Genomic DNA, 144179 nt, shown 5'->3' on the forward strand with positions numbered 1-144179 from the left:
CTGTCCCCTTGATGCATAGATACATATGGAATAGAGCAGAAAAGAGAGCAGGAGACCTCCGTATTTTGGGGAGGTGGTAGAAAAGTTTGTGTTCAGCACGTTTCCTTCCAGAAACCTGAAATGGAGCTGGCGATTCCTGCATTTTGCCCTTCTCAGCAAGTGTCTGCAAAGTCCCCAGACAAAGCATGTGCTCAGCTCCCTCTTGTCTGCACAGCAGAAGGCAACATCCTCTCCTTCGCACAGATACTTTGTTAGCTTTAACTACTGGGGGTCTCTTCAGTAACTCCAAGGGTCCCAGCCATGCTGGAATTTGCTTTCAGCTATGCACTGGATTTTTGTAGCTTCATTTTGATTTTTTTTTTTTTTTTAAAGTCAAGGACATGACACGTGTGTGTGTGTGCAAACTGTATTTAAAAACGCTTAGGATATACCAGAATTATCTCGCAACTTTAATTCTCTTCCCAGCCCTGCTCCCATCTTCTGTGTTATGATTCAGTCTTTAATTAGACCACTACAATTACAGACCTGCTTGGGGAATGAATCAGGGTTGTGTGGTAAAAGGCACCATTGTCCAAGGATCTCTACCCCATTTCTGGCAGGGGTGGAAAGATGAACGGTGAATGAGGCGGGGGTTTGTGGAAAGAGGAAAAAATATTAAAGGCTGTTCAGATGTACACTAGAGAATTAGCACTTCCAGTGCTTCTGCCAGAGTGATTCCAGGCAAGTTATTTAAACCAAACTCTTCATGGGTGGTCACTAATTAAGTGTTCCTCATATTCTGGGTATCTGACTTGAGACCCAGGGGTTTGACCTGAAATCCCGAGCCGTCACAGTTGCAATAGAAGCTCGGGAAAGCTGCAGTATAGGAAATATCATCATAGCCCTCTGGAAAATGAAAAGCCTTTGGCATGCCCAATGGCACTGTCCCCATAGCCGTGGATCCTTCAGCTCCCCTTTTCCTTCCTCGCTTCCCAGCCTGCAAAATCGGGGAAAGGTCATCCTTTCACTTTGTTGGGAAACAGCAAAGATAAATTCAAGTTTGTGATGTGCCTAAGTAATAACGTCAAAAGTGCCGTGGCAAAACAGATGAGGACGTTGCTAATTCTGCCGCTGCAGCTGGGTTTGAGTCACGTGCAGCAAAGCGGGCCTGGGAGCATGCAGTGCGCGCCGAGGCTCACATCCATTATTGAATTGCTTTGTAGGGTCAGACCAGCGCTTTCCTCGCCCTGGCTGAGGCTGGGGCAGGCACCCTGCGGTGAAAATAGGAGTGTGGTCATATCGCTACAGGCTGTGTCATCATGCACATGCATGAGGGGAGGTAAAATTGCTCCATTTACCGTAATTCTGGCTTTTTCTCACTTTTGAGTGCTCTGCCTTGCAAGAACATTAAGTCTTCTTTATCTGTTTGGTGAGTAACAAACATCCCTACACACCCCCCAGCAAAGAAGTGCTTTCCTAATGGTCCTTTAAGGCAGAACGCGCTGCCTTAGTGGCTTGTTATTAGGAAGAAAACTTGGAGGCACAAATGTTGATCTTTTACTGCACAGCAGTTTATGGCTGGATAAAAGGTTTCTGAAAATAGGTTTGATTTAAATAAAACAACGATCTCCACTTTAATTTTTCATGTGTGAACGCTTCAGAGAGCGCTTCTGTAAACTTCATTACAACGCATGCCATTGCGTGCCAAATTATAAGTTTCAGGATCTTTGAAATTAGGCATCTGTTATCTCTTGCCTGGGGTTTACTTAAGGAAAACAAGAATTCAAAACATGAATGCGCACAATCTTTACAAAAATACTGATGTTTACAGTTTGACCTTTACTTTCTAGTGTTTACCTAAGGGCTAAGTATTTGGAATTATGCTTTGGCTTATAAATGTTTATCATCTAATAGGAATGATATCAGAGCTCTTACAAAAATAAGAGTTCCCTGGAATAATTTGATGGAAAAAAAAGAACCACAGTGAGGCGAAGGGAGGGGGAAAAAAGAAGCTGAAAGAAAGGATTGGGACTTTCTGGCATTGTTGCAGTTTTGATTGAGAACAGTCCCCCCAGGGCAGGTGTCCCTGCTGTGCCAGCCACCCTCTCCCTTGGGAGGGTGGCAACATGCTGCTCCACAGTCCATCCCCGGGCTGCTCGTGTCCCCAGGTAAAACCCAGGGCCCTCAGGGAGGCCCTGAAGGCCAGCCCTCAAAGCTGGTAGCAGTGTCCCAGCTGGGGACGATATGGGGCGAGACGTGAAGTTTAGCTGAGGAGTGGCAAAGGTGGAAGCAGCTACGGCCTCGAGGAGGTGCAGTGGTCACGGCGTGGGGATCTCTGCAGGGGATGCGTGCAAGGCATGAGGCTCAGCCCATGGAGGTGCAGAAGTAGTGTGAGTGAAGGTGCAAGTTCATCCCATGTTATAAGCCTTTTGAAAGCTGACTTGAAATTGTGGGACTGTCCTGCAGTGGTGTAGGAAAACCTGCTATTTTTTGTTCTTCTGGCTTTCTACAACATTATGTAGAAGACTGAAATAGGTAGAATTTTTGATCAATGTTTTTGAGAAGCTGAAAGAGGGACAATGAGATGACGGTGTGTTGGGGGAATGGGGATGGGGCCAGATATGGTGTAGGAAGGGCCAGAGAGAGCTATAATGTAGCTCTAAGCTTACAATTTGTCTCCCTTACCATACAGTATCCTGCTTTTCCAATTTCCTGAGCACCTCCAGTTGCTGTCATTCTTCATAGGAGATGCTGGGGTCTTCCCTTACCTGAAAACGTGGTGCTTTTCAACATGCCTTTTCCACACAGGTGGAGGAAGTCAGTAGGAATTCAGTTTAAGAAAGGTGGCTTAAAATGCCTTTTCCACACAGGTGGAGGAAGTCAGTAGGAATTCAGTTTAAGAAAGGTGGCTTAAAATGCCATTACTGTGTCCTTTTTCTCTGCTGATGTAAACATGGTGAGATGATGTTTGGATTCCTCTGCTGTTGGTGAGGACAACTCAAGGTCAGTCTTTGACAGGTTTCTTTTATCAATTCTGTTTATTGATGAGTTTATTGCTTGTCTGCCTGCTCAATTTCTTTCCCTTCTCGTACTGTTTTTTCACTCAGCTTAAGAACAAACTCCTCTTTCCTCTCTCTCCCCATGAGCAGCACCCAAGTATTTCCAAATACGATATAGCTACAAAGCTCAACACGGTCATTGACTCTATCAATAGTCTGGTGAACATGAGCTTATTTCAAACCACATCTATGATCTGGCATATTGCTGTGATGAAACAGAAGTTTATAGGAACAGACTTAATTGTTGCTGCAGCATTTTTTTTATGGCCCTAATGCACCATTAGTGTGCAACAGTGCCACCATATAGAGGGAAGGCCTGAAGTCAATGCAAAGGCAGCCAGTTCCGGTTTCTGCTGTCTTGACCTCACATTTTCATATCCTCTGTAACTGGGTGGGCTTTTGAAATGCTCTTGAAGCAGTTGTGGATCTTGGGGTGGCTGGCTTGGTGGTTTGTTTGGTTTGGGTTGTTTTTTTTAAATTTTTTTCCCAGCTGTATAGATCAGGCCCTGCATGTTTTTAACTGTAGTTTTGCTCCAGATGCGAACTCTGTGACCTTAATTAGCTGTTCTCTGATTAGCTTGCTGTGGAGAGGAAGAGGATTATATTTACAAGAGGTGGCTATTTTTCTTGAAGTAGAGGGCACTCCCTGGTTTACTTTGAGACCATCAGGCACAACTTGGCTCCTGGGGTCGAATATAGCTGTGTTCTTCCTGCCCAGCGTGCCCGTGCCAATGTATAGCATTTGGTGGGTCAGGACAGGGCTGTAAGTAATGAAATGAACACAAGGGCATTTCTACTGCTGCATTGGCTTGTGAGTGCTCTTGAAATGTATAGTGTTTAAACCTCATTCTCTGCTGAATTCCTAAATTTGGACAGCTTAGCTTTTGATGCTCCTGCACTGCAGCTTGTCATTGGCAGTGCAAGCTGGAGGTAAAACACTACTGTTCTGACTGGATTTTTGTACTGGATTTTTTCACTGGCACATTTGGCTACAAAAGCTGCAAGTGAATGGCGAGCCATGCCCAGACATGCCAAGGAGCTCTGTTCAGGTGGTATCCCCAGACTTAATCACTCCAGTCAGGGAGAAACATAGTTTAAGCAAATGCCACTTTTGGGTGAGGAGGGTGGCCGAGCTGAGCTACGGAGAGCTCTGGATCAGTGGGAGCACCTGCAGTGGGAAGCACGTGGATGGCAAACCAGGGAGATGATGGGGGACAAAAAGCCATCGTGAGAACTGAGGTAAGAGGGGAGGTGAGGCTTTGCCTAGCTCTTGCCCTTGGTCCTAGGCTGGATGATGTTTCTCCTGACCTACTCTGTCCCTTCTTCCAGTTTCTCTGTGTGGTTTGATTTGCCCAGTTGGAGTAAATGGGAAGATGTCGGACTCCTACATCCTAGAGATCATGGCCCTTGCCACTGCCCAGAGGAGCAGCATTGGCCATGGCAGTGCTGATCCCGTTGGCCTTGGAGGTCTCTGCACACTCTTGGTGATGCCAGGGCAGCTCTCAATCACAGTCCCAGGGGTGAGCTTGACTAAGCAAACTTTGCTGCTGCTGGGGTCACTGAGGATTTATTTAATGTAATTATCGTGAAGCTCCTGCAGGCCTGGCTGGGTGAGGAGTGTATATGAATTTCCAAAACCTTGGAGAGACCTTTGCATGCACTGTTCCTTTTTTTTTTTTTTTCCCAAATTTATGGCAAGAGAACAAAATGTGAAGCAGGTTGACAAGTTTTCTGCCAATGCCTCCGGCATTAGCTATGATTCATTAGCCCAGCCTTGAAGAGATGTTCAGAAGTCCAATAAAACCTATTCAAGATCTTGTTTTGAAAGGCATGCAGGAATAGGGAGCAGCAGGTTCTTTACAATGTAATGCCTTCCCTTTCTCTTCAGGAACAGGGTTGATAAGTTCTGTTTCCTGCCTGCCTTTGAAGCTAGTTTTTTAATGTATATTAAATAGTGCTCAGCCACATATTCTGATGTGGATGGGTTTGCAGGACTGGTGGTAAGGAAGACAGGCCCGCCTCTGTCCTGTCCTCCTCCCTGTGTAACCTTACACGACAGAGTAAGAGCAAAGTGTGTGTAAAATACAACTTTTTGAGTTCAGATGGCATTTTTTACCATTGTTCCCACAGCATGTATGATAAACAGCCACTGCAACTGAGAGGAAAAAATCCTAGAAATAGCATTTTTAAGCAAGTCTCAGTGTAATTCTGCCACCCTCTTTTGGGAAACTGAACTGTGTATAGATGTAAAGTCAAACTCACCATTTTTGACCCAATAGATGTAGAATAGGTAGAAATGCAAATATAATTCCTTAGGTTACACATTTGTCAGAGTTTATGATAGAGGCAAAGCTGCTCATTAGCCCATATAGAGTGGAGAACAACAAAAAAATCTTCAGAGGTATCAAGTTAGATTCTGATCTCAGTTACGAGAGATGCAACGCCAGTAGTTTTGGTAAAGCTATTCCTAATGGATATGGGTCACTTAGGGCAGAAAGAAGCCCATCCTGTTTTGTAAGTATTTAATCCTGGTTCATACGTATTAATAGGTGATGGTAATTTGGTCCGAGTGCTTGAGGTGGCCTGTGGACCTGCCAGCTGGAATCACCTGGCCACACGAAAAGCAGAGATTCTCAGTTTTAGGACAGGCCTGCAGACTGTTAGACTGGACTCACGTGTTTATTCTAGGAATTGTTTTCTCCAGGTTATGTGAGAACTCCTTTTCACTCAGTTTGGAGCAATTCCTTTCCCAGATTAGTGACCAGAATTTGGATTCAGGGTTTGGTAAGAGAAATGCTTGACATGATCTGTCTTGTTCTGTCCCTGGTCTTTTGGGGTATTTCAGCTATTTTTCTCCTGCTTTCATGATTGTGGTTTCTAAATGCCTCTTCCTTTCAACGGCCAGTGGCAGATGAATTCCTTTTTCTCTCTTTTGAACTGTCTAACTAAAAGACAGAGCAAATGGAAAGTGAAGCCACTGCTGGACTACTAGTCTTTCTATCATCTGTTAGGAAAGCTATCCAAGTCAAATGAGTATTTATGTGGAGTGGTTGAATTTAGTAGCTTAGCGTCTGAATAGTGGCATTATTTTTTTTTTTTTTTTCATGCAAGCATTCCAGTTCTTCTTTCCACTTTACCCACCTTTCCAAACAGGCCATTGTCCAGTGTTATCTCTGAAACCACTGTCAGATAACATTGGATAATGTGCTAGTACAGTACAGACATTGGTTGGTTAATTATCAACCTCTTTTATCAATATAGTTTTAACAAGGGAACTCGTCTTAATGGGATGACTGGCTAGGAAGTTAGCTTGTTTCCCCGTTCTGCAAATGCTATTACTGGTTTTATGTTGATGACTGCATGTTTCGGTTCTGATTTTGAGCTTAAGTGTACATCCACACTGACTTCACTGCAGTTCTCGTGCTTATAGGTGTTGCCTGATGACCTGGATGGCAGCCTTTCACCATGCAGTAGTAAAAGAAAAATAAAGGAAAAAACACAATAACCCACCAAAACACACAAAAAACCCTCCAAAAAAACCCCATTCCATTAAAACATTGGATTTATATGCCATTGGAGGGTCCAATACAGAGCAAACATTTCCTTTCAAGTTTGTAAGCTACGTGCTGGGAAAAGCAAACATCTGAAGGGCAGAGAGTTCAGGCCCTGCCATCCAAGATCAAGGCTGTGCGGCTGGTGCCAGGCTGTATGATGAAGATCCCAATGGCCAAACGACCAGTGACTCTAACAACACACACTTTTTCTGAAACGTGGTTTTTCTGTGCTTTTGTCATACCTGCATTGTGTTGGCATCACTTTGTACTGAAAGATGATTAGGTCTCTTAAAAGAGGGACCTGCATTTACTCTGAGGGAAATGAGACTATTTTTCCAACGCTGTTGCTCTCCCCACACTTTCTTGCCTGAGGGGAATCATGTTAGATTAGTGGGGCAAAATGAGAACTCCTGGGGTTGGAGGTTTGCTGGTGAATGAACTCTCTTCTTCATGGCTGCATACGCTTTTCTAGTGTGTTACCTGTTTATCCAGACGAATTAGACTCCTGAAGTAGCTCTAGGGCAAAGGAGGTTGTGTTAGCTTTGAACTAGTGCAGTTTTCTCACCCTCAAAGTGATGTAGTTCATCTCTTTTGAACCTAGCAGAGAGTTTTAATACTAGCAAAAATCCAGAAGGAAATACCAAACCCGGTGTTTCGGTAATTCATCTAAACAGCCACGATAGCTGATGTTCAGCCTGCCTGGTGAAGGAGGAGCCCATGAGAATGCCCTTTAAGGCTGGGGGGATTTTAAAGGCTCCTGGTTTGTATGCGGGGCTGACTGGAGACAGAAAGCAGCAATATATCAGCTCAGACCATGCCATTATTTGCAGGGAGACTCTGGAATCCTGTTTCATTGGCACAGCAATGAGTCTCCTGCCCTGTAAGGATGCTCCTTGTGTTTTCTGTCCTTCTGTGAGCTTTCCTTAGGTTTTGGGTGAAAGGCAAAATATGTGGGTACCTACTTCCATTTACTGATTGGGGAAGAAGCTTCACCAAACATTCTTTGTCCCAAAGCTTTTAATAAACAGTTTTCAAACTGAGCTCTATTCAATTAGCTCAATAATTCAGAATTATAAGCAATTTTAGTTGTCATTGCTAACACAGACACAATCACATTTAAACCTAAGGGTCTGCTGTTAAGAGTTTTACCCTGCTGGCACAGGCAGACTTTTTTTGAAGTCGATGCCTAATTTCAAGCAGAATTTACATCGCTTCGATCATCTGGCCCTTACATCCACCACACCTCTCTTTTCACTTTTCTAGTTTGCTATTGAACTCCTTAGTTTCATAATAGTACCGTAAGAGCGTGAACCTCGTAGCTCCACTTGCAAGTGAGTGCTGCTCTGTCCGTTGCACTGTACCAGGCACTGCCATGCCAGACTGTCCCTGTCAGCAGAGGGATGCTGTTTTACCTGGTAGAGAGACTGCACTGTCTATCAGCACATTTCCTGTTGCTGAGGATTAAAAAAACCTTCTTGCTCTGGGAGCAGATGGCCACCTCTCCACCCATCCTCTCAGGTATGGGGAGGCAGCCAAAAACTAGCTTAAAAGAGCAAAGCATAACCTGTTCAAAGGAGAACAGAAAGGAACATTTTTCAAACAGCTTAATGAAGCACTTGTTAAGGACTGCCAGGGACAGATTTCCATTCTACACAGGATATTCATTAGAAAAGTAAACACCCTCCAGCAGCATTTGTAGGAACAAAGCAGCTTGCATTTTATAATGAGGTGTTAATTTAATGAAGGAGGGGACTGGCAGAGGAGCAGGAGGCAACTAACCAAATGACAGACACCTTTTCCTGGGAGGACAGGGCAGCTATGCTGTCCGGCTTTGCTGCGTGGTGGAGGAAGACGGGCACTGTGCACTACACAGCAGGCAGGGACGGTCCTGGGCTGAGGAGCTGGGGGAATGTGGAGTTCGTTGGCCGACATGAGGTGGTTGAATCGAGGCTCTCCAGAGCCAAGTGTCTCAGCTGAAGAACCAGGTCCCCTCAAGGCTATGGTTTCAGGGTAACCTTTGGGGCATTTTTTTTCAAGTACTGAGGCACAAAGATTGCTTGATGTGTAGCTTCAATGCAGCTCATCTGTACAGCTTTGGGAGTTGGGGATCTTAGAGCTTCCACCTTTGCTGCCCCTGGGCAGGAACTTGAAAACCCATGCAAGTGGGGGCCCCCCATGCTCCTGCTCTGCGCCCTGCTCCAGGGCCTGAAGTCCTGGGACTTCCCGAGTCTGCCGTCAGGGTCCCTGATGCTTATTGTGACCCCAGGGCAGGGTAAAGTAGCAGGTACTCAAGTGTCAAAAGAGCCAGCTATTTATTTACTTCACAAGGAAACAAATCCTGTGGAAACGTTTCACATTTTTTCCCCTTAAAATGAAACAAAAAATCCTGACTAATTTCCTTTCTGTGGGAAATTTTCTTTATCGTTCTGAAGCTGATCATACACACACACACTCACAACATGTCACAGCTTCTTGCAAAATAGAAGTGCGGCAGTTCAACCACCTCCACTCTGGTTAGGATGTCAGCGGATTTGTGACTTTTGCTGGCTAGAAAGAGCTGGTCTAGGGCTAAGGTGTGTTCACCAGTGGGTCATCCCAAATGATGCACAGCTCTGGGGTCACTCACGGGAAGGGGGGATGGAGAGTCCCAGCCTGCTTTTCTGGAGGGGTGAGAAACGGCAGGAACATTTTGCTCTGCCACTGCTGGGGGACGAAGGCAATCTGTGTGCTCCCAGGATTAGCCAGATGTCACCGAGGGAGTGCTGGGAGGTGAGGGCGAGTTTTTCTACATCTCCTGCCAGGCCTTTAGCCTCAAGTCTATCTCTTATTTTCATACATGTGCGTTTCCCACCAGGGAATTTCTACCAGAGTATTCAACCCGCACAGTTGCTCCCCGTGGGGACAGGGCCAAAGCTTAACCTGCCCTCCCAGCTCCGGGAGAACGGGAGCGACTGTGGTGCTTGGCTGGGGAGGAGGTTTAGGAGTTGGAGGGAAAGCACATGACATGAGGCCAAGTCTTATTTAATGACGCTATCCTGTTTTTGATCAGAGCATACAGCAGACTGGAGAGGAGAGCAAAAATAAGGCCACAGGAGAAATTCTGGCCGTGAACCTATACAATCAGTCTGAACGTTGGCACAAATGAGGTCATTTCTCGTGTTTATATTTTTACATGCATTGTACGCTCCCTGTTCCTCCTCCTCGTGTCACTGTGATGTGAAGGGAATTTCCTGCACACGCACGGTATTGTTGTTGCAGGGCTTTTGTGAACATAAACCACTTCAAGTGGCAAGGAGAAATAATACTCTGTTCTGGCAGTAAAAATACAAAGTTAAGAAAACTCCCACTCCCTCAAATCATTTTACTTCTGGTTGCTTGCTGAATATTTTATTAGAGGATTAGAAGGAGAAGTGGCCACATTTAGCAGCTGCTGACACGTTTCAGCACTCTCAATATGCAGAGGTCAGCTCTTAAGCACTGTAAATCAGCCTGACTTCGCTGCAGCCTGGCCATGCTATGGCAGCTGAGGAGGGGGCTTGTGCAGAAGACCACGTGGAATCCTCCTCTCCTAGTATATTGTAGATTATCTATCAGAACTACCAGCAAAAAGCATATTGGAATGGTGAGTTTTTTCCTCACAGTCTCACACCTTTAGGTGTATGCCACTCACGATAGCGGGACAAGTTGAAAATATGTGTCCCTTTTGGTTTCTGGTTCCCATGAAATAGAAATATATATATATTTCTTTGTCTATAGAATAAAAAATCCTGGTTTGCGCTGGGAGTGAAGGGTGGTGGGACACAAGGTCTGCAACCAGCATTCAGGTGCAGTCAGCCACGGGGTCCTTGTCAGTGGGCCAAATGAGGAGTGACGCAAAATGGCTGCAATGCTCCAGCAGAGTCCAATTAAAAGCAGATGTGCAAAGGAGAATCGCCCCCTGCCCACCCCCTCACTCCTGCCCCGAAGCTGTTGCTTAAGGGCAGCAGAGCTTTCCTGCTGAGGGTGGGCCAATAAAGCCATCCCAGAGCTATGTCTCCCAAGCCTGAGGCCAGAGGGCATGGCATGCTTTTAACACCAGAGCTGTGAAAGTGCACTGTCGAGGCTTGAGGAGGGAAAGCCATAACTGAGAGCAGCCCCAAGGCTGCTGCGATGGGCACATCTCCCCTCTCCTTCCACCCCCTGGCAGCACATCCCCTTCCCCAGATGGCATCAGTTTGGCAACGTGGAGCCGGTGGCCGGGCTCTGGCCAGAAGCACAACTTTGCTTCCTATACGTACTGCCGATGTCCCACCTCAGCCTCTGAGTTCAGGCAGGGCAGCTGTCACCAGTGAGGTGACAGGTCTGGGGCAGCGCCATGGTCCAGCAGCCAGACCTGAGAGCAAAACGGTGGTGCCCCAGACACTGCGATAACACGCCTCTTCTAAAATTACACTTGGAAGAGGCTTCAGAGTGCAAAAAAACAAAAACAGAGAAAGAAAAAAAACTGAACAAAAAGCCAACCCTCATGTAAACCCCAGGGCTGGAGGAATAAAAGCGCCAGAAAACATTTATATTGGGCTCCCTTGATATCAACACAGATGAAATGGATCCCCATGCTTCCCTCCAAACCGCAGGCTCTAAAGTGGATTCCAAATCCCATCCCCACTTTAATTTAAGGGCCTCCCAATTAGACCGTTGGATGCCTTTCAAAGCTTTGTATAAATTGGAGATTATGCATCTAGCAGCAGAGGCTTGTCTCCTCGCTGGAGCAGCCACCGGCCGTAGCTCACTGCCCAAGCAGCCCGGGCCTCTGGCAGGGAAATTCGGGGGCTGAATGCGGCGCCCGGGTGGCCCATGGAGGGCAGCTCTGGCCCCGCTGCCCCGGGGCTGGTATCCGCTCCAGCCATTCGGTGTTAGAAAAACCTCGGTGCTGCCGGGGGGCTGGATGTGGCAGGGCTGTGGGAGTGAGCGATTTCTCTGGTGTGCTGACCAAAGTGGAAAAATCTCAGGAGGGGGAAAAAAAAAAAATCCTTTCAGGTTGATTTGAAATGTTTTTGCTGTTCTTCCTCTTCCCTCCTCCCCCGAACTGGCAATCAAAAAAAAACTCGTCACAGAACGTGGCACAAATTCAAATAGTTTTGGTCAAGCTATATTTTTCACAGTTAATTTTAAAGATTTTTGTTGTTGTTGCCCAGACCAAGGATTCTCCTGTATTTTCCTAAGAAATAATACAGTCCTAGGTGGTGGAAGCTTTTCGTGGGAGAAGGAAGAACCACAGATTTTTCATTCCTGTGTGAACCTCAAGTGTTTCCTCCTGTCCCTCTTGCATCCTCCCTCCTATCTGCCATTCCTCCAGGGGCTGCGCCCACACCTCAGAGGCTAATGGGCGATTAGCGTTGTCTCCAGGACTGAGCTGTCCCATGCGTGAAGACGGACGCAGGGAGATGTCCCTGTGGGATGCGGGGGAAGAGAGCTGCAGGCAGAGCCACCTTCCTGCAAGTACCGGAGGGGAGGCCAATGACTGACTCATTTAGCAAAGGGTCTCCAAGGATGGCTGGAAAAGGCCACCTTGAAGTGGCTGGTGGTGTTGGGTGGCCACTGTGGTCTTGCTTTTCTCCTGTTGCTCACCAGCTCCATCATTTCTCATCTGCCTTCCCTATACATTGCAGCTGCAAGACTGTCAGATCCTGAGCAGAAGCTGGGTCGTGTCCCAGTCTGCTTGGAGATGAGGAGCTGCCACTCGTAGTACTTTGGATTTCTGAAGAAATGAACCAAAACAGCTGAAGATAGATAATTTTATTAAGCTTCATATTGATGGAAATGAGATCATTGTCCTAACTTTAAATCTTTGCCACCAGGCTTCTGAGCCCAAACTCAGTCAGAGTGGACCAGCTCATTGCAGTGGCATTACCTGGCTTCAGTGAGTAGATTAATTTAATAATTAATGATTAAGTGACCACGATGACCAAGGGGTTGGGAAGGCATTTACTCAGGCATTTCCACATGAGTTTGGGGCTGGACTGCCCAAGGAGCTGCAGGGAGTCCTGAGCCGGGTTCTGCCACCCAGGGCAGATTCCTTACTTTTTGGACCAGTTGATGGGTCCCAAACACAGGATTTAATTACAGCAATTTTTTTTTTCCCCCCAGCTCTTTAAAGTCATTTTTCATGGTCAGATGCCCTATTTGGCATAGTTCAAATTAGGACAGCCTTTTTTGTTTTTGGCACAGGAGTGGAACACTTACAGGATGGCTAATTTGCTGCTACCGCTAATGCCAACTGCTTTAAACTGCTGAGCCTTGAGTGAGGGATGTAGCTCAGGACTGAGCTTTAAGTTCTTTTTTTTCTTGTGCGCAGGAATATCCCATTTTTATCAGTCTTCCCTTGAAACATGAGAATTTTTCTTTAAAAAACCAACAGGCAGGAAAAAAATAATTGTAAAACCCAAAGGATAAATTTGTGTCTCTTTTAATGTAAAAACCACGACGTCACCATTAAACTGTCAAATTATCCTCTATTTAATTTCTGTATAAATTTTAAAACTTTCTGCAGATAGCCAATAAACCTCAAGGTGATAGGACTTGTTTCTGCTTCCATTGAAGTTGGTGGCAAACCTCCCATTTATTTTGGTGTGTAGGATCAAACCCCCAGCACATAAATAATCAGGCGCTGAAGGTGCTCTGTGATTCTTCTGTCCATATCTCTCCCTTCCTCTCAGAAAACTTCTGAGGTTGGGCCCAACATTGATCTCATGCACAGGCTGGGAGCATCTTTCTTTCCTTCCCCCCCCCCCCCCCCCCCCTTGTGGGTTTTGATCTCTCCCTTTGAAATGGAAGCAGATTCCCTGCAGGGTGCTCTGTGATCACTTGTTGGGTGTAGTCGCATGCTTTCACTTCTTGCTGTAGGTGAAATGGCTCATGTGCAATGATATTAACTCTCTGCTAGGCAGCCGTACGCAGCAGGAGCAATACGCTGCAGTCCTCCTGTTTTCCTACATGCTTAACGGAGTAGGCAGCTTCCCCCAACCCCATAAAACCTCGGTAAAGCACAAGTGTGTGGAGTAATGCAGCACTATGAGAATACAAGATCTATGAGAGGCAGTGTTTTAGGGAGAGCCAGATCTTGGACAGACCCATCTGTATAGTTAGCCTGGGTTAGTTGATCTAAATAAAAGATATTACCTCTTCCTGCAAAGTCGTGCATAATCTAACGGTTCGTTGTCAATTGTGATTCACTTGCCGTAGAAGAAAATGTCATTTCCCCTTGGTTTCACTGGAATGAAGCAGTTGGAGAGGGTAGTTGAAGAGGGAAATTACAGTGATGGGGTAAGTGTTGGGAGAAGGAAAAAAAAAAAAAAAGACTGTTTTAACAGGAGAACTATGGTTAGGCCCAGCCCAGAGAAATATGTAAGAATGTGCTTGTGATTTGCTTCCAACAAAATTTTTAAGCCTATACTTAACTATAAGCATGAGTATCTCGTTGCTTAAGGTTAAGCACGTGCTGAAATACTCATCTGGAGGAAAGCCCTGGCTGGCAAGACTGAAAGAAACAGAGATCACATAATCAACTTCCAAAGCAAGAGCCTAATCCTACCCAGTCAGCTATTTTGGGGGAGTTTCCAGGAAGGCAAAGAGGTTGCAGGAGGTGGATCTGCGTCTCTGATCTCACAAATTTCCTGGCAGGTGCAAAAGCGACTGCTCTGAACAATACCAGAGGTGTTTGCAGGATTGGCCTGAAGGCTTTGTCTGCAGCAGAAGATGAGTTTAACAGGCTATTTAAAACAAACAAACAGCCCCACCTCCCTCCAAAAATTTCACAAAGATGGCCCCTGTGGTTGTGGTGTGATTTTAAAAAGGTGTAAGCAGGTTTGCTCTGAAACCGTTCCTGTAGCTCTAGAAAAAATTAGTCTTTGCTCCATTGTCTCAATCAGTTTTGCAAATTCCTATCCCAAAGTCACATCTGTATTAGGGAGTCAGTCTGGGCATCTCTTCTTACACCCCCATGTCTTGGATTTTCATATTATTTGAAGAAAGATACCAAGTGACACTCAGCAGTTCTTCTTTAAATGATGTTTACTTATTTAGTAGGACTTTTAACTGGAAATTTTCCAAATAATTACGCTTAAAGAATGTGTGTGTGTGCGTGTGCACACGTGTGTGTGTAATGGGGAAAACTATGCTCTTTACTCGTGAAAAAATGCATGTGCACACACATGCACAAAATAATGGGGAAGAAAGGGAAAGGAAACGCATTTGCTTATGGATATGAAATGCCATTCTGAAAACTAGTTTTATTTTAAGCCCTTGGAGAACGTTACAACATCAGTGAATGTAGTGCCATCTCTTACCATCTGTGAAATATAGGACCATGTTTATAGCAAGCAGAGAGAAAAGCAAACACGAAAGGAGAGAAAACAAGATCAGTGTGGGTCTGCTGCCGTGTGCTGCTGAGGTGGCCAAGGTCTGCTTGGGGCCACAGATAGGTATTTAACAAGAAGGCTGGAAAAGGAGATTTTGGGTATTCCACACTTCATCAAAACTAGGTTTAAGGTCCTGTTTTCATTACGAAGGCTTTTGGCAAAGGCAGAGCTGATGAAGCCACTGGATTTCTTCTGTCTAGTGGAGATGTGAGGGAGGCGATTGAAGTGTTTCCAGGTGTTTCTGGCTTCAGAGAAAACTCGGGAGAGTTTTCGGCTTGCCGGTGGTTTGTACACTAGACTCGGGGTTCGCCAGCACTTGCTGCCCTCCCAGGCTGCTTGGGCAGTGGGTGAGTTTGTTCTGCACACACAAGCCCCGTGAGAGCTGATACAGCCTGGCCGCCTCACAAAGACAGTTGGATCGCTCTAACCACCCAAGGCTTTGCTGCAAAAGTGCATGACGGCTCTAGGAATGACCTCTGCAGACAGAGTTTTGACCTCTGGTTTAGCTGTAATTGCATTGGAGAATAAGCCACTTGTTTTCAAATCCCCAATGGTGAGTTTGTGAGCCAGGCTGTGTATGTCTCAATATTAAATAATGAGGTGGAATAACATGGATGATCATCATATGGCATTAATACATTTGTAAGGTACTGGGTAATAAGTGGGTCCTACGTAGTGTTTCCGCAAAGACCTCGCCTTTGGATTTTCGTGGAGATGATGATCTACAGAAAAGGTAATGTGCTCGAAACAATGGAAGTTATCTACAAGTATGTTCAGGAAGGCCTAGGGCTTTCCGATGCAAATACAGAAATATATTTAACATCTTGACTTCTATTCTTTTGTCATAATACAAAGTGGAAAGACAATGTTTAGTAAATGTTTACATCTTACAAAGGGGAGTTTTGCAAATTGCATTGTAGCTCTTTGGGAGGAACCAGGAAAGAGGGCAGGATGTTAACAACATAAAAAAGAATAGCAATAAAACCCACCCCTAATATTAATTGTCTAAGAGGAAATGCATATATCTCTCATCAGGACGTTTCAGACTCTGCTTTGCATTGCTGGAAGCCTGAGAACACTAATCGTTTTTTGGCATGGAGAAGCAAGTTCTTGCATACTTGAAACATAACTCATTTACAGTTGTTTTGATGGATGCTTATAAGCAATATGGAGAAACTCCCAAGTCCCTTCAGCTTGCTGAGCATCAGAGCTAGGAGCGGGCCCAAGTCACAGAGTTCAGATGTAGATCTGGCTCAGCTCCTTGACGTGGGAAATGGAGGGGACTGCTCTGATTAAACACCTCCATTCATTTTTGGTCCTAAGTTTGGCTGTGTTATGCAATGAAAATCTATCAACAGGTTTCCTTGTGAATTAATAATGCAGCTGAAAGGATTCTCGAAGAATCGTTTGCACCAGCACCTTGGCACAGAGCCATCAAAATAGCTCTTTGGCAAGGTGGCAACGGCTCACGCTTCCCAAGGATCTGGACCCCGGGCGTTGTGAAGGTCAATCTAGTGCTGGCAGGTTAAATGAAGAGGGGTGCCTGAGCACTTCAAGGCAGTCTTGGGAGGGAGGCATAGACCAGAGAGCTGCAGCCTGGTCCTCTTCCTCCTTGAAACAGCAGCTGAGAGCCACCACACGCTGGGGTCAGGTGCAGACCCAAAAACTGGCCAGCGACGTCGCGGGACACAAGTGACGGGGGAAAGCATGGTCTGACCTGTAAAAATTAGCCGTTGTGTGCGTATTTGTGCATACATGTGTGTGTGGAGGGCGGTGGAACAACAGGTTTGTGGCTGCAGTGTAATCCTTCATCGCTGGCCAATGCCAGACATCGAGTAAAAGCCTCAGTTGTTGATGTTATTTACTTAGACATGAGGCTTTGCCCCATGTTTCAGTTTCTCCCACAGACTGCTATCCAAAGATGAGTTTGAAGATGAAGATCAGCAACTCTTGCGGAGAGCGATTTCTTCTCCTCAGACCCCAGCCCATTTCTCCTGGTGCCCAGAAAGCAAAACCTTGAGCAAAGTGGTCTCCATGGGTGGTTTTTCTTAGTGATGGAAATTGTTACATTTCTGCCGAATGATTTTCATTTCATGCTGAGTAAAATCCTATAAAGTTGCAATGAGTAACGTTTTGGTTACATCACGTTGTTGGGAGGAAAAGGAATGGGGTTATAAACTGTGTGACTGTCAAGGAGTCCTACATGTAACTCACAGTGTGGCTTTGTGTGCAGAGGATGCAAAGATTTCTACAGGAAGACTGGAAATCCACTTGTGGAGATACGGAGCAGTTGATGCCAAATGCTTCAGAGCCAGATTTTTTCTTTTGCATAGGCTACCTAAGTGCCTATGCACCTTCCTCCTTCCAGATGGACTGGAGACCTGGTCTTCATTTTCCTTTGTAGTATAGCTCTCGTGCTGTTTTCATAGCGTACTTACTCCTGTTCTGCATGTACCATCCCTATGAAACCCTGCAGAAGCATGTTCCAGTAGTTAGATAATACCTATATCTTTTTCCCAGTTTTTCTATCCTTTCCTTTCCTTTCCCTCCTCTCCCTTTCCTTTCACCTGTCTTCCTCTGAGCATCCATTCTCCCTCCCCATGCACGGCTGCCCGACTTTGCGCTGCACATCTCTCCTGATAGCTGGCAGGAGAACTGCAGGAGTCTTTTCCTGCTCCACCCTTGCAGGAGGTTTTGGAGCCCTGCAGGGAGGTGCAGACTTATTCCTCGCTGACTTGTAAGGGCAGGTGAAGTGCTCTAAACTCCACCTAGTAGTGAGGAAGGTGGAGGACCTGCTTGGCAGAGAGGCTTTGCAGAAGATAGGTTTGGAGGGAAGGAAACCTCGGAGCAGTCGGGGCTGTGCAGGAGGCTCGGGCTGATAGCCCTGGACACTGCCAGTGGGTTCGCCCACTTGTTTAAAATGATAGGTGCTTTGGCACTTAAGCAAATCAGACCAAATGGCTACAGTATTTAAAAAAAAAACAACCAAAGGACAGGACCGTACAAAGGTTGTCACCAGCCTTTGTCTTGTTTTCATGTTCATTATGGTGTTAACCTTAGCAGAAGCTTTCATCTCACGTCAGCCCAGGACAAAACCCGGATATGGGCACAGAGTCCGGCTTCCATGATCAGTCCTGTAATACCGAGGAAAAACTGGGCCGGAGGAGAAATGCCTGTCTAGCAGCTGCTGCCCGTAAAGCAGCACTGCAGCTTTTTAGCGATAGCAGGCTATCAGTGAGTTATGCTGGCCCTGTCAGCCCGTGTGGTGTCCATGTTACTTCTCAGCCTCAGGAGACAAGCTGCAGGGTTGAATAAAGGACCTCTTTTGCCAAGTGTGAAGGTACGGGAAAATAACAAAACTAGCTGGACAGTTTTCTGAGGTACTAATGACCCATCTCCACAAAAACATTTCCATATTCTGTTAAAAAAAAGGTTAAAGAGTGATTATCTTTTTCTTCTCCTCCTCCTCCCCCCTCCACCACTTCTGCTCTTTTTTCTTGCTGGCAAAAGAGTACAAAGTATTGAAAAAAGCCCAAAACCATAAAAGAAGAGGAAAGAGATGAAAACTTACCAGAGTCACTTTACTCTTGTTTGAATAACAGCAAAGGACTTTATTTTTACTGGGGTTTTTTTTATGAGGTTGCAAAAAACTTCTCCCAGTACAGTTAAAGGATACTCAAAAATGTAATTAATAATAGAAACAAAATAAAATTCTAATAGTCCAGGGTGAATATTGGCTAAGACGCTCATAATCATATAAAACCTCCTCTGGGATCTTTCATGAACACAAGTGAGCTCAGAGAGCCTTTTACAGCACAGCCAGAGCCTCCTGTAGCAATGCTATGCCCTAACAAAACTGGGAATGATCTACAGGATCTTTATCAAGTCACCAAAAATATTTTCTAACTTTTTCAGTCCAGGAGACCTTTTTTCTTTAAAGATCATCCTCCCAGGTACTGACCATGACTGGTCTTAGAGAGACTCGCTCACGTCGGGCTGTGCTAATGTGGCAGCTGGGATAAGTAGGAGAAAGAGGACATTTAGGACATCTGACTTCCAACGTGATTGGGACTGGGGATTTTTTTTTTTTTATTGCATCAGGACAAAATTTTCAAAATCTCCCAAATTGGCTTAGAGGCCTAAAGTAGCATTTTTAAAAGCAATTGAATGTTTAGGCTTTGGCCTCCCTCTGATTTTCTGTGGGAGAATATCAAGTCAAATATGCAGAAGCATCACAGTTCTTTAGCCAAACTCCTTGTGGGTACTTGGTAGGTTTCCCTTCCCTGTTTCTAATTTGGTTTATACCCCAAAGCCAACTGGTTTTTGCTATTCGTTCTGTGGGTGGGAAAGCTTGTGAGAAGGTATTAACAGCTATACATCCCAGTCGAGTGATTTTCTTCTCTGAACTTTACTGGATGTGAGGAGGAAATTCTTCTCCAAGTCAACAGCATGTTTTCAGGCCTTTGTTGTTGTTGTTTTTTGTCAGGCAGATCTACATCAGGAAATCTGAGCACCTGGAGAAGGTTCAAGTGCAGACTGAGCTTCAGGTCTCAGCTTGGACTCAACAGATATTAATAACTACAAATCTTTCATCAGCGCAACTATCCTATGTGTTAGTAATATATGAAATATTGTTTATTACTCAGGGACTGGTGTTCTGGTTGTTCTGCTCTGTGGCACACGTACAGGGTAAGTGATTCCTGCCAGTTTAGGGCAGCCTTCACCTCTGGTTTGTTCTGTGGTTCCCAGCTGAGGTTGCCGGCATGGATGCCGCAGCCACCAGCCTCGGTCGTGTGCGTGCATCTCTGTGTGAGGGGTAGGGTGCGGCCTCCAGACCCCTCCATTGTGGTGGTAGATGTTGAGCATCAAATGAGACTTACAGCTATTAGCAACAGACGTGTTAGCCACAAAATGAGATAGTTATGTGCAAGCTGGAGGGTCCCTGGGGAAAAGTCTATGAACCATATGCTACTGAGGGAGCCAAGGGCTCCAAGTCATCCCACTTTCATGTCCATAATTACTGTCCGCTCATGGGCAATTGCTGTGATCCCAGCTCTTCCCACTTTACCCAAGAGGAAGAGCTACACTTCAAAGCCCTTCTTTCTCCTTTGTTGCTATTGACTGTGTTTTGAGAAAGGTTTATGTTTCTCCTTTAGCTATTAGAGGGGAGCTAGTGATCTGAGCTAGTCCCTGGTGAAAGCAGGGCTCCAAGCCTCTATTCTTACTCCTTCATTTGCCAGCTCACCAAGAGCGACCACCCACCTCCTAGGAAATGGGCATCTCCTTTCCAGAGACAGAGGACAGCTGAGTCGCCATCTGACCTTGGTTGGAAGGCTGACTGTCAAGAAGGGGTGTAAAAAGTATGAGGATAACCTCTTGGGGTGAAGAGGCATTGAGGAATCTTCTGTGTGAAGGCTTACCCAAGCTTGCTTTGCTTAAGCCAGCTTGTTTGCTGTCACCCTCTGAAGCCCCCAGAGATTAATGGTCCATTAAAGAGGTTAATGGTCTTCACTGGCCACGGATTTGGGTCGGTGTAGTAATTCCTGTAGCAATTCCCCAGTCTGGTGGAATGTGTGCTCCAAACACAACAGGGACCACATAAAATAGCTCATGGTTTTTAATCAAATTGTATTTTGTGCTAATACCACAGTTTCTTCCTTCAAGAAAAGATTGGTGACCAATCTTTAACTACGTTTCCAAATTAAATTTGTTAAAACGCTGCCTCCAACAGGTGGGGGGAGCCCATGCCAACATTCAATTTAAAGTTCAATTCAGTGCTGATGGTTTATGGCTGATAATGAATTTAGCAAGCTACTAGTTAGGCTTTGATGCTAATTATTTTAAGTATCGTAGGTTCTGATTCACAAGGCAGTAATCACAGGTCATTATTACTGACATTATTAGGTTAAGTTAAAAATTAGCTTTTAGGCTTAGAGCACCATGTACTAATATGCTCTGAAATGGAACACCTGTGTGATGCCTTAACAGACAACTGAGGGAAATTAGCCCCCTTAATTAAATGAGCTACAACTGTGCATTGTTTGTTGTTACACTGACAAAAAAATGGCATTTGCACCTTTAGACAGCAATTTTCTACAGCTGAAATGGGACACCAGGTGGAAAAAATGAGCCCAGGTTTTACAAAACAGCGGTGACTTTCCTTTGAGATATTGTGGTCAGTGCCTCACACACCCTTCCAGGAATAAGTTGAACCAAAAGCCATTTTGGTGGCTGAACTCTTAAATAGGCTAAAATGGGATCAGCAGAGCTGCATCCATGTAGTGGCTTTGTGTTTTAGATAAACACACATGCAAATCCAGTTTTCTGACACAGCTTCGATGACAGGAGACAGAAAGTAGATTTTTTTCCTTCTGAGAGCTTCCTATCTCCGGGTTTCTGCAGGCAGGCTCCAGCCTGCGCCTCTGCCGCGTCCAGCCACACCACTGGCATTCACGGAGGGATGAAGCAGTTCTAACAGGATTGGCTTTTACCGTTGAGAGAGGTATGATAGCTGTGACTTCTCCCTTCACCTGTGGTGCTTGGGGTCCTCCATCTCCTCTGCCAGCTCAGGGCAGGTTATGGCCGTGCTGGTCCCTCTCGGGCGCGCCTGAGACCTTGAGACACCACAGAAATGCGCTTGTCCAGAGGCACTTCCCTCTGGCTTCATGTTACACAGGTGCTTTGCAATCGACAATTCCTTTCCAGGTGCAATGAAAGGTATTAGTTTTAATAGAGTTTTGAATAGGGTAGTTATTTCCATAGAGACTATTCACTTCCTTTAGCTTAGTTAGGTTATCCGAGGTATAGGAACAAGTACCTTGTTTAATTGGGAAGGGCCTGATATTTGCATTTCAATGGGACCCTCTAGGTATAGAATCCAGTGAAAAGCATCTGCAGGCGTGTTTGTGTGGGATTTCGATCCCTTTGCATCTTGCAAAGAATTGACAGATATTTAATTCAAAGAGGGAAGGAAGTATGATAATTTCCTCATCTCCAAATGTAAAATTTCTTTACAAGGAAGTATGGAAAGCTTAAATAATTTGCCCAACAGCATAGCCCGAAATAGGACACAGATACCAACCTCTAATCCTTACCTGTGGCCATAAGATCATCTTTCTTCTCTTGATCATAATGAAAACACAGAAGCTGCTTGCACTGTTGTGCAGGAAGGCAGGACGGGGCGCTGCACCACGGGGACAGATTAGGATTATGAGGGGCAGCACCTGGCATGCGGGGGCCAGGGAAAAGCAAATGAAACAGTCACCAAACCAGTCCGCCTGCCGCAGCCCAAAGGGAACGCACTCCTCCCCGCCGACATCTGCGCACGGGGTGTTCAAACCAGGGTGGGCTCTTGCTGGTGTGACAGGGCAGGAGTGTTTCAAATTCACCTCTTGCCTTTCAGACTGGGTTTTTTGGGTAGCCCGTGGTACCTTCTGGCAGGTCGCTGTTGAGAGCTCAGGTAACAAGGTGTGGAACTGGTGAGGAAACGCCTGCAGTGTTTTCCCAGCATCAGGTCCACCCAGGAGCTGAACAGCCGTGGTTTTCCTGGTTTTGTTCTTGGTGGGTTTGGGGGTCTTTCCTTCTGTTGTTTCAGACACTCCAGAGCCTCTTGCCAGACAAAATGAGCCTGGTTCTGCAGCCCATGTTTTGGGACATGTCCATTTAGAGAAATATCTATTTTTCTCCTCCACCTGTCTAAAATAGGGCAGGGTTGGCTTTCTTTTGGAATGAGCCTAAAAAAAAAAAAGAAAATTGAATCCCCCCCCCCTTCTAAAAATTGTGTCCAGCTGAAAAGTTATCTTGCATCATCAGTATGCACTTAAATTTACAAAACCAGTCTGGATAAGTCTCTTGAAGATAACCACGACAAAAAAGGAGACCATTCAATTGAAATTGTAACAAGGAAATACCCAAGAACACCTAGAATATGAAACACCAGAACTGCAAAACTGAGCTAAAGACTCAGTGTTTGGATTTTGTGTCTGGAAATACTGGCAGATCCCAGTTTATTAAGTTCTGAAAAGAAAAATAATAAGCGGATCCAGGCTTTCAGTTACAAGTCTCAGAGCACTTCACAAATGTGCTAAGCATGCAATCACTTTTTTTTTTTTCTTCTTTTGAGAGAGAGACAGAGAGATGGGGAACTACAGCACTGAAAAATGTGCCGGTGTGACACAGCCGCAAATGGCTCTCTTTGAATCTCACTCCATTGCTTTTGCTGCTGGGCTACACCGAAGTAATTAGTTGGTTGCCAGTGGTGTATCTGGGTATAAACAGAATTTACTCCATCACCCAGGAATTGTGGGTGGTGGGAAGTTCTGGCTGATGGGGCTGTGGATTAAGTGTGTCGGTGCTGGAGGATAGGGTGTTCCAGTGCAGAGAGAGCCCTCGACTTAGGAATTTGCTCCTCACAAAGGTATGCCAAAGCCCCGAGGCTTCCTGCATTTAGGGTGTGATGTAAGATACAGCTCTTTGTTGATAGCTTTTCTCCTGACATCTTTGCAAGCCAGGCAGATGTGTGGATATCTCCTAGTAGTTACCCCTGGAAGGAAACATTACTGGATATCCTAAGGGGTAAACAGCGCTCAGAGCTGAATTAAGAAGTGTTGTCTCTGTTTACTCCAGTTCTGTATGCGCCGCTAACTATTTTTAGGGCAAAGCACTCGTGTTTTATTAGCAGTGGCCAGTTTTCAGTATTGACTCCCAGACCTGCAGAGGTGTCCTCTTTGAAATCCAGAAGAATGAGGAATTTGCCAAGGCTTCAGGTTTCACTCCAGACCCAAAGCTCAGATCACACTCAATGAAGGAGCTACCAAGGGGAGATGGGAATGGATGGCTTGGAAGGGCATGCGACAAGCAAGGGGGCTGATGCTGGGCTCCATGTGCAGCCCTACTCCAAAGGCCAACGCTTGGCCAGGAGGCATTGCCCCATCAGCTCCTTGTAGCCAGAAGAGCTGAAAGCAGATCAAGCTGGTGGCCTCTCCTCACGATTGCAAGCAGCCATGACCTGCCAGGACAAGGTGAGCACACCCTGCACAGTCCCTGGGCTGCCACTCGCCTTTGTGGGTGTCCCTCATCATTGCTCTCCTCCTCCAATGTTAAAAGCTGTGTCTGCTCTCTACAGGCATCTTCTGCTTTTGTAAGGTGTTCATCAGGCTTGGAGGTGACTGTTTCTTCTGTAGTTTCTTTGGTGAGTGACAGAGCTCCGTGTCTGTGATGAGGGAGATACCAAAGCCACTGGCTAATGTTGTGCATAACTTCACGTCTCCCTGTACTCTCTCCCTTGGCTTGTTTGCTTTGTTTAGTTTGCAGTGCAGGACAACTGCTTCTTATTGATCTGTGCATTGCATTTTCCATCCTGCAATTTTCGCCCAAGTTTGGGAGCTCTAGCAGCTGCTGTTGTGTACCTAATAATAAGGATCTTCATGTATTTATTCCTAGACTTTTTAAGCATCTATCTTTCTCTTGTCTTTAGAAAATGCTGAAATTTTCATCATTTAAGCTGAAATTTTACCTAGAAATAGTTTGGTTTCTGACAGGTTGTTTGGAGGGATAATGTCTTTAGTCCAAGATGGAATTGAGGGAGGAGAGGAAAAGAAGGGATACAGACAGATACACACAAGCAGATGGATGCACCCTTTCTTATACCCGTATTTCTGTGTATGAGTAGGCACCAGCCTGGTGTCTGACATGCCTGTTTATGTGAGAATTCAGGGTCCAAGCAATGACCCTGCTTGACTGAAATCAGTGACTTGGCCTTGGGTTTCCACCTCTCCCAGCCAAATGTCCTGTTTTGAGGGAAGAGGGGATTCTTGCTCTCTCCAAAATTCACAGCACAACTAATGTTGCATGCTCAGAAATCCTCCTAGCTGGAGTTCTTATTTTCTAGCTAATGCTATTTATATCAACCTTTCCCTTCAGCTTTAACCGGGATAGGATCAAAGCTCTGGGAGCAGAGATCTGTCATTACACAGGCTATGAATTCTGTAGTCCTACCTCAGATTTTGATTCAATTTGGGGGTTGTGTGGAATTCATCTAAAGCCAAGTGGTTTTGGATGTCAAAACCATAAAACAATTTTCCTGTTTCATGTGACGCGGGTGTATAATAATATATTTGGCCTTGCCCCTAGGTTACCTAACCATGGGCTGTGATTCACCTCAGAGGTTTAGCTGCCCTTCTACTGGACCTGTGCTCAGTTTCAATTTTTGTGATGAACGCAAAGTCCAGCCAATGCTTCTGCCTTTCAAGTTCCACCAAGAGCACTTCCAGTAGCTCTGCTAGTTAATATTAAAATCTGCTTACTGCCAATACAACACTAATGATCTGTACTTCAAGGGCACCTTTGATGTGATGATCTCAAAGCAAATCAGTTAAGGGTTATCCCACACCCATGCTATGGATGGAAACATCGAATGTATGGAGAAACAAATCCTAAAATCACTGGCAAACTAGATGTGAAAACTGGAGTTTCCGTCCCTGTGAGAAAGTTGGCTATATCAATGTTTGTTTTCTTCCCCATCCAGAAGACCAAAATTTTGCTATTGTGGATATGTTTATGGAACACAATACATAAAAGAAAAAAATATTCCTGGAAAATGTCACAGCATTTAGTTGTGTATCAGTTAGATTCAAAATCAGGCCAAATGACATTATACCTTTGGTGCTGCGTGCTGTGTGTATACCTCTTGGTCCTCTGCACCGCTGGGCTCCAGGCTGTGCCATAATGGATGGTCCCTGCTTCTGAGGTCCAGTAGCCTGGCTGCAGTCAGGGGTGACGGAGGTGCAAAGTATCCAAACTATTATTGGTGTTATGGCATCTTTGGCAAATGCTCTTTAATGCTATAGTGAGTCAAAGTCAAATACTTAATTTTAAATTTCCCATATGGAAAAGACACCCCAAACAAACCTTTCCTGAAATTTGTCCCTGAAAAAAGTCAACTCCACTTGCACGCTGCAAGCAGCAGTCTCCATGTGTACCGTTACAAATCTGACATAAATCAGGTGTTTGCAGTACTCGGCTGGAATCAGGTTAAGGAAAGAGCTATGTATTACTCGCCTTCTTTCAGAAGAGTCGCACTGTTTATTAGGCCATGTACAGCCGCTGCACACAGGTCCCTCTCCGGGAAGCTGTGACTGCTCACACTAGCAGGCAGTGGTGGAAGTCCAGCCTGGAGGCACTGCCCTGTCCCAAGCCCTGTGCTGGTGGGATTTGACCCATAGGTCATTAAAAGAAGACAGGTTACAGTCAGCTTTGGTTCTGGACTCTCCACATTGCAGTTGTTTTTGGCTGAGGCACATAAACCATTTCTGATTAAATTGAGTGTTCTTGTCCTCCCTGAATGTTTGCATGCACAGAGACAGACAGTTGGCCAAACAAGAAGGGTGAGAGCCAGTGTTATAACTGGGTACGTTGCCTTTGATAAGGTCAGCACCAGATTTTTGGTGCTGTACATGTAAACTCTGCAGGATTAAGCAAGGAAAAGCTTTCCCTCCCACGTTATGCTTTGTCCTGAGCACTGGTGGTAGTGGGACTTACACCCCGAAGCGTATTCGGAAGCACTTAAACACGCAGCTGCGACAGCAGAAGGGGGAATGGCTTCTCTTCAAAGGCTCGAGGCAAGGATTACTTTTCTGCAAATTGCCATAGGATGTGATATTTCTTTAAAGCTCACGCCTCCTTAAACACACGCGTATCTTTCTAAGGGAGGAATTTCCCTCCACATCATTGACAGTTAGCCTTTCTTGCAGTGCAAGTCGTAGACTGGAAAATCTAGGCAGTTTAATGGAAACAGTCCCTAAAGCCGAACAGATTCTCCAATTTGTCCTGTTGGGCAAACATCTGCATGTGAACAGAGGCTTCTGCTTTAATCTTACCCTCTCAGTCTTGCATTTCCGGGTTATCCTTTTATGTGAGTCATAGTTTTTATCTATACAAAGAGAAGCTTTAAACTGCCTCAAGTGAGGTATTTTTCCAGTACTTTAGCACTAATTAATCATTAAAGCGCCAAGATCAAAAGGTGGGGAACTACAACATTGGTATGTTCTTACGATCACGTTGTGGCCAGTTCCTCTCATAAATACTGGTATTTTGTGAGTTTCAAATCAAATCTCCCATGGAGAATGATTTGGCAACAAGATGGTGGGCTGCTTTTCTTTGCGTCTTGCAAAAGTAAAGGGAGCTTTAACTCCACGAGGAATGCAGTGTCAGCCCCACAATAAAAGGGCCAGCTATTACTTTGAACATGTTGGCACCCAAAGATGCCAGTGATTTAGGCATGGATGTAAAAACCCAACCTCCTGGAGCGGGAGACAACAGTCCCTGTCCTGAAGATCTGGTAGCTCAATCAGACAAGCGGTGAAATGGCTGGAGCCTAGAGCCTATTGCAAGGGTAACTTAGGGCAGTTAAGGGTGTAAACCTCACTGTAAGCCAGTAAGACTTACCATTTAAGTGCTTAAGTTACTTCTGAAAGTGAAGCTTTTAAAATAATGCTGCCGCTTTTGAAAAAATGTAGCCTAAGGACATGACTTCAGTGAAGCATTAACCTCAGTCTTCAATGGCTGCGGCTGTTGTCTTCTCACCTGAAAGGCCAGCGCTCGCATTTAGTGATACTTTCAACCTAGGCAGCAGCGGGCATGGCAGAGGCGTGGGCTGGTGTCTGGGCTTTGCCTTTACTTTTACACTGATAACCCGCACCCTTCCCCATAGCGACTGCCGGGGTCCTGACAGCCTTCCTGTGGGCGATCCTGTGCTGTAGCCATAAAACTCACTCTCCCTTTTCAGTGTGGCTAACTGGTATAAAATCTGCAGCGCCTAAATACTTGGGATCTGCCAAAAGAGCTATCGTGCTTATGGCTTATTAAAAAATGAGAGAGAGAAGAGCCTATGGAGTGCAAGCAGGTCCTGCTGCTGGTGACCACCCGTGGATGGGAACACGAGAGTCTGGCTGCTCTGGAGGAAAGGGAGGGGGGTTTGTTTTGTTTTTGTGGGGAATGAGCAGAGCACAGGGCTTGGTCTTCTGTGTCTCTCTCCTGCATCTGGAGCAGATGAGACGTGCACTGGGGAGCAGCAAGCCAGAGGTGAGGCTGGGATTGAAGGAGAGGCAGGGCAAGGCAAGCACGAGCCGCAGACACAAGTAACGAAGCATCTGTAAAATTAGTGGCTAATAATGGTTGTCCTAGAAACAGACGGAATGGAGCAATAGTATTTCCAAAATGTCTTTTTTCCATAACAGGGGATGTTTGAAAAGGCCGTTATTCCTCCTTTAAAAAAAAGTAAATTATTTCCTTTTTTTTTTTAGTTCGTTCTTTCTCTTGTGGGAGGCCTGGGACTTGACAGCGTGGGCTCTTGTCCAGCATTTGTCCTGACCTAGATTTTGATCTCTGCTTTTTTCCCTTACCTTCTGCTTAGCTGGCTACTACCTCTTAAAGACATCCATATAATCTATAAAACATTTGTGTTTCCCATTAGTTTTACTTTCTATTTTCAGGAGATTCTGAAGACTATAACAAAGACATTTAAATTACAATGACCATAAATGCTTTGGGCTGCTAGGGTGATCTAAATAATTGCAATCAGCAAGGGAACTTGCTAGACCATTTAGTAAAGAGGAGTGAGATATTAAAAAATAACAGAACAGTGAAAAATGCTGTAGATTAATCAGAGCTTGTCTTCTCTCAGTGGGGAGCAACAATTAGCAATACCTTCTCTGACAGCACTGGAGAGCTGGTGCACCTGAATTAAACCCTTGAAATCAGGTAATTACTATTGCAGTACAGCCTCAAGCCTTCAGCATGGTTTGGGATCTTTTGCACTGGGCTATGTGCGCGTGTATGTAAAAGACAATCCCTATCCTGAAGCGTTTACAGTGGAAAAATACACAAAGCAGACAGAAGAAAGGAGGATGATGTGGTTTACGGTCCCTGTTTTCCAGTCGGTGCTTGGAAGCAACAGGGAGACTCTGGTTGACATCACTTGTGAACCTGGCCTCCTTCTTACTGATCTCTTTTAGCTGTCCTATCCCTGATGATTCCTGCTTTCCTGTTGTTGATTCCTGCTTTCCTGTTGTTCAGTGCTCAGCCACTTGGACTGTAGAGTAGATATGTTACTGTAAATACAAAGATATGGAGAACCAAACCCTGCGGTGTGCACAAGGACAAATGATTGAGCCTGAACCTTGGAGTGAGTATTCAAAGTTTTAAAATCATCAGTTGATTTAGTTAAATGAGTTGAAAGAGTACAATGTGATGTTTAGCTGCATTTATTTTACTGTTGCCTCCTATTTGACATGGCTCAGTCGCCCATGTCCCGATTGATAGTTGGAGACTCGCGGGAGGACGTGGATGTTTGGCATGAAGCACAGAGGCTGCACAGGGTCCCTGCATCTGGAACAGTCGTGCTCAGTTCACAAATGCATGTTTTCAGGCAAAAAGAAGCTGGGAGTGGAGGACGTTTCTCACACTTATCCCACAGTGCTGGTTGGGAGATGTGATGTTCACCCTGAAATTTCAAACTGATGGTTGATCTGATGCTGTTGAAGTTGGAACCAGCTGTTGCTAAGTTGTGTGGGGGCCATCTGCATGAAGGTGATTTTTCTTCTGTGTTGAATTTACAAACTCCCCACCAAACCCAGATATGACTCAGTACGCAGGGAACAGTGCTGACTGAACGCAGCAGAAGCTCTGGCTTGTGCTGGTTTGGTTTTCGTGTGCCTATCAGAAGGATTAACCCAGAAGAAGAAACTCACTGTGCCGTCTTATTCTGTAGCAGCAGTTTCTGATGGTGGCCTATGTGCTATTGTAAAATGCATTTTACATGAAAGATTATTCTTCTTATGCACAGATGTATGCAGAGCTTTATTTTTGTAACCCACTAGTGGCAGCAGACCAAAAAGTAAAGACAAAAAGAAGGAACAAACCTACCACCCTGAGAACACTGGTAACAGTTAAGTGATGCAGCCCTGCCAGCCTGGGTCATTGGAAGAGCAAAGGTTGATGGGATCCTGTGCAAAGTAAAATGTGGAGGTTCTTGATAACCTGTGCAGTTTATTGACGGGTTAAAAAAAATTCAGTAGGAAGAGTGCTTATCTGGTGGGGAGCTGGAAACACCATTTTTCATGGGGGAAGGCAGACCAAGCTATTCCTTGCTGAAGGTTATAACCGCTTGGTTGTCATGTCTGTATGCTGCAAAGGAGCACGGACTTTCCCGGCAAGGAGGTAAAGGCCCGGGGAGAGCTGAGCTTTCCCAAAGCATGTAGCTCTGGCCTGCTGTCTTACCTGGCCCTTCGGCAGCTAGGCAAGTCCCTTTGGCTGTGTGTTGGTGAGGATTTCTAACTGTGTGCGCCACGCTCATGGCATGGCTGGAGCGGCACTGGCCAAGCATCTGCCAAAAATGAGACTCAATGTATATGCTGAGGAGCAGCAAAGTGCAACACTATCGTTCAGGCAGCCCTCAGCAGCAAGCACTTTCGTTTTTGGTTGTTTTTTCCCTTTTCCTCCCCTCCAAAAACTCAAGCTAGTGACCGACAAGCCATGTGTGCGTGCATGCGCGTACGCACACACCACGTACTGCGATTCCTCCTTGTTAACGTAAGAGGAGGACAAGGTGAGCGTGCAGTCCCACTGGCCCCGTCTCCTTTAGGTGTGCTGCACCACCCAGTGTAATTCATACGCTAATCCTGTTTGATGATCCAGAAAGAATGTTTCAAGAATGTTTCATCCCTCAGTAATTTTGTTAACCTCTCCTGGCAACCAAAAAAGGGGAGGTAATGAAGTGGTATTTTCAAAGAACATAAAACCTAGACAGCCCTTCTTTCGTTTGAGAAGGGTTAGTAGGCGTATGGAGGACTTCTCCACATGGCTCTGCACTTCATCTGTGACTTGAAAAAAAAACAACCTCGTGGGATACTAATTCAGTCCTTGGTTTCTTTCTTGTATCAAATGCTGCCAACTGTGCCTTAAATTTGGGCCAGATGCATGATGGTTTTATGATGTGATACTGTTAGGAAGTCTGGGTTGAATATAGCAGAGGCTCTGCTAATGGGGCTGCTCCTTTAGGGCAATGGTACAACGCTGGCTTGGGACGCTTGAGCTATTTACTCTGTGCCTCTGTGGGAATATGTCTTCAGCAGAAATTAATGGTTGGGTTTACCAGGGTGGATAAGATTACTGGGGCTGATTGGGTCTGTTAGTGTGGCGAGAGGAGCAAAACACTTTCTGATGCATTGGGGTTTGGGGGAGAGCCTTCCATGTCATCCTTATTTGAGCAAAAACCATCAGGTTTTGTTCAGGTTCATTCCTGAATTATTTGTGTGCTGCTGCAGGCACTGCATTCACACATTGCCAGGGCAGGCCGCCTCCTCGTCCGAATGGACAAAATAGGCAAAGAGGGATTATGCTCACCTCAGAGTGAAGGGGTTTCATTACCCGCCACAGCAAAGACGTGGCACAAGTGGGCTTGGAAGTAGCACGGGTCACAAGGCCAGTTTAGTGCACAGGACTATCTTGCAATTGAAACCTAATCACAAGACTGTCCTGTTCCTTTCTGATCACGTCATGTCCCAAAAGCTTTGTGGAGGATCAACCCAATCTCCTGTGTTTTCATTTACTAAGCTCAGTCAAGCGATACAAAAACCAGAACGCTTTTTCTGCCAATCTGAATTTGCAGTGATTAAATTGTGCTGTTGTAGGGGGTTAATTTTCATGGACAGATATTAATAATTATCAGTTAATATGCTTAGTAATCTTAAGGAAATATTTGGTAGTCTTTACAGCTACTTAGCTAACAGAAATTGGCATAATATTCCTTTGAATTTGGGCTCTGTAACTCAGTGTCGTCTCCTCTTGTTGTTCTCTTTCCTAATAATCTGATCGCTGTCTTCACATCATGGTGAAGCTTTCTCTTCTTTAATTGGCATTCATTTCCCAGCGAGAGGCCAAACTGCTTTGTTGTCACCTGTTCTTAAACCTGCCTGCTAATGGAGAGATGGAGGAGAATGATTGATATAGCTTATCAAAAACATGGGCCAGGCGTGACCGCAGGACCCCTGTGCATGTGTATATATGTATAATTTAAAAAAAAAAAAAAAAAAAATCTTCTAATGCAGTGAGTGCATTACGCAGTGAGTTCCTCACACTATAAAACTTCCTGTGGAGATGAAACACTCGTTTTTACTGTGCGGGAGTTTGGGGGCTGTGAGTGAGCGAGGCTAACTCAATGCTAGCCTGTTGAACTATGTGTGCTTGCCCAGGGCTCATTCGCCTCCTGATAAACCCACAGCAGTTGTTGATGCAGGGCTTTATAGGGGAGAACAGCCAAGAGGTATGGGTAGTTGTTTTAAATGCAAATTACTGGGCTTCCTGCAGGACCGAGTGGCTGAATTCTATGGCTAGTGTGATGCAGGATGGTGAATTATGATGCTAACAGTTTGATGTACTGAGGACAAAACATTCCAGTGGAACACAGAGCTTGCCCATTTTTTTCTGTGCTTCTGATAAATACAAATAACTTGAAAAGTTCTCTATGCAAGAAAGAAGCGCAGCAGTTACTAAAAATTAAGGGAAATACAGTCAAATATCTTCAAATAGTAGCATAAAACCAGTAACTTATGACTCAGGACTGAATTCAATCTCCAAGAGGGATGCAAGAACTCTTTATAAGGCAATTACATTTCTGCCTAAGATTCTTCCAGTGAAAAAATACTTTTACAGCAGAAACATTTTAAAACATTACAAATATTACAATTTATCCCCTATTTTTTATTTGTCTTGAGGCTCTGTTAGCTGAGCAGCCACAGTGCTGATGGACTCAAATTTATGCACACACAGAGAGAGATGATATCTTGGGGTGTCAGCCATCGCTGTGTTAGTGTGTCTGAGGTGGGAAAAGGAGAGACCATTATCCACATCTCATTTCTTCTTTATCCTTTTCATTTGCTTTGTCCTTAAATCCCTGTTTAAGGAGGCCATCAGTGACAGGGGTGGAGGCAGCTCCTCTCTGCGAGTCTGACACCAACAGTGTCATTTCTCTTTCAGCCCAGCTGTGTGAAGCTCATCACACAAATGGGGGCCTTTTCCCTCCACGATGGTGGTGCAGTTGTTTCTCTGGTTTGCTGGCTCCGTCTCTCAGCTGCTTCTTGGTGGGTGGCTGTACTATGTTGCACACCAGTGTGACAAGAGAGGGAGGAATAGGAATGCTCTCCATTTTATAGACAAGGCACTGCAATCCTCTAGGCACAGACCTATGTTTCCCAAGAAACAGTCAAGAAAAATCATCTTTCACCCATTGTAGCAACCCAAATGCCTAACCGCCTCCCTGTGTTACGCAAGGAGCTTAAGTTCGCCTTTTTCTGTCCCCAGATGTGTCCCTGGCTTGCTGGTCCAGCTGAAGGGTCTGGTGGCTGCATTGAGCCATTTTCCCTGTTTCCTGGCTCGTCCCACTGCCATGGTCTCAGTGGGACCAGAGCTGCCACACGCTCCCATCTCCAGCGTGCCTCTGCCGCTGAAGGCGCAGGTTGAGGGCACAGCTGGAATCAGGATGCTTCCTCCCTAGAGGATTAAATCCTCCTTGGTCCTGATGCTGTACCAGTAATAAAACCTAGTCCAAGGCAAATCATATTATACTAGGAAAAGTGTGTTTTTCCCGGATATCTGTGCCTATGCTGGAAGAACAGTACCAAAGCCATTAACTCTTCTTTTTTTTTTTTTTTTTTTTAACCTGCTTAGTCAATAAACAGTGTGACAAACTCGGCAAAGTTGTGCCACGATGCTGGGCTGTGCTGTGCAAAGCCGGTGAAGTACCGGCTGAATATCTGCCACAGCAGCCGGCGGTGCTGCAGGGGCCCCAGCAGCAGCAGAGCTGCTATCAAGAGGTGTCAGATTTACTCGTGGTTGAGACGAGAGTGGGTTTCGTGGGATGGGGCCGTGGAGCGCAGTGTAACCGTACCAGCAGGGTCTTGCCTGAAGCCCTGCCCTCACAAACATTTACGCTGTAGCAGACATGAGATACTACGTGGCTGCTTTCCAAAGCGTGGGATAGGAAGACATGGAGAGGGTGCATTGTCCTTTCCCTGACCATTGCAGGTGCAAAGAATTCGGTAACAATATTTGCTCTGGAGCCAAATTGCTCTCAGACTCCCTCCTATGTTTATGCAGTTGAAGAGAATTACCCAGCTTTTCTGCTGCGCAACAGTCACAGGGTAAGAATTCCCAAACAGGGTATTATTTTTCTTTCTTTTATTTTATTCCCTTTTGAAACATGTGTCTAGACAAGTGACAGGCAAACCTCAAATTGTTTGGTTGCATATTTGAAAGGTACCTGAATGTTTCCTCCCTCAGTCCATCCCCCTGAATGCATTCAACCTGCCTCAGTTCCTGGTAACTGGGCTGAGAGCCTCAAGAGAGCAACTTGTCTTGTGAGCTTTTCATCTCCTCCTGGCGTTAAGGAGTTCAAAGACCTCTCAACCATAAAGCGTTTGCAAATACTTTGCTCTTTGGATTTCTGATTCTGTCTCAAACCAAGAAGCACAAGGAAGCATGAAACAGTTTAAAAAAAAAAAAAAAGTATATACCCCCCAACCCTCCAAACCTTAACATAACAGAAAAGTGTTCTTCATTCAAATTAAAAATGGAAAGAAGCTGCTTATAAGCAGTTTGAGAAAAGCAGAAATGTTTGAATCCATTTTTAAGCTCATTTAGACCAAGAGCTTACTGCCGGTAGCACACTGCCCTGATGTCTGTGGCATGTAACACCGCAGAAGTTACGTAGTCCTGTGAAATGGGCCACAGGACATTTTACTGGTACAGACCTTGGTCATGGCTATAGGCTGTTTGCTGAGCTGAACAAATGCAGTCAGTCAAATCCATTTGATTTCAGTGGGATTTCACATGGATGAAAAAGTCTGTTGCAATGTTGATGGCCACCTTTTCAGTACTTGGATCAATAAATATTTTCCTGCTCTAAAATAATTACAGGGTCAGGACTATTTACTGGAAACAGTTAAAAAATAATTAAGGGTAAGTGAAGGCAATCAAGAGCCTTTTTCTTACATTATCTGTGAATCCATTTTATTACATATTTGTCCAACCAGTGATGCAGATGGTCCTACCCTCTGAGCAATGAATTACCAAGTGTTTATGGTAAAGTTTGTTCCATTTATACCATGTCATCATTTTTTAAAAGTTTTTGGATTTGGATTTTACTTTAGTAAGTCATCTCAGGAACATGCTCCACCTCAGCTGGGTCACTTCTCTCAGGTTTTGGGCAGCTCCAGTTGTGCTTGTTCTGACATGGAGGTAGGAAGGGGGTGGGAGCAATCTGGTTCAAAATGCAAGGCTTTGGTGTGGCTCCAGTCTCTCCACCACCCTTGGTGCTGACACACAGTAAAAACCCGAGATGAGCCAAAGCGCCTAACTTAGTGTGGGAGGGGAGGTTCACTGCAATAAATTAGGTAGGAACAGTGAAAACCACTGGTTTCTGCTCTCCAGCTGTTCATTTTTGTTGTTATTTTTCAGTTAGCAATCTATAAAAAAATTCTTGCAAAACTCGACTCTTCTCTCCAGAGTCAATAACATCCCCTGTGCCAGGTGGTGTAATAATTCAAAATAGGGCAGACCTAGGAGAGAGTTAGATTGGGTTAGGAAGCAAACTCCAAAGCTCCAGCTCCACTGCAGCTGGTTCCTTACTGCTAAAGGCTGAGTAAGGAGAAACCCAATATTGCAGCTCTACAGTAACACTGGAAGATTGTAATTTCCACTCCATTCGAATTTTAACATGAAAAAAAGTATTTCTTTGGCTTGATAAATTCCACGCGTCCTTCCCACCTGTTTCCATTTTAATGCAAAAATAGAAACACTCTAGTTCGTATCTTGTTTCCAAGTTGGCAGGAGAAGTCCCTGGGTTGGTTGGTAGTACTATAACTTATCACAATATGGTGTAGCTCAGTGTCTCTTTATTTTGCTACTTTTTTCTTCCTCCCCCAATGTATTGAATACTGAGAGCTGGTTCTTCAGTTGGTGTCAACTGGCCAAGTCCTGGCTCTTCTGCAGAAGAGAGCCCAGACCCGTAGCTAATGCAAATCACTGCAAAGTTGGGTAATGTTACTAAGAAAACACACGGCAATCAGCTGTGCACTCAGAGTTGCTCGGGGAGGAGGAAGAGTTTGGTGTACTTTAATCACAGGGTGACTTTGAGACACAGCTGTGTTGTAGCCATGAAAAGAGGAATGCAACCTAAGGGGAGAGATGAGCCAGTGACGGCGCAGCAGGCACAGGTGAGAGCTCGGCTTGAACACGGTGCACTTTTTGCTCACCAAGAAACAAGAAAGATGGGCTGAAGCAGGAGGAATAGCAGAATTGTGTTGATGAGATGGCAAGGACAGGCGGGCTGGTTGTGGGAGGGAAGAGTTGAGAAAAGCAATGGCTGAGATTTCTGCCAGAGCTAAAAATTAAGGAAGGTGAAGAAGAACTCTTTAGGCAAAGGGGTGCAGTGGTACGAGAATGGTAATTTAAACTGCCGTGGATGGACTTAGGCTGGAATTAGAGAAAGGTTCCTAACTACTGGTAGCAGCAAGCACAAACACTCCACTGCTATGAATCTTTTCTTGCTCACCCTGCAAGGCCCAACAGGAATCATGCTTGTGGGCTCTTAGCAGATGTCTCTTGGTTTGGAAAAGGATGCCAGAAAAACTGTTTATCAGGAAAAACTTAAGGATTATATAAAAATTATGTTTCTGCCTAAGAAATGAATGCTTAGACCAAAATAATGCAGGTAACCACAAAGAAATGAAATGCTTTTGGGGAAATCAGAGGGGAGAAGTTGCTATGTGTATTTGTCTACGTCCCATTCAAATGTCCAGGTTAGCGCAGAGGGCTGCTCAGAAAGGGTATTTGGAGCCTTTGGAGAGGCTAAGGCACGGGTGACATCAAAGTGCTTGGTGCTGTAACGCTCTTCCTTGTGTGTAAAGACAAGCTGTGCGCTCCCCAAAACGCGTTCCTGCCGGGCCTGATTTCAGCCTGCCCGTGTGGGATGTGGGGAGCGGGTGGGAACCGAAGGTCGCTCTGAGGAGAGAGGAGAAGGGCAGAAAGGTGCCCCTGTGTGTGGGGAGGTACCCGCGCAACTGCTCAGCCTCAAAACCACCCCGTAGCTTTCTCTTACCAAGGAGCAGGCAGATGTCGCATACAAGGACGAACAGCAGCTAACTGACAGCACAACCCCCCTAAATAGCTCTCCTTATTTGAGTGTTACCGACCCAAGGGGAGCCACTGTGCTGCCCCCGCTTGAGGAGCTGCTTCATATACAGCTTGTCAACATGGAGAAAGTTGGGTTTTTTTTTTAAACTGTGGGTGATGTCAAGAATGAAAGACTTTAGTGAATAATCCTAAATAAGCAGCGAGCATTTAAACAAAGAGCCACTGTGGAATTTACAGACAAATGCATGAATTGGCCTGTTGTAAAATGGACAGCATTTTACGCAAGGATGCAGTGGCCACTTCCAGCCTTTTGAATTTCCACCAAGTTTTAGAGGCTAAGTGCTAAAGAAGATAAAGAAGAGAGATGTTAATTAGTGATGGGATTTCATCTGTCCTGAGAGTTTCGATAGGATGTAAGCATTAGCCCATCTTCAGTACACCTGGATTGGCTTCAGTCCTCAGATCACTGTCCTGCACCTGATGAAAGACATACATAGCAGCAGAATGGATCTGCTGGGAAAATTTAGCTGGCCAGTCTGAAAGTCCTTTGCACCTCCATCACCTCCCATCTCCCATCCAGTTAGCACGTTAGACCTCCCTTTCTTTGCAATTATGCACAAAAATAATGGCTCCAAGCATGGCAGTATGTTGGTGTTACACAGAGTGAATGGGTTGTGCAATTTCTATTGCAGTATAGGAACACTGCTTGCTTTTATGCTTTAGAGTCAATGAGAAGGAAAAAAAAAAAGTAAAAAAAAAAATAGTCCTGCCTTAGCTCTTTGGCAGAAGAGCAATAATTTCAATGCACTTCCCCCCCCCGCACACATGCTTTGCTGTGTTACAGGCAATGGTGTTGCTTGGAATGAAATGCCACAGCTGTGAACTTTGCTTCGTGTTAGGCGGGAATGAAATGTTCTCTCCTTCACTTCTGTTTGCAACACAGGCGACATGATTTCGGATTACATTACCTGAGTGATCAACATCCAAATTATTTGTCCAGACATAGTGTAGCAGGGCAAAAAAACCCACCCAAGAAATCTGTGGTGTAAATTCAAATATGTATATGAGTATTTCCATGCTTGCAACTCTCCTGTGTAGGTGTCTAGTGATTCCCACTGATGATCTAACCATATGTTATATTTTTCTCTTTTTAAAAAAAAATAAATGATTCAACACATTTTTTGTGGCATGTTAGATTGGCTAAAATAACACATGGTCTTATCCAGCTCTGATATTGAATTTAATGCCACCATTCCCACTGACTAAACTGATTCAGGATTAGGCCCCCCAGTGAAGAAAAGTCCATGCTATGTGTAGAAGTAGCCAGGACTGTAAATACAGTCCCTCTAGCTTGGGGACATATTGAGCTCATTTGGTACAGAAATAATATTTTTCCATAACCTGGACATATACAGATGGTCCAGTCCTGCACAGTACAGGCAAAGCTCCCACTGAATTAAGAAGAGAAAAAAACAGGTTGAAAATTTGCATTTGCAATCAAGGTCAGTGTAACATGATCAGCGCAGTTCTGAAATATGTAGATGTTGCAGGTTTTCTTTGGAAAAAGTTGTGGTCCAAACATGCTGCTCAACTCTGAAGATTCACAGCAAGAATTGTACAATTCATGCAATAAGGGTTGGCTCCCCTTCCAGTTATGCTCTCTGCAAGCGCCAGGCTCTCATGTAGGTGATGATACAATTTTCTGCAGTGGATTACTTGTATGTCCAGCAAACAGGTTTTCCAGGTGCAAAGTGGTGCACGGAACAACACCCAGAGGGGTAACGCTCAGAAACTCCTGATAACTTCATGTGGCAGGTCCTGCACCACAACAGAGCCAGGGGAGACCTGAGTCACAGTCCTCAGGGATGCCTCCCAAATGCACAGCTTTCTAGGACGAGGCACAAGTTAAGTCTCAGGTTAAGTTTATCACAAGTTTGGCCCTTCCTGCTTAAACCACTCAGAGGGCTGACTGACGGGAGGGTGAGAACGATCCGGGACAACAGAGAAGTGGCAATATTTTGTGAAACAAGGAAATGGCTTGCCAATGCTAACTGCCCCGTGGGGTTTCACACTGCCGTAAGTGTTAATCCTCCAGGAAAACTGGATCTATACCAGGGTACGGTAAAGAGAAAAATCTCTTCAGCTGGCGTTCGCAAGCAGGGCGATTTCAGATGAACTTGCTTCTTGTTGTGGCTGAGAATTCCTCAAGAGGAGGGCAGCTGAGAGCAGCAATAGGTGTTGTATCAGGCACATCAAACCAAGCCCACCAGTCAGGATGCTGTGGTCTCTTGCAATAGGGCATTAAGGACAGATTCTGCGGTTTTGGCTGATAAACTATAGGAATCCAGTGCAAAAGGTGTGCAGCTCACCTATAAACATAAGTGATTCTGTATTTGGCAAAAAAAGGCGTTGTTGTAGTTGAGTCTGTCTTACCAACTTGAGGTCCCCCTGTTCGATGGTCTGCGTGGTTTACTGAGAAACCATGATCATCAGGGGCAGATGATCTGATAGTTATTAAAAATAATAGGCCGACAAATGACATATCCCTGGCCGTGGAATGAAATACTTGATACACCAGATGGGCCGCCTTATCACTGATTTCTCTAGCTTACCCACTCAATATTGATAACGTGCTCAGAGGAGTTAGGAGAGTCATGCCAATAAACACAAATGCCTAAAAACTGTCCGCAACAAGGCTTCATGATAAGAGATGAGAAAAGAAAGTTCTTTCCTGAAGTTATAAGAACTTAAAAGCTGTCTTTTTGGAAGATGGGTATAAAGCTCTGTTCACTATTGTGGGAGGTTACTGGCGAATCCCCTCAGGGCTTTGGCTAGGATGTCTGCCACACATCTTTGTGCAAGAGAGAGGTTTTTGAGCATTACTTAGAACTGAGGTCGTTGAAATACTAATTTGATAGTGTTCAGACATATTCATAAATAGTCCGGTAAAAAGGATGAATAGTGAGATGAGAAATTTTGCAGATGATGCAAATTATTCAGCGTTGTAAAACTAAATCTGGCCACAAAGCACTGCCGAAAGAGTTCATGATCCTGAGTGGCTGGGCAATAAAATGACTGATGTAGTGCAGTGTCAATAAAAGCAGAGCACATGCAGAAAACCCACCCCAACTATAGTTCAACCTAGACGAGCCCTAAGTGTAACATTTAGCAAAGAGAGCTTGGAAGGCCTCTGCAAATATCACTTAAAGTCCATCAGAAGAGGCAACTATCACATTAAGAATGAATTGGCAAAGAGGCAGGAACAAATCAGAAAACATCGTTATAGCACTCCTCGATGAAACTACATCTCCATGGTAGTGTGTTCTCTGGCCATCCCACTCCAGAAGGGTTGAGCTGAACTAGAAAGCACAGGAAGGAAAGCATTCAGGATGAGGAGAGATAGGCAACAGCTTCCATAAAGATGGAAAAATAAGCAGCTGAGGAGTCTTCAGGGTGGAAAGGGATGACAGCAGCAGGAGGTACAATAAAGGTCTGTCAGATCATGATTGACATAGAAAAAGGCAAACAGAAACTGGTTGTTCACTGCTTCTTGTAAGAATTAAGAGGGGACCCGATGGCGCTGTCACACAAGAAGGTTTAAACCAATACAAGGAAGTACTTTTTCATACAAAGCATAATTAAATTGTGGAACTCATTGCCACAGGATGTTGCGGAGGCCAAAAGTTATAAATGGCTTGAGAAAGGGATCAAAAACATTTGAGGAGGATAGATCCATGGGTGGCTGTTAAAACACACTGGTCTGGAGGCAGCCTCTGCTTTGGGAAGTCCATAAACCACGGATTGCCTGAAGCGAGGAGGGTACAGCAGGGGAGGGATTGCGCTGAACCTCCTCCTTGAGATTCCTCCTCCTGCATCTCCTCCTGCCTGTGCTGGGAGACGGGATACTGGGAGACGGGACACTAGCCCATGTGGCCTTTTGGTGTGACACTGGTCAGGTCCCAGCTCTGCTGGGTCTTTTTGGGGCATGTCTCTTCTTACTCCCCTTTAATTAAAAGAAAAAAACAAAACCCAAAATACAACCAAAAACAGAAGAGGGGGAAGAAACAACCCTAGCCCTCCACACACTGTTAGTAGGCAGCCTGGTAGTTGTTTTATTTTCTTTAGAGTGGACTTTGTGTTGCAAGTGGCAGGAAGCCATGAACCACAAAAATAAAATAATTCTAACCCTAGTGCTAAGTAAGGAAAACAAAGATGGCTCAGCAATTAGCAGCATTATATATGTTAGTACTAAGTAACAACAGATGTCAGGACTTGAGCCCTTTGCATTCCTTGCAATCCTTCGGAAACCAAAGCCTTTTGACGTTGCTATACATTATTACAGTTATTTTGGGTCTGAGAGAACAGCAAGAGCTCTTTGAATGTTGAAATATGTAGGTTGCGACGACTGGCTGGGTCTTACCTGTGTCTGCCTCGCCGTCCTGCATACTTCTGCTGACTTAACAGGCTAGCGTGTGCTGTAAAAGCCTGCTCTGTAAAGACATGCGCTGGCCATGAGTCATTAGCAAGCATGCGAAGCTAATTGGCAAAATACTCATAAAAGATTTTGAAGGTGGGTTAATTACAATTCATTACACTGTAAACTGTCCCCAGGCTATTGTTAAAAAATGCAGGAGTTTCAAGGTCCAGTATTTTATGATTCATTTTGCCATGCAGTGAAAAACAGACTCTATATCAAACTACATTCATTATAGTTAAGACCACAAAATCTTTATTGGTTTTCCCAACATTCCCTCCTTGTTATATGAATTCATATGGACTGCACATTTCTAACAATTGGCAAGAAGGCATGAAATAAAATTTATGATATTTTCTTACCTTCTACTCAGTGCAGCCTTAAAAACTGCCCGTTCCAGTTGCTTTACCTCCTCCCACCTTAATTCATTTGAGCTGATAGGATGGGAAATTGAAAATAAACAGAGAAATGAATGGGAACAACTTTGCCACGCTTAAGGTTTGGTTGTCTGATGAATCTGGCTGCTGCGTGTGTCTGCAGGAACTTCAGCTCCAAAAGGATACTGGTAATGAAACAGTAATAAAGAAGAATTTCCCCTTGTAGTAATATAGGTAATTTTTTTTAAAATTCAGAGTAGACACATTTTTACCGATTACTTGTATTTCCAGATGGAGGCTCTTGTAGCTAAGCCCAGGACACACCTTCAGAGATCTGCTTAGACAAATCTTGCAGGCTCATGCATCAGTTTACTCACGTGAGTGATACTACCCACATGCTTTGCTGGACGAGGACCTTTGTCTACTCAGAGCCAAATTCTCCAGCTTATAAAAGAAGATAACAGAGCCTTTGACTGTCTTTGCTTACGCCAGGGATGTCAAATACTTATATTTTCTTGTGAAAGGTCTGCGGGAGGGAGGCATCACTATCAAGTAGCTTGGTATAATTCTCAATAATGCTGTGTTGAGAAAAAGTTAATAGAGGACCCAGCTGTGACCTTTGTGGGAACAAAGCCAAGCGCTGCTCATCAGTGCTACCTTTGTAGCCTTCTCCGGGGGGTGCTCCTTATCTCCTCGTGCTGGCTGGCACTTGGGCTCTCCTTTGAGGCTTAAATGGTGCCATTCAGCCGTGCTTTCTCTCTGTCCCAGTATGCTGAGCTCTGTTCACTTTTGCAAATCCACTGAGCTTTCTCCTGTGTTGGCCCAGCCTGCGTCTGACTGCACCAAGTCCTACTCTGCACATTCATATATATCTCTAGGAGAATCGTTGTTGTTGGCGTTTCCAGCTCAGCCGAGCTCATTTTGGGGTTAAATAGGTTCCAATAAGCGTATTGCTATTACTGTTATTAATACATGGCATTGAGCTGCAGTGGTCTGCTTGGAGTCTGAGCTCAACTCAGAGTCCAGCCCTGCCTGGCTTTGGGGAGCTGCTGTCCCAGGCAGAGCAGCCACCGATGGCAGTTAGAGCTGGATCAAAACCAGTTTTAAGCATAAGGAGATAAATGATGGAGGTAGCCAGGGACTACTGCTTTCCCCTATGAAAACTGTTGATGACTTGGATGGATTTTGTTCTTTCAGTTAATATTTTACTTTTGTATTTTTTTGAGGTGATGGGGAGAGGGGGAATACTGAAGAAATCTCTCACTCAGGCAATAACTGAATTACTGGTCTTAGTTTTTTCTTGTTGAAACCTCTACATCTTTCAATGAAACTGGACATTTTTGGGGACAAATTTTTTCATTGAATTGAAAAATGCCTTCTCTGTCACAAAAAAGCATTAATAGAAAAAAACCAAACCCAAACCCTTCCAGCTTGAAATTAGTTATGTAGGAATATCAGTTTGTTCTAGTAAGACTCAGTAATGGATTTATTGTTGTATGCGTTGTTTTTGTTTGCATTAACATAGCGTAAAGCGATAAATATCTTGGGTTAGCTATTTTGTCTGAGGTTTTCTCTGGGAAACTGGATTTTCTTACATGACAGGTGTCAGAACTGCCATATTTATTGGGACCAAGAATCTGTCTAGCTTGGTTTCCAACAGAGGCATGCAGAGAAGAGTAAAAACTAACCCGAGCATTTATGATACTTACCCTGGGTAGTTTGCCAGCCTGCACATCTGCTCTGTCACACTGGGGACTCACCCCTTCCTACTGATGTGACTGGAGGCTGTGACAATGGGAATGAAGCTCGAGGAGGTCACCTGCGCCATGTGATTTACAATGGGGGCATTTTCCTACCGGGTGATCCACCGTATGGGATGTGCCTCTTGCTTCCCCTCCTGAAACGCTCTCCCGATTGCACTGGCGGGGACCCCCGGTCGTTGCGCCAAGAACTGAGCAAAGCCCAGAAGGAGTTTATAGCCCAGCAGCCAGAGCTCGGCTGGGTTTTCACAGCCGGTGGGCATTTGGAGCAAAGAACTTGGAACTCAGAGTTCAATGACAGTGATATTTATGGGTACTCTGACTAATCTCTGTGCCTGGGACCTAACAACTATATCCAAAAACATTGGCAAATACTTCTTTTGTCTTGGTTTGTTTTGTTTTGGTAAGAATTATAGCTGTTCCTGTTGCCATCTCACCTGGAACTAGTACATGACGAAACTTCATCAACTTCACTTCATGACATTTAGCAATGTCAGTGCTGTTATTGGACAGATGTACCAGTGAGTTAAATGGAAGCAAAGGAGGAAAAAAATGAGTGACCAACATTTTCCAAACTCTCACAGATATTTGTTTCTAGTGGTGGAGAGATTTTGCAAGTGGCAGGTGTCAGTATTAAGTACTGAATTCTTCATTTTCCCTTTGGTCTCATTATAAACAGGGATATTTGTTTTTAAAATAGACATTTTTCATCACTTCTTTTTAGAGTCATGCCTCTGTAAGGCACACAGATGCTGAATTTGGACAGGACCTTTTAGCCATAATATATGAAGCTCCAAAATTTCAGAGGCTCCATTAAGAATATTGTGCAGAAATTGGGATTTTTGCCATTGGCTTGATTGGCTCCAAGATTACACCCTTGCTGCTCCTTGGAAGTCATCTTTGATTTGGAAATCATCTTGACAAATGCTGTGATACATTGCTCTCTGAGGAGATTCCTGCTACTTCATCGTTTTGACGAGGCTGTAAATAACAAAAGAGCCTTACTCATCAAGTGCTCCTCTGGTCCCGGCTCAACTCAGAGTAGTCAGGAATGGGCAACAGCAAAATGTTAACCAAATTCCTTCGAATCTCAAAAGAAATGTTGAGTAGAGCTTCTCCGAGACTGCAGAAAACTCTCCATGGGAAACTGTCAACATTTCTATTTAACATATTGTGTCAACATTTGGCATCTGTGAATCAACTGCTGAAGTGTTTGGAAAAACCAGGAAAACACAATTTTATGGATGTTTAGAATATATATCTATGTGAGTATATACACATAGAATTTATACATCTTTCTATCTAAAATATACACACTACCTATATACAAAGTTTTCCAATTGCCAGCTGTGTGTGTATGTGATATTTATATATGACAACAGGAAAATTTTCAGCCAGCTCCAGTTTTGAGCCAGTCACTTTGAATGCAGATTTGTTTGTTCGTTTAACAAAACCCATTTTGACAAATGACCTCTCCTAGCTAGGAGCTGGATACCCCAAAAGCCGTTCTGGATGGGCTGTGGGACGGGACATCACTGTTGATGCTTTCATAGTTGCTACCATCAATAAATCCTCTGGACTTCTCCTCCCTGAGCTGTTGTAATTCACTTGGGTACTGCCCTCCACTCCAGCAGCAGCTGAGTCCCATGCAAGCGTTTAGGGAGAGAGCTTGGCCTCACGGCCATCCATGGCAAAAACCCCATTGACTTCAATGAACCTGGATTTCATCCCCAGTCCTTGGAAGATTTTTACAGATGTACAAATAACACACTGTCTATATCCTGTAATCAAAGCCTCCCCTATTGAGTTTATTTGCTTTTACACTGTGCATGATATTAAATGCAAGCTCTTTAAATTCCTGCTCTTATTCCAGGCCCAGTGGAAGGACCCCTCTCTTCTGTTTTCACTGAAATTCATCAGGGTTGGTGGAAGTACCTTGCTGAAGGTCCTTCGTGTAGATTGCTTCCTACAGCAAAGTCAAAGGGATAAGGCATCTCACGGTTGGCTTTTATAACCTTATGAAAAAAAAAAGTCTGGCTCAAAAGCTGCTGACTTTTTCTCTAGCAGAGGCTGAGCTGCTAAGAGATCTGTAGCACTCCGCCTCAGTGAGCCAAACCCTGCAATTCAAAGCAGGGAAAAAGTGTCATAAATCGTTGCAAACAAGAGGCACCGCTATCTAGCTGCACGCTGATGGCCCAGCCATCGCTTTTGGAGCCAACAGCTCACCAGCAAAGGTGACATTATCACCACCATGAAGGCAACCTGGAGCCCTACAATGAATTCAGGTCCTCTGTGTGACCTTGGACAAGGTGCGTACGCTCCTTGCCTTCACTTCCCCATCTAGAAGACGGAGCTAGTAACACTTGATTTGCTCATCATGTTTATTTAAATTATAAACACCTCCAGGCAGAGGCAATCTCTTACAACGTGTCTATACAATGGCTAATAGAAGGCCCTTGTCTCAGCTCAACCTCTAGGTACTACATGAAGGCAAATAATAGTACTTGGCAGAGTACAGGTTTCAAACTAGAAATCTAATACCAAATAGTTCACATTCTCCTGCTTTTGGCACTTGGCCCTATTCAAGACGGTTTTGTTTTGTTTCCTTTTTTTTTAAGAAGGTACAAGACCAAATCCTGAGGGCCCTCTGTCTCCGATTCCCATTAAAGTTTACATTACACTCACTGGCAGTTTGTCTCAGAAGAAGTGTCCCAGGATTTCCCCCTTAGATTTTTAAACGGCTGTATGGCAGAAAGCAAGAAAGCATGAACTCTATCTGGTCCTGGAGCTGCAGCTGTAATCAGAAGCTTTATGATGAAGTTCAGCTGGAAGAGCAAAGGAGAGGAGGAAAAAAAAAACACAAAACAAAACAAGGGAATGCCATCAAAGTCTTTCAAAGACAGAAATTCATTTTACCTTTGTCAATGACTGTGGTTTTCAAGGATAAAGATCAAAGCGATGACCGTGGGCAGAGCTATGACAAATGCCGAGATCAGTCTGTTAAACCCTAGCATTAGCGCTACAGTTAGACTGGTGTCTAGACTAGCAGTGGGTACTCATGCCAGGTTTGGCAAACACGGCAGCAGAGCGCTTGCATCAGAGCTGTAGCAAGAAGAGTGAGGCATCCAAATTGCAGAGGGGAGGGAACAATCAGACTCCAGCAGAGTGGAACTGGAAAAAGGAAGTTTAGAAAAAAAAAACCAACCAACTAAAAAAAAACCCACAAAAAACCACTGCCAGATAACTGCCTGAGCTCAGGGAAGACAGCTGAGAAGATGCATCCCCCTCCCGGTTTTTGCATTGTGATTAATGTACACAGAAAGCTTAGATAACTGGGGGAAAGTAATGCCAAATTCTTATCAATACAGATGAGCTAGCTTCATATTCCTCCAGCCCTTTCATGTGGAAATGAGACTGCATTTGATGAGGCCAAGCCCATGTTTGAAATAGCTCAGCTGGGATGTGCGTGTGGTGAGGGTTCAGGTGCCTGCACAGAGAATTGCTACAGCTGGATAGAAAAGGGGAGACCTTTCCCGAGGACAGAGAGTGCCTTCAGCTTCTTCGCTTTTTCTCTTCCTCATGGGGAGGACAGAAAGCCCTTGCTCCACAGTATAAATGCACGCTGAAGTCTGAGCTGATGGACTGTGGAAGGAGGCAAGGTGGTTTTGGCTGGTGAGGGGCCCTGGCCTGCAGAGTCTTCATGTTCCTCCAGAGACCTCTTGCATGGACCCTTAAAAATAACACCCTGTCATGTCCCAAAGGAAGAAGATGGATAAATGAGGGGAGTACACACATGCTTACAGCAGCTCGTGTTAATACGCTTGGGGCCAGCCCCGCTCTCACACTGCTGCCCTGGGGCATGTGCTTGCTCCAGGGCTGCACGCTTGGATGGAGAAGAGAAGAGCGATGGCATCACTCTCTCCGTGTGGCACTCTCTGCCTGGCCGAGTCTGGGGCTCTGCTGGCCTGAGAATGCCATGCAGGATGGGTACAGGGATAATATCTAGAAAAATTGTGTGCTGCTGGACAGCCACCACCACTGGAGTATCTCAAAACTGCCCAGATACTTTAAACCAACCATTTCTCATCATAGTTACATTGGCTTCCGCCAGTCATGACAAGTTCAAAAGAAGCTGCAAACTAACCTGGGCAAATGTGATCTCCAGTGGATGAAGACAGACCGGAGGAAATATTTTCATAAACCCAGCTGGTTTCAGCTGTGCTTCACGCAGGGGCTTGCATTGCCCATTGTCAGGAATATGGCGTACGACTTGCTAGAAACAATTAGCTAAGACTTAGACTGGTCATACGCTATTCTCAGCTCTGCTACTGACTCACCTGCATGGCCTCGGGCAAGTTGCTTGCATATTTGTGCCTTAGTTTACCCATTGGTAATAGCAGAGATAGTAACAGTCTCACGGAGTGGTGCGAGAATTAGTTAATTAATATTTGGAAAACAGTTTGTGCCTTGACGTCTTTGTGCCTTTGTTTACCCATCAGTAATATCAGAGATAATAACTGTCTCATGGAGAGGTACAAGGATTAATTAATTATTTGAAAAGCAGTTTGAGATCCTTGGATGAAAGATGCTATGTGAGTAAAACATATCATTAAAAACATCTCCCGGTCCTCTGTGAAGTTAAAATAAAGCTGGAGCTTCTTAGTCATTCAAATAATTAAACCATAAATACTGTTTATTTTAATCTTCCTTTTAAAAAAAAATAATCTAATCTAGGCAGTGATACCAGCCAAAGAATGAAAAATGTTTCAAATTCAGGAGACCTATCAATTTGAAGAGCTTGATTCTTAATTGCTTTTTGATTTCTATCAATAGAAAGTGAGAGCAATTGTATTTACAAATGCCTGCAAAAGCACAGGGCAGCTGGGAGGACACCCACAGTTCCTCTGCAGGGTTTCAGCCTGCATATTCACATGGATACAGCAGCTGTACACTGCGCTGCACAGGGTTTCTCACACTATCCAAGCAGATGATCCTATTTGACTTGTTAACCAACAGGGAGGTGTAGACTAGCCTATCTTAAAGGCATGTCAAAGCCAGCTTCCCCCCCCAAAACGTGGGTGCACTGAAGCAGGGTTGCAAGAGCAACTTCTCCCAGGAATGATGCCAAAGGGACAATTCGACCAAGCAAAGGTGCCGGTCATCAGCCATTGATCCGTTCAGCCTTTTGCATCCTGGGCAGCTTGCGCTGCTTGTCTCTCCTAAAACTCCGCACTGACTGTGTGCCGCGAGCCAGTGCTGCCCTGCCTGCTCTGCCCAGGTCCATGGGGAGAGAAATCCCGGAGCAGTACTGACTGACACTGGAAAGGAACTAGGAGAATCGATGGAGTCTATATTTAAAATCATCTTTTATTCAGAGGTGTACATGCCAAATGTGGAAAACCCTCTCAGTCGCTTCCCTGGGGACTTAATGTATATTGGGGCATGAAATACATGCAATTGGCCTGTATTTTGTCTCTCTCTTTCCCTCTAGTTTTTGTGCATGTTTTTGTTTTACAAAGTACATATGTGAAGAAGAGGTTTTCAGAATCAAGGTCATGGTTTTTAATTGAACGGGGCCTCTTTTAAGGTGTAACTACTGCTGGGAACTTACTAGCATAACAATCTGCTGTGCTGGGCACCCAAACCACCACCCCACGTGAGCCTTCCACCAGCTCAGAGGGCTTTGTGTCTCAGCCTTTTCATGGCCTCCCACTCCTCTCTGCCCGTAGAAGATTTTGCAGCAATCGCCAAGTAACCTGTGTGGGAATGTGGGGAGGAAGAAAGGATGTAATTGCCTTCCTGAGCTCCAGCGCTTTCATTAGTTAAATGTCCTGTCTTTTCCACGCTAGTCCAGCTTCTGCTGAATTTTCATCAGACCGAAAGAGGCCTTTAGGGCCGTTTGAAAGTAACCATCAGATAAAAGCAATTGTCATCCTCCTTATGCGGCAGGCAAGGAAGCAGACACAGGTAGACTGGTCACACAGGAAGGAGAGGAGGGACCTGGTGACTCAGAGCTTTTGACTCCCAGCTGTCAGCTTTAGACGCCATTCTAGCCAAGTATAAAGGCACATGGTTATCTCTGAACTCATGAATAATCCCATTGATTTAAGCCATAAACTTCAGCATCAGGGCCTTAATCACCTGACTATGCTCACCAAGAGCGGATAAACAGGAGTACAGGTCTGGATAGGCCCAAGATATTCCTCTTGACATAGAGGAATAGCAGCAAGTGGTAGTTTCCCTGGTGCAGGTTTCTGTCTAAGAGAACCACCAATGGGGATGAAAAGGTGGCTTGGTCCTCGAGATGAGGGGTCCCTTGGGGATGATGTAGCTCCTGTGCCAGCCCCAGGACCTCTCTCCACACTGGACACGAGTGGACTTGTCCACCTCCCTCACAATCGCCCTGTTGGATGCATGCGGGGGCTGCTTAGCTGACTGCAGTGACATGGACCTTGGTGATGATTCCCCAGAGCACGATACCCAGATGATGTGATCCCAGTCCCCAGGCTTTGCTGGGGGGGAACCAGGTTCCCCTGGGAGGGGAAAGGGGCATCTGCATATATGGTGATACCAACTTGTCCTCTCCTGACTGGGATTTAGGGAGTTCTTCATCCCTTTGCTCACGCAGAATCGGGAAATGACCTGGTTGTGAAGGAGTCTCACCCACAAGCAGAGGCATCCCTCAAAACGCTGCAACCCAGTTTAGGATACTTTTGACTTCCCCACAGCTACTTTTGGCCTTGCGTTTCTAGCAAAGGGCTAAGAGATCAATGGAAAGAAGAAGGAAGCTATGTTCCTGTTGATGGGAGAGTGAGTGAAGTAACCTAAATTATACATGGCGTTGCCTACCAGATGGTCGGAGTGTCTCTCCCTTCTATTATGCAAAGTAATAGTTTTACAGACAAAGTAGAGGGGACTGGAGATACCAGAGCATTTGGGAAACACATCCCATAGCTGATTGAAAGGCGTGTTTTACTTCTGGCTGGTAAAATGGGATTTCAGCTGGATGCTTGTTGTTCAACCCTTCCCCAGAGGTGAAAGGTGTCAGCTCTGCCTCTGAGAGGGAGCAGAAAGACTGTGAACCCAACCAGAATTAGAGCAGTAATTTATAACGGCAGGGTTTAGGTTTTGCAGACTGGGACAGGAGGTGGTGGTTTAAATAAAATGTTCAATAGACCTGGGCAAAGCCCATTTTGCTTCTCACTTATGAGAAGCTTTCAGTTTAGTCCTTTGTAGCTGCGGACACTGACTCGTGATCTCTCAGCTGAAGTAACGGTGGGGGTGTGCGAGCTAAATAGACCAGTCCCCATTGCCTAATATGTCCAAATATTCTTCCTGGTCTGCAGCCGTCTGCTGCCTCATGTCATTATGGCATGTCAACATGAAAACTGAAGGTGTGAATGGAAAGCTACTTCTGCTGGCTTTAACTTAGGACAGTTTAGATATCGGCAGAATGCTTCCCCGGGAGTGTGAAGCTCAGCGTGTGCTGAAGCAGCGCTGGACCAGGTTTCTGGGGCTGAGGCTTCCAGGCTGCTGGCTGGCTGGCAGCCCTCTCACTCTCAAGTTTGTTTGTAGCACAGACATACCCGTCCTGAGGGTGGGGATGGGAATATTTTCTCTACTTCAGGACTGTACAGTTATTTCACACAATAGTCCTAGTCCATGAGCAGAGCTCCTCAGCACAGCATTGACACCTACTGAGAGCACGTACAGGAATGAAAATTTCTCTTATAAGCCTTGCTAGATTGGCCCCCTTCATGCCAATTGTGCAAACCCGCCGAAAGGTGGGATGCACGGACTTAATTTCACTGAAAATGGCATCAATCCATACCTAAAATAACCAAGCCATTCATGGCTTTGACTTGTGCATTATGTGATCATCCAAAGGCTTTAAAAAGGGTATCGCATAGATCTCATACCCACGTATAATTTCTATCTTCTGTCAGACACAGCTTTCACTGGAGTAGTGCAAGATATAAAAATATGTCAGGCTTCCCTTATGGCTTTTCGCTAACTGAAATTCAACCGATTAAATCTCAGATTAGGAACGGTGGCCCCTTGTTCTCACTCAGAGCTGAGGACTATCAGCTCTTTGGCTGATTTCTGAAGCAGTTCACTCTCTGATAAGAAGTTCTTTAAGAATCAGTGGCCAATACTGGACCAAATTCAGCCACCTTTCACTTGGCTGCAGATTCCCCTAGTACAGATGCTGGAGTTTATAATCCGCATTTAATTTTCCCCTCTTTCATTTTTCCCTAGGAACACAAGGGGAAACAAAACCAGGAAAGGACAGAAGGGATGGAGGAGCCCTGCTTGCGCCTGGCACACTGCTCGGGGACTCGGCAGTCTGACTCCTGCTCCAAGCCCTTCCTTCAGACTACTGCCAGACCTCAGGTAAATGGCATCACAGCTTCCCCATCGCTTGAATATAGTTAAACACAGCATTCATTCTAGAGCATTTACAAACCAACAGGTGGAAAGTGTTACCTTGGAGCTAGGCACTTGTAATATTGCTTTTTAAGGCATATACTCAAAAATTCAAGGCATGGGAAAACCAAGGGTTTCATAACAAAGTGTGGAAAAACCCCAACAAATATTGGCTCAAACCCTCCCTTTCAGGCCACACCCAAGAAGCAAGTGAGACTGTAATGGACAAATCCTTCTCTGGCAGCGGGCCGATCAGCCAGAGCGCCATTTGCTGAGCCCCAACCTATTTCACACCATGCAAAATCACTGCGGGAAAAGGCTGACGAGGTTCAGACAATTCATAGCACTGTACCTTTGCTCACGACAGTAACGCCAGCCAATTGCTAGCGTCTCGGTGTCTGGCCAAAGCGGATGGCAGACGGCTGTCTGAAGCTGGGACCTGGGAAAATGGGGATAACATCAGGAAAAAACAAAAACATCTTACATACCTACTACTCCCATCTCATCCCGCTCTGGGGAGATGCCTGCTTGCCGTGGACTGAGTCAGTGCCTGGTCTTGCGGTCCTTTGGCACTCCGTGGAGCTACTGCGTGCTTGCAGACTTGGGGCTGTTGGCACATCTCGTCCTATCTGCTGCGTGCGAGGACTTTACAGCCAACACTGCGAACCAGCGGCTTGGCTATTTCCACCCTGTTTTGGCTGTTTTGGCCTACCTGCATGTGTGAACGAACACGCAGCCTCCCCAGTGGGTCAGCAGGTCAGGATGGAGCAACAGCATCTGCTTGGGAGTATTTGGTGGCTCCTTTGAAAAATCTCCCTGGACTTTTATTGGATCTTACGATACCACGAAGTATCTGCCTGGATCTGGGCTTTGATTCTAGCGCCTTTCCCTCAGAGACCACAACTGACAGCTCTCCGCTCAGGGAGAGGGAGGAATGGGGCAGTGGTTGCGTTTTGAGGGTGGGGAGAGGGAAAGGCTGTTTGAGGCCACTGTCTGCATGGGGGAGCTGCAGGGCTGGTGAGGATGATCAGGAATCATCTTATTTCTCCTTCCTTGGGTTGCTAACTCTATCTGGGGGACCGCCACTCCTGGCTCTTCCATTGCCCCCCTCCCCAGGTCCCACATTCCTGGCTCTCCGCACGCAGCTGTGCCACCCCAACTCTCCCCCAACCTCCCCACCGCTCCCTAGGCAAGTCCTGGCCCTTCAGCTGCGGTGTGGCAAAACTCAATTTTGCCTATGTGGCTGAGAAACGTTGCCTCTTCATAAAAATACCAGCCCGCTTGCAGGGAACGAGGTGGAAGCTAGACCACATTGAGGCCTTTTATTTCCTGCACAGGCGTGTTTGCAAGACACTCGTGGAGAGCACTATGCAGATGAGCGACACTGTGAAAGGCAGGGCCAGCTCCCCAGTGGGGGGAAAACGGGGGAGATCAAATAGATATCCAGATGTCCATCAGCTGCGGGGCCAGCCAGGTGACAGTTAGGTAGGCTTGCCATTTTGCATGGACGGCTCACCTCTTTGCCAGCTGTAATAAACACGGGTGCTCGATGCCAACAGAGCTGGGCTGAGCTTCACCAACAGATGCGTTTTCTTCCCCACCTGCTCCGTTGGTGCGAGTGGCCTCATCTCTGCAAAATAAGCACACAAAGAGAAGCTGAAATTGCCAAGTGGGAATCCGGTTTGTATTCATGCTGAGAGCTGGCCAAAGAAGGAGAAAACATCAATCTCAAAAGGGTTTTCAAGATTTGGAGATTTGGCTTCATCTTTCACTATGTTCAAACACGATCTGTCAACTCCCATCAAGAAAAACAAGAGGGAGAATAGCCTAGCCTTTAAAAGTCAGTGCTGCCACAGCTAGAAAGTACATGAAGCACATGGGAGAAAAAAGATTAGTCTGAACCCATGACTTGAATGCAAATCTACACCCCGAAACGAATATTGTGGGATTCCTTTCTCTCTTGTTGTGCTAAGAAATTCTGGCCAGAATATTAGAAAGTGAAATGCAAAAAAAAGCTCTTAAAAGTAATAATAATCCTCCCGCCAAAATTACAGCTAAATTGTGGAACTTCCACGTTCCTCAGCTGCGTATGTTTTGTGTTTGAGAAAATTCATGGTAGGGTGTAAAGATTTTACCTATCTGAGCTTTGGATGGTTTCCTTATTAGCAGGCCACAAGTGAATTAGGTGGATGATGCAAAAATGACTGCCAATAAAATATTTACACCGATTCTTCATTCTGTATGAAACATCTTTTATATATATGTATATACGTATATACTATAAATAATAGAAATGATGCTCATATTTTATACTAGGGATGTAAACACTGGTCCCAACAGCAGTGGCAAATGAACCACTCACATTTTCTGATTGCATAATTTGCCTAGAGGATGGATACATAATTACACTATAATTAAGTATAATAAACAGAGAAAATGATTTGAGAAGGAAAAATTATCACAGCCTCAACCACATCAGCCAGAAGCTCTCTTCTAATTAAGTTATTTTATTAAACAAAATGTTTTTAAGGTGGGTCCCCTTTGAAAATGTACATTATAGCCCATGTAATGTAATTTACTTTATAAGTAAAACATGGCTTGTGTATGGACAGATCATATCTGATAGGACTCAGGAAATACACAGCCACTGGGTCCAGTCCAGCCAGGTGCTGAGTCCCTCACACCCCTGGTCCAAGGAGCAGACCCTGAGTGCTGCTCCGGGAAATTGCAGCAGCATATAGAGCAGCCTTTTATTTGTGCTCACTGATGGGCTTTTTTTATGTTACTTGGTTTTTTTCTGAGCTAAAGGGAGAAATGCTAGCAGGTAATTCTGATGTTGTCATCCTGTAATGATACAGTAGAGGCAAAGGACAAGAAAAGAGGTAGCTCAAGCTAGCCCAAATAGCTCATGCTGTTCGGAGTTGAGAGAGTCTTAAAACACTATTCCTTCTCAAATGCTTTTACCCTCACTAATTCTGCTCAGTGCTTGGCGAGACGTGAAGATGGAGTTGTCTTTTACGTTACTGTGGCTGAAGAAATCCAAAACGCTGGTTCACAAACTATAGGACTCAGGAAGACCACATAATCTGCTACCTCACCTGGCAAAGGCCGTCAGACACCCTCCAGTTCATTCCTCTTAGAACTACAGCTTATTTTTTTAAACACCTGCCGCCAGCCGCTCAGGGACTACAGGAGCTATTACAGAAGCCTTGGAGCATTATTCTGAAATTAGCTACTGCTCCCGTTCCCCCTCCCCACAAACAGTAAAAAATGTTCAGCTTTAAGTTTCAGCCATAAGATCTCTGTATACATCTGCCTCATTTCCACATTTCTCTTCCTCTTGTGAGTACTTAGAGATTGTGATCAAGCCATCCCTTAGCCTCTCTTCTGTAAGCTCATTAGATCACGCTGCCTGATACAAATCTCTGCTGGTTTCCTGGCTCTTCAAGGCTCCTACAGCCTTGCAATGTTCTTTGGGAAGGTCTCTCTATATCCGTGACTTGTTTTCTTAACTATTTACTCTCTTCTTCAGTTTCCAAGTCACTTGTAAGGTTTACTTGCAATGATTTAGGTTTTCTTTCAGGTCATTGTGAAAAATAGCATAACCTCAGTAACACAGCCCTTTGGTACCTGCTAGGGATGAGATCTAAGAATGGACTTACATCCAGTGTAGGAGAAAGTATCCCTGGCCAAGGAAAACCCAGGGAAAGAAGAAACTGTGTCCTAAAATATCAGTCGTCCGCAGCAGCACAAGGTCCTTGGATTCAAAATGTTGAACATTATGTTGTGAGAACATCTCCGAATGCCCAATGGAGATGTATTTCTCTAGCTCTGTCTACTGCATGCACAGCTTATTGGGTAATGGAGAGAGCAGTGTGGCGGTTAAGAGGAATCTTCTCTTGTTCAGAGTTTTCTGCTCTTAAAAGTTTGCAGACCTTTGAACCACAAAATGTTGTAGGTTATTGACGAGATTATTGATGTGTGAGGTTACTGCTTGCAGGGTGCCCCAGGCAGGACACTTATGTCGTCATGGGTCTGTATACTCCTGATGACTACTTCAGTTTCTTTCCTAATCCCATGCATTTTCAGTTGTATAGTGACCTGATTTCAACTAGGAGCTTCCACGAAATATCACGTGGCAATCACAGACATTGTAAACTCAAGCCAAAGAGTCATTTTCAAATGCTTGGCAAACGCTAGACCACAGAAACTCAATGTGTCGTAAGATTCCACTTGGTCCCATCATCATGGGTGGGAAAAAGGAGGAGGATTATCCGTAGACCTCAAAGTGTTTTACAAAGGGAGGCAAATGCTGCTATTCCCATTTATTGGATAGGGCAACGGCAAGTCGAGACTTGCACAAAGTCACCCAATTAATCAGCCAGAAAACTGCCACTGAAACCCGTATTCTGGTCTAAACAGGTTCTCAGACTGCCCTCATCACTGTAATATCTGAGTACCCTCCAGTACTACATTAGGAGAATTCGGGCATGTCTACACTGGCCGATGCAAACAGCTGCCTGTCAATCCAGCCCCCTTCTCAGCCAGCTGGACAAAAGTCATCTTCAGACGGAAGCTGTGTAGCCACGTTAACACCATCCTGAGCCCAGATGTATGAACCCCACCATAAGTCGGGGTGAAAGCTCAACCCACCACCACTCTAACTCAGCTCTGTGGCTTCCAGGGTGTAGCTTGCTCATGGAGCGTGGACAAAGCAGATGCGAGACTGTCTCTGAGAGCAGATAGACCTTTCTTTATTCTAAATCCAGGTTCATCATCTGCAGCGCCCCTCGGAGTATTTCCTCATGCTTCATTTCTCACTGAGCCATGGAGACAGGACACAAACGTGTTGGTTATCTGGTTACAGCCTTATGGCTCCTTTGAGGAAAGATCTGGAAGATGGCAATTTGAACAGGGATATTTGGATACACTGCTATAAAGAAAGGAAATCTTCAAAATATGTTTAGTAAGTCAGGAAAAAGGAAAGAGAAGGAAGGCATCTCTTTAAACTCAAGATCTACTTATCATGAGCAAGAGTACTAAAAAATTGGTAACTTAATGACCTGAAGGAAGAGTAGCTGTTATTACAGGGCATTGTACTAGCAAAACTCCTATACATCACAACAATAATTCTCTCCAGACTTCTCTCCCCTTCCAAGGCATGAGGAAACATCAGTGCATTTAGCCTCAACTCCCTGGCAGGCGGCATCACTTCCTCATGAGAGGCAGGCAGCTGACACAGCGATGGGAAGACTGTCCTTTGTAGCAGCTACAAAAGCCCCGTATAACCCAGTAAGTCTGACGTAGAGCTGAAGAAACGAGTCCCGCTCCAAGGAAGCTAAAAATCCCAAGGTGCCCTGAGAGCTTGTCCTGGACTACTCATGCTCCCAGGTTTAGAAATCCTTTGAGGGTTGCTAAGTTCATACGAACCACTCCTAGCTCTGGAAGTCCCCGCGCCTTGAATGGTTAGAGGCTGGGAAAGCACAGTGTGGATGCGTCCAGCTCTGCTCACCCTGATTTTGCTTTCCTCCTCGGGCGCCTACTTCTGCCATCTGCCAGCAATGGGCCATCGGGCAAAGGTGGGCTTTGATCCGGAGCAGCACAGCTGCTCTGATGCTCTTACCTGTTTCTGGATCCGAATCCCTGCTGGCAGGGATCCAGCGGCTTCACCAGATCATCACCCTTCGCCTGGGGAAAACAGGGCAGCGCGTAGGCGGCAGTATTTCTTTGCAGCTTTGCATTTCTTGGACTTTTGCGCAAAGCCCTGAACGGCGAACGTATGCTTCATGCATATGCAGAAAGGGCACAGACGCAGCTTGAAAAAAACGGACCTGGTTAACTTGGCTACGATCATCCAGGAAGTTTGTGGCAGAGCTGCAAATAAAATCCAGACATTTTGCCTTTTGGGCCTGTGTCTTCACAACAACACTGTTCTTCCTCTGGGCATCTGGGCTTGTTGTCTTATCGGGATGCGCTGCTCAGCATGTCTCCTTAAAGGGAAAGAGCTCTGGGAAAGCCACGCTTTAATTCTTTAGAGAAAATGACACCACCTACATAGGAAAACCCCGTAGCTTTTTGCAATTATTGCCATGCATGTATATCTTTCCCTCCCTTTGTGATCTTTACCACTTCCTCACCATATGTAAAAGGCCTGATCCTGATGAAAATAGTCATGGTTCCAGAAATGCCACTCAGACAATGTTGATTTACCTCCACAAAGGATGTGGCCCAATGCTTTTGGCCAGATTTTTCTGCAAGCAGCCAGTCACATCTCTCTCTTCTCCACCCAGAAAACTGGGGGAAGTCGTGTGACAATAACCTTGCTCGACTTCACCTGGCCCACCCAGGGAATAGCTATTTCTGGACGGACACGGAAAACCCAAGCCTTGTCCCTTTAATCTAACATCTCATGCATGTTGCTAAGCCTAATGTTTAATTTGAAAAAAACCAACCTGAAAATAGCATTAAAGGAAGCAGAGGATTTGAACAGCACTATATTTTTAAGATAGTCTTTCTGGAAAACACTGTATTTAAAAACTGACCCTTTTACCATGAGGTTTCTGAAACTATAGAGCCATCCCAAGCTTCCTGTGAGATAAGGCTTGTAATTTGGAACTGAGTAATGGAGTATAAACACAATTGGCTTTGTATTAAGAGGCAATGTGTAATCATCTGGCAGTGTCATATTGCCCCCACTCCAGAGTGGTTTGGGGCTATTTGTGCTGGAAATTAAAGTTAAGAGCAACACGATGATGAAGGTAGCTCATCCTCCAAGCCTGACGGAAGGATGGTGTCTCAGGGTGCAAATCTCCCTGGGGCTTTGGAGAAAAAAACCCTACTTTTGAGCATTTATGGTCCCCTGTCTCGCACATTTGCAGGACTGTTGATTTAAGATGTAAGCCTGCAACTTGAAGTGTTTGGAAGGGCAGCTGTTGAGCTGTGGTGGGCAGAGGCGGACGTTGCAACCTCCTCTTAACTGAAGTGACACAAACTCAAGACTATTTTAACAGGAAGATCTCATTCCTTCATATTCGCTTGACATATTTCTATTAAAGGGATAGCAAAAACAGAGAGAGAAACACAGGAGTTTCCGTGGTGGTTTTATGCCGAGCATAAATATCTGTGTAGGAGCCTTTCAGACCTCTTTGCACTCCCAGAGCAAGGACCAGATCTGGCCTGGGTTTTTTAATTTTCTTCCAATTTGTTGGCGTGAAATCTGACAGCCAGGCAGATGTGTCTGCCTTGATCTTTGGTGTGGATCTCCTGTTGCACACTCTGTTTTTCCAAGCCTCAATAGGGGAAAGTGAAATTGCTGTCCAGAAACATTAATCACAGCATCTCAGATCTGTAAATTCTCAAGAGTTTTCCTCCTGGAGCACTGGAAGGCTTTGACCCATTTTCAAAAGTGGGTATAAAGCATATATACATAAGGAAAGCACACATACTTGTAGCATCTGCAAAAACATATGGTAGTTTCTCATCCCACTAACCAGTTTCCTGGATTGAATACATATAAGTGCAGGCTTTGTGAGAACTAGCAGTTTTTGAATGCTGGGTTTCTGACTCTCATCCCTTAACCGCAGTCCTTCCTTGACTTTGTGAGAGATACCATTTCCCTCTTAATTTGGCAAGTTATTGCACAGAGTCTTTCTACATACTTATTCTTGTATTGCCTTTTTTGCAGGTGAAGCTACTCTCAGGCTCCCCTGACAATCTCTTTCCCCTTCTTTCCATTGCATACAGAGGTGTTGTGTTATCTCTGCTTAATCCCGAACGGCAAAAAGCAACCATTTCCAGGATCAGTAATTACACTTCAGATGTCTTGGGAGTTTGCTGGGCTGCTAATCTACAGAGCTCGTTGCAAATTTTTCCATCTAAATCTTTTGTTTAATGAAAGACTGTTTTGCCAAAGGACCCGTTTTCCTTAAATATACTTTTTTTGAAGCAGAACATCTAAAACTTCTGGCTGTTGTTTCTGACAACGATATCATTTTTCCTGTCTTATCAACATTTTCTGTGCAAACATACCCACCTATCAGCATGTTTTCCGTTTTAGCAACCAAACTTGAGTCCAACATGCCTTCTGCTACCGCCGCCAAAGCAATAAACCCTGAAGAATGGACTTAAGCAAACGCATGTAGATATGGAGAGTCCCTCCTGCATCTTTCTGTGCCTGTGCCTATGCCACTCCTGTTGTACATTAGTTTAAACTCTTGGAAACTCCCAGAGATGGAGATCCCAAAGCCTCTCTGCGCCATCAGTTCCAGCATCTCCCTCTCTTTCTGGATAGAGCTTTCCTAAACTCTGACCTCCTCTGTTTTGCTGCAGATAAAGCCAACTAGATCTTTTCCTTCCCCATGCAAGCAGACCCAGTGATCACTGTACCCTTTTACCATACCCCTTTCTGCTACTGTCTTCACATGTGAAGTCTCTCGTAGTTGTCCTTAGTCTTTTCTAGACTAAACAAATTCAATTGGAAAAAAAAATTCCTTACAGGTCATGTTTTCTGAAACCTCTTATCAGTCCTGTTGCTCTCCTCCAGACTTCCTCCTGTGTTTACATCTTTAATTGAAGTATGGAGTGCAGATCTGTGGTCTGGGCCTCTCCAGCACCAGAATGACCTCCACACAAAGGGTGCTCTTAATACCTCTTCTAATAACAAGTATCTTTCTGGCCACAGCATCACACGGTAGACTTAGATTTGAGCTTGTCCTCTGCCAGCTCCTCTAGCATATTACCAGTACCATGACCTGATTCCTCATGTGTATTTTAATTATGCACCTTCTTTTTTACGTAGGACTATTCCTAAACTTTATTCAGAACATTTAAAATCAATCCTCCTCCCCTCCCAAAGTTGGGGTCTCCCAGCCTATTTTGTTGTTTTAACCTACTGTAAGAGCCCTGTCTGCTTCCACCATCCAAACTATTAATAGAGATTTAAATGAACTGTGACCAGCACAGACTTCTGTTGATGGTCCTCTCACTTTGACAGTGAGTCACGCATGCCTAATCTTCAAGGATGTTATTCCAATCAATGGTTGAAAAATAGCAATTATTTCTGTCAGATAGGTATCGTTTCTGATACCAACGGCTGTCCAAAGGAGACCTGAAGCCAAGAGTGATACCGGTGAATAATGGGTGAATACCTACTCATCACCTGTACTGAGAAACCGGCTTGAGTACCAAGCCCTGAAAGTACACTCTCTCCTTTTTTTTTTATAAGAGGATGGTAGCAAAGCTGGATTATTCATAGCTCTGAAAGCAGGATGGGCACATCAGTATGCCCCTAAAGCCAAGATGATGAGCTAATCAACTTCATATTGTTAGAAGAGTCCCCACCTACGCTTTCACACAAAGGGCTGATTAGCTCACAGGTATGCAAAACTCTGGGAGGATGCCATCTTTCATCGCTACCAGAAGATGTTTAATATATGTTAAGTTGCCAACAATTAAGTGTTTGTGTGTGTGTGTGTGTACACACACGCGCAGCCACTCGCTCCGGTCCCAGGAGCTGCACACTATGTTGCGCTAATCTGCCGTGCCGGGGCAGAGCCCTGCGCTGGGCATGGCTCCGCTGCTGTGTGCTCAGCTGCATCGTGGGGCCCTGCACTGCTGGGTGACAGAAGCACAGTAGCTACCGCCTCCGCAGCCCAAAGGAAGCAGATTTTAACATGCTTGTCCTGCTTCCAACGGCAGCGGCTGTGACAGAAACAGTCACAGGCTGAGGGTGTCTGCACGGGGAGCAAGGGGGTGAGTCTACAGTGCATGGTGTACTTCCACCAGTCTTGCAACGTCCTGGTGCAAAAAAGCCGAAAGCACTCCACCATCCAAGTCACTGATGGAAATACTGAGTCTGAGTGTGCTAAAACATACTCTTCCCACGTGCCGGTGTGCTCCATATAGGAAGGTCAAATAAGGAGCAGGATTATAAGTGCACATAGCAGTGTATTACTGCTTAGGCTGGTTGGTGTGATTCCCATTCCAAACCAGGAGCAATGATGTGAAATATTGGCTCAATGTTTGGAGGTGCTTAGCACCTCCTCCCCATCGCCACCCCACGGGATGCACGCGGGCACAGCACTTTTCTCAATAAATGCTGGTTTTACATTGCTTCCAATGTCACCTCTATGAAAAGTACTGCGTGGCCCAAAAGGGAAACAAGCAGGGTGGGAGGAACTGGGAAGAAAAGTCCTTTGAAGCATTCCCCTCTTCCTCCAGTGGTGAAGCTGTGCTTTTCAGAGGAATATACGTGCTGAGGCTGCACGCAGCCCATTGTTTGCGAACCACCGACGATGTATTTGTCCCCTTTCAATGTCCATCAGCAGTTCTCAAAGCACAACAAGCTAGAATGATCTCCTTATGTCACAGATTTATGTCAGAAGGAAACAAAGGATAATTTAAGGAAGAAACCCTCCCTACTATGAGAAAAAAGAAAGTCAGTAATACATTTGCTATCTTCCAATAGTGTACCTTATCTCATGTGCGTAGGAAGTAATGTCTTCTCGCCGTCTTTTTCTGCACTCTTCTTCCATGCTCCTTACTGAAGATTTGCAGGATGTCAGGAATGCCCTATGCTCCCCATTAGCTTAATGGTTATCTGAAAAAGAATGTGACCAAAAAAGTCATGCATTGAAATACGCTTTTGACAAATATATAACAATATATGTTTCCCAATGTTTTCTGACTGTAGTGTGTAAGCAGTAGAAGACACAGGAGCGCATCACAAAAATGTACGCTTGCAAATAGAAGAGCTTTCTTTTATCTTGATTATACAGGGAGACATCAGCTATTGTAGTATAGAGGATTTTTCCATCTAGGCCACCTGTATTCTAAGGAGTGGAGATGCTGAGGGTGTGCCACCTGCATCGCCTCTTCCCAGGGATGTGTGCGATGACAGCTGGTTCATGTTGGGCAAATCAAGCCCCTAAGGAACTGAGTGCAAATTCATGCCCTACGGCTTGTGGGGAGAAATTATCCCAGAATAACTTTGGTCTATTGCTGACAAAAAGTAACTGGCTAACTCCCAAATGATTACATCCCTGTAGAGCTTTGCTGGCTTCAGAGAAGCAGTTACGGTTATATCAGTTGGGCTCCAGCACAGCCCCTTCCCCTGGTGGGAGCTCCCAGCCCCAGCCCAACCGTGACTGCTCCTTCAGACAGACCATGACCTCTCCATCACTGGCTACCGTTCACAGCATGGCCCATCAAGTGAGGCAAAGAGGGAGTTTGCGGAGGCAGGCAGCTCCATTTGCCGCCTCCTCTGGCCAGTGCTTGTACTTAAAAAAAAAAAAAAAGCAGAGCTTTTTTACTGTATAGAAGTCTTTGCACCAAATGACTTTGTCCTAATCACTGCGCTACCTCAGTTATCGCCCGCACAAACATTCCCTTCAGATCAACATACCGGCTGGGCCAGAAATCACACAATTGATGTTTTGGTTTCCACTGCCTTATCTAAATCCAGTTGCTGCTCAAAGTGAGACTAAGTCAACAGACTTAATTGAATGAAAAGGCTGTGAGACAACCTAGAGATTTGTGGCTGTGTATGTCCGTGCATGAGTTAATCGCTAAGCAAACACTTCACAACAAACAGAGCTGGGCTGAGCAGGATCGGTTTTTCTGCGGCCTGGAAGCTCCCGACACGCTGGGGTTGCGCGAGGCATTGTTGGGGCTGGCAGGAGGATTCAAACAGCATCGCAAACAACGTACCGCCACGGAGAAAAGCTGGCAATGGACAATGGAGCAGACCATGAACAAACACTTCTGCTTGCTGCCTAGATTAGGAGATAGCAGAGACCCTGTAGTAGCGGCCAAAAATAATTGCTCCCCTGTAATTGTTGCTGCCTGGATACGTGAAATAGCCCTGCTGGCACCCAACAGCTGGGAGCAGCGAGTTGCTTGATGTCCTTAGCTCATTCCTGGGCAGGCAGCTGCCAAACTCCGGGTGTCCCCAGTTGGTAGCTCTTGCAGACATCACAGGTTTTTCCCGGCTGTACAGCCATAGCATTCCCCCTGGCTCTGCAGTTCAAGAGAGAAAGGTATAGATGAAATACGTGGGAATGGCCACACTGGGTCAGATCACTGCTCCACCTCACCTCTCTTCTTGTCTTCAACAGAGGCCATGAACAGACTCTTAGGAAAGACCATTAAAATCTGTGTAGGGTCATAGCCAGGATCTAGTCCCCACCGCAACAGTGCTGCGCAAAGCTTCTCCAGAGCTGCAGGAGTAAAAGGATAAAGCCTTACTCTGTAGTTGCAACTTGCCCTGGCAAAATCTGTGCCTCTCCTTTTTCTACCACCTGCTCAGTTCAGAGGCCCTGTGTTGGTACCTGGTGCAGCTGCTGTTTAGGTAGGCTGCGGTGGAAATGCTCGGCTTCATGCCAATGGTTCATCTTAGCCATTGCAAGAAGGGAGGCTGAAGCTGCAAACCTCCTAAAATAGTCATTAAATATCTTCTAATACAAGATGACTCACATACTTTCCTGGCTGGTAGGACTCCATCAGGTGATGGAGAACCTGAATCAGGTTCTTCAGCCAGCAGTGACAGCCTTACAGACATCTAAAGGTGGCCGTGCCATGAGCAGTATAAAGACAGAGCCTTGCCGTTTTAGCTGGGGGTTTGAACATCATTTTTGCTGGAGAAACTCATCCTATGCTACAGAGAGACACCACGCCCTGCACAGGCCACCCACTTGTCACCACACGCTAGCTTGGGGCCAGGACATCTGGCTGTAAAAATACAACTGTGGTGGTGTCCCCTAAACAAAGGAGGATAGTACACTCGGCTAGATCCTTCCTCCCTAAGGCAGGCCACAGACGCCGCTGTTATATTTGCAACCCATTTGACAGTTCTTGCCCTTTGGCGTGCCGTACAAGCAGACAGGACAACTTTTCTAGCAAAGCTAGGAAAGATGGGAAAGGTGATCGGCTCTGCGATCAGGTGCTGTGCAGCCAGAGTGCTACGCAATATCAAAAGAAACTGCTGCTGAATGCCCAGGTTTCAGGATACAACAATAACACACAGCACTATATTTCATTCCTTTAACAAGTGTTGAATATGCAAAGGCTCCTTTCCCAGCTTCTGTCTCTGTCTTGGAAGCTGCAGAAGAGCTGTGTGTATAATTATTTTCAGATGCCATCCACTTTATTGATTATCTGAGCGGGATGCGCAAATAATAGCAGCTAATGCCAGAAGCAGAGATCGAATGAAGCTCGCTCCCTTTTGGGAAAAGCTGAAATAAAACCACCATATGAATGGGTCATTGAAAACAGGCTGGAATATATTCCCTATAGTCATTCCGAAAGTTCAAGGGCAGGGGAAAAGAGGAAAAAAAAAAAAAAAAAAAAAAAAAGAAGCTGTCTCTGTGTTCACTAAATTTCTAATATATGAAAGTGTTTAAAAAAACACACATGCACTTTTTTTCATGCAATCATGGAAAAACACACTAAGCTTTTGACTCAATGGTTTTGTTTTTCCAGTGAGTCCCTTCCAGGTTCCACGCGCCATCTCATAGTCACGTCTGCTGGGTGAGCTTTGAGCTAACAAACTTTAGAAGAGCTCTCTGTGATTTTGCCACATTGAGTTTCAAGTATCGGCTTGCTGGAAGTGCAGTGGAGAGGGAGGAGGGAGGGAAGTGGTGCGAGCTTTGCCAACACACCTGCACAAGCTCTGGGCTCTCCTGGACACTCTGTGCGCTAATGATGTATAACCTGTAGAGCCTGGCAACACGCTCGCTGAAGACTATAACAGACAGACTGTGCATGCCTCTGATTTCTAATTTCTTAAAACAGGTAATACCGTTCCCCCGTTCCCCCAACTCTGTGCTGTAGGTAAATGCTTAGGATGGAAACTGAGATGTGTTCAGCTGGGCAGAGCTTCTACCAAGGTAAGGAGAAATGACAATTTAATTATGGTATTTTAGGTCTATGTAATTCCTCTTCTAAAGCAAAAGGGAGGAAAAAAGCTAAAAGAAAGACAGAGTTCATTTCAGCTCCAATGTTCTGCTAATTTTTCTTTTGACTATTAGAGATGCAGCTGGATCCTATTTCTAATCCACTTTCAAATTTGCTTGAATTAAAATCCCAGATCACTGCTGTGTTTTCAAGTTGAAGTGTGCGTAGTAGCCAAGGTTTATATTGCAATTTCTGGAGTTATGGAATGATGAGCTCCAATAGAGGAAAGTGTGTTGTATGCCTGAGTCCTGAGGAAAAAAAAAAAAAAAAAGGTTGGCATCAGTCTTATTTGGAATTAGAGCTCGCTTGTAGAATAAATAGCCTTGAAATTAATACACGGCTACATTTTACATTCGGTTCCACCCGCTGGAACTGGTCGGTATGGAAGAGCAAAGGCTGCCATAGTGGAGAGGTAGGAATGGGAAGTGCTATTTAATTATAAAGCCTGGATATTTTTGAACTTTCATCTAAAATTTAAAAGTTCCCCCATTAGTTTGGGGCTTATTTTAATAAGAAATTCACTTTCTGACTAAAATAGCACAGTAAGACTGGCCTTGCTTTGAAATACCTGTGCTTTCTCTATTGCTACCTGAATCCCAGTCTAAAAGCTGACATTTCTCCTCCAGCATCCTGTTTATGTCTAAATCCAATAGCATAGTCTTGTTAGACTTTGCCACCTAGAAAACACCATAACTCCCATGAAGTTATGAATCCCCATATTCTCTGGGCTTTCATATCTGCCATGACAATTCCCAGCCACTGCCAGGTGAAGCTAGCCAGCCAGTATTTATGGAAAATGAACAGACTAATCATTTCCAATAGCGGGACACGATTATGATATAATTGCAGCAGTTTACGTTGACATCCAAGTGAACGGATACGAGCCAAAAATTGGAATAACGGCTCCACCCATCTACCACCCAAATGTAAACAAGCCAGCATAGTTAAAAAGAAGACTGGAAGACAGGGCTCAGGCGTTCTCCTTCAGCTGTGTTACGGTATGATTGCCAAGTTGCCACACAACCTTCCTGCCAGGCAATTTATCCAGCTGTAAATTGACCCTTACTTCACACAAAAAGTTCAGTGGCTTCTTTCAGTATCAGTTTCTTTTTAAACAGGGCTAGAAGTACGTTATTGTCAGTAAGAGCGAGAGATTATATTTTAGAGATTGGTTGTTGTAGAGTCATGACTTAAATCTGTTAAGTACCTAAAATCCAGCTCAGCCTGAGCCATGATTGGCACTGTTGTAGTGTGTACACGTTACTGCCAGCATGGATAAGGGAATACCTGCAAAGGGGAAGGAAGTCAATATGAATACAGCTGGAGACAAGGTGAACGAGACTGATAGCTTTTTACAAAAGATTGGGGAGTGGCTCCTTTGCCGATGGATGATTGAAAATCCAGAGGTGGATTGTGAGGAGCTTGATGTGACGTCAAGGAAAAGTGGGGTAGATCTTCAGTTGAAATAAATCGGTATAACGGTCCTGATGCTGAGCAAAATCTGCTAGTTCGCAGTAGCTTTGTGAACTATTAGCCCCTTTCAGAGCACAGTTTCTCGCAGGAGAAAGACAAAGTTTTTTCTTTCAGCAATACTAGAGTCAATCCCACTCCACTGTGAGGATTTCCCTCATTAACAGAAAGAACAAAGCTATCCATATTTGGGCAGGCATGGTCCTGAGAAGAGCCCTGAAACTACCCTTTGTCCTGGTTTTGGCTGGGAGAGAGTTAATTTTCTTCCTGGTAGCTAGTATAGTGCAGTGTTTTACATTTAGTATGAGAATAACGTTGATAACACACTGATGTTTTCAGTTGTTGCTAAATAGTGTCTATACTAAGTCAAGAATTTTTCAGCTTCTCATGCCCAGCCAGCAAGAAGGCTGGAGGGTCACAAGAAGTTGGGAGAGGACACAGCCAGGACAGCTGACCCAAACTGGCCAAAGGTATTCCATACCATATGACATCATGCCCAGTATATAAACTGGGGGGAGTTGGCTGGGAGAGGCGGATCGCTGCTTGGGAACTAACTGGGCATCGGTCGGCAAGTGGTGAGCAATTGCATTGTGCATCACTTGTTTTGTATATTCTAATTCTTTTAAGATTATTATTGTCATTTTGTTATTATTATCATCGTTATTATTATTTTCTTCCTTTCTGTCATATTAAACTATCTTTATGTCAACCCACAAGTTGTTGGGTTTTTTTTTTTTCCGATTCTCTCTCCCCATCCCACTGGGTGGGGGGAGCAAGCGAGTGGCTGCGTGGTGCTTAGTTGCCGGCTGAGGTTAAGCCACACCACCCTTATAACTTACTTTCTTGCTTATCCTAAGTTGGCCTAAATTCGACTAAATTAAACTATTCCCCAAATGACATTTCCAATAAATTCACGACCCTGAATGAAACAGCCTCTGCTGTTTGTTGATGCACCTTTGCATGCAGTAGTCAATCCATTCCTCCTGACACCGTCACCAGGAGAAAAAGGGTGCTGCTCAGCTTCAAGTTCTCACTCCTAAACACGAGACCAGCTTGGCCTGAGTATGGCCTGTGTCTGCATCTCTGGATATCGCAAACCTCCTCAAACGGGCTGGCTAAAAGAAGGAAGCTCTCATGGAGGCTGGGGCAGTTTATATTAGTGGAGGATCTGGCCTGCAAACACTTGCACCTGTGGTGTGAGGACAAATAAAGGCCCATGCTCCAAAGCATGGTGAGCTCCCAGTCTCCTAAGCTGTATGAAATCCCATTTCCTTTCTACTTGTGCTAAAAGTAAAAACAGAAACAAAGACACACACCTAAATAAACAGAAAAGCACAGACAGCAGAAGGGGAGGGAGGCCCTAGTGCAGGTCGTACGCCAACTAGTACAGAGAGATGTTTTCTGTTTGCGGTCCTTCATGTTAGACCTTGCCATATCATGTGGACGAGAATGTGAGTGGGAGACTTGTTGGACAACGTTGGTTTTACAAATGTCTCACGATTGCAGAAACACCTGCTTTACATTATTTTTCTTGCTGGTCCACAACAAAATTCCTCCCTAGTCAACAGTTCTCAGCAGGCCTCATTTCTTCCTTCTCTGTGGATGGCTCAAATCACTGGTTTCTAAATCCCGGGCCACCACAAGATCACACCCGAATCTCCTTGAGTAGGAGGGGGAATACAGAAGGCAGAAGGGCACTTCTGTGAAGAATCATGCCAAAATGTTGGCAAGAGGACCAAAACTGCATGAGACTGCTTACTATCAGGTGGGGGAAGTGGGGCAGGAGGGTTACCCAGGCCAAACGGACGGATCTGTAAGACCCATCTGTTTTCACCATGAAAACCTCACAGCCCACACCTATGCAACACACACCACTCCAGTCACCACAAGTTATTACTCTTGGTCTCCACCGCTTCCTGTGAAGCTGTAATGGGTCTGAGACAGCGTCCAATGAAACCAAAGGGAGCCTTTCCATTAACTCAATGGGCTCTGGATCAGGCCCAACATCTGTTTGGCCCTCTCTGTACACAGCGCAGCCAATTTATTCTTTATCCATTCCTGGGCCTCTCTCTCCAATAGCGTCCATATTTTTCCTACTTATGGTTGTCATTAGCCACACTAAGCACCACCCCCGGAACGAGACCATCCCCACCCCTTCGGCAGCCAATGCCCTGGTGTGGCATAGCTATGACTGCTGCCCCAACCCCTTATCATTTCAGCAAGGTAACAGTCTCTCCTTTCTCCTTGTTCAGGTTTCCAGGCCATCCCTTCAAGCTGCCAAGCTCTTCCTACTCTTCCCACCAACGACAGGGCTGCTTGTGCCTTCTGTTGTATTGTAAACTTAGTCAAGAATCAATACAAAAACCAAACAGAAAGGTCCAAGAGCCTGTAAGGCACCTGAAGAGCATTGTCAGAGCCGGGACAGGCTCCCTGAACACATATTTCCCACCTTGGTTGATGACAACCCAGGCAATGACTTCCCTAGCAATCCAGAGTACAAGGGAGAACAGCCAACAGGCAGCTCCAGTCTCTTATATTGGGGTCCAGAGCTAGAGACCTAGCAATAATTCTCCAAACTGTCTATATAAGACCATAGAATCATAGAATATCTCAGGTTGGAAGGGACCCAAAAGGATCATCGAGTCCAACTCCCTGCTCCTCGCAGGACTACCTAAAATTAAACCATATGACTAAGAACATTGTCCAGATGCTCCTTGAACTCTAACGGACTTGGTGCCGTAACCACTTCTGGGGTTCTTCCCCCACCATCCCCATATCTCCTCAAGTGTGAATATATACATTGTGCCAATTCATAGCACTTCAGTTTCCAACCGCTCTCACCAAATTTGTGATTCCCATTGCAGAGACTATGATGGGACTAGGCACATTCTCTAGATCCCACAGTGACAGCATTAGCAATGGTCCATGAAACACCATCCGTTCACTGAGAAATACACAATATTAATTTCTTTATGACTTTGCTGAGCCCTTAGATTCCAGGGTATTTTCTTCATCTGTCACACATAGATTCCTATGCTGTGAAATGCATATCATTGCTAAACAGAGCAATAGCCTTTGTTGAGAAGCCAAGCAGCTTCTTACAGCAGAAAAACAAGTCTCCAGTGTTAAATCTATAGATTCTTCCAGACACAGAGCTGCAGATTCATTCTGGGCACTGCCATTATGTGAGAATCCCATGCAAAAATACCCCCTCGACATACCCTGAAATCACATGGGTTTGAAAACGCGAGCATGATGCCTCAGGCCAGATGTGCACACTGGCAGGCTGCTGGCACTGTGCATAGGCACATCTGCATGTCAGGTAGTTACTCATCCCTGCATACTTCCCTGATAAAATCTAGATTGCCTAAAGCTGGTATTTTCACTCCAGTTTCCTTATCAAGGTATTTACCACCTCCTGTCTATGCCTTGCAGACTGAGGGTGTTAAATGCTCCCTTACTCTGTCTGCGGTACAGTGAGCTCAAGCATGTAGGAGCTGCTGTACAGGATGGGATTTCTAAACCCACTGGAGCACGCAGTGGGTGGCTGCCGGCCCGGGCTCGATAGGATCTCACCCTGTTTGTACCTGGGATGTTGCTCTTTTGATCCTCACGCTGGTTTTCTGCAGCTGGCGGGCTCCTTCCTGTCTTTCGGGGCGTTTGTTGTGGTGTTTTCTGGTAGTCCCTGATTGCGTTTTAAAAGCTGTTGTCTCCTGTAGAGGGTTCTATCCTGGTGTAGCTGTCGTACAGCTGCATAAAGAGAAAGATAGTTTGGGATGAAGTTATCTCAGGAATGACAAAAGTATATATGGCACCTCAATATACACACATAACATCTTTTTCTCTCTAAAATAAAAAACAGCTGTCTCTCTAAATCACAATATTGAGATAGACCTGCAATCACAAACGCAAGCTGCCCTTGGAAACTTTGAGTAGTCCCTTTCCAGGAGCACCCCACACCTCTTTCCCACCCACTGCTGATATCAACCATCTATTTTAGCCAATGGCTCTCACACCCTCCTCTTCCCATGAGAGAGAACATCACTCTGAACCCTGCACAGGGTGTCCTTGATGGCTCTGCTGTTCCCCTCCAAGCTTGATAAAAGGGGAAAAAAGAGGGACAGATTCTGAAACACAGTATCTTAAAAATTACTAATTTCCTTGAGGAAAAATATTATTTGATTACCCATTGAGAAAACCTAAGCAACAGATCTGTTTCAGTTTGATTTCACAAACATGGTAAATATTTCAGCAGTTTAAGAATAACATTTGTAGATTGATCTGCTGGGTCCACATTGCGTTGGGGAGGACGTAGTTTATTTTGGGATGCTGATTCTACAAACAACGCTGTCCTCAACCACTCCTGTGAGCATTACAGCATAGCAATATAGCTTGGTGTTAATTAGACTTAAAAGGAAGCCTTTTAGCTAAATTCAAACAGAATGAAATGCAATTTGATTTCAGAAATACCACCAAGTTCTTTTAGTTCAAAAAAATAACAATACAGAGGTTTTCAGACTTCATATAAAAAGATTTTCTTATGACATTTCTGCTCCATTTTTTTATTGCTGTTTAGGATGTAGAAAAAAAAATCAGAACTATCACATGGGGTAGCTTTCTAAATTGCTTGAAATTTCTGTCTTGACATAGGCTGGCTGAAGAAAGAGTGACCTCCCCAGCTGCCTTTCCTAGAGCAACAGCCCAGCTGTAACCAGCTTGAGCAAACTTGTTTAGATCCCACCACTACACCCCCCCCATACATGCAGTGCTCTTAGGATGCCAGACAACACTTAATGGGACCCAGGAAAAAGACCTCTGTTTTAGTGTTTAACCCCTCTGTAGTCTTTCTGCTGAAAGACGTTAGACTTGGATCCAAGATTGTTGTCATACGTGACAGCGTCCATCCTGGCGAGAGCACTCTGAACCCCACCAGCTGGGCAAAACGAGCCCTGGCCAGTGGCAGTGGTGAAGGAGAACCAGGCAGGGTTCACGGGGCTGGTTTTTCTCATCACTTTAGTTTTCGGATGAGCCAGCACTGAAATCAGAGAGATGACTGCATATCTGAGGTGGCGTTAATTAGGTGCCAATTGCAATGAAGACATGATGACATGGGCTTCAACGGGAGCTGGCTGCCTGGGATCGTATCCTGCATCCAAGCTATAACCTGCTTTGCATCCTCCCTCCTGCTGGTATTAAGACTAGCTAGGCTAAAACCAGCTTGAGACATGCCTGCTCTTGCTGTGGTTTCTCCTCAGACTCTCTTAGGAGCTGCGATTTTTTGGAGATGTTGTGCACCTGCTGCAACCCCTGCCTCCGTGCCGAGTGCCCAGAGCATGGGGAGGAGCAGTCCTCAGAGGCCTTGAGCAAGAAGTACAGGAAAGCAGCAAAGTGCTGATCCGCAGTTTTGTCCTGTCCTGCAACCTCCAAAGACAGTGCATGAGAATAAAATGTAGGGAACCAAGTAGTGTGAGAGAGCAACTCAAAAATTACTCCTGTAGTGAAGAAACCACATAATATATTCAAGATGTCAGAGGTTAGCCATGGTGCATGTGAATCATGCTGCAAATACCTCACCTTTAACTTTACCATCGTAATTAGATTACAAAGTTTTTATTACGGTTTTAAATTCTGCCTTTATAGGTTGCTGCCCAGCTGTGCACTTAAATCTGGTTTTATCACACTTTCTGAGCTCATCACATTTAATTCTGCCCCTACAATGCTGGATTAACTTTAAGGGTCGCTGAAGTCAGAAGTCACTCACCCTTGCCCTACTAATGGATTCACACCATCCCTGCACAGCCCCGAAGAGCGATGCGTACAGTAAACTAGATTTATTGGTGTGGTGGAGGGGAAGGGACGTTGAGGTTGGTTGTTTGTTTATTTACTCCACCGCTGTGCTTAGCTATCAGGATATTTGCACAGATTACTGCATCGATGAGACGTTGTTTACCTCCATGTAATATCCTGTTGCAATGAAATCTTCTCAGTAGCACTGGTCTGAGAGCTAAAAAGGAGAATATTTAGGTCCGCCTGTGAGAAGCGGTTGGCTAATTAATGAGGTATATAGATCTGTATCATCTGAGGAACTGATCAATTGTCTCCATTCAGACATGACACCCTGCTGTCAACACTCACTCCTGTCAGAAAGCCCAGACCTGGTATTTTATGGATCCTGGCTCTGATACTTGAGGCAGTCCCAGAAGAATGAAAAACCATTATTTTTTTGTAAGGGTGACTTCTTCGTTATTTCCTATCATCAAGAAAGCAGGGCAAGGCACAAATGAAACTCTTCATCTAAACAACATTCATCCCCAGGTTTTACCTCAATCTGTTTTTCTTCTTTGACCAGCAAAGATTAGATGGGTTGGTGTTAGATACCACTCAAACAAGATGATTCATTGTCCTGAAAAATTCATCATGTAAATGGGCAAATAAAGGGGAAATAATATTCTTTCTATTAAAAAAAATGGAGAAATGAGGTAGTGAATGTCCAAGTGATTTACATGAAGTCACAGGGGGAGTCTGAAAGGGATCTGGGAAATAAAACTAACTCCAGCGGAAAGGTCATTTCTCTCTCTCTTGCAGAGGAATACTTTGAACAGAATTAGAACAGACCTGAGCCAGAGATGGACAGCAGGGACTTTAATGAAAAATGGAGGACAAAATTCATCACCGAGTAATGCCATAACAATTTTTAACCTTTGCCATTCAATGACTAGACACAACATTTTTGAAACTGAGGTTAATAATCTTCAGCAATATACAACCTTCTCCCAAGGAATGTGTGGTGATTAGGGCAAAGAATTTCACATGGTCACAAAATATCTATCTCAGAGTCCTGGGCTTATAAAATACTCTATTTCCTCCATTAATTGTGTCCACGTGGAGCTGTAACTAAGTAGCTGAAACAAATAAAACCAAAGTAATATTGTTTCCTTTTAAAATATTTCACTTAATTTGTGGAAGAGGTTTGGGCTCATTAAAAATAGACCATCTCCCATGAGGGCTTTTTTCCTTTTCTTCTCCAAGTCTCTCAACCAATCCTTAGTAACATGTATAGCAGCACACTCCTCCTCGGCACAGCCCTGGCTGGAGCCACTCTCGTTTGACTCAGCAGCTCCCGTCGTGCTCGGCAGCGAGGGCAGGCAGTGCTCGTTTGGCTAAGCAAAGCAAGGCCTCAGTGTCTTCTGATGCATCATTGCTCTGAGATGAACAGTCAGTGACTAAAATTTCCTCCTTCTGTCTCCAGCTCATTAGGAAACTCCACTCCTTCCTCCCACGTAAAGATTTGGCTGTCACGATCTATGCTTTTTTTGTGGAAATGACAGTATGTTCACTGCGACCTAAGGTGCAAGCAATGCCTAGACGTCAGCTCGAGCCTACGTAGTTGAAGCTATTGTGCAAGCACTTCACTTCTTCTGGTGGATCTTAGTCTGTTCCCTAATCTTCCAAAGTAAGCTATGAATCAGTTACGGGTGACATCAGAAACCGCTGTGTCATCAACAGACCGTGACAATTCCTTTCCCCAAGCTAACGTCAATCACAAAGCATGGGACAAAGCACACAAGACAGAGGTAAAGAGCAACCTGGAGCAAGGGCGTTAAGCTGCAAGAACAACCTCCAGAAGAGATCAAATGATTCCACAGATTCCTTTCCTGTTTAACATCATTTTTTTACCTTCATCAGGATATCTTTTCCTCTTAAGTCCACTCCTCTAAAAGAAAGGCATCTGCAGCCACGACTCTCTAAACGAAAACGGGAGAAGATCCGGTGATTCCACATAGTCCCCCGCGAACTCTCCCATTGCTGGCGTACTCTGACCTGGAAAGTGCTTCTGCTGCAGCGCAATTGGGGCAATACCGAGACCCAAGGGCGGATGATGGAAGGATCTGACCAAAGAGGGCTAAATATGCAAGTGTTCGCAGAAGTTACAGGAAGCTTAGGGCAGAAGTTGAGACCGTGATCTTCTCTGCACTAGCGCGTTTCACAAGGTAGTAATGCCCTGTTGGCACCCAATATCCTTCTCCTCTCCCCCACTACTGATGTGACCGCAAATACTCATCAGGTATCTAGGATAAATATCATGGAATGTACATGTCGGCCCTGTTTTATGAAGAGATTTCCATAAAATTGGATCCTATGATCCCTCTCTGAGTTTCTCCTTCTCTCTTGCGGGCTCTGTCGCACTGTAGAAGAATTTATGCCACTGTTACCAGGCAACAACCAAACTATTCATGAGGGCACCCCAGACAAAAGATGTAGAGGAGTTCAGAGGCTCCCCCAGTGCTGGGTCACTCCAGTTCTTCTCACTGGTTTTGTTCTTCTAGGAGTGAAGCCACATCTGGAAAATTACTGGTGTCCTGCTGTTCACTATGGACACCACTGGGAACTGGCATATGGTCTTGTAAACTGTGATTAGATCTACAAAGTAAACTCTTGTTATGACCTCTCTCAAGGTCTTTAAAAACACATTTGCCTAACTGCTACGATTATATTTAAATTCTTTCATTTTGGTAATAACAACATCATCCACGTTTTCCTCTCTCTCTCCTCCTTTTTCTGATCATAATCTTGTTAGGCACAATAGAAAAATCATTCCATAATTCTCTTTTCTCCCCACGCTCTCCAACTCTGGGCATGAACACTCTCCTCCCACCAGAAAAACAATATAAACAGCTTCTCTGCTCTGGATGAGCTGAACCTGAAGCGTGGGGCTTTTCTGGACCATATTAAAAGGTAACTATCATCAGTCTTTCATTGGCATCATCATCAGTATTATTAATATTAGTATTATTATTGCTTATGTTAGAGCCCCCCTTAGAGATGATAGCCAAGATCAAGGCTTGACGACTGTTCAGATGCTGTACAGGCATAGTGTGATGACAGTCCTTGCCCTCAACAGCCTGAAATATAGCTGACCAACACAGACATGAAACAGAGTGCAGGACAGTGGGTGAGACACTTTGTCAGTGTGAGAACCAGAACCCAGCTCAATTAATCCTGTGTCACTGCTATGCCTCTGCTGCCTCTCCACGTAATTTGAATTCTTCCTTCTGCAGCCTCTGCTGATCATCAACATGGCTGTACCAAACGCCTCTTCTTAATGTGAGGCGCAAACCCCAGGATTGCCATCACTCAGCCCCAGGAAACACACTCCCAGCAACTGACTGGGATGGCAGTGAGGTTTTCCCCAAAATCTTGTCCCCACCGTAAGAGCTGTGGGAGAACTTGAGTGGGATGAAGATTTCTGCCCCAAGTATAGTTATTCCAGAGTGTAATGTTCTGCTCCAGGCAGGAACACACTAGTCTCGGGTGACTTCAAAAGACCTAATTCAGGATCACCTCTCAGCCTGTAAGAGCCGAGAGGGAGAGCTGGACCTGCCGACTGCAGGGACCAGTTTAGGTACTGCGGCAGCCGGGAAAAAGGCATCTGACCGCAGCAGGGTAACTCGGCGCGTCTAAGTCATTCTGGCATCCTCTGAGGGACAACATGCAAAACCTACACACCCAACAGAGGGCTATGTATTGCTTCTATCAGATCTGTAAAGAATCATGTGATATTATTAAATATTTACAGTGTCACGATTGTAACAGAATATCCCGCTCAGATGTATCATGGGAACCAAAGAGGTAAAAATATCCAGCAGCAGTTCGCTCTGCAATAGGGACTGTGCGTGCAGGTCACGTATGTCTACACAGGCATTTTCTGGATCATGTTTATCTATGCGTCATAAATGGAGACACAGACATAAGAACACTCGGTTTTAAGGACTGAATCACTTGGCTTTGATAAGATTTTATCTAGATAAAAACTGAATTGATTGACATCTCATTTCTTGGGTTTAATGAGCTCATAACTGTACTTTAATTGGTTTAATTACCAGAACATAATATTACAGGTATGTAATGTAGACCTGTAATATAGAATTATACAATATATTATATATGCTATACTTAATAAAATGTAACATGTAATATAACAGAGTTTTTCACGAGAATTATTACTAGGATTATCAGTAGTGAATATTCAGCGACATGAATAGAAATTTCCTTTAAGTAATGTCTTCAGGATTCGGCCCTCCTTGTATAAGCTTCTAAGAACAACATACATATGAGGAAAATGTGAAGGCTGTGAAATATGAAATTATTTGTAGGCTAGGGCGGGATTTGGCTTCAGTAAGCTCAGGGTCTAAGTTCCTCCAAGACGTTTAGGCACCTAACTCCCATTTCAAATTTCCATGTTCGCTTCAGGAATACAATTTTTCCTCTAGGTTTTTCCAAGGCTGGCTCAACGCTCACAGCATTTTCTCTATTTATTGTCTGCATTTTGGAAATTACTATTAACAGTCACCCAGTGTTTTCCTAATACAATTGTTTAGATCTCTCCGGTGACACAATTAGCATCTGGGAGAAACACTGTAGCGTGCAATTGTGTCTTTAATTATCTTTCCATTGTGAGCAGAGATGCTATGTGCCAAGGCAGTTATTACACCTGACAAGGACAATGTATTTACAATGGGTGTTTATACAGGCTAATTCCTTATAAAAATATCTTGATAGAAAGTGCTCCACCTACCTTCATGTTCCCTATCGCAACTGCTAATTAATATTATTGTGCTGAAAATGATCCTATCAATTAAAGCCTCTTCTGTCATAACCACTGCTCCCTGCCTAGCTATGCCTAATTAACCTGTCGCTGAGTCACATGCTGGGAAGGACGTTCATCAGGCAGACTTCGTCTTGCTGATCTGATTTCCAGTGCTCCGCTCGGTTTTACACAGAGCCCTCCATTCAGCTAAGCATGTGCCTCCCCTGAAGCGCACTACCCAGTCAGTTTGCCTCTCCACTCAGCAATTCTTACACTCAACTACTGCTGCTGATTCAGGGTTTAAAGCTACATTCAGGTTCGTGGCAAAGTTCTCATTGATTTAATTGGTTAACAGGGCTGACCATAAGCATATATTTGAAGCCAAGTGCCATCTGATTCACTTTGCCAGTCACACTGGTTAAAATACGGTTGTGAGTGCACTCTGTGCTTTTGGACACAATTATTCTGCAGGACACTGCACACAACGGTTGCAGCTGTTCTGAATTTGCTGTATATTTGTCAAGCTAAGATGATGTTTATATTGCTTGCATAAATAAGACTTGATCCTCCTTCAAACTGAAACAGAGTGGAACTGCTTTGCAGATCTGGTCTCTGGGAATTGTAATGGGGGCTGGGAAGGACAGCAGTGAAAGCCTACCATCAGTCCCAGAAGAGTCAGGTTCAAAGAGTGACTTGACGCTTTGGGCTTGATTTTGGGCTTGTATCTAGGTATGTAAGGATACAAACAGAAGTCTAATGGGATTGTCAAAAGGACATTACTCACCCCTCAGGAGGCTGCCTCTTCTGCCAAAGAGCTCCTGCATGGCTCAGCTCAAATTGCAAAACCTCCGTGTTCTTCTGTTTCTCATCTGTTACAAGCGAGATAATTACAGAGGTGCTAAGAGGATAAATGTAGTAAAGTCTGGGAGGTACTCAAAAAAAGAACATGTAAGATAGATGGAGCATGACTAGTTACTCTTGTCTCAAGGCATGCCTGAGCTCTGTAGTGACACAGATGGGGCTTCTGGCCAAATGAAAAATCAGCCATGATGTCTCAGTGGCCAAGGGGGCTGGTTGAGGGCTCTGAGGATGCAGGATTGTCTTCTCCAGGTTTGCTTCAGATCAGCTGCTGAGAGATGTTGGACTCTGAAACTTTCTTGGGCCTTTTCAGTGATCAAGAAATCTTCAGGATATCCCTGGAGGACCACTTTTAAAATCAGATTTCTGGTGTCTGTCTGTGCAACTACAAACATCAGGGAATCGCATGGAGGGGAAAAAACAACCCCAATCTCCTCTTTTCCAACTCTCCAAGAAAGACTAGCTTAAAATATGGAGGAGCATTCCTGCTGGAAGCTGCTGTTCACTCATCCCAGCTTGCTGGGCTGTCCTTGGTGATAAAGCTGTTTGCCACATGTTGCTCAGTGGCACTCCAGCGATTATGTCAAACTAGCGCAGCGCAGTGGGGGAACCCATCCTGCCGACCCAGCGAGCGGGGGCTATGCAGAAGGAAACGAGATCTTAAGAGAAAGGATGTCACATGATGAGCCACTGCCTTTTTTCCTTGGGACCAGCTCTGCGGCGTGTGTTATAGATTAAATTCTACGCAAATGTAATGAAACCTTGTGGAGGGATGGCAAAGAAAGAAACCCATGCGCATGTGCCTTCTGGCAGATAAGGCATTCAGACTGCTCTTTCTGGAACTAACCAATAACAACAAAAATAAACAGAAAAAGGCAAACAAAGCATAAAAATTGAATACATCTTCCAGTGTACAAAATGAATCAGTGAATCAAACGGGCCAAAGGAAGAGGAAGACATGAAAAATCAAGACTTTACCCCCATGAAATCACGGGATTCTTGTAAAGAGAGGGAGAGGAAATATTTCTTCTCAGAGAAATGCAATGGTGCCGCTGTGAAGCAAAGCAGGCGGTCAGCACACCGTGTCTGTGCATCTTCAGCGCTAACCAGGATTAGCGCTGGTTAAGCTAATAATCAAGATTACAGAAAACGTTCTACTTAAACCTGTTCCCAAAGCATCCTGGGATCCCCTGGCCGTGAAGAGCACCTTCCCCCCCCCGAGGTTTCCCTCTGTAGCAATCCCATTCTCCTCCTGTGTTTGGAGAAGGGCTGGAAGGTGGCCAGGATTGACCATAGTGCCCGTACATCACAGGCAAACACCCTTTATGGAAATATCTGTTCTTGTCAGGGACTCCCATGGGAGCTGAAGGTATGCAGCACCTCACTGGATCAGCACTTGCTATTGCCACTAGTAATAATAATAAAGGGCAGGGGAAGAAATAATACTGCAACTTCCCTTCAACCTTGAGGTCTGTGTTTGTTGGGAGAGCAAGGATTCCACAGGGCACTCGATTCTGCTTTCTTGGAGGCAGCAGGTAAATAGAAATGGTTGGTAAAACTTCAGAAGAACCATATATGTATGTGGTTATATAGGCTAAGGAATACACACATATTTCTTTGCAATATGCTGTTCTACCAAAAGGGAATCACTTTGTAAAAGCAGATCCCCCTTTTTGACTGCACTTTGCTTTGAAAGGAAAATATCCAGAGGAAAAAGAAAAATGCCAAGAGCACTGCAATTGTGCCATTTCAAAATTTAGAGCATGAAGCATTTGGCTTTTTCACCTTCAAATTTTCATGTAGATCATTATACAAGACTGTGAAAAGCAGGAACAGAGACAACACTCAGGCTTACTTTTTGGGAGGGAAGGTGGAAGAGAAATTTTTCTTCTGCGGTGAGTCTTAAACTCTTAAGTCAAATTTCAAGAGTCCTCCTTGTCAGGGCGTTCCATTTGGAGTATTGCTTACATGTCTCTCTATATTACCACCATCACCGTAGGAGCCACACATCTCATCTCCTAGTGTGCTAATCCTCACAAAGCCCATGGCCCACAGTTGTGGAAACTGAGGCAAGGAGCAAGGAGGTGAGTTTTATAACTTAACAGAGAGCATCACTGACAGCAATAGGTGACGAGCTGTATATTGTGAGTCTGTGATCCGCAGCTCTATTAAAAAAATCCCCTTTTCTACTCTGTTTTGAGTCAGCCTGGGTAATGACAAGGAGTCTTTTGTTGTTGCCATTTGAGGAATTGGCTGTTGGTTTGAGCTTTTGCGCTCTCATTAAGGAGGCAGCAAGGGGGGAGCAGAGCACTGATCCCAGCGGGAACACGTGTCCTAGGTTGGCCCATCTGCAAAATAATTCTTCTGTGTGTCATCTAGGCCAAAAACTGAGTCTGGGATCTGCTATATGGCTAAGTTCCCTCCCCACGGAGGCCAGAGCAAGCGTGGTGACAGTTACGGGGAAGGAAATTGAAATGTTTTGGGGAGTTATGGCATGGAGAGTGACATCTGTGGCAATGGGCTTATTAAGTGAAGGATTTGGTGTAATACATACTGCAACAAGGTCGTATTCTCAGAAAACTAGGACTTGCCAGAAAAACGAACGAAATCAGCCAGGCTTATGATTTGGTTTGATTGCTTCCAAACTCATCTTTAATCTAAGTTCTTTTCAAGGTCATCACAACTGTGCTTGCATGAATCTTGGGGCCTAATCCTCATCTGGTGCAAGCTGGAGTGGATCCATTTAATTCAAGGGAGCCTCGCCAGTTTACATCAGATTGTGGTTATTTTTAAGGGTAGGTCATTTAGAAATATGTAAGTACTTATTTCCAGCTATACTTTTTGAATAAAGGAAATAAATCTGAAACCTACCAGGATACAGATCATCCAATTTTTTTTTTTTTTTTTCAAGCCATGGGACAAGTATCCCCTATGTTGAATCACACTGTAATGCAGGAAACCCAAGGATGTAAATAGCATCGAGGTCTCCATAGAGTATTCCCCAGTCCATCTTTTGCCAAGAAGGGATATCCAGAAGGGTGCTAGGCTGGTCACTGTGCTTAACAGCAGTGGCAGTCAAATGTGCCACCAGGAGAGAATCTGGAGGAGAGCGAAGGAGACATTGCTCACCTACAGCCTCCAGAACTTCCCACATCCCAGCCCTGTCGCTCCTCCTTCAGCATCCCTGCGCTCTCACTGGCTTCTCCCAGGCTCACCCCACTGATTGAGGAGGTGCAGCTCCCTTGAAATAAACAGGGCCCTTTCAGATTATACCAGATAAGGATTTGGCCATGGGATTCAGACAAGCCCAGGTCTGACAGCCCCATGAAAGAACTTGGATGAAAGATGTATCTAGAAGCAACAAAGCCTTGAACAAACCCTGGGCCCTATCTCAGCTTTCAAAACTGGCCAGCCTCGGCTTCCAGAACCCCAGATAGCCCCTCTCCAGATTGAATTTTGCAGCTTCAAGGAGGAAGACCAACCATGATTTGCCTCACTGCTGGGATGGGCTGTCTCTGAATAGTCCCCTCATGCAAGAGGGAGTACAGACTTTGTGAATTACTTTTCATTCTTCATCTCTAGGGGTAATTCCTCTTCCCACATCCTAATTGCTAGCCATGGTAAATTGCTTTGCCCTCAGTCCCACAGACCTGTATCCATGGGAACATTCCCCATCCATGGGAACAGTCACAAGATAACGAATGAATGCATTTCCCCAGGAAGGAGAGACCATTCATACGTTTAAGAAAAAAAGGTGATTACCTGGATTGAATGTAGTTCGGTAGGTCAGAAGAAGCAGCAGCAGCTCACTAAAAGAGAAAGAAAAACACCCGCTAGCAGTGGTTTGTAGAGAAATAAGGTTAAGACCCAGGGACCAGCAGCTCTTTCACTGCCTTTTGGACTGTAGCCTCTAAAGACCTCAGTGCAACGGTCTTCAAACAAGATTGAGACCTGTGGGCATTAACCAAGTATAAAGAGAACGAACAGTATCGCCTAACGAAGTACCGAGTAGGAGAAATACCTATTTTGCTCTATGCTTTGATTTTGTTTTGGGTTTTTTGTTGTTTTTTTCTTTTTTTTTTTTAAAAACATCCTTTGCACTTGGAATAATTGTCTCCCTTAGCAAAAATGGTGCACATAATATATGGCAGAGGCAAAAGAGCTATATTAAAAGCTATAATTACTGCTGTTTAACAATTAGTAGTTCTATTTGAAGATGTTTTGAGTAAGATTTATGGTATGTTTTCTAATTTTTAATTTCTAATTATGGGGAAGAAGCTTAGCCTTGAGTATTTCTCCTCTAAAAAATTTAAAATAATATATAGAACACTTTTGGTCTGTAGAGAAGGATACAAAAACAGGAAAAAACATGTAGGAAGAAAAGGATAAGGTTTTTTGTGTGTGTAAGCAAGGTTTAAATGGAATAATTAAATTTACCATAATCAATAAAATGTGTGAGTCAAGTTTATTGAAGTGGCTATTTCCCATTGCATAATTTCCCTAGGGAACTTTCATTTTTAATTCAAAAATAAAAAAAAAATAATAATAAAAAAACCAAACCCCTGAGCACTTACTGTAAATATGCCAGCATATGTGTGAGGTTAAGAAAAGCACGAGCCTACACCCAGGAATCAAAGAGGGGCTTACCACTGCTTTGACACTAATTGTAAAAGCTGAACATTTTCTAGAACCATAATCAAATCTTAACTGCCATGGGGGACTCATTCAGCAGCTCACAGTAATTCTAATAAGATGCAGAGCCTTTCACCTTTAGGTCACTAGTTCAAACCCACTTTGGGTTGGTTAGTAAACAGAAGGTAAATCCCGAGGCCGGTGGAGTGCCAGAGCATCTAGAGTAGGTGCCAGAGCAGCTGTTGGGCAGAAGTGGAAAAGGGTTTTCCCTTCCGTCCCATGTCATCCATGCTTCCCCTGGGATTGGCATGGCCACCTCCTCTGGGGACTCACCTCATCTCCCTGGGCCTCAGGTCTTCCCTTCTGGAAAGGGGATGGGAAACCCATCTTCTTGCTGCCCTTTCTCCATTTCAGCTGGAGCCTCCCCAGATGCCCCATAGCATCTACCACCAGAGACCCTGATCTTCCCATGGGGTTTTTTAAAGCTTCTGTAACACCCCTCCCAAGAAAATATAAATAGCAATATCATCTCTGTCCCACTTCCATGTGTACAATTCCTCTTAATTAATTGGTTCATTTACTTAAGCACCGCATGGAAAACAGACTGATCAAACATGTAATTGAAAATAACAGGCCCCCACCCTGCTGCCCTAGGCCGCACAACAAACAGCTCTGCCAATAACGGCAGCGTTTGAAAACTGAAGCCGAGCCCTCACCTCAGCACTTCACCTGGCTTCAGGTAGAACTTCTTGCACTGCTCTGAGCTGCTTGTACGGAAAATCACAACTCCAGCTGAGGCCCCTGGCACTGCCAACAGCCTCAAAGCATCTTCACTTTTGTGGCAAGCACCCCACACATCCCCTGCTACACCAATGCCTGGATGGGTCCTGGCTCTACCGCATCTTCCTTGAGGAAGCCATTAACACTTGTTTTAAGCTGCGTGAATGTTGCAAGACAGCTACGTGATCCAACCAGCCTAAAGACAGATTGCCACCAACATGGACAGTCTCCTCTCTCCCTCAAACATGTGTCCCCCTTCCCGCATGCATGGGGATGACTGGGAGGCTGCTTTATGGTATATAGTTATAGTATGCAACCCCATCTTTCTGGCTATGATGATATATACACTTCTGTGCATGTGTGTGAATGAATATAATAGTCTGAGGCCTTAATTGTGTCTCATTAATACAGCTGAGAAGTTGAGGAGCTCTAAGGAACAATTCATTCATTGTCCTCTACACATCTGGGTTAATGTTTCCTCCTTGGATTAGTCTGTACCACTGTGTTCCCTCTCTGCTCACCACAAGCTAGCACTGCCAATTTCCCTCCGTGGCAGCTCCAGTGACAGCTGTTTACTTGGAAGCTCATGGATTTGATATATGGGTGCTAGCCACAAATTAATGGAATACTTTCCAGATGCAATGTCTTTAAATATTCAAACAATAAGCCAAAAGCACTAAGCCGTTCTGGCCATTTTTTCTCTTAACTCTGAATGTCTCTCAGAGATGATGTAAACATGATTTCTTAGGGAAACGACCAGAACACTTCAGATGTTTCAAAGGCGAGCGGCAGCATGAGGTGCTGGATGGGAGACGGCTGATGGTGCCATTTGTCATCTGAAGCCCAGACCTGAAATGGCCAAGAAAGGAGAGCAGAATAAAGAAGAAAAAAGAAGTATTGAGGCTAACCATTAACAGGTTGCCTTCCCAGCCTGCTCTGGTCAGGGGCTGCGTGTGCCGGCCTGGCACGTGAGCTGTGCTTGGCACGGCCTCCAAAGAGTGGCTCCCAAAAGCATCTCCAAAGGCTCATCTGGAACATTTCAAAGCAACAAGAGTCTGCTGAGGATGGTTACAGTGGACAAGGATCACTAAAATGCCTCAAACGTCTCCTTGACTAGGTGTCATCTAGAAATCCTTCTCAAGCAGAGTTGTTGTTATCTAGCTCAGAAATGGAGATCAAGATCTGCCCCAGGTGTGCCTTACTCCCAAGCCAGACTTTCAGCAGTGGCATTGCTCCTGTGATCTCAGTTTGCATTATATTCACCCTAATGCTGAGGACTCAGACAAAAATAGCATTTGAGGGTGAAGATCAGCATACAAAAGTGGGCAAAATTGCTTTGGGCCTGGTGTAATTTTGACTGTTATCACCTTTGCTCGAAGTTGACAACAGGTCAAATTGAAAACTTCGGTGAAGTGGAATGGCTACACTGAAGCTGTGTGGTAATGATTTATACCACTTCAGAGCCAGGGCCAAGAAGCGCAACTTATTTCTTGGCCAACTTACATCACTTTTTCTTCCCTCATTGCATTTTCTTTGGCATTTTCTTTGGCATTTTCTTCTTTGCATTTACTCATTTTCTTCCACAGAAATTTAACATGACCTGGACACAGTTGAGCTACCAGGATATGGATTTTCTATCCAGTAGTTAAAGGGAGGAATCTTCTTACACATTTTTATCTATTTAAAAATACCAACAAACATGAGCTGTGTGGCCTTACATTGGAGGAGGGCAAGAGAGAGCTCCAAGTAACTGTGTCTGAATTTGAAACCCCTTCAAGCCTGAAACACTGCCTGTTTGAAGGTTTCTCCTTTATTCCCTCCAATGTGGTTATCAATTAGAGAATTAATAGTTATTAGAGTTATCATCATCATCATCACTGAATGGAAAAATTCAAGTTCATTATCTAATGGGAGGAAAATAAACATCATTTTACAAGGGTTTTAAAGCAACAACACTAAACTGCCCCAAACTCTAGTCCACAGGCAGAACGGACATCTGCTAGAAAAATACGATAACTCCCCCACCCACCACCCTCAAATTTAGGGATTTGTGGAATATGGGCCTTGCCTAAAGTTGCTTGGCAGAAATCCCCATGTTAAGTTCTTATTTAATGAAATCATGTGGTAGTAAATCAAACACAGAAACAGGAATAAGTAAATCCACCACATCCTTTGAAAAAAGTACGGTTTGACTCTGTCAACTCAAGTTGCCTGGGCCATGAATTATCTGTATTTGTTAACTAAAAAGCGATCATCCAACAGTCACCCACCTTTTGTATAATTTCCTAATCTTCAGTCTCAAAGCTGAGCTGAGAGCCAGCACAAAATGGGCAGGTCACTCACATAAAGAGCTCCTAAAACTAGCACTAAGCTGCCACATCTTTGCAAAGCTTTTGCAAATGGCCCAAAATGCAAAATTTGGGCCCTCTTACAAAGTGTTCACCTCTGAATGTCACATGAAAGGTGGCAAATGAGTGTCATAAACAACACGAGGGAAAACGGGCAGAAGAGCAGGAAGAACACCACTGACATCATGACACAAAAAACTAGAGGTTGTCTTGATCTAGTACCTACTGAAGTCAACAGGAACCTTTACACAGATCTACTCTACATGGTTTTCTATATGCCCTTGGTGCACCCACATGGTTCAGAGCCAGGGAGAGGTGCTGGGTAGACTTGGTCGTCTGATAAGTTCGTTATGACTTGGTCACAACTATCAAAACAGAAAGGCTCTCTCACAGGGAGCGCTCGTGAACCTTTTCCTTTTGAAACTTCCTACCAAAACTGCGTCTGTTGAATCAACAGTATCTGCGGACAATAACTGATCTCTTAAATTATGTTTCAATTTTCTGTCCTGTCTTCCCTCTTTTTCCCTAGAAAAGATATATTTGATTTTTGGTCCCCAAAAACTCTAAGGAAAAAGTAAGTTCAGTGAAATTTTCAATTTTTTGGAAGGAAACTTCTATTTCCTCTGGAAAATCACAACAAAAAATAAACATTTCTTGTCAACATTTGCCTTAGGAATAATAAAACATGGATTTCATTCACTGATATATCCAAGAAAGCAATCAGAAAAGAGAGTTCCTTAGTGGCTTTACAAACAAGATTTACAAAGTGAGTGATCTTGTATTTAAAAGCAGCAGTTGAAAAACGCATTGTATTAGATCCTGCTGTTGTGCCCATTTTGATCACGATCCACCCACTGAGATTGCTGTCCTACCCATAGTTGCTGCTTGAAATTAATTTGGTCACTCAATTACATGTGGAGCCCCTTAGGTCTCCAGTTTTTAAAACAACTTTAATTTAATGACAAAACATACAAAATTTGGTATCCTACCTCATCCCCTGACATTCTGAACTTCTAATTTAAAGGTTTTTCTTTTTATAACTGAGTACTTAGAAGTACTAGGATCATGCTTGTTGGTCTGTCTTGGATCCATTATTGTTTCAGCATTCTCATTCATCGCTGTGAAATCAATGTGAAACAAACTTCTCGGAATCCCCATCTGAATGCCATTTAAGAAGATTTGACTTTGTAATTAACCATTTCTGAGGGAGTTAAAAAATATAAACAGCTCAAATGTGGCATTTTTACAACCTTAATAAAACCAAATGCAACATTTACTAGGTACGCATTTTAACGAAAAGAAAAAGGTTGCTATAGCAAAACAGCAATCACTGTAATTTTAAGCAAAACCAACAGTAATTGTAGAGCAGCAAGGTGCACGTTATTGGCATACGAAAAATTCTCTCTTTGTACTTGAATAGGACAACTTGATAAAAACAAGAGATCACCACATGGAAACAGGCTGCAGTGCTCAGCAGGAACCAAAAGCAATTTTTCCACTAGATAGCAAAGCTTATGCAAAAAGTATCCCCATTGACCACGATCTGAGTGCTCATGAATGCCACTGAGTTTACTCAAACTGCTATGGACTTAGAGTAAAACCAACGCACGGACCCATCCGTGGTGTGTTTCCTTGAACTAAAACCACTGCTGTACGGATCCTTCCCAGCTACCCCGAGCATCGCTGCTGGAGGAAGGCAGCGGCAGCTGCTGTGCCCTACCCAGAGGGAGGAGAGCAATGTGCTCCTAGCAATGCATTTGCTTTCTTTATGGCCCAATTTCCAGAGGTAAAGAATGACATGAACTACAGATGGGCAATGTTATTTGAACAATTTTTTTCTTTATTTGAGCTTAAATTTTCCTCTGTTAATTTCGTAGCCTAGTTTAAAAAAGTGACATGAGTTCTGAAATTAGCAAATATTTTCATTCTTACACTAAGGAATGTGTTTGTTTATTTAAATTTCAAATTATATTTGTTTCCAAATGCCTTTTCTTTCACTAAAAAAGGCAAATTCCAGAGTGGCACATTCAGGGCTGAACAAGTGATACTTTTTAATTGTAATTTTTTTCCCTTTATTTCATTTACTGAAAAAAACCTGGGGAAAATCATGTGCTCCAACACTGACCCCCTACAGAAGGTGCCCTGCTGTTACGAGTGCCCTGTGTACAAGCTTCCATGAGTTACCGTGCCCGGTCAGACAGGATACTCTGGGATTAGGACCCAGGCTTCACAGGCTCCATTTATCCCTTTTCAGAGCAAAGAAGAGATGAACTTGGAATAAGCTTTCCAAGATGACTTAACTCCTCCTCTCACAGCAGGAATTGGTGCAGCCATCAGATAGGCTGCAAGCGAACGCTGTGTAACTTTACCCATGTCAAGCTTCAGAGCGCTGCACACAAAGAGTATTACGTTTTATGGCTCCTGCAGAATACTAGGGGATACTAATTTTACAGGTGCATTCTAGCAAACTGCAGTCCCTAATATCAGAATGCCATTAAAAATAATGCACTCCTTATGCCCAGGCAGTTAATTTAATATTAAATCAATAAAACATTTACTAGGGCTGGTCAGGGGCCTGGTTGCTGACAGCAGACTCAGCTCACAGCAACAAATGTCTCCTCACCCTTTGCAGACAGCTGCTGGTTTATTGTAGAAGACATCTTTGGTCCTGACAAATAGCCTCCCTAAGCCCTAATGAGTCCAGAAATTCAAAACATTTGTGGGACATTTATTAGCAAGAACATACACCAGCCTTTTGGGAGATTTGGATCAACAGCAACAATTATCCGTGGGCCAAGTTCAGTCCAGCTTGTGCAGAGAACACAAAAGTACTTTCTTGGCTACAGGGAAAGAGATTATAGCTCTTTCCAGTTGGTTTCATCTCTGGGATATGGAGACTGGGGTGGGAGCTCTTCCCTATGCTGAGTTTTCACTGGTGGAGTCATTTCAGACTCTACCAGGTTCCCGACAAAATCCCGAGATGGCGGAGGTCACTGGGATGGGATCCATCACCATCCCATCTGCTGCTGAGCACGAGCAAGTCACCTGGCACAGCCACCTCCCCCCTCCATAGTCGCTTCCAAATTAACTCAAGCAGAAAATACAGGATTTTGCCAGCATGCCTGACGGGCGATGTGCTATAGTGACATTAAGGGGAGTAAGATTAGGGAACTGTTTTGTTGTTGGGGTTTGGTTTTTTTTCCATAAAAGAATAGAGGTCAACTTTTTATCAAGTATCTGAGAATCAAAGTAGAACTTCTATAGCAACTGCAAACAACCTCTTCACACACATCAAATAAAAAAAAGAGAAAGTGGGAAAAACAAAAAATACCAAAAAGAAAAAAATTGACCAAGCTCGCAAAGAGTAGCAATCTGGCACTTCTCTATGAAGAATTGGCATTTCTGAATTAAAGAGATACCTTCTATCCAAATGGTATTGTGTGGAAAGTCCAAGTATCTGAAAAACTCCCACACAAGTTGTTTCCCAGCATTGTTCTCAGAAGGCCGGTCCTGCCCCGAGCCGACAGAGCTCCAGGGACCCACAGCTGAGGACCTTGGCTCAAGAAAGCGGATTTGGGACACTGACTTCTATGAGAACAGCACCATATGCTGGTTTAGACATAAGTCCTCCTGGAAACGCTCCCAGCAGACTTGCCTCCTCCAGGAGCAAGGACACAGGTACCAAGACAGCTGGTGGAGGAGTCTGGTCCAGGCAAGAGGTGTGTGCCTGGAGGACAAGGTGCTTCCTGTGCCTTCCCTAAACCCTGAGCACCTGGGACAAGTCAGGGCCTGGCCCAGCTCTGACTTGTCCTGACACCGCTGACGTTATTTGTGTGATGAGCCTCTATGCTGCACTTACAGGAACGCTTTAGCTGTAACCCACAAAGCCAAGCCCGGTCAGAATTAATATTGAACTCAATCCCTAGTAGCTTCTCTTATACATCAGCATTCCAGCACATGTAATATGATGAAAACAAATTTCATGCCATGAAAGCAGAAATATGGGTGAGGTCTGGGAGCATAGTTAGGATGTGGTTTTCATAAGCACTCAGCGCTGGCTTAAGTCTGCTCCTATTACAGTCGAGGGTAAGAAAGCCCCATTGACTTCAATGGGAGCGGAATTAGGCCAGCACTGAGTGGTTTTGAAAATCCCACCCTTAGCTTTTATATAATGTAGAAAATAAGAATCACATGCAAACCTTCAGAGGGTAATTGGCCCATTAAAATGCATATCATTATTTATTTTAGCCACCATTTTTAATTTGAAGATTTGTGGCACTGATAGATGCGGCCTGACAATAGCTGGGGAACATTCTCTGGTTGGGGAGGGCCAAACCTCTTCGGGGAGAGGAGCGCGACACCAGGGAAGTCACAGGGCCGGCTGAAAGCAACGTGTTGATGCTGTTCTCTGTTAAAAAAAGAAAGTCTTTTCAAAAAACCAAACACATTTGTAGAGATTTTGTTTTTTTGGGGGAAAAAAGAACTTTCCATTCGAAGGACCAAAGTCTCCTACCCCCATCTAACAGCCCACTTTTACGTTCTTTTGTTCTTCCTGATTTTTGACAAAAGTATCTCTGCAGCTGGAAAACAAACAAATCTCTTCATTTCCCCCCTACCTTTGGAATGAACTCTACAAAAGCTGTACAGGAAAATGTAGACTAAAGCTTTTTTCACCAGTAGCCTTTGACAGGGAGGTGCCAGTGTCCTGGCTGGCCATCATGGTCCTGCTAGGATCAAAGGTACAAGATGGGACACAGTGTGATGCAGAGCCAAAGGGGCATGATTCGCTGCGTCAATCTGGAACGTGTTACTCACCTGCCTATGTTCCAGGAGAAGAGGAAGAGTATGAAAAAAGCATTGTTTAAAGGCTGTAAAACCCCGAGCTGTTCCCTGAAGGGGAGCTTTGGAGCACGTCACCGTTTCCTTAGGAAGTCTCAATAGGAAGCAGAGAGTGAGGTGGCTTCCAAGGGGTCTGCACTGCTGTGGTCAAGTATGGGGGTCACACAGAGGCGACGGCCTTTGCTTGTCCCCAGGTGTGTGGGGACCTGGCGTGCCCTCGGCTCGGCAGTGAGTCACGAAGGACTCACGAAGAGGACAAACTCGTTCTCAGGCACTCGGGAAGCTTGAACAGAGGAAGAGGACAGCCAGGACATAAAGGCATCTCAGTTGTGCAAGAGGAAAGGCTACTGGGTTTATTCACTAAGTACCAGCAGAGCAAAAAGCAGGGGCAATACAGTATATTTCAGGGCTTTGCCATCATCAATGGGGATAGAGGGATATGGCCACTGACCTGTTGCTTTCTGACCCCAAGTGCTTCAGCTGCAGCTGAACGTGGGACCTCCCCGTGTGTCTTGAATGGAAAGTGCTGTCAGCTTAATCCCGACGCTGTCAGCAGAGCATTTATCAAGCTGTTGTATCAGGTAGGGATAAAAACACCACGCGTCCTTTGGAGCAATGAGGTTAGACCTCCCATCACTCCTAAATCACTGCTCGTCTCTCTCTGCCCTGATCCTAGACATGCTGATCGCAAGCATTTTGCTGATGCCCTGGCATCCGTTCAGCTCACTGCTGTATGCTCCCTGTTGTCAGAGCATTAGGCCCCTGCCACGTAAAGCCTTACACGTACCCTTCATGCCAGGTCCTCACCCGCAGTAGGGCTCCATGGGTCAGGCTCAGATGGCGACAGCTCTGTGGAGACCAGGTCCAGTCTCTGCTCCCATCACTGCGCAGGTATTTAGCATGAAAAAAGTCACCACGCACAAGCCATTAACAACAGTGCTGGGTGCAGGGACTGGAGCCCCGGTGGAGATGTTACCAGCCTGCCTAGGTTCAGGCTCCTCATTGACCTCTGAAAGCACAGTGGAGGTTTCTCAGCCCCTTGCTGAAGCTATCCATGGTGAGGAGACAGGGGAGCCCAGCCAAGGTCCCTGGTGCCCATAACCCAAGCAGGCTCTTCATCTGCCACATGAGATGTGACCCCTGGAGACTTCAGGCTCTTGGGCGAAAGGATGCTTTTATCAAACATTTTTGCCATAACAGACACAGGGGGCTCTTTGCCAGGTTCCTTCACTCTTTCCCCTGGCTTTATTTGCACAGATGTTTTTGCCAAGGCTTGTCATCAACTTGGGGAGGGGGCAGTTGAAAAAAAAATAAAAAATAAAAAAATGACCGAACAAGTTGAAGAAATTGCAAACAGTAAATCTGGCACTCGCTAGGCCGAGGCCAATAAGTTGCTGAGGTTGTACTTTTCAGATTCAGTTTTAGGCTCTTGTAAATTTTCAGTTATTTTTAACCCACCTTTCTGAGCGAGCCTAGGAATGAGAAAGTAATTGTTTCATCAACTCAGGCTATATAAATCTCCTTGGGGTTTATTATTTGCTGTTTCATTTTACAGGCACAAGAGCTCCTACGAAAGTACAATAACCTACTCGTTGATTTACAACTTGGAAGCAGGCGCACGCTGAAAAACCGAGCGCGTAGCACCTGAGGAAAAGTGCACTGAGTTAATTGAAAAGCTTCAGGAAACTGGAATTCCTCGCAGTGATACTGTCACATGCGTCAGTCACCAGATGTAACTCCAATTTTCTGCTTTCATAATAAGAATTCAATTGATATCCCCAGAAATAAAAATCTGCAGCCAGAATAACAGCACATTTATCATGAGCAGGTTTAAACCTTAGAAGAGAGCTGTGTGCAGCCCTCAGCAGAGGGGTTAGTAAGCACTGTGGGTGCTTTTTCTTTTTTATGTGAGTGTGCTTTTGTGCATATACCTATACATACAGACACACAGACATATATATCTCCCAAGGAAGTCTAAGATTAGAAAAAGGATGTTGTCTCTGGAGAGTTACTCCCATCGCCCAAGTTAAACATCACTGCCCTCGTTCCTTTTCTATCTGTTTTGTTCTTCCACTGACCCCACATCTCCAGCTTTCTCTCTCACACACAGACTTTTCCTTCAGTCCTGACCCATGCCATTGCTCGCCGGGTAAAAGGCGATATTCTCCAAGTGGACCGTTGCCTTTGATTAGAAACACAGACACGCTGCAAGCAGAACAGCGCAACGTTGCGTACTCCTTTATACGCATACCTACATACACATGCCCCAGCGATAACGAAGCCTGTTTACTGCCTTTTGGACATCTATATGTTGCAATCCTGCCACGAAGGTGTGGCCAAAACAGAGTGGTAGTGAAACACCGGGCAATATTAACACGTCTCTCCATTTTCTAGAAGCAGGTAGTAGCAGACTTGATATAGAGGGAAATATGGCCAGATGCTGCCGACCAGAAAGTCTCGTTCCCACAGGCAGTGGGAAGGAGGGTGCTGGCTGCAGCTGCCCTTGGGGAGCTCAGCCACAGCTCTCCACATGCTCCCTGGAGGAGAAGAGTAGGAAATAAATAATCTACAACATCTCTCCATGGAGGAAACACAGGGAATGGCATTTTTTTGGTCCCGATTTAGAGGTTTCCAGCTCAGGTAGGTTTTACGCTACCTTTAGTGGGGCTTGTATTTTGTCAGAATGGGTTCATTGTGCAGTGTCGAATAAACTGCAAAAACCTCACCTTCGTGCCCCGGTTTCTAGATCTCCCTTGGACACTGATATATAGCATCCCTGAAAACAAGGCCACTTTCCTTCCTATACCTAGGAAACAGGCTCTGCACCATACTTTGATGAGAACTTATCTCAGTCTATAGGTTCAGTAGTATACAAGGTCCCCAACAGGATCTAGCTGTCCTTGTAAAGCTGGCAGGCACTTGTCTAATGTAAACATTCCCATGGAGATTTTACGTACATTAGGGTGAAAAAAACCCTTTCATTGTTTTCCGACCAGTTTTAGGCAATGTCTGACTTTATATACTCAGACCGGATAGAGTTGGTTTAAGAATTTTCTCTTTAAAAAGGACAGCTCTGCTTGTGGATGAAGCACAAGTGACCATTTTCCCCCTTGTCTAGCTGAAATCTGCGATTCAGACAGAAACCACAAAATGCAATGAAATTAGTGTCCTCACTACAATTTAAAATTTCATATATTTCTATGTTCAATAATCTTAATATATCGTACCCACACACATGCACACAAACATATTTCTATATACATGTATAATTTTGAAACAAAATATGTATTACAATAATATTGTCACCTAAACGAGGGCAAAACTCGAAAATCACAGAGCCTTTCTGCGAAGGCGGATGACCTGTAACGCTCTTTGCCTGAAGCCAGTTCTGCAGCTCTCACTTTCTACACTCCCATCAGTGGCCCCAGCAGGAATCACGTCCTGACGTCACCCAGCAAACAACACGGCACAGATCCGTGATTTCCACATATTATATTACAACTGACAGACCACTAACAGCCATCAGGATTTCTCCTGGACCACAGGGAATCTTTGCACCCAAACCCCTAATTGAAACCCCCACCACGAGCATCAGTCCCAGGGGCTGCCGCAGGCTCATGCCATGGCTTCACGGGAGACCTGAGACCACTTGACCAGAGCTTGGGACTAGCGGCGGCAGCACATTTGCAACCCCAGCACCTTCCACATCGGACCAGGTTGTTCTGCTGCTAATGCACACCTCCCTGCATTTGCTCTGAATCTATGCCAAGCTGAGTTTAAAAATAAATAAATAAAATACGACCTGTAAAAATTATAGCAGTTTAATTATGTCAGCTAACTTTTGTCCTGTCACCTTATTTAACAGTCTTGTCTCTGTTAGTAGCACACATACTGTGCTCAGGAGTAAAACAGCTCAACTGTAAGAGGCCAAATTACTTCTCAAATTTGTTAGACCTTTGATACGGGCTGATTTCTCCCAGCAAACCTATTCCAAAGTCACTTACGGGTAACACCATTGGCATGAAAAGCTGCCTTGGAAACTGGTCCCCACTCAGCCCTGTCAGAGGAACACCAAGACAGGCTGCAAACCTCCCTTCTGGTCACAAGGGCTCGGCGAGAAACATCACCCTCCTGCTGGCTATAGGGAGACTGCTCCCATCAGCTGCCGCGCATGAGCTGTGAACATCTCTTCCTACAGCTGCTGAAGAACTAAATCTAAGTTTGCAATGTATTTCAGATAAGATGCTTTTCAGTACTTTATGCAAAGTGGCCCTCTCTCATCTGAGACCCTCTATTTCTCTTTTTTTAAGCATTTGCCCAAATCTCACCGATGCCTGTTTTTCATGAGGCCAGATGAGTGAGATTTCAAAGGACGTATCTCACAGGAACGATTGATCTCTGGGAGCAGACTAATGAAGTAATCTCGCGGAGGAGCGGTGAGCACCCGTAATGCTCTGCACTCCGCAAGAAAGGCCAGTCCAATGAGTCAGTACAAAGCGCTCTCATATTAACCTGCCTCTGAAGTTTAGGTAAACTTCCTGATCACTTAGACTTTCAATTTATTTTTAGGGAACTATTTCCAGTAAGTGGTTCAAGATGGATTACAGTTTAACTGGAAGCTTGGGAATAAAAAGATGGTCACAGGAAAGCTGGGTTCAATTCTTGCCTCTGCCACAGACTTCCTGTATAAATCTGGACGCACCGCACCGGGGTGGGTATTCACCCATCTAACTCAAAACATCTAATTTCAATGCCTATATCAAGAGCTCAGGCTTCCATTATAGCCAGTGGAGTGAGCTAGGCTGGGGTGATTCAGAGCACTTCCAGTAGTGGTGCACTCACCAACCGTATAGGGAGCATAGGCTCCTAATTTAAGAGCATAAAGCAGACTTCTAAATCACTCTGCCCTTCTGACATCCTTGCGCCTCAGCTTCTCACCCATGAAATACGTTCTGGATTAGCAACATGAAGTGGTACCCAAACTGAGCTTGAGCACCAGTCCCCTGGCTCCGCAACTCAGGAAAGATGCGGGAGATGCACCAGACAAAAAACAAATTTCTAATTTAAAATTTTGCATTGGTATCTGATTTATCTGCTTTCTGATTAAAAAAAAAATAAGAGGAAAATGTTTCAAGTACATTTTTATAAATTTGCTTTTTTCCCTTTTTTCTCTCTCTCTCCTGATGGTTCTCCCTGGGATCTTGAGAATGCAGCACGACTGCAAAAGTACTTCTGGTGGCATTTGTGAAAATACTGTCACAAAGTTTGAGCTTCATGAACAGGCCCCCAAAACTAAACATCTTTCCTGTCAGTGTTTTTGAAATGAAAAGAGTAGCCTGTGTACGCTACTGAAGCAAATCCAAGTTCTTTTATTTGAGTGTTCTTCCCCAGACATACTCTGTAAGGATTTTTTTGTTCACCTTTAATTCGGAATGACTGAGAACATTGCTCTCTACATATCTAGAATGAAATTATTTGAAATGCCTAAGAAGAGAGCACAACAACACAGACAAGCATCTAATATTGTGTAAAGAATTTTAAAACACGAGGCTTCACATATATCAGATTCAGCTCTGAACAATAAACATGTTGTGCATTCCTGGGGCCTTTTTTTTGTGGTGGGGTTTGTTTTTTTTTTGAGGACTGTAAACTTTCCCTTCACAAAACATCCCATTTGGGATTGACGCTATATCAGTATCTGAAGATTGTGCTACTGAGCAGCTACTCAGAATACTGCGGTGATAAGTTAAACCAGAGGAAACTGATCATTTCTACTATCAGGGTCACCGTTGTCAACTCCTAACAGGGCAATTGACTTGTCAAGTTTTCTCTGAAAGCCTGAGCTCAGATTTCATTGCCTTTCACATTTTTTTCAGAATTGTATACAAGGGTCTCTGAGCCTGTCTTTCACCCGGCGCTTCGGGAAATTCCAGGCACCAATCCTGCTCATAAATTGCAGAGGAATAGATGAGGCGAGTCTCAGCATGAGACTCTCCTACTGGAGCAACCGTGTGGAAATATTAAATACAAGAAAAGATACGATAGGGATGTGCATGTGAACAGATGGGGATTTGCTTGTGTGTCATTATCAGACACGAGCAAGATCTTAAATGGTGAAAGGTCATTTGGAAAAGCCACGGGACACCTCTAGCATGAAGAGGAGAAGAAAAAGAAAGCTCTGACACTGAGGCTCACTGTATTATTTTGAACAACAATCCAATCCACCTGCTAGAGAAGCAAGACAATAACTGTAAGCAGACTAAACCTACTAATAACATTTCCTACTTATGTTTTTATAATACATGTAACAGAATTAAATATATATAGTAGTTAGAAACCAAAACAAGATCAGTACTGCATAACACTACTCACTCAGCAGAAGAGAGATCCTCCGTTTTAATCAACTTCCAGGCTAGAATAAATAGGTACAGCAGGAAAAGCAACTTGTTTGAATATCACATCACAGGGTAATGCCAGAGAGGAGAGGCGAAGCCATTTCAAGTGCATCGCCGTAATGCTTGGGTCATGCTGCTACCCAAATTAGAGTTTCAGTTTTCCAAAAATGCTTTGGAGTAGTGCAGAAACTGAAGTGATCACTTAAGGGAAATGCCACTATTATAAAAAATGCTCTTGTTCCAAAACCAAAATTGGTCGGTGGTCAACTAAAAGATTTCTTTTGTTGTTAAAGATTTCTTTTGGTGGTGGTGTTGCTGCTGCTGCTGCAATTAAATTGAAAGGTTTCTATTATGATGTTAACATCCTTGTTTTTATTAGTGATTAAATAAATAGTTCAATTTTTATTCCCCCCAGAACTAAGCCGCATCCATTTTTCCATGGAAGACCTCAGTTTCAATGAAAATCATTTCTGGAGGAAAAATGTTCTGTTGGAAAATAGTGACCAGCTCTTATAATTATGGTTGAAAAATCCAAACACACCCAGATGTACTGTAAGCCCTTGTTATCTTTGGGATGTCTGAGTTTTTGTGGTGTCCTCATATACAGCCATGGCACTTTGAACGGAGAAGGTGAAGCAAGCATATGCGTAGGGAGTTTCTCTGCTCAGCCCTGCAAGAATGCCTCTTCCCTCCACCCCCAAAAAGACTGCTTTTCCTCCCAATTCCATGCTCTTTACCACCTCACCCCCAGTTTACCCTCTTGTCATTTCCTCTTGCCCTCTTCCCGCCATATCACGTTTCCAGTTCAGAATCTGTAGATCCACAATTGTTTAAAAAGCAGCTCAAACTTCCAACTTATAAACATCGCTTCCTCTGTCTCCTGAATTTATTTTAATAGCTGATATTTGAGCCCAGGGGATTGTTTTAACTAACACTGTATAGTCAGAAGGAATCACTTTCCTCCAGGCTACCTCTAGGTCAATAGCATAAGGCAAGACCCCCTCACATTTCATTACCCAGGGATCAGATCCCCTTTCCCAATCCATCACTCTGAAGCTCGTTCCTCCTATTCCTCTCAGATTTGCCTGTATGATTCATGCGGTGCCAAATCAACAGTATATTTGCTTTTTTCTCAGTTCATTGTTTTTATTTGCTTACATGTTCCCTGTCGTAGTTCAACTCGTAAATCAACACTGGTTTATTTTTTGCAAACCAGTTGAAAGTTTGAGCCAGTTTCCACTGTTATGAAAGACTCCCAATACTACACGTCCTTTAACAGGTGGAAAATGTCTTAAGAGGCTGTTTGGATGGGAACGATTTTCTAACTTAAAGACAAAGTAGTATTTATTTATGACTTAATCTAATTCCAAAACAAAGTAACAGTTCCCTGCGCCAAATTATCTCCTTATGATGCTATCCCACTAACATATGGTTTTATTATTTAAATAAAAAATGTAATATTGAAACCATTTCTAGCTATTAAACTTGTGTAACTGATTATAGTGAAACAATGTTCCTGAGATACTTTAACAGACCATTTTCCCTTAAGACGACCACTAAGTGTCTGTCCTAGCTAAATTTGGCATTATAAAAGCAAGCAAACAAAACCCAAACGCACTCCCCCCTCCAACCCTTTTACTTAACCTTTACTTTTTCAGTTCAGAGTGAAGAGCTGTTGGATTTACCAGGTTATCAGTGGAACAAAACCATCCCGTTTCTGATGACCTAGACTTGGAAAAAAAGAAACTGCAAAGAACAACTCCCAAAGCTGAGTTTTGGGTGCATTACCAAGGTCAAAGCTTGGCTTAGCAGGCCGAGCCCAGACAGTTCCTGCTGGGGACAAGGCTCACCTGTCCCACCTGGCCAGGTACAAAAGTACAACAGAGAGGAGCCTGCCTTTCCAGCTATATCCCACTTCTCTCCCACTTGCTAAAATATCTATTGGAGGGCAAACTGCTGTCGTGAGTGACAGGTCTCCCCCCATGCCGATGACTGGACAGGGTGGTTCTCCTCTCCTCCCAGCTCCGCGCTGCAGTGGGATGTGGTCCCTGAGACCATCTGGTGCCTCTTCCTCTCCCTGGCTGACTTCAGCTCTCCGCCGTCAGCCAAGTGGACTGCTTCAAGCCTGTGCGTTTCTCTAATGTTTCTTCCTTGCATGAATGACATTAGCCACTGGGAAAAAAATCTGCTTCTGGGTTAGGACACTGAGGATGTTCACTGGCAGCTTGGATGACAACCATGTGCCGCAAGTCAACAGCTTCGGTGTCTACAGAGCAGGAAAGGAACAAAAGGCAAAGCAGGTTGTGGCCCTCATGGCTCCTGCTTGCAGCTCCTTTCCCTTCAGAGAATGATCTACACCTCTTCCTACCTGGCATCAGAAATGGGCCCGTGAAGTGCTGTGCCTGCAAGGACAGCAGGCTTAAGCCAGAGAAGACCTACCCTGCTAGAATGGGACAAAGATTTTCCCTGCTGCCAGAGCATGCTCAAAGCAGAAAGTCCAGAAGTCAGAAGCTTCTGACATTGCTGACCTCAAGCTAACATTGTACTGTTGGATTGAAACAAGTAATGTTGCAAGACGACTTTGAACATGCTCAGAATCAGTTTTCACCAAACATCTAATGTTTAATGCATTGAAAATATTTCCCATCGCGAGTTCTGATGAAAACCTTGGCAATTTTGTGTGCTGTGAAAATTTAAAAAATAATTTAGAATAACTGAAATATTTCATTTCTGTAATGTTTCATTAGGATTTGGACACAACCGTTTTCCAATATTTTTACTACAATTAGAATATGTTTCTATACAACATATTGTTTTAGATGGGAAAGCCATAACATTTATCTGAAAAACGCCAAAAATATTTGGTTTGACAATTTTGAGCTTTGCTACCTTGCTTTTTCTTCAGATGAAAAATTGACTGAAACTGACCCTTTCTTGTAAGAGGTTTCAGATTTGACACATCAGCATTTTCCAACCACAACACATTTACTTTGAAAAAAACTCAACCAACTTGGACAGTCGCTATGAACTTGTGCTCTCTGCTTGTTCCCTTCCAGCTCTGAGATCACTAGGGATGGATCCAATACTAGGTTTCTGCACGCCAAGAATCCCTTTGTCCTGCACACAAGCTGCCGTCTCGCAAAAAACCCACTTCCAAGCCTTCTACTTGGTGGAGTTAGCAACCTAGCCCTGTCCTTCAAGCCTTTACAAAAATCCCTGAATTAATCTGCTGTAAAGCCATTAGAAATAGTTTCTTCTTCCTAACCACTGATAAAAATTTTGATGAAGATCAGCTCCAAGTTCAGGTCAGGTATCTGCAGTCACATAAGTTCATGCCATTCAATAAAAATGACAAGAAACACAATGGAAAAAAATAAGAAAGCAGGTTAAAAGCCATCATCTATTTCCTTCACAAAAAATCAACACACAGTCCATGATAAGTTTTCATAGGCTCAGTTCCTAAGTTGTTATATGTCATTATACTAATCCTCATCAATGGGATGAGCGAGAGGCAGCGGGCAGAGGCGAGACCAGACCTGTTCAGATGAAGACAAGGGTATTTAGCAATGACAGCAAGTAGCCAACGGCCCAGGATTCACTGCCACAGGTTGGTAAATTCACGTCTCCTGAAACAAGACCAAGGAGGGGTTTTCTGGACAGCGCTCCGTAGTCAAACACACCGTTACAAGGCTTGTGCTCCAACGCCTAGTGAAATTCTGTAGGCCAGAAATACAGATTGTCCAGCTAGATATTTCCTAGTGTTTTAAAATGTATTATTTACTTCTACTTTCTGTTTGCCAGAGAAAGAAGCTAACTCTCCCCACAAACCTTAATTAGACAAGTTAGAACGGCTGGAAAAAATAATCACATTTTCAGGCACACAAGCCTTTTCTACGTAGGTCTGTGTACCCAAAAGCTGTTCCAGCTGTACAAGTTGACCTAACAAACAAGATTACCTGTACCTGCGAGCCTTGTCTGCCTTATGTCCATAGACAGTCCAGGCTACCACAGCACCGCTGCTTTAACTGTGTATTTAGACATTCCTGGCACAGCGAGACTTTAAGCTTGGTTTTTACCTCTGGAAGTAACAATGTACTGGAGGCAATTAAAAAAAAAAAAAAAAAAAAAAAAAAAAGAGTGCTTGCCTTCTATTTGTCCCTTTCAAAGCCTCCTCCACTGAAACCAAACTTACATAAATCCAATTAGGAGGAGAGCTAAAAAGGTTTACATTTTTATACACTCATCTAGAAGTCTGGATTATTTGCTACAGACCAAGAGACACACCGCGGGATGCCGCTGGTGGACATGTACCCAGGTCTGTGAATTCCTGCTTGCTGCCATGAAAACGAAAGGTTTGTTGCAATGCGCACAGACCCTTTATTATTAATTTCCTCCGGCTTCTGAGCAATTTTTGAATTGTTCCTCAATTTTTAAAAAGTGATTTATGGGTTATGGGGAGAGAAAGAAGCAGGGGTTTTGTAAATAGTCCCTCCCTTTCATTCCATTTCAGCGCATTAATTGCTCATTGTCTGTAATTGGAAACATAAAGTGCATTCCTACTTGGATCGCATGCAGACAGCTGCCCCGATGTGACTCTTAATGTACAATAAACCTCCAGTGTGGTACTGTGGACTTGCTTGTTTTAATAAAGTTAACATACACGGACCTTGAAATCCATGGAAGTACATCTAATGGGCACTTTTGGATGAAGCGATTATTTAAGTTCCTGCTTTGAGAACATTTTTCCTCTTTGGAGGTGTGCATATTAAGGAAATGACCTGAGTTTACATGAGCATCCCCAAGATCTCACCCTTCTAGTTTAAAGTCAAAGTTCTGGGTAGTATTTTGCCTTTACTCCGTCAAGGCAGGCCCCAGAATTCCCTTAGAAAGGAAAGTAAGAAAGAAAAATAAGAAACATAAATGGCTGTTTCTGAAGTAGAGAGTTTTCCACTTCACCAGGCTTATCTCTGTTTCTAAGCCTGTGTAAATGCAAAAAGGTATAATGCAACCACATGATTTTATTGGCTTGACAGCCAATTTCCCAGGCTATAACTTGCCTTTAGGAAATGTGGCTAAGAAAGCCAGGAATAGTCCATTAACTTTCCTGTTGCTGTGAGCAAGCAGAAAAGCTATGGTTCCCACAGACAGAAGGGAAGAGGAATGATTCCTCACTCCATACCTGGGTTCAGTTTTAAGGAGACTCCCATTTGACTAAAAATCTTGCTTTTGATTTTACAGTGGGAACTATTTATAAAGCCCACAGCTAAACAAAACTTTTCCAGTAGTTTCCGAGGAAGTCAAATGAAAACAAGTTATTTTGAGCCAGCCTTTCTGGAGAGAAGCAGGTAAAGAGAAGGCTTCACAACGAGTATTGGTGACGGGAAACTGAATCCCTGGAAGGATCCTGGGCACTCTCGGGAAGCCTCTTCACACGGGGAGAGGCATTCAAGGGCCCACAAACCATCTTTGTTTGCCACGCAAGTTAAGCTCGGGGATTTTGCCTGAAGCAGCATAGGAAAAGCACAACTCATTTCTTCTGCTAGGAGACTGATGGGACTGCAAACCTCCAGCAGTGAGTGGGAATAAACAGCTGGAGTGGGAAGCTGTGTCCCAACCAGCACAGCTATTTGCAAAATGAATGTCTGCCTGCAGCACAGCTTCCTCATTCAGAGAGGCAGGGCTTTCCCCTCTGCTCCCCACTTAGTGATAGGGGCTTAAATTTCACTGTTGTCAACCCGTCTGGAAAAAGGAAGATGTGCTCAGATGGGCGCTAGCACCCGAGTGCAGCAGGTGATAGAGAAAATTGAAAATACTGAAATCCTGACTCTGGGTCACACATGGTGGCCCACCAGATGCACCACAGCAACAAGTCAAGAGAACATGAAATAGTTAAAATTTCCAGGGACCATTGTGTTTATTTTAAAGCTCACAGCAGCCCTTTAAATGAAGAAATAAAATCCTTCATCTCCAACTGCATATAGACCTAAGCCTGAAAGTGTTTGGGGGGAACCTATTATTAAAATAGAGACCACATAGTAAAGGCTGAAACAAATGAGAAGGTATTTTTGTTTCCAATGGTAAATTCATTAGATATATTTCTGTTACTTGCAGGAACATTGCTCTTGCTAGGTACAGTACAGAAAAACAGCATCAGGCAGCCCCCCTCCCGAACCACTCAATCATTGCAAGGAATATAGAAATACACGCAAGAAACATCCACATAAGCCCCCCACCCCTTTTTTTTAAAAAAAAACAAATTCATTTATGCCCTATACCCTGTTCTGGTTGTTATTTTAGACTTAGACAGATTTTTTTTTTCGGTTTGCTGAATAGTAAACAAAAACTGGCATGCTGCGAGAAAAGCGATTGCCTCAATAGAGAAGTGCCCATTTATGTCATCCCACAATTATTTCAAGCACTATAGTTGAGGTTAGTCCCTCCAAGGCATGTACAAATTGCAAATACACACAAATAATAATGCTCATACTTTTGGAAAATGTGAAACCCTTTGTTTTGGAAAGGTTGTTCCTATTATTTGTGGCTTGCAACTGTCATCATTATTCAAGCCTTGTCTTCTTTCATGATTGTTCTGCAGCTACTGGGTGCTTGAGAACTTCCCCAAAATTAATATACTTCAAAGAACCAGACATTTTGTATATAGCTTAATTACAGCCTATATAATTACGTTTTAAAATGATAAAAACTTTTCTGTGCCATAAGTGTACTCAGGCTTCGGCTCACAGGCAAGCTACTACATATCATCCGACAGAGTGAAGGGCCAAGAAATTCCATTTCATTAATTGTTTCCTCCAAATCTGAAATGTAATTACATATTTTCCAGGGACCTTTGACATTTTCACACTGTGGCTTGGAATCTGATCATACCCTGAAGTAAACTGCCCGGCTGGTCACAGACTTAAAAAAAAAGATCACTAACGAGGTAGACTTGGCTTTTTTCAGACTCTGGAGAAGAGAGGAGCAAGCTGCACAGGTCCGGGTCAGGTTTTGTCAACAGCGCCTTGAAAGGAATGAGGAGGAGATGATGAGCTGAACTCTTATCTCAAGTAATCGCTCTTAGAGCAATCGGAAAAGGGACTGGAAGAGAGAAGAGTCTCTCTTCGTAGCAGCCACGGCTGGTTCACATAGGAACTAAAGGGATTTTTGAACCTTCCTCGTGTTTAACCTCCCTGGGTTTTGTGCTCCTCATGTTTCTGGACTTTGTTTTTGAGCACAAAACACAGCCTTGGTGAACAGAGAGATCTGATCCATGCAGACGTAATGCTCCAGCACTTGATTGCTCTGAGAAACATCCCATAAGGTGGGTGCTGCTAGGAATTGGCACCAGGGGCCCGATGCTGCCATCCTCATTCAGGGTGGGCATGTCCTTGGTCTGTCAGAAGTGGCAGTGATTTTATTAATCAATAACTCTTTACTAACGAGTAAACCATGAATGAATTCACTGACTCACATCAGTGGGCCCAGCCCACCATTAGTGTCATTCAGATGAGCGTGATGTGTACACACACAAGGTACACGTGTGTTAGCAAATAGCTAGTTGATTTACTTTCTTGCAAACAGAGCACGTTAGACCTCAGTGCAATCAACCTGAAACTTCTGCAAATGCTAAATTCCCATTAAAATACAATTTTTAACATAACACCGTGTAGGTTTTTTTAATCTCAGAATGCTTTTCGTGTGTTGCTTTGGATGCCTCAGCTCCTAGACAAAACACATTTCTTCAAAATGTCACTCTCTTTCCCCTTAGTTTCATGAACAGGAGAACAGCACCTTATTAGAAACAAAATTGATGAGTCTCCATGAATCACTACTTGGAGTTTGGAAAGGAAAAAAGAAATTTGGCAAGCCTTTAGTCGGTAATATGTGCTTCTAAAACCTACCCTTTGAAAGGGCCAAGTTATTACATTGTGAAAAGTAGTTACTCAGCACGTGCTGTAACTTTTCATAGGGATTCTTAGGCCAAATTTAAAGAGTGCTAATGATTTTGAATGCCAGACTTGAGACCCTACAGCAGGATGAGGTTTTAACAAGACTTGAACAACTGCCTTCCCTCCCCCAGGTTGTGCCTCCTTTAAAGATCTGGATTTTTGGTGCCTTAAAATTAAAGTACCCGCATCTCCAGTCACAGAAAGTCTTGGCCTTCGTATCCTTTTCAGTACATCGAGAGTAAACTCCCACTCAAGGCAGTGGGAAAGCTCCTGGCATTCACCAAAATACGTTGGCATGCTGGGAACATCATTCATTATTACGAATAAGGAGAAACCACAACTGCAAGCGCCTTGTTCAGCAATGTGAGTGTACGCAGCAACGGCGCACACCAGTTCCTTTCAGACAGCCTAGTTCTGGTACTGGGAGCAATCTCGCCACGGAAACTTGGAGCTAATTTATTCTGCTTCTCAATTACCTCACCTAACTCAGCTATCGCTATGGGGAAGCCTGTTGAAAGGTTCTCTGACAGTGGCTTATACTGAATGCTTTAGAAGATGGCATGACCTGAGGGTGATGTGTGGTAAGGGCCAGCACCTACTCACTTATTCCTCTTATTCATTTATTATTTTAATAAATAATTAAAAATACTTGTGAAGGCAGACTAGAGATAACATATAATTAATATTAGAACACAATTCTCGGAGCTTGCCAAATATCATAGACAGGTGCTATTGCGGGGAGAGCAAGGAAGTTGAACCTGATTCCTCCACTTCCAGTGCGCTGGCTCACGGCGAGCCTGCAAAGCTGGAGCCCTGTAGTGAAGCGGGCAGGCAAGAAATCCAGATTTTATGAACCCCTAGGAACCCCGGCATGCATCCAGCCAACCGTCGGCTCCAAGCCCCTGAATTACCTCCAGGTCCCTCATCGGCCATCTGGTTCCCCAGCGATGCAGCTCCACTGCAATTCGAACCCTTCTTTAACATTTCCCAAAGAAAGGGGAGACGAAAACAAAAGGATCATTTACTTCCTCTAATTGAGAAACAAGATAGGAAGACAGATAAGCCAAGGAAAATTGGCACAACTCCATGGACTTCAACTGATCCTAGAGAACGGGGCAATGAGCGCGGCAGCATAAAGAATACGAGCATGCTACTATTACTGCCTCGTGACAGTAATACCAGGCTGTTATCTTACACGTTTCATCTTGGGATATAAAAACACTTTACAAGGGAGGTCAGTATCACAGAAATGAAGTCGCATCGATTTATCCAGAAGGAGCTACCCCAACACTTTTTTCCTTGTCATTCACAATGTGATTTATTTCCTTGCTAAGACAAAAATAATATAGTGCTAGTTGTTGCCAAATATCCACTTTTGAAACTTGGGCCCAGTCATTTTTAGCTAAGCAAACTTGGCACAAAACGAGTGTTGCCTATGGACAGAGTTTATAACATGGGAAGTTTGCCAAGATCCTATTGCAGCCTACTTTGAGGTCTGGTGCTTCACCTTCTCACCCTACAACAAAGATTAAATAGTATTCTAACAAGGAAAAAAGAAAAACCACCTGATACTATTTTTCTCTTCACTCCCTAGGATTCTAGGAATTACAGTCCACAGGAGATGAATTTCAATAATGCCATGAGCAAAAACGTGGCTTCGCCCAAAGCCAGCAGTACTTCTCCAGGCTATGATTATTTATGTGCAACACACACATGTAAACACACATGCACACACAGCCATCTTTTACAGGAGTCCGGTAGAGGAGCTCTCCTTTCACTAGTTTAAGGGCACAAAGAAAAATATGCTGTTAAAAAAAAAGGACAAATAAATGCTGTGAAATAATCCAAAGCCACAGGGACTATTCTTTTAAAAAGATACTCACAGCAGCCCCAGGGTGAGCAGTGGCTGCTGCACAGTGACTCAAAGGAAGGACTGTAATACACAACAGAGCTCATACATCACCCGACCAGGGCAGAACGGACCCCCAAAAAACGCCCCGAGGAACAGACCTGACAAACAATTGGTCAAAGGAGTTAGAGAGGTTGCAGCAGCTCCTCTGGGCATTACATACTCTGCTTTGGATCTCCTTGCAGATGAGGGAGACAGAAGTGGAAGCCACAGCACTGCCTTCCCTGGTCCCTTCTTGCCTGCAGTGTCAGCTAGAGGTCTTCAACGTGTTCACTGCTTCCCTCTCTCCACAGGGGAAACTAAAAAGGACCAAAAAAAAAAAAAGCTACAACATTCCGCCAGAGAGGAGAGTTACCGCTCTGTTAGAGCCTGTGCACAGCTCCCACCTCAGCAACCTTGGTAAAGCATTTAGCATTTTCTGGGTGTGACACGAGACACAGAAAAAGAGTGGGATGGGGATGTTCCCCTGGAGCAGTTCTCCTCCTTCGCCTCTCTGAAAGAATAGCTGAGACGAGAGGGGAGGGTGTGGGTGGGAGGGAACCATGGAAAGATTGATGTAAATTCATTTTTAAAAGCCAAACAGATGAAAATAATTTTCACAGCCCCACAGCTGTTCTATGAATTTTTTTTGGACCAAGCCTGAGCAAAACACCGTGCAGATAATAGCCCGAACTTTGGGTAGATAAGCACTGAGTAATCAAGTCAGCAGCATAGCCCCAACATCTCCCCTCCCTGGCAGCCAGTGTGCTCCATGACAGATGAGCATCCCTCCCCCCTCAGGGCCCTTTTCCTCCATCTGACACAGGTCATCTGGGGCAAGACACCATCTTCAGCATGTTGCCATTTGCCCATCACTCTCCACTTCACACCTGAGCCCCAGGTGAGTTGGAGAGGATGGGCAACATTGCTCCAGGCCTTCCCCAGCTCTCTGCCAGCATCTTTCAGCATGAAACACGTAGAGGATGAAAAACCAGAAGAGGGAACGGACGTAAGTCCCGAAGTCGTGCTCTCTGAGGCAACATTGCCAAGCCTCGGACCACAGAAATGACAGACGGACTTACAGTCGTGTTTATCCTTGTTTATTTTCCTATAAACCAGCCCTGCCAACAGCCAGCCGGTGCTTTCTGCAGCTTCCACTGCACTTTGTGGAGCAAGATCTTACACTGGTTTTCAAAGGCTACAAAAATCTCTCTGTTTTGGAGCCAGACAACACATGTCCAGGAACTTACAGTCGTGCTCCATGTCCTGGTGCCTGGTAGGAGGCAGAACTGCCTTTTCTGCTGCTGGGAAAGCAGGAGGGCCCCAGCACTCCAGCTCCCCATGGGCACCTTCTGGACAAGGACAGGGCTCAGTACAAAATGATGGTGTCACTGCATAGGTCCTGACAGATTCTCCCCCTGAAGTCAGCCTGAGCCCACCCCTTGTCCTCACTGGGCTCTGGGACTTGCCTCAAAGAAATGATGAGGAATATAAAATGCTACAATGCTTTCAGGAGTCCAAGCTGGCACCTTCGCCTGCCTAGAGGTTCCTAAATGGCATTGAAAAGCTAGCTCTGAATGTTTTTTCTGGGACTGTTTCATTAAATGGAAGTGTTCAAAACTGCTTTTCTAAAAATTGCTCAGGCTCTGAAAGCAGTACCTTGAGCGGACACAAGTGGGGCGCATGGAAAGCAACCGCTAAAGGCAACACCAAATGGGACAGATTGTGTACGCTAAGCTTTGAAGCAGGCTTAGGGCACCTGGGCTCAGCAACTTCCATTCCTCAGTATATTTAACCCAAAAGCACACCTGAGCCCCTTGGGACAAGGAACAAAAGGCCTGGAAGGGCTCCCTCATCCTCGGGGTGCTCCCTTCGGCACAGCCCCCCTCAGCACAGGGCTATTGCATGGCACGTTGTTTATACACAATGGCACAATATAAAATCCATTTAGAAACTGGGCTCACTCGCTGCTATTAAGGAATCCATCAGTGAATTTCATTTTTTATTGGTTCAGTTACAAAACTCACAGCAGTGTGTTGTTTGTTTTTCCAGAGCACCAATAAAAATCTTTTTGATTAAAAAAAAAAAATTGAGAGAGGGAGAGAGAGAAAGAAAGAAAAAGAAAGAAATGAAAAGCTGACCTGGTATAACCCACATGAGCGCTGAACCTCAGCAGTGCTGTATAAAAAGAGCCGAGAGGCAGCAAAGCCAATTGCTGAGCAAACTCTCAACTGTGGCTATAACCAGCAACTATCAAAACCTGTTTATGACAGAATTTTTGCTTCATAAAAATAAGCACAATCAAGCCCTGCTATATTAAACCAGGTTTTGTCACAGACCGATCACTGAAGACAAAGCACAGCAGATGTAGAGCCCCAGGAGTAAAACACAAAGCTCTTTCTCTGCCTTTCCATGGGCCCAGTCCTGCTACATGCAGACAATACAGCCGGCTCCATGTATTCATGGTGGTATGTTGCCATATTGCTCCAGAGATGTCAAGCAATCTATGTTTGGTGTTTCTTTACAGTTTTTTTTTTTCTTTTCTCATTTATTGCCACGCATACATCTCAAAATCAGCTGCCTTTGGCATGTGTGACCTGCCTATTAGGCCTTTGTCCAGTCCTGCTAGTTACGCCCACCTGCAATTGAGCTGAAGATTATATGTGAGGTGAAAATTACCATTAAATACCTTAAAGACAACGACCCCAGTTATATTAAGATCACACAGGCACCACGTCATGGTGCAATCACAGAAAGTGGTAGCCACATTGCATCAGGTGCTGTATAGAAAAATTGTGGATATGGCCTAAGTCCGGGCCACTAACTCTTGCACAGTGAAATGACAGCCTAGTTGCATTGCAGTTATGTCCTAGGTTTCCAAAATGATGCCTATGAAGAGCAAATATAATATTAAGTAATTCAGTCATAGAAGTTTTATTTCCAATTTTATGGACTGGTTGCAACTCTACGTAACTGCAAACTTATTGTAACTACGTTATTATGAATGGACCTACAATAAGAAATAAAATTTATATCTTTAGAGCAAAAATAAACCTAAATGCATAATTCCCTAGACACATAATATGAATTCCGTATTTAATAGAGCTGGTTAATTTTTTTTTGAAAAACAGGTGAATTCTGCCCTTTTTTCTCAAAAGGGCACTTGTGTAAATGCACTTTTTAAGAACAAGCAATTAAAGAAAAGGAAACAATTTGCTTTAAAAAGACATGATTTTTCCCATCTCAGTTAAGAGAATTAATTTTGAAAATGTCAGCTAAAAATATATCTACGCAGTTATAATATTTGAGAAAAATGCAAATGGAGTAAGACAAGAATTTTGGACATTTCGGTTCCTAATTTTTTTATCAGCCTTAGAAAAGTAAGAAAATAAATTCTATTTCATTCATAAGTGTTTGTCAGATATTTTATCTATTACACCTTATGGGATGTTAATGAACTGCTCACTTTCGCTACTCGTTATTAGTTACTGATTCTTGGCAGGCCACCGTAGTACTAGGAAACAGTCTCACAATACCATGGGTGCTGGTGTGAAGGCATGGGTTTTGGTATGCATTCCACAGACATTCATAAACCAGAAACATCATCTTGGGCAAGAAATGAGGCACAAAGTGCTTGACTAGAACAGCTGTCCAGGACTGGAATGAATATTTGCCAACACTCACTTTGTCATCTTTGGCTATCTTTAGAGATGCTCTTTAGAGGACCATGAATCCTGCTGAAAATTAAACAGCTTATGTGTTGCTAAACCTCTCGGAGGCTTTCAGAAGTCTTCACTCTGGGGCCTGCCTAACTTGGAAAACAAATTAGGCCAGCTATCATGGGATAGGTACTTATCAATATCTGCATGGGTGGATGCTGATAGCGCCTTTATCACATTCAGCTTAATCCACTTGGGAAACAAGCCATTAAATAATCCACAGAAGACAGCTGAGCAGGAGCATCCACTCTGGGCAGCATTGTGCTTTACATTCACACGCCACCTCCCTCTCCCTCCACCCAAGTGCTTGGCCTTCAGATAAGGGGGTGTCAGCTGAGTGGGAAGTTTGTCCCAGTCAAAATCTCCAAACTCTTGGGAAAAGTCATCAAATTGTGTAAGAGCAGGAACCTGTGTTTTCTTTCCTTCTTGTGGGTGGGAAAAGAACAGCCTACACAAATAACACGGTGCAGGAAACCTTTGGGGATTAAAACATGATACGCCGTATTTCAGCAGGGATTTAGACAGGCCTCATGGAAGAAGGAATGCCTCCCTCGCGGTCTCTAAATTACCTTGGTGCTTTTCTGGCTTTCTTCTTTCACCATGAGCTTTCATTTGGAGAAGTCATTTGCCACTGGGATGTGTGTGGAGAAAGCAGCAAAATCAAACTACTATTTTTGAAGAGGCCTTTTTCTTTCCACGCCGTCAGCAGAACAGATCTTACATGGACACAAGAAAACTATTATGCTAAGTCTGTTCCCAGGACCAGAAAAGTCCTCTCCCGTCCTCATTAACATTGTACAAAGTATTTCAGGCTTGCAAGTGCTATAGGGTAGGCTTGACAGACACGACTGTTGACCCGAAATATTAGCGAGGATTGGAAAACAACCGGCTGAAGCTTTCTGAACACAGCCATCAGCGTGACTGCCAAAGAAAGCATCAGCACCCATTACTTCGTGAACCAACGTGTGATTTGCAGAAACACTTACACAGCTTAAAAAGTCTAAATCCTACTTTCAAAGGGGCTTAGTCACCACAAAGTGATTTAGGTATCCCAGTACATTTGAGGGGCTGGCCGTTGAAAGTGCAGCTTTCAATGGAAATGAGTCGTCGATTATGAATTTCGAAGAGGGAAATTCCTGCTACAACAGCTATTGCTGGAGAGCAAAAGCTCCTGTGAATTACATTTCCTCCAGTATAACCCCTACACCTCCACTCAGGCCACCCAGACAAAGTGAGCTGAAACAGCAATATCACACGTCTGATAACAACTGCTTAGGTAGGAAATGTGGAGATCCCACACTGGCAGCAACATCAGAGACCATGCTAATGGGACATAACTATACGTTTAGGACGTAGGTAGCTTACTGCATGTGTATGAAACAACACACAAACTTCTTTGTCCATAAAGAAACCACAAAACTCATCAGCCTGAAGACTGAGCTCGCACATGAAACTCTATAAAGAAATAGGACATTCACATGATACAGGAAAATTGATTCAATTCAGCAAACAGTCCCAGCGAGAATGAGAGGCTTCAGTCCACATTGGTTAAATAAGATTACAGTTTTCTCACGTTTTGTTCAAGCTATTCAACAGGGATGTACTGCTTTAGACCTGCCCTGTGGGAGACTATGGCTCTAACATGGAATCCACACATTGTTTTAAGGCAACTATTTTCAGAAGGGCTGTTGCCACGCTCAAAACTCCAGCTGTGTGCAAGAGACCCACTCCTGAGCCCCGACCATCTTCCAATTTCTTGCCATTATAATTCAGAGAAATTAACTGCTGAAATCCCTTGCTGTGAATGGGAAGGGCTGCTATGCCAACATGCTAGCAAAGATCAACATTGCTTACACCCTGGCAGAAATTATAATAAATCCCAATCACTGCAAAAAATAACAGAAATGCGGGAGAAATTCACATCCTTTTCAGTAGAGGACTTAATATATTAGTCTGGAGCATGAGTAGGCAGAAAAATTGAACTGAAAAGGCAAATCCAAAGGGCTGGGATTCTGAAGTCCAAAAGCTCTGAAAGTGAAAGCAGCGAGTAAAGTCGCTAATAAGCACAAATCAAGCTGCAGGCCAAACACTTTGTCATTTAAAAGCCTTAGATCAGTGGTTGGAGTGGCATTATTTAAATTTAATGGGCACACAGTAAAGTGCTGTTTAATTAAGCACTGAAAACTTAACATGAGCATTTAAAATACCCTTCAATCTGCCATTTGCTTTAACATATATTGATAGATAGAGCTTGCTGGAAATGCTCCACTGGGAGAAATCTTGGAGTGACAAAAGCTCAAAAATTTTCTCCATGAAAATTTCCATTTTGTTAACTCTAAAAATCACAGAAAGCCACCTTAAGGCAAAATATTTCATTTTGAATCAGTTCAGTATTAATGGAAAAACCCCACACAGTTCATCTATGATGACATATTGCCTGATATAAATCTGAGTTTTGATCACGAAAACCTTGGCTTGTTTTGTTGAGCTGGGCTCTTTGCTTGGACTACCTCAGGCTCCTCCTACCTCAGGCCATTTATAAGATGTCTGGAAGAATATGCTTCTTGCCTCATGGTGGCCTTTCATTATCACCCATACCTCAACAAGGCCCTGCTGAAACAAGCAAAAAAAAAAAAAAAAAGACCCTCTAAGAAAATCTTTAAACAGTAATAGAAAGATAATGTGTGACAACCAGAATAGCTGAAGGCTTCTTTTTTTAATTTGCAATAGAAACAGTGGGTCTGAAAGTCAGCTAAGATCATACTGATGGTCTACCCAAGGACAGCTATGGCACAGTTTGAGAAACACTGCTTGTGATTTGCTCAATATGACCATCATGGCTTCCAAAACCAAGGAAAAAGTACTATTTCCAAAACGTCAAAGCATTGTCTTCATCTATAATGCCAGCTGAGCAGGCTAGTGAACTCATTCCTGCTTACCAATAAATTTTTATTTGGTTTTCCACTGTGAGATTAGATCATGCAGGAAAAGTTCACCAAATAATACTGTAAAAAGAGATGAACTCACACAAGATTTTTGTCGGTCATTGAAAAAAAAAAAAAAGCCCTCTGTCAGACTACTGGAAATTAATTAGCTTTGAATACTCAAATACATAAACATTTCTGCAAAAATGCTTTGGGATGAAAAAAATTATTTATTGTGCCCTCCAGGGAAATGTACGTTGTCAATCCCTTGTCACTAAATCACTTGCTAACAGTTATGGTGTGAGGTAAATTGCTGTTTAACCCTGATGAGTTTAAAGACCTTGATGCCTAATGAATTCTCCTATTCATACTGGAGGTTACATCTGCGCTCAAGCTCTCTTAACAACCTGGTGCTGAAAAGATCTGATGTAATTTTATTATTTACTAAACAGGTGTCAGTAATCGTATCCAATGATGTCAGGCTGCTTGATGGGAACTTGCTTTAAGATGATTATCCCAGCCAGCGCTCCGTGATCATAAAAAGGCTATCCCCTAGGTAACAATAGCCTCGCAGCACATTTGTCTCAGTGATAGTGAGGGCTAGTTAATGCCGCCGTGAACAAGAGCAAGTACTGAGGATATTTCACAATCTGACAGGGTTAATTCTACAAACCCCATTAATGCAGCTCATCTGCTGAGCTCTTGGGGCTTGCTCCATTGGAGGGTCCTTTGCTCACACAACTGAGAGCACCCCAGCGAGCGTGTAGCCCTGGGTGCTTCCCTCCCCACCGAAACACACCTGGGGCTACACCGAGGGAGACGGTGCTCAGCAGAACTGCACCATTTGAATAGAGAAAACAGGCACAACGTCTCGTTCATCCCAGTCACTGAGGGTAAGAAGCCAAAGTGATATTTGATTTTGAGAGATAATGAAAGAGCTCCCACTGCAGCAGTGCTTCACTGGAATAAACTAGCCCAAGGCTCCCTGGATAGTTTCCGAGTCACTTCTCAAGTAACCCAGAGGCTGAACGTGGCCCCGTGACCACCCCTCCCAGGCAGGCCAATGCAGAGGGCAGGGCTGGGGTGCTGCTGCTCCTCTCCTCTGAGCCCTAGGGGCTGCAACAGCCCCTCTGGGTAGCGCCTGCTGCAGTCGTATTGGATGCAGAGCTGCTCTCGCATGCCTTTTGGGACCTTGCCATCTCCAACAGCCCAAGAAATAGGTGGGCACAGCTCTGACGCTCTCTACATTACACCACTTATAGCACGTATGCAAAACCATGCTGACCCTGAGCTACTGTTGCTGGAGGGGGCACTGCGCATGTCCCAAGCAACAACCAGCTTGACAAGAAAGAAATAATGTTTTGGGGAGTCAGGATTTTACTCCAGGAATGTCTTAATTTCACTGAGAAATAGTATTTGGTGTTAACAACATGGTATTTTAATTATTTTACATTCAGTTACCCACACAGCATTGGGCTGCCAGGGGTTTGCAAAAGATTTTGGCTATACAATACTGTTCCCTTGGCAGGAGGGAAATTCGAGACAAAAAAGGCAGGAATGCCGGCTTCTGGTGAACAGTGACACTTGGCCCACATGTAACACGAGGGTCCTCAGCCCATCTAGCTTATTACCCTCCTAAACTAAATAATCCTAAGTAGGCTATTGAATATTTCTGGTTTTAGACAGAAAATGCCTGGTTTAGCTAAATGAAATATTTCACAGAAATTGTAAAAAAAAAAATTTCTACAACACAAAGAAGAGTTTGGCTGAAAACTTTCCTGTTCAGCCCCGCGCTGAAAACATTCCAGGTTAGACTAAAAATGTTTAGTCTTTAATGACAATGTTAAATTTTCCATGGAAAAAAGAAATGTTTCCCAGATATGTTAATAAGCAACAAGCTGTATTCCTCACTGCTGGAAATGTGTTCATTTGACTATATAATTTTGGGCACTAATTTAGCGTTCGTATGCCTGGAGTTTTAACAGGAGATTGCTTGTTTTCATCAAACGAGTAAAATAGCATCAAAACTCTATATGGGTATTCATGCAGATGTAAAATCATCCCAATTTGTTCAGTTTAACTCATAAATTAAAGGCAACATGAAGTGACATTTGAATTCAAATTCAAGCAAACTTGCTATTAGTTATTAGAACTCCATGTGAACAGTCTTACTTGGCCCTCGGAAATGCTGGTAGTTTAGTTTAACACACTTTCCAAAACTCGTTCTATTAAATCACACACTTCTTCAGGTCTGAAGAAGAGCTCATAAGCCTGGAAGTTTGTGTCTACTTTTTCCAACTACATCAGTTGCATTTAATAAAACACATTACCAAAGACCACATCTTGCTGCAGAAAACGAGCACTGAATCAACAGATTTGATCGCGCTTTGTAAAACCAGGTTCCTGACAATTTTTTTGCACGCAGCAATGGATGGTAGCAGTAAATGTCAGTGCTTTTGTTCGCTTAAATAGAACATTTTCTACTCCATAAGAACTAATTTTCCAGGTCCAAGCCTACGTGTTTTTTAGATTTTTTTCCCCTTTCAATTTTGTTACTGGGTATTTAGCTCTTCCTTCCTTAATGGGAATTTAATAAGACCCAGCTGACAAGTGCTCAGTGAAGTGACCAAGCAGCACCTGAAAGAGATGGGATGTAACATTCATATAGAATGCCTGAGTACAATCATTGTTATTAAAAGGATAACCAAATGAATTCATAATGATGGGACACTCGTTTCAAAGTGTTTCCATAGCTGTTACACATCAGGAAAAACAGGGAAGTTACCTCATTTTCTCCAATCCTAAATAACCTTATAAACTCACCAAAGAAATTAATTAGCCAATATTTCTTGAAAATTCATAACAAAGTTTCCATTTTTCCGTCAGATAATTCCTTAGTGCATTCTGGTTTTTAACTTCCTTCAAGTCTGGATCATTTTGATGTGTGAACAGACATTTTGTGTTTCCATGGGCTATTTCCACAGGTTCAAATATCTTATGTAATTGACATTTTCCTGCTTACAAAAGCTGTCAAACTTAAAAGTAGCAGTTGATTGATAAAACATGGGTTTTGTCTGTAACTTAACTTCATTGTTGGGGCTTATTGCTCAAGCTCTGAATAACTCCTCTTTTCAAAAGTGACTTGCGTTCAGGTTTTGGGGGGTTTTTGGTTTGGTGGGGTTTTTTTAAGCATCTATGCTTTAAGCTACTTTTATAAATTAGAAAACAGCAGCAACTGCTTTTTCTTTTTCCTACAGGTAGAGCTCTTCAACAATTTGCTTCCACTTTAGAATTACTATTCTCTAAATAAAGGAGTATAACTTGACTTTAAAGTCTTCCAAAGTCAGCTTAATAATAATTTGGCAACATTCATCCTTTCCAATCCTGACTATAAAAAAAAAAGAAAGCACTGACATTTGCAGCATCTACAGAGGACGGCAGCTATACAGGCCATAAAGCACACGGTGCAGATGTTTTAATAGTAAAACCCCCCACAATAGTTACAAAAAGACCATTTCTTCTAGCTGAGAAATGCACAAAAGCATGATTCAGAGCCGAGTAGGGTCTTTTTGTTGGCTTTAGTGGGCTCTGGGTCTTGCTCATAATAAAGACATGAGCAAGCTGGTATCACGCTGAAATGACCAGTGCTGGCACAGACAGGAATGCCTTTGCCTCTGTGCAAATCTTCACCAATACAGCACTTCATGGTGGGCAATGATCTACATTTTCCACCTGGATGTCACTGATTTATGATGCAGACACTCAGCAGTGCCATAACAGCACCTCACCATTATCCTCTGTGCTCAGAGAGCAAAGATGGGGTCACACCACCCTTCTGCTGCCCCCAAGTTTTTCCTGCATTTCAGCAGTGCAGCATTTCCTTCGCACGGGGCAGAACCTGAATGCAAGAGGTGAGCGACACAAGATTCGCTAAAACCACAGAGCACGACAGAGTTGCAAAGGCTGTGCTCTGCCCACGCATGGCTCTCCCATGGAGATCACCTCCAACAGCCTTTTCTCCTCCCTTGCATAAGCCCCTTCTGCTCAGAGATGGCTCAAAGCCCCTCTGTCATAGCTGGTCTGTGCTTTAATTTTGCCCCACTGTAACCAGCACAGTCTCAGAATTAAGTTCAATTGTCCTGAATAGGGATGGATTAAAGCAAGTGCCAGGTTTTGTTTTGGTTGGGTTTTTTTGGTTTGGTTTTTTTTTTTTTTTTTGAGTCACAGCCCAGATACAGTAGTTTCACATGCCTTTGGCAGAAAAATGTTATTGCTTTCTGCAGCAGTTGTTTTTTCAGTGACATGACTTCCTGCAGGGGCGTTTTAATTATTGTTGGTGTATCACCTAACTTAGTTATGTGTTGCTTTGAAGTTGTTCTTTGTATCTGACAGTAAGAGGATGGAAACAAACATGACTGTGTTTATTCTCTTCCCCTTGCCCTGCATGGGCTTGGTGCAGCCTTTGCTTTGGATTACACAAACATGGGGCGGATGGAAAAGGAGGTCTAAAAGAAGAGGCCAGACAAAGCGCATGTACCTGACACCTTTATGCTGGCAGGTGTTTTCTCTTAAGCTGCCCTTATTAACAGTCAAGCAGAGATCACATGCATAAACCCCCAAATGGCAGGTCAGGCCCCAAAGACAGAAAATTGCTGAAAACTAAGGGGTTCACCCATGTGTTAAGTGACTATTCCCAGCTGAAAAAAAATAAAATTTAAAAAAAAAAAAAAAAAAATCACAGTTCCTGAACTGAATATGTCAGTGTTGTACTGGGTTATGGGAGTTGCTTCACTGTGGCAGAGAGGTAATATTTGCAAGCATTTGCATATAACTGCATGAAGTGATATCCCAGCCACCCGCAAAACAGAGGCAAGGAAAGCTTCCTCATTGCACTGCCAAGGTAGGACGGAAGGGCTCAACGCTAGCCAGATGGCAGCAGAGTATGCACAACCTACAGCGGGCTGCTGACATGCACCCCAGCCCGAGTCTCCTGTTACTTGGATATTTCTAATGGGTTTAGGTATGACACCTCACTGCACTCAACTCAGAGTCTTCACTTCAAACACAATCCACCTCCTCCCCATCCAGGTAACAACTAGTTAACATCCTCAGATTTTATTATTTTTTTTTTTTTAATTAATCACCAGAAAGGTATTTTCTTTTTACAAAAAAAGCAATTCAGAAAAAAAGATGGTTCCTGAAAGGCAGCATGCCAGCAGCCAGATAAAACATTTCAAACCATCTGCTGCAAAGTACGTGCACAATGAAGCTGCGAACTGGGGTATTCATTTTGGGGGAATCCTCTCTCCTCATCTTGAGTGAATCTGAACGGTTTTAAAGTCAGACAGGAGAGATCTTGTAGGTTCATCAAAATCTTCTCCCTACATACCAAAGGCACCAAGGGAAGGTACCATGAGAACAGCTTCTAGCAAAGTCAGTTATTATTAATGGTTTCTTCATTAACAGGGCAATTTCAGTCCCATTCTGCCTCTCCCATCGAGGATGGAAGTTCTCATCTTTCAAAAGCAATCTGAGCAAGCCATGTGAAGATTTCACCATTTGTGGCTTGGGAAAGTAGAGATGAAAGACTTCTAAGACCTTTTACTTGGGTTTGTTTTCTACTCTGGGATGATTATGACATTACTCACCATAGGTGCCATCTTCCAACCCCAGGAGACTGTGCTGGGGAGACCCAGTGGACTATATAACTCATTTCTTATTTTAGGGCTTTTGCTTTCCATGTGGTTTTCAACACCATGGCCAAGGTCCCAAACTAAGAGCTTTTAAGTTGGATACTTAAGGCGATATTTACTTTGCGAACTTCAAGGAAGGGTGACAATCCTGCTTCAGGGCTACATGCAGCCATAGAGACTTTCTGTTTCTATAACAAACTCATTTTAAAGGCTTTTTTTTTTTTTTTGCCTTGTATGTTGTGCCATGCTGAGAAAATACCTTAAAATGGAGGATGCACCCGCACCACCTCTTGCAAGAGCTTCACGACTGCACTCGCTGCTCATGGGAAACAAAAGTCCAAATACACAGAAAAAATCCTCCAGCCAGCTCTCCACTCCCACTTCCCAACCCTGCACACCTGGTGTTTAACATATACAAAGGGAGTCTCTCTTTCCCACAACCTGAAATCTGGAGTTTAGCAGCAAAGCTGAGCAGGACATGAACCTGGCACATCCTCCGCTTGCTGGTCCTTCTGCCTCCTCATTTGCTAAGGCTTGTTTTCAGGTTCAAAGCCTTTCCACCATCCCCCAGTGAATAAACCTCATTAAAGATGAGGACAGGAGTCAACTCCTGGTGCCGAAACCTCTCGGCTCATATGCCACAGTCACACCGCCTGCCCACGCTCATGGCCACGACATGAAAAACCGTACTGAAATCCTATTGCTTCAGACCCACAACAATCTTTGAACCCAGACAGATGTCCAGAGATGAAAGGGGAAATGAAGCTGCTGAGTTCCTTTCCTGCCATGACAGAAGCATACACACAAATCGACTACTTCCTATGGCCAGCCCCACCCTCTGAAATTCTGAGAAAAAAGGGAAAAAAAAGCTCAGCTAATGAGAATTGCAGCACTGTTCACGCCACAGTAGTTAAGGTTGTATTCATTATAAATCCCTTTTTCAAGGTTTCTGTCACTCCGCCATAAAAATCATCCTGGGTTGAAATTTAGCATCCAAGCTTTCTGCCCAAGGACAATATTTTTGACAGAATTTGGAAACAATTGGTTTGGCAAAGTGCATCTGAAGGTTTAAGGAGTGCAAAAAAGAATAGTGGTTAGTGGTGTCAGATGCTATTATTTTATGCTCTTATAACTTAAAAACAACTAATTTAAGTTCTGTGGTTGTTATTACTCCATAATTTCCTCTGAAATATTTGGCCTGTTCCTAATAACAAACTCCTGCAAATTGCTAGCACCTCTCTAAATAGAAAAATAATAGCATTCCTGGGCCAAATCTTCAGCTGCTATAAATTAGCTTTGTGTCATTGCTGCCCATTTACATCAGCTGAGGTGTTGGCCCCAGGTGTTTAGCAAAACTCCTTTTTGGTGTGTGTGCATGTGTCTAGTTGGCTCCATTAGTCCTTAGCTGGGCAGTTCCCAGGAATTTAGACAGCAGATGGTTAGGTAATGTCTTCAGGATCCGACAGAAGCGATCCTGCTCTCATCAAAGCCCATTGCTAAACATCGCTTGACTTCATGCACTGAAATCAGCACCTCCACCTAGAATGTGTAAAGTTTTCTTGGGGAGCACTGTCACACCAGGAAGTTACACCGGCCACTTCCAAACCCAAATTTAAGTCAGGCTCCCTCAGTGCAATGAATCACACATATGTTTAGCTTCGCTTGTTTTGCCTTTGGAGAAGCTGGCATTTAATTCTTCCTGAGTACATTTCGTGCAGGACCATGTATTTTGGAGGCCACTACTTCCCAAAGCACAGCAACTGAAGGGTGTTAATGGTCAGAAGTTGGTTCTCTGGTGCCTTGGGGAAGTCGGGCATTTGCTTTTGAACTCATGCAGCATTTTTTCTGAGTGGGATCTCAAATGCTGCAAGTGGGATTTGGATATTTTCAGAGGTGGATCACAATAACAACCTGTCCCCTCCTTCTCCTTGTACGCACATAAATGATATTTTCTTATTGAAAACTAGTGCTCGGATAAATGAGTGCTTTGGAAATGCTTGGGTAGGTTCTGAATAACTGAGCAGTTCCTCTCCCATTTGTACTAACCTGCAGAGCAAAACCCACACGCATTGTACCATGTCACTAATGTTTTAACAAAGCACTTCTGCCTACTGCAAGTCTTCTGCAGCTCCTACTAGAAGTCAGTCACCTCCATATTTCCTCCTCTGCTGTGCTGTGCGCAGTATATGCGCACACAGACTAGTTAACTGGTTTTCTTTTCAGGCTTCTCATCAACAATGCTAAAAATCAAATTGGCTGGAGCAGCTGCCCACCTCTGACACATCTGACAAGATCCCTTGCAAAGCTTCCCAGTTTTCAAACACTCTCTTACTTCTGCCCGCACCAAATGGCATCATTGTCTGAACTCAGACCTCTCCTTTTTCCACTTGCAATGGCTTCAAGATGGTCTCTGTTGTTTGGGGTATGTTGCTGCATTTGCATTTAGCAAGTTTGTAACTGCATCTGGCCAAAAGTGGGGTGAACATGGTGGATATTAGCCAAAAGTGTAAGAAGTTCAAAAAAATATTTGTGTGTTGTGGAAGTCTCTCATTCATATGTCCTACCAGTGTATTTGGATTGGAACCTGAAGGTCTTTTGTGTATATACCAGAGAAAAATAATACTTATTTTTCTTCCTAGTTGGGGTAATTTGTTAGTTAACCTGAGAAAACTTATCTAGCTCTGAACCCCTAAAATCAGTGATTCCTTCTGTATATCCTTCCCACTCCCTCAAGTTTAATGTCCACATTTAAAATAAACATTGCTCAGAGGAATGGATTCAAAGAAGAGCAACAGTAAAGATTAACCAAGTACCAGGTACAGGTTACTTGGATCCTTATCTAAAATTCACACTATTTATGCGCTTTAATCCTGGTCTAAAATTCCCTGCCCCGCCAGATCCCCTTTGACAATACATAGCTAATATTTAGCAGGCAGAGCTCCAGCAATGGGATGCTGAAGTCAGCGTAGCTGCATGTTTTCAATATGAAAAACAACAGCCAGAGACAGGTTGACTCTCTCCTCATGTCCATATGAGAAGAATTAGGTGATCCCACACCTATTAATTGCTCTGTGGCCATAACATCCTCCTAGGCTTAAAATGCTACAAGTTTACAAATCAGTTTTCCCCTTAAAGGTTGCTTATCTAGATACAAAAGAGACAAACAAGGAGGCTCCAACCAATTACAATGATTAAATGGCATCATTTTTCTCCTGATCTTTGAAGCAGAAGGACAAGGCCCTCGAGCAGGGCAGAGATGACTCCCCCGCAGCCCAGGCAGTTGGTGCTTCTGTCTACAGAGGGAGGAAAGCAGCAGGAGTAGGCACTGTTCAGAGGCAATAAGACACCCATCACCAGTGCAACAGGGACTGGTGTTGGTCACTGGGGACAAACCTATTCACCTGACAAGAGTAGTAAATTGCACAGTGTCAGATGTCAAGAGAACTTCCCAAACACTGTTTGGAAAGTCCAGGGACTGTTTATGTTGGGGTAGGGGGAAAGGTATTCATTCCCCCTTGCAATGGGTTAAGCAGCTCTTACCTCTAAGATAAGCTACTTGTGCTAAAATGTCAACAACGGACCTAAATTATTTAAGATATGGAGCAAAAGTGGCCTCTACTATTCAGGTTTCAGTGGACAGCTTAGAGGAGGAAAAAAAAAAAGAAAAGGATCCCTTCTCACAAAAGGCACTATAATATCCTGTCAGTCTATGAGATTTTTCTGCCTGGGCTACTCCATCTTCCTGAATTATACCACAAAAAAATCCCCTAAGTTTTGAAAATGGCAATCCAAAAGCAGCATAGAAAGAAATCCCTTCCTGAGAACAGGTTAAAATTTCAGTGTTAAAAATAGCAGCTTTCTGCTTTGACACAGCAGCTATAGCTTGTTCCTGTCAAGGTGGTTTTAAAATAGTATTTCGGGTCGCAGCTACAGAAAGCCCCTCTCAGCTACTATATCAGAACTCTGCTTGGCTTCTTCCTAATCCCTGTAACAACAACAGCAGGCTCCTAAAAATACCCAGGGAAAAAAATATAAGAGCTCAATCAATCCATTACTTTCAGAATAATATTTGTAGATTCCTTATTTCCCTCTGCGATACCATCACATTTAATCATGAAAGTCAGGTTAAGGTTTTACTTGGCATCTATATCTCTTGTGGCGTAGGGAATAGAAATTTTGGGCTTCCAACAGCTGTGGAGAAGGGCCTCAAATATTACATCATTTATCAGTAGTGTTTCCAGAAAAAAAGGAAACATTCCATGAAAAGATAATTTACTTGTCTTAATAATGTAAGCAGAAATTAAAGTGGAGAAATCCCTTCTGGCAGGATTTTTGACAGTCACCTTCATTTTCATCATTGCTGACTGCACATATCTACTTTGAAAATGAATAGTTTCCACTTCAAAAGAAAGAAGAAAAAAGAGCACAGGAAAGGAGTGCGAGAGGGACCCTGTGATGTAAAACCTCATCAACTACAATATTTTCTGGGAATTTTACCTGCTCTGAAGTCCAAATAGAAAGGGCACCTTGGAGTGTATTAGGGAAATGTTTGTAGCACATTCAGTAGGAGCCCACACCAGGGTTTCGGCTCAACATACTCACATTGAACTTTTAAATAAACGTGCATTTAGGCAAAGAGAAGAAAAGCGATGGGTCCAAAACTATACAGCATATATATACACATCAATGACTTTCCTAGTCAAAATAATTGGAAATAGTTCAGGAAAAGAGCTATGAAGGAGTGGTAACCTGTCACTGAGAAGGTGGGTCTCAATTCCCGTGTTATCATTACTGCTGCCATTAACAGCAGGACCCAGTTTTCTCTGCTACAGTTAGATCTCTTCTGTGCTAGGCGCTGTATGAAAACAGAAAACCAGAGAGTCCTAATCTCAAACTCTCCTGTATGTACAACTAAAAGGCATCTATGGATGGGAGGTCCCTTCTTGCACCAGGAGAACCAAAGGCCAGGGAGGCAAACAGTGGAGGGCTGAGCATTTGGATTTCTGTCTTTGCACCCTTCTAGGGAACATGACCTCTGACAATTGAGGAAAAATTGCACAGGAAGCCAATGGCAGAAGTGGGAACCGAGCCCAGACCTCCTTCTCCCCACCACTCTACAGCAACCACCTCGCCTCCAAAGGAGGAGGATACACATGATGCTGAACATGAAAAATAGTATCATGATCTCCAATGAGCATATGGTCAAGTTGTCCTTAGAGTTACATCATTTCGGTCCCATTCCCGTCTGGGAAAGCTGTGCATCTTCAGCCCAAATAACCAAACCAGGAAATACCCTGAGGGGTTTCCACAACCATTGAGGTGCTCTCAGGCTTTTCATAAGCTAAATAAATATGGGTGAAAGTCATCTGACTGCTGGGTGGATGCTCTTGCTACTGCCAGCCAGTGTTGTCAAGTAGCAGTACAATACCCTGGGTGCACATCATTTCTAAGGAGAGAGCTGTCTGACTAAACAACTTCTGTGCAGAAGTTAGTGCATAACCAAACCTGATTCTCTTGCCTAATGAGGACTTAGTTAATTATTGCAGAGAAAATGCCCAAAAGGGACTGGGATAAAACAGACTCTAGGTTAAGTATAACTACACTCAGCACAAGTTACTTGGTAATTCTTGTAGAAGTGACAACAAAGTGGGTCCCGGTTGCCACTAACTCTGGTTACCTTTACTTTATGCTCCTTCCACCTGAGTCTTTAAACTCTTTTTGTAGAGTGTGACCTTAGGGCCTGATCTCTCAGCTGGTTTTACCCTGTAAAACCAGCTGGGTTTTGACAGTTTCCATGAAATCCATGGTACCTATATGGTTTTAAATTAATAAATACATAGTCATTTCCAACACTGTTTAGAATGAGAGGGTTCCACGCACAATTTCCACTCACATAAACTAACTTTTTCACGAATGTGATTCAAGAGCAGAGAAAAATATCTGCAAGACATACTCAAACTGAAATACCCCACTGTTATTGCAAAAAGGTGGTTGGGGTGGAAAACTTGTCATGCAACACAGCCCAGTTAAATAAAACTATGTTGTTTGCACAATGTTTTTAATTATTATTTAATAGTTTCAAAAATCAAAGTAGTTTTTGCAGACCTGTGTGGTAACTCAGTCACTTGGGGTAAGCTGGTGTAAACTTATCTACTGAAACTATAATAAGGTATTCATTTTTGCCAGAACGATGCATTCAAAAATCCTTGCTTAGCCACTGAAGGATGAGATTGGCTTACCGGTTGCAATTTTTAAATAAGATAGATTTATGTTTTGTTGGTCTCTACAGTGCATGTTTTCAAACATTTCTGTGCAACCACAAGGAACAGAAACCCAAATATAGAAGCACAATCAGACAGACCTATTTATCAGGATACTGTACTGACTATTTTGAATGCAGAGCTTGGCTTCCTACCCAAAGCACTGCCAAGCTCCAAAACAGCTTTCTGACAGCTCTTCTGAGGTGGTGGAGAGGGGAGGGTGTTTCTGACCCCAGCCCAGCATGACTATGCTGTGCTACCTCAAAGCCACATGGGTCCAAATGGGGAAGTGAGCTGCCCAAGGGAGAGTGAAGACAGAGAGCAGAGAGACAAGGGATCTCACCCTGCAGACAGCTTCCAGGCAAGCTGGGAAGCTATACCGGACTTTTTTTTAATCCCCCCTCAAGGGGGTTTGCAAAATATTAGACACTTTAACAACAATGACTGATGTAACACAAGACTGCATTCCCCAGGTTCACCCCGAACACCAGATACTCAGCCCAGACCACACCACACATGCCATGGCCTGAGGAACCACTGGCAGGAGGTAGCCACTTCCATGGGCACATGGCTGGGAGTCCAGGTCCTTGCCCCAGCCATGGGGCTAAAGGGATAGAGGCTTTTGCTCCAGCCTAGCTGGCTCTCCCCATTTGAGAAGCCTCACTCAGCTCCCCAGTGAGACCCCAAAGCCCTGGCACAGTTGGAAGCACCAGCACAGCTTCGCTCCCCTTGTAGAATGGCTGGAGTGGAAACACCATAGCCTCCTCCCGGGGGCTTTGGCTCAGGAAGGGGTAACCGGCCCTAAGTAGTTTAACGGATGTACAATCCCCTGCACAGAAGCCCTTTATATGAAGTCAATGAACCACTGGCTGTTTTAAGTCTCAAACAAAATACAGGAGAGTTTTGATTGTGGTTTGAAAAGAAAACTGAAAGGAACACATTGGAAGCGGCGCAGATCTCACCTAACGAGATCCCTGCGAGTGCTGGGGATTAACACACTGTTTGCAATTCCTCCTGAATACTAACAGCTTTGTTATGCGGCTCATGACAAGCCCGAGAAGCTTTGTAGTTTCACTGCATGATTTTAAACCTTAGGAACTCCCTGTGCTCTTGAAAAAAAAATAAAAGGCCAGTGTGAACTGACCTATCTGACTTGGCTTCAGAGTGTCTGATGCTAGACCTGAGGGAACAACATGAGGAAATGGATAGTTTTACATTGGTCCTACCCTGTGGGGTGCTTAGCACCATCTCCAGACAGCAATGTGGCTGTATGCTACCTGAAGAACTTCTTCCCGCTCTTTTTACCCCGCTCCTATTTTCCCCCCATATTTATGATTTCTAGCAAATCACAGCCTTCGGTCTCCTCCCCTTTCTGAAGGGCTGGGATCCAGCTGGAAGCTGGTCCGCTGGGAAACAAAATGAGGAAAGGAGTAAGCTGGCAGCACCATCCCTTGGCAGCTCATGCTGGAGACACCACTCCCCTCTAATTCACAGAATTGCAGAGTTCAAATTTCAAGGTGATTGCTGCGCTGGTTCCTGCCAATGCACCTTGCAATCACACATCAGTGCCCTACCACGGGATGCTCCAGCAGCAAAGTCCTCCAGAGGACTTTGCTGGACCTCAGTTGACAAAGGGATGGCTTGTTTTGACCCACTGCTGTGTAAAGCCTCCTCAGATAGCTATGCTATCTACAACATAAATCACCATGAACTAAAAAGGACTAACTGTTCCAAGAGCAGCAGAGATTTTACTCTAGGTATCTACACTGCTTTTTGCCATAAATAAGGAATTGTGATAAGAATTCAAGTGACTGTGTTAAAAAACCCCAGCCAGGCGGTTTACAAACTCAAGAGGTTTCTCAGGAAGGAGCTGGGAAAAAGGTAGTTTTGGTGCCTTAAAAGCAGGGACTGGGACTCCGAGTCTGGGTTGCCTCTCTTCCAGTTGCTTATGGGATTCTGGGCAACTCACTTAACTCTGGATCATTGCAGCTCTCAGTTCTGCAAGAACTGAGGTGATTGGAAATTAAAGAATAGTAATGTAAGAAATACTTTTATCATCACAAAATCTCATTCTGTTGAAACAAGGACATTTTACAGAAGGAATTTCAAACTGATATCCTTCTTCTGATACCCAGCACAGGTTCTGGGAAAATCCACTGTAGACTACCCTGCTGGACTAAGGGAAATTACCATGCTTTTCGGGTGCCTACAAGGGAAACTGCGAGGACGCCAGGTTTCCTTAATCTCACACCTCCAGGGCATCCTCACCACACATGCACTGCCCTGGAGGTGGCAATCCCAGCCCTATCAACCTCCCTGCTGTAACACTTCCAGGGATCCCAGCAAGACCTGAGATTTGGGACAACCTCAGGGTCTTGCAAAACTGAAGGCAGCAAAGTGGTCACTACCATGGAGGTATTTAGGACAGCTTGAGGATCTGTTCCTTCAAAAAAAGCCCCAAACCTAAGCAGTCCCTTCTCTCCAAACAGTTGGCATGGCTTGCTTTTTGTAAAAGGTGCAGAAAATTTCTTGCCCAGTACATTTTGAAAATACTCCTTTTTTATCTTGAATCAGAATGAAAACTTAAAAAAACTCAGGGCAGCATTTCAAGTGGAACAGATACTCCAAACTCAACCAGCTGCAGCCAGGCCTGGAAGGAGCCCTGGAACTGACGTCTCCCCATCCCTCCTGGCCAAGGTCCACAACTGTTCCAGGGAGCCATCTGCTCTACAGAAAGGTGTGGAGCACATTCTGCTCTCCTCTGCTCCCTCCCCACAGCGAGGAATAATTTAGCTCCCAAGCGCTTGTCTGACCTTTGGGAGGTACTGATTTTTATATTACTTTCCTCCTCTTTCCAGGCCTTTGCTCCTCTATTTTCATGGTGGAGATAGATCAGTTCTACCGATCCCTTGTAGCACATACAGAGATAGCATGTGCTTCCCAACCTTTTTGTGATTTGTGATGAGGCATCTGGATGCTGCCTGGCACAACAGGATCTTGCTTTTGGTTTGAGCACCTGTGAGTAGCTATTGCAGGAATCCCATGACATCTCTTAAGAAACATAGATGATTTTGACTTAGCGGAGCTGCTTGACAGCCTTGACAAACTGCTCCCACCCCAAAGCTGTGTCCTGATTTTAGGAAGCTTTTGACATCACATAGGGCTAAACCACACAGTCCAATATCAAAAGGCTCACTTGGGACTTGAAGGAGGGCTGGGATTTCAAACCCAGCCTCTCCAATCCAAGTGCTTTGCAGTGAACAGTAGCAAAGCAAATACTCCTGTTTTTACTGTTTGTGCAAAGAAAACTCTACTTTTCAGGGGTTTGTGCATTGAGCAGAGTGGATCATATTTCTCTTCCCCCCCCCCCTTTCTTTTTTGCAATGACATTGACATTTCTTTGGAAGATATTTAATTGCAGAAGAGTTCAACAGACTCTCCCCACTCAGAGCCCTGTTTGCAAGTGTCAACCCCAACTTGGAGTTCAACCCTCAGTCAGAGGAGCAGTAAAGCTGGCAGGCTTAAGTACTACAGGAATGCTAACATGGCAGATCTGAGAGAGTTAATTTGGCCAGAATGCACGCTAGTAATGTTTATGTTTTAGATAAAGTGCCTACAATGTTGCAGCTTGCCCTTCTGACCCCATTTCCTCATTCGTGTGCAGCTCAGAGAAAGTGATACTTAATTCCAAATCTTTGCTTTTATTAGCTCCCAGAGAGGGATAGGATTTCATCCCAGCCTTATCTCTGTTATAAACATCCTGTTACCATTCATATCAGGGGGATATCTTTGGGAAAATGATTAAATACGTTCCACCAGACACAAACAGCGTTCCCCAATTGGTTTTGCACAGTACGTGGTGATTTTGCATGTGTGTATGTTGTCAAACAGCATGAGCCTAATCACTGCAAAAGGGGTGGAAATTTTACATGCAAGTGTGAAAACATGTGGGGGCTTTTCCACGAAATAACGCTATCCGTGCATTTAAGAGAACAGACCTAAGTGCCTTATCTACTACTAGCCTTGCCCAGACAGCTTAGCCATAGAAGTCTAATTCTTCATTCTTCTACCTTTTTGCTAACTCTGCTGCAAAGCACCTCTGATTATTTAAGCCACAAGCAAGCGTGACATAAGCGGTGGTGCTTCTCTAGCTCCACACTGATTTCACGATCAAAAAAGCTTGGGCACATTCTTGCAGCAGCATTAACAATATTCACTTCGTATCTCTAAAGTCATTTAAGCAAACAGTTTTATGAAGCGCTGCATGCTTAAGGTGGCAGACTCCTGAAGGACACCTTCCTCATGCTCCATAGGTTACCATATCATTGCTTTACAGCAGCAGCTTTTCAGCCAAGGTGCATATTCACAAACTTCAGCTACAGAGTCCACAAAAGGGACTGAGAAAGCAAGTCTATCTAGGCTGTCCAGCAATATATGTAGGTGGTACTTCTAAAAGCATCTCTACCACTAGCCTGTGCATCTCAAAGGATTCACAAATCAAGAAAACCCTTACCACCACCACCCCCCCAAAAGCACTTTCTCTGGATATGCCTGTACATCACCAGTATATAGTGTGAAAGAGATAAAGAAAGTACCTGATAATGTATTACACTTAGCATATGGCAAAGCCTGCGACAGTGCAAGGATGGGGTTTCCTGGTGTTAAAGTCGTTGCGTTTCCCATATTCAGTGGTAACTGACAATTCATGGAGACACACAGGGCGAGAGGAGCAGGATTGCATGGGACATGTCCATGCAACAAGCACATGTCCAGAGGCGCTGTCTGCTGCGGCTATACCAAGTGCTGACACACCAACTTTTTGTGACATCTACCTTTTGGCACTAACCCATGACACCCACCCTTTGGTTTCTTTATACAAGTCATCTGGGCCAAGACCATAAAAACCCCATATGTCTAACATTAAACTCCTGAATTCAGTCATTCAGGAAGATATTTTCAGTGTCACAAAGGGCAGGTAGGAAACCAGTTCTCCATGATTTTCCACCAGAGCTGGGTGCCAACTTATGCATCCTTTTGATCTAGAAAATAGATATCTTACTCAAGTAAACCCTTGGATTTCCAAACGTGCTCAGCAGGCAGCAGTACTCCTTGATTTGGGGCCATGGTTCAGCTCCACATTCCCCAACACGTATCTGCAAATACTTCCATATGGCAGATATTGCTTCGAGCTGGGGCTCAACCCAGCTCCCCATCAAAATATATCCAAATTCTGAAAACAAACTTAAACCTGGGTCTATATGACTTTTATAGGTTGGACTTGTCAGTTTGAGTCCTGTATTAACATATACATGGAATTCAGGGCAAAAAATGCTTCTAGTCCAATAGCTGGAGTATCACTGGTTGGAAAATTACAATTATTTTGTGTGGAAGTTAAAAGGAGATATATCTATCTGCTTTTATTTATATATATTAAAAAATACATCTCTTTTGGGGATTCTTTTTTAATGAGTTAGTGATGATACAAAGAAAAAAACCCAATAACAAAACATTTTCTTTCATGTTCTGTAATCAGCTTCTAATTCCTTATAGTTTAGAGGTTTGACTAAAACCAATAAGTTGGGAGTATAATGAAAACAAAACCCGAAAGTGAAAATTTTAAACAGAAACTGAATTTCACATGGAAAGTTAGTTCCAGTTTCTTTCTTTCCTGTCTGATCAAGACTGAAAGATATGAACCAAAACTGAACATTTTTCAGAATTTCTTTTCCCCCTTTTGCTGGAGGGCATTATACATCAAGCAGCTTTCCAGTTTAATATTTTGATTTTAACAGCCTTTGTATCTAATTAAATAATACACCCTCCAGGGGACGAGGAGAGGGAATGGCCCCTCTGTTCTCCATCCCTTTCAGCCTTTTCTTCTCCTCCCTGAAGCAGGAACAGAATGCTTCATGCAACAGGGAATGATCATGATCAGGGAAAGGCCCATCTTTGTGCAGACCTCGAAACATCGCCCCAATGTTTTGCTCAGCCCTGGCTCAGGTGTGCAGGAGCACTATGGGGCTGCAATTGCACAGTGGGGCCCATCCCACAGCCCCCAGCACTGCATAGCCCATGGTTTTCTGTACTGCCTGGAAAGGGTCATGGCTCAAGCAACCAAACAAGATGTCAATGGCTTGTGCTGAGCAACCCTTTCTATGAGGAGCCTCTACATGGCCCCAAACAACAGTGAAAACAATGCCCTTTGGGATCATTATCAACAGATCCAACCTCCTCAGGAGGAGGAGAGGCAGCAGTGTGGGTCCAGAAAGGTAGAAACATGCTCAGAGGGGTGCAGAGAGTACGCGCTTATCTCCTCAACAGCCACTCCTCCCGTCCCCAAATGGGGTTAAGCTCCTCCAGCAAACACTGTTCATTTCCCTAGTTGGCATGCGGCCAGAAGATTTTGCCTTCCAGTCATGTGAACTTTTCAATTTGTGATTCTTACAAGCTGAGCTTACATGAAACTGTTTCCTGAAGTGAACTGTTTCTATTCCCCCCTCCATCCCTCTCTCTGCCCCACCATTTCTGCCGGAGCAAAACCAAGCCCATTTATTGATCAGCCAACAATAAACAAAGGCTCAGAAAGTCTGAGGCATCCTTTAAAAGCTATGGTAACATGGTCTCCTATCAGATTTGCTCAGTTTAACTACACTTCCCTCAAACATTACATCCCTTAATGTGTATTTAAACAGGTCTTGGCCTCTTGGGTACATTTTCTGATGACCTTTGTTTTAACCCAGTGCATTCACTGGTGCAAATGAAATGCTGCGAGCCGTGTGAGAGTCATTAGTTTTGCTGAAGTGGGAACTTGATCACCGATTCCAATAAAAACCAGATCAGGTCCTATATCTTTACTTCCAAAAGTCAGCCTGTCTGCTGTTTTTACCGTGGCTGGATAGAAGTAACACATTATGCCCTGGGATGTTGTTTGAAACATGCATCATTGACATGGGCAGAAGAAAACTGCACATGCAATTATTTAGTTCACTCGGGACCAGGACACACCATTAAGTAGAAAGACTTTCTAAAGGAAGGTGAATGGGCAGGGGAAGAGAAGATCTGTTGCTGGTTGTTGCTAGACACAGCACATCAGGGGGACTGACTTGGCTTATGCAGTGAAGAATCAGAATCAGCTCGGGACATTGAGTGAGGCATCCCTGCCTGCAGCACAAGAAGCATCTCTGCTCTGTGGCAGCAGGGGTGAAAAGAGCCAAGAGAATGTGAGGTCAGATCGTAATCAAATCTGGTTATGTCACAGGCAGATGGTGGAACCTCATCTGGAATAACATGTGAACATCTGCTCATTTTTTCCTTAATATGAAGTACATTGGAAGGAATTAAAGACACTGAGGGGTATAAAGAAAGTGAAAACTAGAAGAATGCGCTCAAAAGAGTAGACAACATTAAAAAAATTGTCCTTTTTAAAAAAATTCACCTCTGCTAAAAACAGTATTTTCCTAGGAAAGGGTTGTTTCTTACTTTTATTTTACTTTTTGAGAAACGAAAGCTTCTGTCCTTTTCTAAGACAGAGAAACTCTTGCTGAACTTTTCAATGAGACCAGAAGCCTGACATTCTCAGTCAATGCCAGGTCTCAAAAGCAAGCAAGCAGTGCATTTCTTAGTCATATATTTAATTTTCATCGATTTAACTGGGATTTAAATATGCATTTAAGATTGGGCTTTTCCAGGACTTGGGCAACTAAATCTCTTCAGTCCTACCAAAAAAGCTGAGCAAAGTGTCCCATATTGGCCACGTACCTCAAGAAGCACACAACCAGCTGATAGGAAGCACCAGGCCCTAGGATTTGGGGAGATGGAAAGTACTGTCAGGCTGGGTTTAGACAATCCTGGGAGCCAGTGGGATGCAGGCTCCACATCTCAATAAATCCTTTGCTAAACTGAAAACTCAAGTGTACTCCAGGGCACAAACGCAGTACATTACGGGACAGGAGCATGCCACGATGCCTAGCATCTGAGTGTAGCAGATAGGATTTGGGGACCTTCCGCCATCTGCTCAGCCCTAGAATCTGGTTCGGCCAGCTGCTGTAAGGTTTGACTTATTCAAATGATAAAAGGATTACTGGAGGTCATCCCCACCTTAGCAAAAAGCCTAAGCCCAGCCTTCTTCACAGCAAACTGCCTTCCTTTAATAGTATGCTGATTACAATCAAGAATGCACAAGGGTTTCTACAGATAGAGCTACACTCACGTTTGTTTTTTTTTTTTAAACCTTTTTCCAATTTAATATTTGGTCTCTGATCTACCTCTTCCCTATATTTTCTCAATAAGTATGTTTTGGTGTTCAACCCAAAGAACTGTCAGCCTGGGTTGGAAATACTGAGGCCTGACATTTCTAGATTAAATGTCAACCAGATGTTTGTGCACTTCCCTTACAAGCCTTTAAAGAAGCTTCCCAATTTAGTATTGTGTTTCACTGTTAGTGGAAACCCAAGTTTGTACCTTACCAGTTTGAGCTGAAAGATATTGAAAGCCTCGGGGCGGGGGGAAGAAGTGACAGGTACCCAAGCAATAGGAAATACAATTCCAAACTGCAATCCACAATAGCCGGTGTCCATCATCTTTTTTTTCTCCAATGTATTTGAAGTCTGACTGAAATAAATTAGCTTCAACTCCAGAAACTATTTTTATATCATACTAATATTTTCCCTCAACCACTGAAGAAAGGGAAACGTGGAATTGGATGTTGCCCTTCCCTTAATCCTCTCAGCCGTGGTGCCAGAGGTGGCACTGCTTCTGACAATGGAGAAGGATATAGGGGAAAAACTGAAAAGAGATTTATTCATGAAAAAAAGGAGAGAGAAGGGAGAGTATTATTGCAGCTGTAACTGTCTCTAAAGCCCCTACCTGGGATGCAGGAGGACACCCCGGGTTTCCTCTGCTCTCTCGTCTCTATGTGCAACCTTGCAAAAGAGAAGCCTCAGTTCCTGCTCTGTAAAATGGGATTTATAGTAGGATTTTTTTGCATGTTTGTTGTGTCTTGTATGGTCTTCACAGCAAGGGACGCGCTTTTATTATGCTTCTTACATGTACTGCAACAGGGCCTCAGGCAGAGATGAGGAACTCTAGGTGCCAATGTAGTCAATAAATAAGGACATAAATAATACAGTTACAACATGTGGCTGAGAACTGGCTCTCATCCCAGAAATTCAGAGTGAACTTTCCTGTTTTTGTTGGTTTAGTTTGATTCTAGTTTCTTGGTCAAAGTAACAATTTTTCAAACTGAATTTTCAATATTATGAAAGAAATCAACAGGGAGACCTGGACAATGACCCTACAAACGCACCATTGTGAACGTCTCCAAGAGGCGAGGAAAGAGTCAGCTAATGGCTGCTCATGGAGCAGGCAGGATCAACACCCCCTCCCAAGCCAGATCCTTCACTTACAGCTGCATCCAAATTCCAGAATCCAAGTTTTTTGGATCAAGCCTATCTATAGAAAAAAAAAGTGCAGTAACACATGCACATATCCTGCAAGAGTTAAGGTTTGTCGTAAAGGCCAAATTCTTATTCTCTGCACGTAGCAAGCTCCAAAAGAAGTTGTTAGAAATAAGACCCCCAAAAAATCCCCACTGGGGTGAGCATTGTGCAAGAAGTAAACACCTCCATGGCCTCCAAATCCACCCTCCGTGCGTGCAGTGGGAGCCGCGCTGATCGGCCAAGAGCTGGTTCCTACCCATGAAAACGCAGGCAAGGTTTCCCGCTGAATTTCATTACCGAGAATGAGGAGCAATTCCACTAGACTCAGTAAATGGCTTCCAGACTGTGGCGCGGTGTGACCGCGATGAGAGTCTGACCTCGCGCGCTCGTGCAGCAGGAGGCTGGGAAATATATTGGGTGAAATCCTGGCTGTGCTGAAGTTGGTGGCAAAATTCCCATTGACTTCAGGCAGGTCTGGGATTTCACCCGTTACATTTTTGGATGTCAGGGCAGCAGCCCAGTACCAGATCCTGTTCCAGCCTCCCAAGTCTGTTTGGAGCCACTTGTCAGGGATCAGTGACCCCTTCAGAGCGGCAATACATTCCCCAGCAGGCTCGCAACATGCTGGCAAGCCCAGGGGAGGCGAGCAGGTTGGAGGACTCTCCATAAACGTGTCACCCAAAATGGAGCGGAAAGAGAGAAATCTGATAATTTAGAGCAACTCTTGTCTTACTAGGGACTGGATTATTCTGCTTGGTGGGGGGCAGGGGGCACACTGCTGAAGGCTTTTGAAAACAAAAATACTTAATCACTGCAAGGGCTTGGTGACTCATTGTCCTGTGAAAAGTCTCTTGACAACACAATGGCATCTGAAAAGAAGAGATGCTCAGAACAAAGAGATATTGAAAAGAATAACAAAAGGAAATGAAACCAAGGCAATTAATCTATCCACACTGTGACAGAACAATCCCATAGTACTGTCTTTGCATGAATCCAAAGACTGGGAAAGTGCTAAAGTCAGTTCATAATCCTCTGACAAAAAACATGGGCTCTATCCATCTCCTGCTGAAGTGAATGAGAGCGATTTTGGTGCTGCAATCAGAGCATATAGTTTTATTGTATTGTTTTGCCGTTCATTTAAAACCAAAATACTTTCTATGAAGTAAGATTTCTATGAAGTAAGATTTTATAAGTCATAGTCATATTCACTGCTGAGGACATGTTGGGAAACATCTACTCAGGACCAGTTTTAGGTGACAGTTTTTCTCTGGGAAACGTTGCTAACGGCTCCACTGGAGAGCAGCGCAGATGGAAAACACACAGAGTTTGTTTTTGTTCACAAGATGCAGGAGAAAAGTAAACCTAAAGTGTAATTTCTCTGGGGTTTGCAAAGTGTAATTTTCTCCCAGCCAAGCCAGTTCAGAAGCTGACTGTGTCATATACAGAATAAACACTTATATCATTATGATCACGTCCGAGTATTTGAAGTGAAAAGGTTCATGTTCAGCACAGCTCTAACATGAATAGTATTGCCAGAGAATAGACATAATTCAGCATCTAAATTGCAAACCATAAATCTCATTGTTCACATCACAAGAATGGAGATTATTAAACATATCCCTGGTAAGTCTTCCTCATTCCTAAATATGATAAATTAACACCTACCAACTTCTTAGACAAGACAACAGCAAACCTTGAATGAGCCATGACCTGGTCTCTCATTGAAGAATCCAGACTTTGCTTCGAGAAAATAAATCCTTTCTAGTTACCAAAAATCATAGCTATTTAAATATCACCAACTGCACAACCACAGATGAATCTTTGCTACTTGATGCATACTTGAACAGAGATACACCGCCTGTTTTTGTTTACAAATAATTAAAAGCCCCACCTGTAAAATCTGCCTTGGTGAATCTACATTGCTCAAATGATTCTCTCCAAACCTGACTTCTTTTGTAGTGTTGAGGCCTGAAGTCAAAAAAGTTCTGCGTGTTTATAATCAACAACTCCTAAGACCAGCTTAATATATAATCACCTTAGTCCAACACACACAGGCACAGGCAAGAACATGCAGAATCAGAGTTCATCTTGCAAGGCAGGAGATGCTGGAATGCTAATATATATGACCAGAAAACACGTTCTAGTGCGCTAAAATAATTTCACTGTTCAGGAACAATTTTGTGCTTCTCGGAACTAAAATTAGTTAATGTTTGAGAAAAGGAAGGTTGTTAAATTGCACTGGTAATAGCACTCAGACCCAGAGAAAGTGATGGCAAGAAACACATCACAGTTTCCTCCACCCGAGTCTGAGCAAGCCAGAGGTTGATTCTTCTCAGTGCTGTGTGTTAGCAGAGGTCTGTGTGTTCGTCAGTCTTTTTCCTTGGCTTCTTGCATCAAAACAACAACAAAAAAACCCACAAAAAACCAACACAAGTCTCAAACTACATGCATCAATCCTGTCCTAACACAATGATAAAGGCACCCAGCTAAGCGGTAACAACACAGGAAACGCAGGTGGTATGGCTGAATGCAGTTTCCCCTGTAGCTTTTGGCCTAGACATATCACGACACAAGCTTTGTGCAACTGCATGTCATCCTGGGTGCAGAGATGGTGCTCATAGCCATAAAACAACAAATGCACACAACAACAAAATATGCATGTTTTGGAGTACCAGTTAAAAACCCCAAACTTTCCGTGATACTGCTGCTTTTCCGTTCTGAAACATATTCCCCTTCTGTCTTATGTTTTCCACTCTCATTTAGCCCGGGGTGAATTTGTCAGGAGGAGTGAGGGAAGAAAGAGAGAGCGAGGAAGTGCTTGAGAAAGCAGTGGTTGAGCTGTTTTCAAAACTGTTTGGCTTTTTTTTTTTTTCCAAAAACAGCAAAACAAACCCCCACATTAATATTCCTACAAATTACATTTTTTCAGCCTTTTAAAATGAAGTTAAAAGGACAGCAGTAATTCCCAGCAGGTGGCAGACAGACTTGCTGTTATTTGTGTCTAGTGCAAAGACACCTAAATCCCCCAGCCTTGTCTGAGCGAGCACTCAGCATGACGCTGCAGAGCAAACACTAGGTAACAAGTAACCTTAAGACCTCACCACGTAAAGTAGGCAAGCAGGGAGGGAAGCATCACTGTTGCCATCTTATCAATGGAGAAATAAAACACAGAGTAGAGAACGACTTGTCTGAGGTCAAAGAAGGAATTCCCACCAGCAATAAGAGCAAACCCCAGCCCTCCTAAGTCCCATTATATTGTCTTCACCACAGAAGACAAGCTTTTGCTGAGGAGGGAAACAATTCAGAGCTTAGACCTGTGTCCACTTAAAATCCATCTCTCTGCATTATTTGCGCACGCACAGTGGAACATATTCCTCAGACAGGCAACATGGGTCAATACTTCTATATTTAAGGCACAGAACTGGTCAAATCTTTTAATTGCACACCTGTAGTGTGCAATTCGGTCACATCCCAGGATCTCTATGAGGAATCCTTCATTCATCTACACAAGCCTCTTGGCTACACAATGCTACTTAAAAGCCTACAGTCAGTCACTTTGGGCCATGCTCCAATGCAGACTCCACGTGCAGCAGACCTCCCCTGAGCTCTTTGCAGCTGCTGAGCTAAAGCTCTTGATGGAGACATCAACACAGTCAGACAAAAATCCCTTCACGCTATTAATTTGTCACCAAAGTACCACCTATTCCAAGACAGAGATGTTAAAGGATTGCACATGCTGAGGTTATGTCTCCCCTACTTTATCCTCCATGGAACCTTAGACACAGCATCAGTATTGCACCTCATACAAGAGCTCATGGTATCCCCACTGCAGCACAATACCTTGAGTGTCAGTGTCTACTCCTCACTTTGGTTTTGGCGGCAGGACAGGTCTTCAGTCCCCTTGCAAAAACAAAGAAAAGAACCAGTGGCTGCTGCAGGTGGTCTTATCAGGGGCACAAACTCCCAGGGTTCCCCCGGTCATGGGCTAATAAATTGCCTTAAACTGTGCCACCTGTAGAAGTTAACTATGCACATGCCTTTGCTGGTGATTTCTCAGCTACTCTGAGATCAGCTGCTGAATAAACACCAAATCTTCCAGTTAGCTGCATTTGTTCTGCTGGGTTAAACCCCAGACATTTGTCCTAAAGGCACAGCAATATAGCTGGTTGCTATGGCCTTTTTCTTAAACACTGTTTAGTGTGGCGGTGAGTGCCCTGCACCTGTGGTGTGTGGGTGGGTGCATGGGTAGCTCTTTGCATAGCGAGTGCAGATGTTTCTACTGAGAGCAGCAAACGAGCCAGGGCACCGCAGGAGACCTGCCTCCCTCGCTGTGGGCCTTCCTAGGCACGCATCTGGATTTGGGCTTTGGAGCGTGCCTTGGATGTCTCAGAGAAACTCCCTTTGAAATGCTGTTTTCACACAAATAAAAAAATGAAAACCTTTTAAAATGACCTCCCGTTAAAGTACTAAAACATTAAAATAACAGAATTAGCTGGAAGTGCTTATTTTCAAACAAAAAAATGCCATTGTGTTCCATATTTGACCAGAGTTTATATCTTAACCACTTAAAAAGTGTCAACTTTAGAACAATCTGCTTTAAAAACATTGACGATTTTTTCCTTCATGTTTTTCGAAACAAAACTCCTTTTCCTCCCAAATTCATTACAGATCAACCCAGATGACAGGGCAAAATACGTATATGTTAAAACATACCATGGTATAGCTCCACAACAAAATTCAGCAGCTCCTACTTAGCTCCAGAAACTTGTAACATGCTATTGTCCACCCACTGACTTGTCAAAATATAAAATATCCTCAGAACCTCTAGCACTGTCTATCTGTACAGTAAATCACTATATATTAGTATTTCTGGATATACTTTGTCTGTCCACCCTCTACTTGTTTGGAGCAGAGAGTAAGCAAAATTAGATGGCTTAGGCAGATGCTAACATGCTCTGAACTAGGTTTAAAGTCTTTGGACAGTAAAATACTCTTTATAGTGCAGTGCTTCTTTCACAGTTCAGGCATAGTTCAGTCCCAGTCATATAAATAATACTCTGACTACTATAATAGAAAAGAAAAAGTGTATAGACCTACTTATTACACCAACCAGGTAAGCCCTTTAAGGCCAGGGTAATTTATTGACTACGCTGGAACATTATGGGCTAAGAAATCATGCAGATGAGCAGCCTGGCAAAACACATAATGTCACATAGCTTTGAAGACCACTCATCCAGCACTAGTAAAATATAGCTCTCTCAGAGCTGGGGCTTTGCTGGCAGTCAAAACAGCGCAGTAAACAACTCCTGCCCTGCAGTGGGATGGGTGCAGGGAAGCTCCTGCAGCCCGACCTCAGCCACTGGTCTTGCCTGGCAAATGTAGGACGTGAAAACATTAAGTTTGTTTGGATGACAAATAGTTGCCACTGAAGCACAAAGGCACCAGCCCAGAGAAGCAAGCTCAAGGCTGCTTGGCCCAAAGATAGATGGGTTCCTAATTTTCACATATTTCAGGAGTAAATTAGATCCTTTCTGAGATTAAAAAACACTACATCAACCCTGATTTTTGGGGGATTGAAGTTAGTCAAAAGAGGTAATTGCCATGTTCTTTCAGCAGTGATGGTTTCGTGGCAACACTCGAAGGTAAGGTAACCCTTGAAGGCAAGATCTGCTGCTGAAGGGTACACAAGTGGCTGCTGTTGGGAGTGGGAGGAGCAGGACAGCAGGTCTGGCCCCGGAAAGAAAAAGGGTCCAGGAGCGCTGGTTGATTTTCAGGGACAGCCTTCTCCAAACTCAAAAATGGTCCATCCCAACAATCAGAAAAGCAAGCAAAGGCAGCAGGAGCCTGCATGGATGAACATGGAACTCCTGACAAAACTGAGACATAAAAAGGAAGTATACAAGAGGTGCAAGTAGGGACAGGTGACCTGGGAGGAATACAGAGGGTGACCAGACACTGGAGCAGGTTGCCCAGAGAGGTTGTGCAGTCTCCATCCATGCAGGTATTCAAACCCTGACTGAACATGGCCCTGGGAAACCAGCTCTAACTGTCCCTGCTCAGAGCAGGGGGGTAGACACGATGATCTCCAGAGGTCCTTCCAGCCTCAGCAAGTTTGTGGCATTAGTCAACAGAAAGTGCTGAGCACAGAGATGTGTGTGAACTGCCGCCCCACTGGTGTGCCGAAGGCGCCTGAGTCACAGCAGCTGGGGAGGTGCCTCCATCCACTTCAGACCCAGAGCCCTCTCGGGAGGGTCAGTGTTTATGGCTTGTTTTTTCCCAAGTGCAGACAGACACGGGTGGGAATGCCCTGCCTTTTGCACAACCGTCCCGTGGTCAGAGCTCTCAGCTGTGTGTGGGGAGCTCTCCCAGGACTGTTTATGTATTTTCCAATAAACAATCTTGGGATAAAACAAAACAAAACAAAACCCAAGCAAAATAATCTTGGGAGTTGGGATGAGAAGCCAGGAATCCTACCTGCCAGCTGGGTGCCCTGGGTGCTGCGTTACAAAACCCTTTTCCTTCATCCCCTGGCACTGCGAAGCTGTGCTCGGTGCCGCGCCGCTGCTCCATCTCCGTCAGGGGGGTAGAGGGTGCAAGAAGAGAAAGAAACCCCCACCTTCCCTTCCCCTCCTCCTTCTGAGGTTATTCACCTCCTTGGTTCATAGGGAGCTCTCTGAATCCCCCATCTGAGCTGAACAGAGGCCCTTGACTTTCTCAGCCAAGCCTTTAACCTCGAGGCCATGCAATGGCATAAGCAGAAACAACTGGACATCTAAAAGACTCATCTAAAAGACTCTGCAATATAAATGTCAACTTTCTCGTTTTTTTTTTTTTCTTTTTCTATTTCCCTGCTTTGCCTTACAGCACATCTGAGAGCGAAAGCAAACAACTCGGAGATCTCTAATCCTCTCGCTGCTGTTCCTATGTTGTTATCTTAGGGCGGAAGGTCTGGCTTTGCAGCCGCACATTGCACGTCACACCTCCGTGTATTGATTTAGCAACAGCCTCCTCTGATTTACGGGTGCAACTGACATTCAAAGTGGTTCCTGTACAAAAAAATACATGATAAAATGTAGCACAGTCAGTAGAAATTAATTTAAAGCCACTAAACCCCACTTGGAATAGTCTTGTGCTTCTAAGTACACGCTCCGGGGTTTACAGGTATCTAAGCGCAGCTCAGCACTGTGCTGCCCAGATTTTCAGGTGGTGTTTTTAAAGGTGTTTGATCAACTACAATTGTAAATTGAAGGTAAATATGATTTTCAAAAGCTTCTCAAACAACGCTTTCATTGCTCTCAGTAGGAGTTAGTACCCAGATCATCACAGAGCTTTGAGTGTTTCCTTCGACTGAATCAGAATTAAATCCTGAAATGAACTGGCATAAAAAGCTCTAAGACTCAGTCCCGTGAAGGATCCTAGGTGTCTTCTGAAAATCTCCCTCTGCACAGCCAGGAAAGGTGGCCTTCGGGCTTAGCAGCACTGAGCGGGGAATACCCAAACATGCAGCTCAGCAACTTCGGACGGGTTTTTCCCCTTATAGTGGTACTGAAGGGCATGCATCTAAAACAGCAAAGAGAAAACACTCACCTTGACCTAAAATCTGTACTCTGGGACAGAAACTTTGGGCCTGTTAATTCATTTAAGTGCCTGCTGATACAGCTAACTATAGACAGGAAAATCAGGTGGGAGCCACCTCACCCAATGCAGACCTCTGCACCTGGGTTCACTTTCCAACCTGCCTTCAGGGCCAACAAGAGAAGGCGTTTTTAGGGGCTGATTCATTTGGCCGATTTTAGGGTGAGCTGAATTGATGCCCATTTCTCTGTACCAGGAGCACCAGGGTGACTAGTTCCCACGTGGCTCAGAGGATCAGCCTCTGTAGGTGGATAAATGTAGGTGAGACAAATTCTCTCCCTCCTGCAGGGATGCCATATCCTATTGAAATCAAGCAGGGTTAGCCACCCCGATGCTTTGGATATCCCACCAGTCTCTACCATTGATTTTTACACAAGTAAACACCCATTAATATATGACCTTTTGTCTTTGTATGTGTCTGCTTGGTGTTTGGCTTATTGGGACACCAAATAACATCACAGCATGGGTAGAGCTGGCTGAAATTTCTCATGGAAATATCTGTACATCAGATGCAACGACTTGTATATACACATATATATGTGTGTGTGTATTGGAACAGAATTCAAGGAAAAATAGAAATCCAATGAAACACAGCAACTGTCA

The 144179-nt window shown here is 44.1% G+C and overlaps 1 long non-coding RNA gene across 5 annotated transcripts; it reads right to left on the reverse strand.

Annotated features, from left to right (window-relative positions):
* Positions 1-49425: 49425 nt before the first annotated feature.
* On the reverse strand, positions 49426-108222 carry LOC127015312 (uncharacterized). Of its 5 annotated transcripts, XR_007766323.1 has the most exons (9): positions 108093-108222; positions 82843-82889; positions 79007-79091; positions 71222-71384; positions 63921-64229; positions 62685-62811; positions 53731-53844; positions 52567-52653; positions 49426-49543 (listed from the first exon to the last, which is right to left on the reverse strand). It is a non-coding gene; the product is annotated as an uncharacterized LOC127015312 (long non-coding RNA). The 5 variants fall into 5 exon arrangements; XR_007766321.1 differs by lacking the exon at positions 63921-64229; XR_007766322.1 differs by lacking the exon at positions 63921-64229 and having other exon boundaries at positions 49426-49836.
* Positions 108223-144179: the final 35957 nt, after the last annotated feature.

The sequence above is a fragment of the Gymnogyps californianus genome, chromosome 3 (genome assembly GCF_018139145.2).
Source record: "Gymnogyps californianus isolate 813 chromosome 3, ASM1813914v2, whole genome shotgun sequence".
NCBI classification, from domain to species: domain Eukaryota; kingdom Metazoa; phylum Chordata; class Aves; order Accipitriformes; family Cathartidae; genus Gymnogyps; species Gymnogyps californianus.